Genomic DNA, 144,179 nt, shown 5'->3' with positions numbered 1-144,179 from the left:
CCTTGACCTCAGATATTGATCTTCCTACAGCACAAAGAGAACGTCTACTGCATCTTAATTGTTTGGATGAAATGTGCAAGACCACTTTAGAACATACTGAACTGGTGCAAAAATAGAGAAAACATTGGCATGATTCTCATATCCTCAAAAAATAGTTCAAAGTTTGTGACTGGGCATTATTGTATGATTCCCACTTTAAGGAGATGTCAGGGAAGCTCCAGACGTGATGGTTAGGACCATATCAAATCATCCATGTCTTTGACAATGGAACAATTTAACTAACCACAATTGATGATATGCCTTTCAAAATGCTGATCAATGGTCATCAACTTAAACTTTACAAATGGCCTCAAACAAAAGCCAAGTTCATGTAGCAGTTCAAACAATCGGATCCAACAACAACTCAAGTATCTCTTCCTATAGCCGAAGGTGAAAACCTTCTGCCTGCTCTTCTTCAACATTAATTCTAATTTGCATGTCCATAATAATAACTTTATGTTCTCATAAAGTCCATTTTCTTTTCATAATATTTCTTTCCATTCATATCTTAATCTTACATCCACCCACCTCACTCCATTTCTTAATCTTCCATCCACTCACTTTCTACATACGTTTTTGTGTTTTCAATCAAATCTGCACATGTTAATGGATGCTGCCATTTACATTATTTCTGCCACCTTTCTTTGGAGCACATGACAATTCACTTGGCAGGTATAAACATTTTCAAACACTTATTCATTTATAAGTTTTCAGATTTTGATAATTATATCTAATACTGCATATTCTTTATAATTATGGCGTATTCCAGTCCCTAACCCATACTAGTCTGACACGTGAGGACACTTGTCATAAAATTAGCAAGGGGCAGGGGAGTGTCATACTATCCAATGACATGCCTGATTAACTGTAATGATTTTTGAAAATCTTGGCATTACCCTTTATTAATGAGAACTTTTTTCCATAAGTATGCCATGTCAAGTGTTGTACTCCTACTTTCTGAATGAATTTTTCTTTGTTCGTGCCAAATTTTTTGTGCTAAGTCATGATGTGATCTATTTTTTTTTAAATTTTGGCATTTGAACCATGTTTTTAGACGATTTCCATGCAAATTCATGATTTAATTTTACTTAAAGTTTAATTATGGCACATAACAATTGGTTATGGCAATTAATGTTCCCAAAACGAAGCGGTGAAGCATCTGAGAAATAACGTAGAGTTGTGAAGTTTGCATTCAGAAAGGGAGAGGAAAATGGAGTAGCAGAAGTTTTAAGAAATGGGAGGAGGTTTAAAGAGAAAAGAGTCAATCGAGCACATTTTGTTGCTCTTTGATGTAGAAGCAGTAAGAAGATTCAATGCATGCGGGTGGTTAGGTTATTGTTTGAATTTAACAACATATGATGAAGAAGCAGCTATAGAATTCACCAGGACATTTGATGAAGGTGAAGCTTCTGTGTGGGGTTTGACAGTAATTGCAATAGAAGAACAAATTGTAGAAGTAATAGGGTTACCTCCTATTAAAGAGCATTATCCGAGCTCACATGACACTAGGTTAGCAAGGGCCCAGTTCACTACCCCGCATGACCCTCCATTGGATGTTACAAAGCAGGGGTGCAAGAGATTGTCTTTGCCACCTCCATACCCTAACCTAGAAATGCATGTCATCAGCTATTTTACTTGTGAAGGCAGATTCTCTCACTTACACACACCATTTTAAGTTTCTTAGTTGTATAAGGCACAACATTGCCGTAAATCTCCCAAATTTTATGTATAATATGCTCTGTATTAGTGCGGAAGAGACTCAAAAAGGGAAAGATAATTCTGTCACTCACCATGCTTTGATTAAATTGTTAATAGAAAGGTCTCTTAGGGATGTATCCCCTTTGACATGGGATGACTTTGTGAAATTTAAAACCCTACAACCCCAACTTGACCCTAGTGAATAGCAGGGTGAGGAAAATGTAGTTCCCAGTAGTGAGCCTGCAGAATAAAATATTGAGGGAGCTAAAATAGAAAATGCACAAGGGATTGAACTAGAAATTGCTTCCACTCAAGCGAATGTGCCTCCACCTGAATAGGACATTCCTAAACCCACTACTAGTCAAGCTAAAAGGAAACGAAAGTCACCAGAAGAAACCGTTGCTAAACAAAAACCTAGTCCTGCAATTCAGCAACAAAAGAAAACAAAGAAGGTTCCTGCAGCAACTAATCCTACAGCAGTGATACCGAAACAAAAAAGTAGGCAAAAGACAATAGTACAAGAAGAGACTCCTTTGCGGAGAAGCCCTAGAATGAGAGGGTAGATTTTTAAAAATCCTATATTGCCTAAAGCACCTGCTCTAGAGTCTCCTATGCAGATAATTTTTGACCATTCTCCCCTTCACACTGAGATGACAAAAGCTTCTGGTAGTCCTCCTGTAGTGTGTGAGCAAGAAATAAATGAAACCTTAATGGATTTAATAGGTGTTTCAAGTCATGAGAATGAAGTAATTCCTGAAATTCATGATTCGAATACTACCTTAGTACCCTATAAGTCAACATGGATCAATAGTTTCGTGGAACATCTATGGCAGGAACGAAAAAAGAAAAAGGATTATGAAAAGGATAACAGTGTTGTCACCTTGCAAAAACTCCTTTTCCAATTATATGGACAGCATTTATTTGCTAAAGCACTATGGAAAGAGGAGAAGAAAAGAATGAGAAAGACCATAACATCACAAAATGAGGAGATTGAAGAATTGAAAGAATAGCTAGAAAGACAGAAACAACGCATGGAACATGCACTTAAATTAGCTAATCAAGCTCTTGCTTGCAGACCACCTCCTCGAGTATATGCTTTTTGTTTGGAAGAACAATATCTTTTGTTTCAGTTGATGTTAACCCTCAAAAATGTAAATGCAAAATTCAAAACCGCACAAGAATTTTATGGGCTGTATCAAACCTTACCACCATGGCAGCAAAATCTATTGTGTGAGTTGTATATTCATAATTTTGTCATTCCTACAGAAACTAAGTGGAATCCTTTGCCCTGTATAGGAGATGTGCATCTGAAAGCTTTAATGTCATGGATGTCTAATGAGGTGAATTATGATAGACAACTGGTTAATTATAGAGATGAGGAGAAAACAAAACCTTTACCCTTGAGGGTAGAAAGTAAAAAACCAGAAGAAATGCTTCGAGACTGGTTTACATTAACCTATGGGAAGAGTAATCCAGACATTAGAAAGAAGGTATTTGCTACTAGAGCCAAAGTATATGCTGAATATGAAAACTTGTTGTACTTTGTGTTCCAAAGAGTGATGACCAAAGTAAGAGGTAGATGGGCACGGTTACCTGATTCTCTCAAGAAATCAAAGCCACACAGTCCTATTAATTTGGAAGCAGCATTATATAGAGTTCCAAAATATTTAGAACTAGGAAAGAAAATAAGGCTAGAGCTATGGTGTCCTTTAACCATGTAACCTCCAATGCTTTTATGGCCCCTGTATGATATTGATGTTGAAAAACTTGATAAGTTGCAGGAAGACCACAGGAGAGAAGTATGGGAAAGGACTACAGGATTCTATTACACCTTCAAGAGCAGAAAAAAGGGAAAGATAGAAGTTGGGGAGCTCAGATCTTTGACAAAGAAGTGCAATTCTTGAGGACAAGCATTAGTTTAGCAAGGGGCAGATGATGAGTCTAAAAAATGCCTTTATTTTGTTATGTTTAAGATACTTTATGATACTCTGTTCATCCTTGTTTTAACACTTATAAGCCTATGTTTGATAAACCTTTGATGATTTATGGGGTAGAAAAACTATGTCATCCTTTGCCTATATTATATCTAATCTGCAGTATTTCATATAAATATCCAAATATGTGTTCTTATGCTTGAATTTAGTTTGATGGATGTTTATTTGCAAATATGTCTTATATCATAACTAACCTGATGATAAGGATTAAGGGATGAGCGAAAGAATCCAGAAGTTGGTTGCCGACATCATTCAAGGAGAAATGACCATCAAGGAACAACCATGAAAAGGAAGTTATAACCACTCTAGGAAACATGGTAGCGAATAAGGAGGAGTTTTTATGAGCCATTACCTTCTCTGCATCTACGTTGTAACAAGTGGATGCCGCGACTTCATTGCTCCCTCCTCAATTCCATTATCCTTCCTTTTTGCTTTTAGTTGTTCTTCTATATTCTCTCCTGCAGACTTAACTTAGGATAGTTACTTTTTTATTATGTAATAAAGAGTAGATTCCCTATATATGTTGGGATCGGCTCCTATGTGAAGTTCTTAGTTTTTAGTTTTTGGTTTTTAAGTTTTATCAAGAGAACACTGATTCACAATTTGTTGCAGTTGTGTTTTACAATTCTGAATTATGTAATGATTGATTAATGAAATGAAATAGTTCTCTTTAGTTTCTATCCTATGTTGGTAGATTAGAGAAGCCAACCAAGGGGGCCCACTTGAAAGGTGGATTAGATTAGGATACAATAGATTCATTTTACTAAGTATTAGCAATATTTTAAGTAAGACGTAGCTAGTTAATTCCTTCCTATAGCATCACACTTCATGAATATTCTTGCAGCATCTGTGAGAATAGTCTAATGGATGAGTCAAGATGGAATCTTTGTTATCTTGTCATTGTGTTTTCAACATTCATAGATTCAGTAGTTTCCTTTCCACAGCAGTAGTGTAGTTTCCTTCTTTTGCATTTTTACTTTCCTCTAGCACAAGCATAATGATTCATCAAGATACCTAGTGCATATATTCTACATACCATTTCAAGTATACGTCCCTGGGTTGACAATCTAATGCACATCATGGTAGGGGAAAAGTAGTCCTTAGCTTGAATAAATTATTCCTAAGCCAGGCCTAGCGCATGACTATGGAACACCTATTGTGAGGCAGTTCAGTAGCTTCCCCTTTGTTGGAGATGAGCATGACATGCAAGCTAGTTTACAATGAATTGTCTCTCACAGAATGTGCAGGGCTGACATACCTCCCTAGAAAATATTTAGTTCGTGACACTAAGCATAGGCTTGGTAATTTTGATGTTCTTTGTCTTCAAGAAGTTAAAGTTACTAGGTTTTTACTCACCTCAGCTTGTACTATTATATGGCTAGATAGCACCATATTTTCTTCCCAACATGAGGATGGTCAAGGTGGAGTTATTAATCTTCTCTCTCCTCATTTAGTTTCTTATGTTATTTCATATGGTTCTAACCTACTACACAGGGTGGTTTGGATTTTGCCATCTTTTTAGAATCATTCTTTTCATATTGTTAATTTTATGCTCCTAATGATGTTGTGGAGATATCACACCTATGGTGTTGGTTGGTAGATAATTTTCCACGTATAGCTTGTGTCTTTTGTGGGGATTTCATCATGGTAGAGCTAGCCATTGACAAGGAAGGACTTCTGCCTTTTAGATGGGTAGCTAGTGAATGCGAGGTTTGGTTTTACATACAAAACAAGCTAGGTCTTTTTGATCCCAATGCTATCCACCATCGGCTAGATGGGTTTGGCATACATGGTTCAATTTTTTAGCTAGGTCCATCAGAGTTTTAAAGAGACTTGATAGGGCTATGATTTTTTTGTAGTCTTTTTTCTCTTTTTCCCACTAGTACGCCCTACCTGTCACTTCTTTTCTATATGTGACACTATATGATCACTCCCCCATTATTTTTTCTATCACTTGGAAAATGGCTCAACATTGTCCTTGTAAAAGTTAGTTTTATCACAACACCTTATTGCTGTCCTATCCTACCACTTTTTCCCACATTATTTGATTTTGGAATCTTGAGCCTAGACCCCACACCCATGTTATGTGGATTCAGTGGTGGAATGATGGTAGATAGTTGGCCAAATACTATAGAAGATCTTATGAGGCCACTACTAAAGATATGCATATAGCTTCAAAAGCTCTTTCCATGAATCTACTTGATATAGATCTCTAGATTATGATTGCCAATCTCTAGCACCAGAAGCAAGTTGTAAACAACTATGCTACTGTTGGTCTTAGAATGCTTTTGAAATTTGAGAGTCAATACACTTATCCACTTTCTACATTAAAGCTAAGTACACTATGTATGCCGAGCTATAATATGTGTCAAGATAGAATTCCAATAGGTGTCGAGTGACTTTAGGTGTCTAGCATTATATATGTGCCAAGCTATATATAGGTTTCAAGTCATAGTTGATCCCAAGAAAGTCAGAACACTTCATATGCCAAGTGAGCTAGAGTCATACATGTGCCAAGCAAGATAAAATGCAAAAGGTGTCGAGCACCAGTAGTCCAATATGTGTTGAGTAACATTGAATCATGTAAACCATTTTTGGAGCTGACATAGAAGGATTTTGGAAGGATAATAAGGATAAGAATGAATCTTTTGTATTTCCTATGCAATCAGCATGCAACCAATCAAAAAAATGGAGAAGGCATGCAACCAATGAGAAAAATGGAAGGAATGAGCAGGAATTCAAGATTCAATATGGATTGTAGACCCATACCTAACCCTAAGTCTATGAAGTCTTTATAATAAGGCTTAGACCCCATGATTTTATGTTTCTAAAGAGAAGTCAAAGAAGTTGCTAAGAAGATAAGCACAAAATTGCAAAATAGGGAAAATGGCAAGGGCATCATAGACTCAGTGAATTGAGCAACAATTACACATCCAGTTGATTAGAATAGAACAAGGGATACAAACTGATATCAGATCAAGCGAGGATCACATCAGAGTGAGCAGATCAATTGCTTGAAATTGACTATTGAAGATTATAAGCAATTAGGTCTAAGATTTCTAATACTCTCTAGCAATTGTATTAGATAGTGAAAATCCTATGATTATAGGTTAGCTTAACAACTATTTTGTAGATCCTTTGAAGAGGTGACTAAATCCTTTAATAGGGTAACACTTCATGTAAAGTGTTTGTAAATCCTTTAACTAGGTCACTATTGACATAGTGTAAAGCCTTTAATAGGGTAGGCCTTTCATGGGGAAAACCATCAGAAGTGGTCAAACAATTATTGTTGTAGTGATTTTGTGGGTATCATTCCCACCCTAGTTTTACCTTTTTATTCCTAGAGGGTTTCTGGGTTACCAAATCTGGTGTTATATGTATTGATGCATGTGTTTACTTTATGTTTATTTAATATTTTTACTTTCAGTTATTTGTTTAAAAGGAGTTGAAAAGGTTAAAGTGTGTTACTTTTGATTCACCCCCCCTCTCAAAAGTACTCTTCCTATTTGAATATTCCAACAATTGGTATTAGAGTGAAGGTTTTCACAAGGAGAAGTCTAACAACTTAGAGAAAAGATCTAAAAATGGAAGTCTTCAAATTTGGGAAGATCATAGACAATCAGGTGATTGATATGCACCTCACTCTACACAAATTGGAGGAAGCAAAAGAGGAATTGAGAAAGTCCTTAAAAAGAAGGAAAGATATAGCCATAGCTGAAAATGACATACACTACAAGGAGATTGATACCACACAAGTGTTTTCCAATAGAGATTCCAAGGAATATGATGTAGAAATAGCTGAATTGATGGAGACAAATAGAGCTCAAGCTGAAGAAATCAAAATACTCAAGCTTGAACAAGAATCACAAGCCATAATACTTTGTGAAGTGACTGAACAAAAGAAGAAAGCAATTGAAGAAAAGGCCATGATAGAATATGACAAGAGAAATCTTACCAATAGACTAGAGGAGAAGATAATTGAGTTTGAAAGAATCTAAAACATGTAGCTTGACACCTTAATCTAGATGATGTGTTCTTCATGAACTAAACATGAATGACATTAATATTTCCACCTTGAGAATGCAAAATGAGCAATTGTAGAATAAACTAAAAAGAGAGAAAGAGATAGAAGAAAGCTTCAACAAACCTAATGAGGTTATCAAGTACTTTGAGCAACTACTAAAATCACCAACGACTGGTAATGATACTTCAAGACTTGGTTACACTAGCATTGAGCAAGGAGAATCATCCAAGACTATAGAAGAAAGGAGTAACAAAGGTAAGAACACTAAACCTACTTTTCATTTCTGTGGCAAAAAGGGACATACCTCTAATTTATGGAGAAGAAAGAATGGTCATCACATGATTAGACTAAAAATGTAAGCTTTTGTCACAAGTGCAAAAAGCAAGGACATCAAGCACATGAATGCAGAACCAAGACCATGAGGACACCAAGATTTGAGGGTCACTACTACAACTACAAAAAGTATGGACATAGAGCATTTGAATGTAGATCAAAGCCTATGTGGACACCTAATCAGCCTACAAAGGGAAACAACCATGGTCATCACTACAACTAGTATTATAATACCAATTATAGCTGCCATTATTGTTAGGAGTATGGACACATTCTTGAAAATTTCATAAGGACGCATTTCAGAGGGAATTAAAATCGATAGTTAAGTCAAACCACATGTTTTAGTTGCTTGAAGATTGGTCATATCAGCAAGAATTTCCCAACAAAGTCAAAGGCACCCAAGTCAGAAGTCAACAAAGGAAAATAGAAGGTAGATGTTGAACAAATCAGAGAGCAAATGAGCAAGACTTGGAAGAAGAAAGATGAGTGTAGCACATCAAATGGATGGATCACTTCACCCAAGAGGTCAAGTGATCACATCTCATCCAACTAAGCAAGAATAGGTGTATGACACTAGTATACAAAGTTATAGCATACATCAGTCCTAAGATAAAGAAGTACTACAAAGAAGAAATCAACATGAGCAAAGATGCCAAGTCAAAATTTTAAGTTTTTACAAATACTGTTGAACTGTCCTCAGATGCCAAGTAAAGCTCCAATGGATGCCAAGCTGCTAATGGAGACTGAGTTGATAGTTGATGTTGAGTGAAGTGGAAATCTAGTGGAAGCTGAGTAAACAAAATACAATAGGAGCCAAGTCATGGTGAAACCTTCAAGTGTTGAGTTTACAACTATATGCACTAAGCATTTAATGCTAGGTTTTGAAAGGTACAAGATCAAATTTTGATCATTTTTATGCCATTAAAATGTAGAGTAAAGATGAGAAGAGTGCAAAAGTGATCATACAACAACCTTGAAGTCATTTGCATCAATTTTAATAGTAATTTAGCATATATTTCGATGATCTAAGGTATATATCATGTGATAAGATATGTAGTGTTGAAGTTTTTAATATATTAAAACCCTAGTTCAATATAATGGCTTCTAGTTCAAGAAACCCAAAAGGAAAGGAAGTTCATGAGGTCTAGCTAGTTAGTAATGAGGTAAAACAACCCAAGTTTAGGCCAATCCCTAAACTCACCTGCAAAAATGATCCTGTTGGCGCAATGTCCATTATTCCACCAAAAGTTGTCATGGTACAAGATGTGAGGAAGTGTTATAACCACAAGATAGGAGCAATAGGTGATCTTGAGATATTTCAAGCCTATGAAAAACTATGTAAGAACAAAATTTTGAAGGATGAGTTTCGAATAGTCAAGAAAAAGGGTTTGACCAATGCCCTAGTTTACCCTATAGGTTTTAAAATAGAATGGATAAGGATTATTTTAAGCAGAATTCACAATGGATGTTTGTGGTTGGAAATAGGACCAATTAAGATTACCAAAAGAATAGTACATAGGGTTATGGGTTTCCCAACCCTAGATTAGCCTAAAACCCTGAGAAGTGATTGAAAAGAGATCATTGAAAGCAATACAAGAGCCAAATGAAATAAGAGGGGTATGACTATTGATATTGTAACTAATCCTCTAATGGATTTTGTAGTGAGAGTGATTTCTCACAAATTCTACCAATCTAGCAGATTGAATAGTATGCCATGTATAACTATTGATGTAGCCTACAAACTTGGGAAGAAAGATCACACATATGATTTGGTAGAACTAATGTTGTAGCAAATAAATGAAAACCTAGGAGCAATAAGGAGATCAAAGGGTGCTTAATGCAAGTTTGGTTTAGTTCTTATGTGCATATTCTTTTATGTTATGGGAGAGTTTCCTTCTATTGGAAAGGTGAATTGGAACCCAGGAAAAAATACAATCACAAAAATCAATGAGTTCATTGATCAGATGGGTGATAATTTTGAGGCCCAAATGATAAGCTATTTTGGGGATTTTAAGAAATCCATGAAGCAAAGGGTAAGAATACCAATTTCCCTAGTGGAAAAATGATGTATGCTTTTTGGTTGACATTGACAACACCTATATCTAGGTAGAAATTCCAAGAGTAAGATGGCTAAGGCCATTGGGATATGAACTTGATATAGATGAAGCTTCAACAATGATCACAACATTGCTTGTAGAAGAGATAGATAAGGAGGCTCCTCATTTGGGCACATATGATGTTGTCAAATCCAAAGTTGAAATAGAATTGAAGAGAATCTCTATTATTAAGAGGAAAGATAAATTAGTAAAGAATATAAGGAAGAAATTTGGTGCAAATATTGAAGGAGAAGCAGGTGCTGAAGAAGAAGAAGAAGAATAAGGAGAGAGTGAAGAAGAAGAAGAGCAAGAGTAAGGCCCAATGGAGTTGACACAAGGCTTAGGAGAAGACAAGGAGGAAGGTGTTGGGGAAGAAAAAGCCAAGGAAGCACCTATAGAAGCCAAGAAAAAGAAAAGAAATGCTAAAACTCAGCCTTTAGCTTAGCTTAAACCCAAGAAGGTAACTAAGCCTGCACAAGCCGACCCAACACCAGCAACAAGAGCTACCATAAGGGAATCCACACAAAAGTCCAAAGAGGCAACAAAAGAGAAGAAGAAGGCTATTGAATAGTCTAATGAAGTATCAATGAAAAGGAGAAAGTATGTGGCACAACCAGATACTGATGATGAGGAAAGAACAGAATCAAAGGATGTCAACCAATTCAGAGTGGTAAGTCATCCTCCCAAATCTGCTATAAAAAAAATTTGTGAAAATGTTAGGAATGCAGATTTGAATGATTTGAAAAATGTTGATTCCAATAAGCTAAGTAGAGAAGAGAAAAATAAAATAGATGAATCTGTGTATGCCATGATGGTTGAATTCAAAAACACACCTCTAGAACTAGACAATACCATGCCTAGAGAGCTATATGAGATAATTGAAAACAAATGGCATTATTGTCTAAAAATGGAAAATAAGATTAGAGAATCTAACTTAGCACAAGTGATTCCTAACCTGACAAGAGGTCAAATAACAAAGGCTAATAAGAAACATGGTGGAAAATTTGCACCTAAATATAGAGCCTTCAGTATCCTACAAAATAAGATTTAGGATTTAGTAAATAAATTCACACAATTGTGGAAAACAATTTACAAGGTAACTGATGACAAGAATGAGGAAGAAAATAAGGTAGAGGCCAGTGCCAATGAAAAGATAGAGGAAAAGAATATAGAAGAGGAGAAAGGAGAGGAAGAGAATCAAGCGGAAGAGAAGAAGGAGCAAGCAATAGCAAAAGGAGATGGGGAGAAAAAAGGAGAAGAAGAAAAGAAAGAGGAAGAAGATAAGGAAAAAGGTGAAGAGGAAGAAACACAAAAGGGAGAAGATATGGCAATAGCTGAGTAGCAATAGCAAGAGGAATAGAGTGTGCAAGACACACAAATGCCACCTCCTAGCCCTCCTCATGTAACCATCACACCTGTAGACACGATAACTATCCAGGATGTTCCTGATAATTTTTCTTAGAACATAAATCCCCTAACTATAGAGGATCTCTCCAAGATTCTTCATTAATCTACTCTATAGGCATAGTTATGCACAAACCCAATATTGGTGAGTGTAGATGAGCTACAGAAGGTAGTAGCAGAACCAAAAAGAGACAAGGTGAAACTACAAGAACCACCTTTCATCTATACATCTACTAGCACTCAAATATTAATGCTTCCACCAGCTATAGTAGTAGGGGGCACCACATAGAAGCCGAGTACAGGAGAAGGAAAATATAATGAGAAGGAGGATACATCAAAAGAAAAGGAGTAGGCCGCTATACAGACATTGGTAGAATTGCCAAAAATAGACACTCCTACAAAAACCCTTTAGAAGCTAAGCACTAAAGCCATACCTTTGCAAATCTCCACACCAAGGTTGAGGTCAACCAACATGGCTAGGGTACTTCACTATGGAGACCTTGAGTTAGATGAATACATAATAATACCTACCTATGACTCAAACGCTATCACCATGGAGCAAATCATTGAAACACAAGATTCCTTAAACAAGAGAAAAACATAGGAAATACTCAGAAAAGAGTATAAACATAAACAAGCACTACATGAGATTAAGGAAATCTTTATGGATGCCTTCAGCTTGTAGTCACCAAATGAGTCAAAGCCCATAATAGAACAACTATCTAATATAGCTAACCAGGTGACTAGTGAAGACCAAGATACAAATGTTAAACTTATGGAATGGTCTAAGAGGAAATTTCAGGGGAAGGTGAATGAGAAAATATCTAGTGGTATAGCACTTGAGCAAGTAGAATTGGCCAAGAAAATTGACAAGGTCAAAACTATACTTGAGAACACTTTCTCATTGTACAAAAAGCTATGTAATTTTTCCAATTTCACACAAGAAACAAGTCAAAGGATAATGAGCTTGGAGAGAAATCTAAAGATTTCTAGCATGCAATTACCAAGGGATCCAACTTAAAATAAGAAGAATTTTGTCCAATCGCTTCACACTCAAAGAGAATTAGCTACACTTACAATGAAGAGGCCAATATAAAGGCTAAACTAATGTAGATTTAACCCTCCATAACCCCACATTTGGAGGCCCTCCACAAAGAACAAGTCCATGCAAAAGCTATCTTAAAGAAAGATCCTAATCTTTCCACATTAGATGGACTTGTACATCTTATTCTAGAGACTATCATCCAACACAAGTCACTAGGCATTGCTTTGGTGAATTGGGATATAGTTCTAAAAATGATAATGGAGGTAAACAACACATTTTTTGTAAAATATGGAATTACTCCTTAGAACCTTTTGACATAAGTGTCAAAAAGGGGGAGAAATAATAAAAGGAGATAGGTAGAAATAATAACAATAAGGAAGATATGACTAAGCGGGAAAATACTAAGTTTTGATTACATTCTTTCATTCTTTTGGAGAATAAAAAGGGAGATAAGTCATAATGTGCATAATGTGTAAATAGTATGGGGGAGAAGTAATGTTTTGGGGGAGATATGAATAAAAATAGAAAGTATAGATAGAGTAGACAAAATAGCTTAGTACATAGGTACAAGAAATAGAGACAAGACAAAGCCAAAGAATATTAAGTACTTTAGCACATAATTTTGGTTGCAAGAATAGACAAGGTACAATTAGCTTAGGGGGAGTTATAAGGTATTTTGAATTTTTTTTGAAATTTGTGGATAAGGTACTCATAAGGATAGATGAATAATGTTTAGTTATGTGTTTTAGGCACTCATGTCAAAGGGGGAGATTGTTGGTCTTAGAATGGTTTTGACATTTGAGTGTCAATACTCTTAACAACTTTCTACATTGAAGTTGTGTACACTATGCATGCTGAGCTACAATATGTGCGAAGCCAAAATTCCAATAGGTGCTGACTAACTTTAGGTGTTGAGCATTATATAGTTGTCGAGTGATATATATGTGCCAAGTCACAATTGATGCTAAAAAATTCAAAACACTTCATATTCCAAGTGAGTCAGAGTCATACATGTGCCGAGCAAGACATAATGCAATAGGTGTCAAGTAAAGCAGGATAGTATATATGCCAAGCACTAGTAGTCTAATATGTGCCAAGTAACATAGAATCAACATATGAGTTTGTGCCCTCACAAACTCAGATGTAAACCATTTTTGGAGCTAACATAGAAGGATTTCAAAGGATAATAAGGATAAGAATGAATCTTTTATATTTCCTATGCAATCAACATGCAACCAATTAGAAAAATGGAGAAGGCATGCAACCAATGAGAAAAATGGAAGGAATGAGTGGGAATTCAAGAATCAATTTGGATCATAGATCCATACCTAACCCTAATTCTATGAAGTCTTTATAAGAAGGCTTAGACCCCACGATTTTATGTTGCTGAAGAGAAGTTAATGAAGTTGGTAAGCAGATAAGAAAAAATTGCTGAACAGGGAAAATACTAGGGGCATCACAAACTTAGTGAATTGAGTAGCAATTACACATCCAGTTGATTAGAACAGATCAAGGGATATGAGCTAATATCAGATCAAGCAAGGATCACATCAGAGTGAGAAGATCAAGTGCTTGAAATCAGCTATTGAAGATTGTAATCAATCAGGTGAAAGGTTTCTAATACTCTCTAGCAATTGCATTAGATAGTGAAAACCCTATGATGATATGTTAGCTTAACAACTATTTGTAGATCCTTTGAAGAGGTGACTAAATCCTTTAATAGGGTGACACTTCATATAAAGTGTTTGCAAATCCTTGAACCAAGTCACTATTGACATAGTGTAAAGCCTTTAATAGGGCAGGCCTTTCACAGGGCAAACCATCAGAAGTGGTCAAACAATTATTGCTGCAGTGATTTTGTGGGTATCATTCCCACCCCAATTTTACCTCCTTATTCCTAGATGGTTTCTGAGTTATCAAATTTGTATTTATATGTGTTGATGCATTTATTTACTTTATGTTTATTTAATATGTTTACATGCATGCAATTTACTTTCAGTTATTTGTTTTAAAGGAGTTGAATAAGTTAAAGTGTGTTACTTCTTATTCACCCCCCCTCTTAGAAGTACTCTTCCTATTTGAATATTCCAATAGCTACTAGAGGAGATTATATCAAGGCATGTCTCCTTTGGTTGGAGTTTGGTGATCAGGCTTCCAAGGAATTTTTTAATGTTGTGCGAGCTTGCCACTCTATAGTTGGTATCAAGTGCACCCATGAAGACCATCAAGTCTTTAATAACCTACCACATATTCTTTAGGCTTTTATGCACCATTATGAGTAGGTTTTCATGGATCAAGGGCCTTCTATTGTGCATCACCGAGCTCTCCAAGAATGACTTGCAGTTACTCCCAGTTGGCTTGCTCCTAAGAAATATGCATTTTGTGAGAAAAACATAATGCTTGTAGACTTGAAGGAAGCCATCATTCTATGGCTGCTAACAAAGCCCCTAGTTGTGATGGCTTTCCTTGTGAATTCTAAAAAATCTTGTGGGATGATATTGGTCTTGATTTGATTTAAGTTAACAATGAAGCTTTCAGTTCTAATTCCCTAGGAAACATTATCAATAAGGGAATTATTAAATTCATACCTAAAGCTGGTGATCCTAAGGAAATTTGCAATTGGATACCCATCACCTTGTTGAATGTCTCTTAAAAGATCATTGCCAAAGCCCTCTCTCTCAAGATTCAAATTTGCTTCCTATAGTCAGAACTCCCAAAGTTAGTTAGTAGTGTTACATACAGATGAAGCAAACATTAAGGATAAAATGATCAACATCTAAGCTATTTTGACTCCACATATGGAAATATTGCACAAGGAACTAGCCTTTGTTAAAACACTCATGAAGAAAGATCTGCATCTTTCTACTCATGAAGGCTTATTCCACCTTGTTGTCGAGTTGGCCATTTAGATCAAGTCATTAGAGGTAGCTTGTGATAATTGGGATGCTCCTTTGAAAATAATGCTTGAGGTCCACAAAACATTTTTGGACAAATACACTCTAAGTGTATAACCCTTTGACATAAGTATCAAAATGGGGGAGAATTAAGAAGTATGGGAGAAATAAGATAAGAAATATGGGGGAGATAATATTTTTGGGGAGCAGTCAATGACAAGAAACAGAGTACATAGATCAACCAATGAAAATATACTCAATAGGAGAAATGTTTTTTATTCAGATATAGAACAACACAATCAACTCATGGGGAGATTTTGAATTTTTAGGTATGACTGATGATTCATAAGTTTTTACAAAATTTTGAAGTTTTGAAGTTTTGTATGTAAGTGGATATTATCTAAGTTATGCTCGAAAGGCTAAAGGTTATTCATGCATGACCAAGTATTTTTCTACCCATGTCAAAGGGGGAGATTGTTAATCTCATATTAGTTTTGACATATGAGTGGCAATATACTTAAGTCATTTACTTAGTTCATGCCAAACAAGTAATACATGCCAAGCATAAGTTGCTAGATAGTATATGTTGAGTAGATAGTATGAGCTGACCTATATAGATGTTGAGTGATCAATGGATGCCAAGTCATTCAAAGGTTGAGTTACAACATTGGAGTTGTAGTTGATGCTGAGCATTGGTGACTTCAAGTGTTGAGTTACATAGTTTTGATAGAGTTGTTTGTTATGGCACAAACTTTTTTGTAAACCATTTTTGGGCCAGCTTAAGGATTATTTTACAATCTTTTGGTGATAAGGATGAATCTTAATTGTAAATCCCTATGCATTACATGCATCCAATTAGAAAAGGGAAGGACTAAAAAATATTATGGGTGAATCACAATTGTTGATTCATACCTAACCCTAACTCACCTTAGTCTTCTTAAGGAGGACAAACCCTAAATGTTTTATGTGTGAAGGAAAATTGAAGAGACTTACATGCACAAACAAAACACTCATGGTGATTAAGGTGTTATGATTTGAGTTACATCATAGAATCAGTTAAAGGAGAACATAGGAAAGGAATCAAAAGACAATAGAGACATATCTTATCAAAAAGGATCAAGTATACATCATGATAGAGGTGATCTAACATCACACAACAAAGTGATACCCAAAGGATCATTGCTAAAACATTCTAATAGGTGAATTAGTTAAATTTCTTAATAGAGTAGTCCTAAAAGGCTATTATAAATCATTTAATAGGGTTCTTACTTCATTATAAGTTAAATTCCTCTTACTAGGCACACTTGTAATAGGTAATTGAAATCCTTTAACAACATAAGTTCTAAAAATCTTGTAAGCCTTTGACAGGGGAAACCTTTCACACCGTAGATCATGTTTCATGATCAAAACAACCTTCATTAGATACACTTTATTACTGTAATAGTGAATATTTGTGGGTGTCATCCCCACCCCAATTTTACCTTCTCCTTGGAGGGTTTTTGGGTAATTAAATATCTTTTGTCATACATATGTTGAATGTTTTAATTTCATGCTATGGATGTATATGCTTAATTTTGTATTTTAGTTTATATGCATAAAGTGTGAGATAGATGTGTGGTGAATAATTTTGTGGGTGAAAGTTTTAAGTGTTGATTCACCCCTCCTCTCAAAGTTTACTTCCCTATTTTATTTCCAACAATACATATACATATACATATACATATACATATACATATACATACATACATACATACATACATACATATATATATACATATATATATATATATATATATATATATACATACATACATACATACATACATACATACATGTATATATAGAGAGATCACAAGGGCATGCCAAAGAAATCCTAGATCTCCACTAGATCTCAAAGTTTACTTCCCTATTGTATTTCCAACAATACATATACATATACATATACATATACATATACATATACATATACATATATATATATATATATATATATATACATACATACATACATACATGTATATATAGAGAGATCACAAGGGCATGCCAAAGAAATCCTAGATCTCCATAGATTTCCACCAACATTCAAAGCTCTTCACCCTCATTTAGAGCTCTCCACTCTCTTTTGTGCACAACTCTCTAGAATCAATCAAAACAAATGGGGAATAATTAATGTCATGTTTTCTTTTCTTTTTTGTTTATAATCCACAATCCACAATCCACAAGATCTCTCTCTATATATACATACATACATACATATATATATATACATATATACATACATAAATATATACATATATACATATATACATAGAAATACATATCTACATACGTAAATACATACATATACATACATACATGTATACATAGATACAAACATGTATAAATACATACATATATACATAAATACATATATACAACATACATTAAAAAAAAAAACACTTTCTAAGAGTTTACAATTGTTCAACAAAATTAATGTTTTGCAAGAAAATATTGTTGAAATAGTACATTAATTGCTTGACATGAGAGGTTTGCAAGTGAGGGTGTTAACCAATCTTGAAAACTTGAATGCTGAAATTGATTTTGATAAGGTAGAGGCACATATTTAGAAGTTTGATAATCAAAATTTAAGGAACAAGAGAAAAGTAGAAGGAATGGTTTTAGGAAGAGAAAGAGAAGGAGAAACTTTTGAAAGAGGCCACATTACAAAAACAATAGCTAGACAACACATAAGATATTCTAGCTATGTTGCAAGCTTTGTAGTTTGGACCAATTTTTCTATAGTCTATGTAGATGCCTTTTGAGGATACCTCTACTTGAATCACCATTAATGGGAGGCAATCTAAAGCTTTTGGGCTTCATAGATCTATCCGTCAAGGTTGCCCTCTTGTACCTTCACTATATGTGCTAGTGGTTGAAGGCTTTGGTTATCTTCTTGCCAATTCCATTTCTCGAGGTATGGTTCATGGTATTTCTTTTCCAGAATCATCTACTTAGCTTGTGAATGGCCATTTTTCTGATGACTCTTTCCTTACTTTTCTGTAGGAGGAAGATAATATAGTCAACACCTTGCAATGTTTGGATACTTTTTGCCTTGCTTCTGGGTTTGCTATTCAATGGCACAAAACCATTTGTTACTAACAGTCCTTCTTGCTAGGCCCTGAGTGGCTTCAATAATATTGGTGGAAATGGGTCCAACATAGGGAAAATTTTAAATTCTTGGGCATTCCTTTCTCTTTTCAAGCCTCCCCTATGGAGTTGTGGAATGTTGTCCTTGCCAGGATTGAGAAGAAGTTAGAATATTAGATCACTAAAACCACTTTCCCTTGTAGGAAAGTTTCAAATTTTCTCTAAAGTTCTTGAAGCCACCCATTGTATTATTCTTCCTTCTGTGCTCCTTCCAAACCTTCTTATGTCAAGTTGGATTGTCTCCTCTAGGACTTCTTCTGGGCCAATGATCCTATGCATCATGGCTTTCATAGAGTTTCCTAGGATTATTTTTGCTTACTTAAAGCCTTAGAGGGGCTTGGGTTTCTTTCCACTCAAAAATAAGGGATTTCCCTCTATTCCAAGTGGGCCATTTAGGCTCTCACTAGAGATGAGCCTTGGAAAATTCTTTTAAGGCACTACATTTCTTTAGGCTTGCCAGTCAACTGACCTACCTGGAAGGGGGTTGGTTTTTAGACCCTTCTTGTGACTCCTAAACCTATTCAAGTTCAGGGTACTTTTTTTTAAAGAGTATTTGGAAAGCTTGGAAGCCCTCAAACTATGGCTTCAAGCTAGTAATAGGTTTGGAGATGGGCTCTCAATGAACCAACAAAACCTTTGGTGGTCTCCTTTGTTTGCCACTCAAGGTGTTCCTTTAGCTAAGATTTAGGGAACTAATGCTCTGTGTTTATTTCATAGGGGTACTAAAACTCACAAGGACTCATTTTCTAGAGTTACTATAAGCCTTTACTCTTGGGAGGATCTATAGATTCAGTTCAAGCTCATTCATGTAGATTCACAGATAGTTGATCTTCTCATTTCTGTGGTGCCTCCTAATCTAGTACACAAGCTTGGTATTTACTCATCTCCCTTCGTGGAAGGATTGGAAAATGGGGTATCAGTGGCTAGTACCCAATATTTTAATGGCTGATATGCTCAATCAGTTTTGGCATTTGCATTCTTCTTATAAGACTTGGAGTCTTAGATTTACTACTATCTTGAATGCCATTATGGAGCCAAATATTTCTCACTTTTCCTAGTGTCTCCTCTTCTAGGGCTTGCCTTTGGACTCTCGACTCTAGCATTTGGGAGTTCTACATCCTAGATGCCCCTTCTTACACATTTTTTGGTTCTACAGGTGAGCCCAGAGATATTGGCTCTAGATTAATGACTTTTTCAAGCCTTTCCACCTTGAGGAGTTCACTTGGCATATGGTGGTGCTAGGACATCCACCCAAATTTTTTTTTAGATATGCCCAAATTTGACATGCTTTTAGAATGAAAATTTTGTTTACTATTTGGAAGGACTGAAATGCAATTTTATTCTCTCACTACTTTCTTGATATTCATTTTTCTATGTACTCTAAAGGACATATTTGTAATAATTTCATGATGTAGATTGAAAGACAAACTAAAAAATTTGCACTAGAGGTTACCACACTCCTCCTCATGGTCACCAGTAAGGCTGGAGAAGATCTACATGCCACTTGTATACTCCTCAGTCATATCCACATCATCACTCTCTTAGTGGTGGTTTTGATCATCATCACCACTTACCCTTGCCTCCATGGAGGTTAGTCTCAAGATAGTCCCCAATGGATCCTCTTGCTGCCTCTATTATGGGTTGGTTGTCTATGCAATGTGCTCCTAAGTGGACCTTCCCTTAGTTGGACCTATCTATCTCCCCGTCTAGGCCTAAGGGAGATAAAGATGATGATGCTAATGTTGCTATTGCTGATAGTTGGGATCCCCCTAAGCTAGCCACTAACCCTTAGGACTTTTGGGATTTTGATGATAAATATTCTCCTTTAGTTGGCACTGCTCTCAATACCTAACACTTTATGCTTTTATTTAAATAGTTTTTTCTATGAATAGTTGTTAATTTGGCCTTGTGTCATTTGAACTTGCAGGATGATCTTGTATCCCCTGGCCCCTTTTTTTTTGAATATTTATCTTAATATTATAAATTAATGGAAAGGTCTATTCATCAAAAAAATAATATAAAGGTCTAAGTTAATGAGCTATTAGATTCTAAGGTCTCCACCCTCCTTCACAATACAATGGATAGTGACATGTTTAAACTCCAGTCTATTTAGAGGCCTAGTATTGTGTTTAAGGGTTTGAGTTAGCAAGAAAATATATTCTAAGGTCTCCTCCTCAAAACCCTCCTTTAAAATAGAAGGGATAATGACATGTGAAAACCCTAGTCTAGCTAGAGGCCAAGTAGATGTATAGGGGTCTGGGTCAATGAGCTAATAGATTCTAAGGGCTCCACCTCAATAATCTCCTCCACAACAAAAGGTATTGTGATACATACAACCTAAAGCCTAGCTAGTGGCCTAGGGTGATGTATAAGGGTTTGAGTCAATGAGATAATAGATTATAAGGTCTCTACCTCAACACTCTCCTTTACAATATAAGGGATATTAACATGTGCAAAATATAATCTAGCTAGAGGCATTGTGTGATGTATAAGGGTCTGAGTCAATGGGATAATAGATTCTAAGGTCTCCAACTAAATAACCTCCTCCCCAATAGTAGGGATAGTGACATGCAAAGACTATAGTCTAGAAAGAGGCATAGGGTTATGTACAAGGGCTTGAATCAACAAGCTTCCATATTCTAAGGTCTCCACCTCAACACCCTCTTTCACAATGGAAGGGATACTGACATAACAAGATTTGGTCTAGGTAGTAGCCTAGTGTGATACATAAGGGTCTGAGCCAACAAGCTATAAGGTCTCCACCTCAACACCCTTCTTCACTAAAAAAGAGATAGTGACATGTGAAAACTCTAGTCTAGTTAAAGGTCTTGATGAAAGGGGTCTATAGTAAGGATCTACATGTAATAGATTTCAATGTGGTGTCATGAACGGAAAATGGATAATGTAACCTTCATTCTTGATGATCTTTCATTGAAAGAGTTATCTAGAAAAGCTTCTACAAAGGTCTTTTGGAGTCCATAGCATGTAATTGAATTTAAAAAGGTAGTTTCAAAAGGATTGTTGTCAAAATATCTAGATCTTGTTATAGGTTTATGTGATATGTTAAAGGTTGGGTGCATCCTAGGATTTAATAATAATATAGTCAATGAAATTCTCCAACATAAAAAACTCCTAAAACCATCGTATATGGATAGAGTGGTTCTTGGTTTAGTGAATAGTGTACAAAAGTCAGATTTCATTGTTTTCTTTTATCTAACTTTCTCCAAAGATGGATTGTATACCTAAATTTTTCTCAATCTTTCCTCTTGATGGACCACCTATTGATTTTCTAACTTATTGATACTATCTGAAATACAATATATTGGAGAGATTCAACAATGGTAGATCTATATGGATTTTTTTTTTGTTGAATCTTTGATCTTTGAAATTATTTCCTCAAGTTCTATTTTATTATTTTCTATTTGATGTAATATTTTTTATTGTGTTCCTAGGGATGTCGAGGCAATCAAGGAGGAATATTTTGATCAATTTTAGAAAGAGTATCCTAGTTGAAGAGGAATGGAAAACCTAGTGAATATAAAGTTATTATAGATCCAATGGGCATATCTCTATCACTAACAAATATAATCCTTTATAGAGACCTAATTTCAAATGGAGATTATTAGTTCTCAAACATGCCCTAGTTATGTAGATGAACCAAATTTTGTCTAAGTAAGGGAGATACTAAATTATTAAGCATCCTTATAACCTCACGCACAATCAATTACAAATTTTTGAACAACTTGATAGCTAATATTCATGCAATTACATATAAATTTTGGTCTTTGCAAGTAAGGTTTGAAGTGTAATTAACAAGAGTAACTTAAAAATTCATGTGTGTGTGTGTATTTTTGGTAGATGCACATGAAACTATCAGGTCTACCTATCTTAATATAAGCAATTTTCTTCATGGAATGATGACCATTGAGGTGTTAATTATACCAAAAAATAATTGGCTCTACCTACCTCCATATAACTCACTATATTCTCAGAATGACCTCGCTAAGGTGTCGATAATACCAACAAATATCATGAAGATTCTAACTCTCTCTATATTTTTAAGAGACACACATGAAACAATATAATCTACTTATCTCCATATAAATCATTTTCTTCTTTAGATGGCAATTTTTGAGGTGTCCATCATACCAATAAATATATTAAAAAAAAATTCATTCTCTCTATATGTTTCTAGTAGACATGCATGAAACAAAAGAACAAGATAGAGTATGAAGAAATCTATAGTTGAGGCTCCTGGTTTTGCTATTGAAGACATTCTATAGGGAATGGTGGAGGTTTCCAAAGACATAGCTAAGGTTATTAAAGAACTAATTTAGTTGCAAGCTGAGTGTTCTGGTTTCTAGTCTTTGGTTGGATAGTTGGTCCTAGTTGTCCTATTTTTGAATCATTTCTAATTTTTTTCTATTTTTTTCTAGGTTCTAGGTCCTTGTAAAACCTAGGTTTGAACTTTACTGAGTACTATTTTGGTTCTAGGTCCCTATAAAATTTGACTTTTGATGTTTTGCAGTGGACTTTAGTTTTAGGTCCTTGTAAAACCTAGTGTTCTTTATCATTTATCTTTTTGGATATTGTAATGGGTTTTGGGTCCCCTCAAAATAAGCTCTACTTATCTTCATATTAGTCAACATCTTGTCTAAAGGCCCATTTGGTTGCAAGTGTAGGAATAGAGAATTAGAATGGAAATTTAGAATAGGAATAGAAATGGATAATGGGAATGGAAAAGACTAATCCCATTCTTATTTGGTTTGTGTGGTATTTGATTGGAAATACCTATCATCATATTGATGATGAATCTAAATTAGGGGACTTCCCATATATGAAAGCCAGTATGAGGGGTAGACATAGAAAGCTTTGGCAATGGGAAAAGGATTGGATTTGTGCTAAAACTACTAGTTTCTACAGAATGGAGAGGAATGGGCCCTACTTAATCTTTTCCTACTATGGCCTGCAAGTCCACATCAATGCTAATGTTAGCCCCAAATCAGTGAAGTTTAAAATTCAAAGCTAGAAAGAATAAAATCAAATATCATGTAGCTGTTGAGCAAATAATTTGTAAGAAGATGTCATTTAATCCTATATTGTTTTTTTACAGTTCTGGTGTAGTTATGGAGACAAAATTATACTCGACATGACCATTCTCCTTTACAACAATGCCGATTGAATCTAGTATGCTTTACTAGAGCAGCTTTCTAAAATATATAAATAGTAGAATGAGTGAAAATGATGCTTTCTTCACAAATAGTAGAATGAGTAGGAGTTCAACCTAACGCCAAAAATATCAACACCTAACACAGAATTGATAGATTGTCAAATATGATTAAATGAGATTGAGAATGGGAAGGGGCATTCCAATTACAAGTATTTTTGGGATTAGACAAAAGCTCATTTTGGGCTATTTTGGGAATTCGTAATCTTATTTTGCATTCTAATTCTGCCAACCAAATAGAGAATATAATTTGTATTCTAATTTTCAATGCCAATTCTCATGCTATTCCAACAACCAAATGGGCCCTAATAGTAAACTAGTGATCCAAAGCCACATAACCAAATGTAGACAAAAAATTACTTTAAAATGTTGAATGGCTCTGGTGATTCTCTGTGGTGTATTTGTTATTAGAGAAGAAGAATAAGAGGTGAATACTTTCAGAGGTACAACTTTGGAAATATCCCTAGTAAATTTGTGAATGCACATCAAATGTTGATCCTAATGATGATGTGATGACTAAATTTGTTCTTGGCATGCTTTCACTTTGCAATGTGAATGAAAAGAAGATTTTAGTTTTTAGATAGTTCCTTTTGATGTAGATGAAGTAATGTCGAATAAAAAAATGTAATCTCCTATCATCCTAGACAAAAGGATTAACTTGGTGGCATAAATAGTCACATTTTTATGCTCCTTGTCAATCAATTGGCCCAAAAGAAGCTAAAATGTCACTTCCAACTCCTCTAGATCTATAAGCACTACTTTCTAACTATGTCTATCTTCATTCCCTTGCAAAAGAATAATAAATTATTTTTTGAAAGATACAAACCCAAATATAGATAAAAAACTAATTTAAACTATCAAAAAACCAAGAAAGGAGTTGTTCATAAAAATTGAAAAGACACTGGGTACAAATTAAGATAAAGCATATTTTGAAGTGAGGAGTGTTTTGATTTTTCCTATGGTGGATTTGTAGTTAGAGAACATGGAAAGGTGAATAATTTTAAGAGTATGGCCCTTCTATAATCCTTTGTAAACTTGGTAATTCACATCATTCATTGATCCTAATGATATTGTGGACACTAAAATTGTACTTTAAATGCTTTCACTTTGCAATGCAAATGAAGTGATGGATAAATGTTGAATCAAAAAACTTAATATTCACCCATCCTAGACACAATGATTCACTTGGTGGAATAAGTGGTCACCTTTTCACACTCCTTGTCAATTAGCTATCTCAAATCAAGTTGAAATCCAACTTCTAGCTCCTATAGATTTGTGGCCACTACTTTATCATTATATTTTATTAAGGCCCTCACAAAAGGATAGTAAAATAGTTTTTCAAAGCTAAAATCCCAAATGTAGACAACACATTACTTTAAACTATTGTAAAACCAAGAAAAGCATTAGAATGATTTGACTAACTGAGAAGGGTAGGGGTGAATCAATTATCCTTAGGTCTAGATGTACCAATTCAACTTTTACCAATTTGAAACAAATTAATCCAACTTTTAAATCCACTTGGCCAATATAGAAATTGATCATTAATCCATCTTATTCATACCAAAACTTCACTCTTTGTTTAGTGTTAGCTGAATTACAAAAATATATAACAATAAATAACATCAAACATTAAAAAAAATTCACATAAGTATGCCATCAAGCTGTAATGTGGAAACCCAATTTTGAAAAATGCACTAAGATGCTACCACTTTTACACTCTTTTGAAGTGAGCTTGGTTAAGAGCCAACCATGTTAAAGGTTACAAGACACATGGTTAGGTGTGACCCTATTAAAGGACTTAATCACCTTGTTAGGAGTGGTTTTTAAAACATCCCATCATAATGTCACCTTGATTAAAGGATTTTATACCCACAATAATTAGAAAGTAACAACTAGGTTGATCTAATAAAATATACTCACTTTGCATGTTTAGATCTCCATTCAACTCATTCCTAGTTCATTGATTGGTCTTCATCACGTTCTCCATCTTTGATGTTAATCTCAGATTGGTTTTGACATATGAGTGACAATGCACTTAAGCCATTTTCTTAGTTACAAGTAGTGTATACTAAGAATAAGTTGTTAGATATAGAGTATATGCTAAGTAACTAGTAAGCCTAAGTCACTCAAGTGCTAAGAAGATAGTACATATCGAGTCATTCAGATACTAAGTGATTAATGGATGCCAAGTCATTTAGAGGATGATTTACAACATTGAAGATACAATGGATGTAGCATTAGACACTTCAACTATTGAGTAAATAGTTTTGGACACAGTTGTTTGTAATGGAACAAACTTCTATGTAAACAATTTTGGAGCTGACTAAAGGATAATTTTACAAATCTAAGATGATAAGGATGAATCTATATTGCAGATCCATGTATAGTATATGAAACCAATCAATTGAGGGGATGTTTTGAGGGGTAAAATGGGTGAATCACAATCATTGATTCATACCTAACCCTAAGTCACCTAGGTTTTATTAAGGAGGAGAAACCCTAAAATTTGTATGAATATCGAAGGAGTGAAGAGAAAAGTTTGCATGCACAAACAAAACATTTATGGTGGCTAAGGAATTATGAATTGAGATACATTTTAGAATTAGTTAGAGAAGAATAGAGGAAAGGAATTTTCAGACAAAAGTGATACATTTGATCAAAGAGGATCAAGTAAACATCAGGAAAGAGGTGATTTTTTATCTAGCAGTAGAGTGCTAACTGAAGGATCATTGTTGATACATTCTTGTAGGTGAATTAGTTAAATCTCTTAACAGAGTAGTCCTAAAAGGCTATTTTAAATCCTTTAACAGGGTGCTTACTTCATTACAAGTTAAAGTCCTTTAATTAGGAACACTTCTAATAGGGTGTTGAAATCCTTTAATAGGCTAAGATCTAACAATCTTGTAAGCCTTTAACAAGGCATACCTTTCATTGGGTAGATCATAGTTTATGATCAAACATTTTAGCCTTCTTTGGAGACACTTTATTACTACAATAGTGGAGATTTGTGTGTGTCATCCCCACCCTAGTTTTACCTTCTCATTGGAGGGTTTCTAGATAACCAAATATCTTGTGTCATATACGTGTTGAATGTTATTTGTTTTCATAACATGGATGAATATGTTTAGCTAGCTATTTCAGTTTACATGCAAAATGTGAGATGGATGTATGGTGAATGAATTCATGGTTAAAGTTTTGAAGGATTGATTCAATCCCCCCCAAGAGTTTTCTTTCCCTATTTTATTTCCAACAATTGGTATCAAAGTGTTGGTTGTCTAGAAAGAAAATATTTTCATCTTTGAGGAAAGATATTGAAGATGGAAGTCTACAAGCTGGAAAAGATTATTGATAATCAGAAGATTGAAATATAGCTTGCCCTACATTAGCTAAATGAAGCAAGAGATGAGTTTAAGAACTCATTGAAGAGAAGGAAAGAGAGATCTACTGAAGAGAATGACACACACTACCAAGATATTGACACTACTAAATTGTTTACAGATGGAAACACAAGTGAATTTGATACATCAATTGCAAATCTGATGGAATAGAATGGAGCCCTAACTAAAGAGGTTAGAAATCACAAGATAGAACAAGACATACAATAAAAATTTCTATGTGAGGTGATCAAGAAGAAAAAGAAAGATAAAGAGGACAAAATCATGATTGAATATGAAAAAAGGATACAAACCAATAGACTAGAAGAGAAGAGATTAGAGGTGACTAGGATTGCTCACATGTAACTAGAAACATTGAATCAAATGATGATTTCCAATCATGACTTGAATGGAAAATATATTGAAATCACAATACTAAATTTGTAGAATGAACAATTGAGAAAAATATTTTTTTGAAAGTTTCAATAGACCTAATGAAGCCATCAAGTAATTTGAGTAATTGATGAGATCTCCTAGATCTAATAGTGATACTACTATATTGGATTACACTAGTTCTAAAGAAGGAGAATAATTTAAAAGTGGTGAAAAAAGGAGAAAAAATGGTAAGAACTAAAAACCTACTTGTCATAATTGTGGAAAGATAGGTCATACAAAAAATGTTGGTAGAAGAAACAATGTAAATTAGAACCCTAAGAAGAAATTCATGGATAACTGTCACAAGTGCAATAATTAGGGACATCAAGCACATAAATGCAAGAGAAAGAAATCAAGCACACAAAAATTTGAAGTTTACTTCTACAACTATAAGAAGTATGGACATAGAGAATATGAGTATAGATCAAATCCTACATAGTCATCAAACAAGCAAGTCAAGGAAAACCATACTAGTCAATCCTACAATTGGCATTACAATACAAGGTATAATTGTCACTGTTGTCAAGAGTATGGACATGTTGCTAAAAATTTCATTATAATACATTTCAAAAGTGACTACAAAACATGGTTGACTCAAACTATATGTTTTAATTGTTTGAAGACTGGTCACATAAGTAGAAATTGTCCAACAAGCTCAAAAGCACCAAGTAGTGAATTAAATAAAGGCAAAGGAAAGGTTGACATTGAAGAAGTCAAAGTGTAGATGAACAAGACATGGAACAAGAATGAAGATTGTAGAAAATCAAGTTTAGATGGGATCACTTCATCTAATGGATTAGATAATCACACCATCCGGAACTAGACAATCAAGAGGTATGTATGGGACTAATAAAGTTTAATTATACATCAGTTCCAAGGATTGAGTCCTGAGAAGATTGTATATGCATGAAGTAAGATGCAAAGTATTGGTTAGAACTTAGAAGAAGTCCATAAGTTTTCATGATTCCACGAAGCATGAAAAGTTTCATTGTGGTTGCCAAGTGAAAGTTAGTTGTTGCCAAACTACCAAAGGTGATAGTGTTGGTTGAGCTCATAGTGGTTTGTAAGTGAAGGAAATTACATGGAAGTTGAGTGAGTCATAATTGCTATTGGAAGCCGAGCTTAAAATTATGAAGTTTTAAGGGCTATGTGGTCAATTTTAACTCATTTGCAATTCTTCAAGATTGAAGAGAGCATAAAGAGCTGAATGAAAATTGGAGAAAAGGATTCAAGCATTTGCAAACTAAATTTAATTGATACTTGACACCAATCATCAGATTTTTAAACATATTTATCATGTGTCAAGGTACACTATTTGAAATTTTTTAAACCCTAGTTAGTTGTTATGGTGTCTAGTTCTTCTGCTGCTATGGTTAAGGAAGAAAAGAAAGATTTGAATGTTCAATTGATAGGTAATGATATCAGACAACCATATTTCTTAGCAAATCCCTAACATTGCATATAAACAAGATCCATTTGGTGCATTATCTATGATACCACCACAAGTTTTGATGATAAAAGATGTAAGGTGTTGCTACACTTGCAAGGTTGGAAGCATTATAGACATGGAGATAAGAGACATCTATGGAAAATTGTGGGAAAATGGAGTATTGAGAGAAGAATACAAGGTTCTAGAGAGGAAAGGGTTAACCCATGCCCTAGATTTTTTTAATGTGTTCAAAATAGAATAGATAAATATTGTTATTAGTAGATCTCATGAAAATTCTATATGGTTGGAGGATGGCCCTATCAAAATCACAAAAAGGATCATTCATAGAGTGATAGGGTGTCCAATCATAGATAGACCTAAGACAATGAGGAGTAATGCAAAAGAGGCAACTGAAAAGAATACAGGGGCACTATGGAACTAAAGAGGGATGACCATAGATATAATTACTGATCCCTAAATTGCTTTTGTAGTAAGAATTATTGCATATAAGTTCTTTCAATCCACCAAGTTAAATAGTGTATCATGTATGGCTATGGATTTGGGTTACAAGATAGTGAAGAAAGACCATTCTTATGACCTTGCTAAGTTACAACTCGAGCTATTATCTAAAAACTTGGGAGCCTTAACACAATAAAAATTTGGTTCAATACTTGTTTGTATATTTTTATATTTACATAGCACTTTTCCCTTATTTGGGAAAATAGCTTGGAAAACCACTAGATCAATTACAGTGTAGATTGATGAACTTATAGAGCAACCAGGAGATAATTTTGAGAATGTAATGACTAGCTATTTTGAGGACTTTAAGAAGTCAATGAAACAAAGACAAGGGATACCAATGTCACTAGTTGAGAAGAATTTCAATGATGTTTGTTTTCTAGTTGATGTTGATTTCACTTGTGTTTAAGCTATTGTTCCAAGGGTGAGATGGTTCAAACCACTCCCTAATGAGATTAATGTTGATGAGGCATCTGCAGCCATTACTACTTTACTAGAAGAAGAAGTAGATAAGTATACTACTACTTTTGGAAACTATGATGTAGCAAAGTCAAAGATCACAATAGACTTAAAGAAAGCTTTTGTGATGAGGAAGAAGAATAATCTTGTGAAGAAGCTCAAAGAACAAATTGGTGAAGGGGCATAAGGAGATGAAGAAGAAGAAGATAATGAAGATGATGAAGATGGACCTACCCAAGCACCACTTGCTATCATATAGGGTCAAGGTGAGGACCAAGGAGAAGTAGAAGCATAAATTGACAAAGGTTCCAAGGGAGAAGAAATCAATGAAGCATCTATTTACACAAAAGAGAAGAAGAGAAAACCTAAAAGGGTTGTGAAACCTTCACAACAAAAGCCTACAGTTCTTGTTACTAGGGCTGGCACAAGAGCTACTACCAAAAAGACTTAGGAGGTTCTGAAGCCTAAATGCAAGAGAGCAGGTACAACTACAATAGAAGATGAACTTGAGAAAATAAAATAAGGAAGTATATTGCCCTAGCAAAAATATTATGAGGAGAGAATTGAGTTAGATGATAACAACAAATTTAAAGTGTTAAGTCATTGTCCTTCTTTTGATTTGGACATGTATGAAAATATTAAGAATAATGTTGTTTTAAGTGGATTCACACATGTTGAGTTTGATAAACTTGGGAATTTTGTAAGGTCCCATCTAGGTAAGGACTAGAAGGATTGTTAATTTGTCTATAATATAATTTGATTAGAAGTAAATATTAAATTTGTAATTAGAGAACACTATATGGCTTATGGAATAACATGATTAGGGAGGATCCTTATGTGACTTGCTATGATTCGTATTGTTTAAATAAGATTGACTTATCAATTGTAACCATATAAATATTAGGTCCAAATGTATATGTGATACTTTGTATAGTAGAATCTTGCTTATTTAATTAATGTGTAACATTAGACTCAACTTATGATCAACTGTGGATTTTGTTCATACAATTGACAATGATTACAAATAGAAATGTTTGGACCTCTTTACATATCATATGATAGTTTAGATAGTTTATGAGACTGGTAGCATTAGAACTAATTCACACTATGATAGATTGTCTAATTTATGTTAACATCTTGATTAACTAATGTGAGGTACCTTATGGATAAATACCTTATATTATTCATTTTATCTCATTATGATAATTAGATAGTTTTAGTAATTGAAATTATGCCAATTGAATTGAATAGATATGGTGTTGTGGTGAATACATTCTACATAAGGTAACTGTGAAAATGGAAATCAAATTTGGGTTATGAGGTTATTGTTTTGAAGTAAATTATGTATCATTTAATTCAAAATAAAGAAGTATAGAAATGAATAGAATATAGATAACACAATGAATACTAGTGATACTTGTTATGTTATTGTAAGAGATGTTATGATTGGAATCCTATAATTAGTGAGAGTAAGTACTTATGCTTGATGAATTTGATTAATGTATGTGTAAGGTGTAAGGTGTTTTGATACATATGATGTGAATTATTGATGTGGTTATTATTCTTGAAAAGTTTGTAATTAGAGAGTTAAAGTAGAAAGAATGATAGTTATTTGTAAATGAATTTCATATGCAAATGATTCTGAAGAAATGATGTTGGAATATGATATTGATCTAATGGGTTGATCTATGGTTAATTTAGGGATATGTATTAATGTTTAAAGTCTTATATGTATATGTTTGAGTTAATGATAAATTTGAATTTGTGCAACGGATGATATGAAAGCCTAATCGGATGATTATGAAGACCTTCAAGAAAACTATGCCAACTCTTGTACAACGATCAAAGTTGACCTCTATGCAAACATTATGTAAAATCGAATATGAACTAAAGTTGGACTTTAGACGGGTTAAAATGGATCCTAGAGTGCATTTTGGGTTAAAATAAGCTAACCCACTTATACTACCTAAGGTTGTATGTTAGTTGAGGGTCAAATCATGGTTAAAACTTACATTATGACACCTCAAAAGTGTCCCACTTCAAATGTGACGAAAATGAATAGTGGGAAACAATGGGTTATGACACATTGATAAGAGAGCCATGTACCTTCATTAAAGGGGATGAAGACTTTGGAGGAGGGAGGATTCACCATTGTTAGAGATGAAAGGGGGAAGTTATATGTAGAATAGGGAAGGAGGAGAATGGAGAAGGGGAGAGATGATGGTAGAACCAGTATGAGGAGAAGAAGATCAAGAGGGAACTTGAGAGAGAGAGATGAGTTTTTCTATCCCTTTTCTTTGTAGTATTTCTCTTTGAATCAGATTCATGTAAGTCTAAAAAGTGTAACAAGTGTAGTTTAAAATATTGTTCTTGTATTAGGAACTCACTCATATGATAACATCTATGATCCTTAGATGCAGCGAGTTCTTGCTCAGGGGTATGGCTAGGGCACAAGAGGCCTCATGATACCATTAATTGGTAGGGTGGAAAACGATCATTGTTTGATTATTTGTAGTTTTCTTTATTGTGTCTTGCAAAGAAATGTAAATGAAACTTATAAAAGCTAAGTCTTGTTATTTGATTTAAGCTTGTGTATATGACTCTATGCAAAACAGAAGTTTGTGATCTGACATTTGTGCTGTATGAAAGGTTTCCTATTTGAATACAAGAAAACAAAAAAATAAAATAGTTCTATGTCTTATTAAGATTTATATTTGAAAGACTCTAAAATGGAAATCTAAATCTAATGTTTTTTTTGAGTTGAAATTAGTTTTAATCAAAGTTTTTTTTTCTTATAGTGTAGATCTGAAAATTTGTAGTAGAAAAATAGTTATCTAAATCATGCCTTCCTTTAAAAGAATCTATGTTTTATTTTGGGTAAGAAATTCTGGGCATGACATTTGGTATAAATAAAGGTATACTAAGTATAACAATTATTTTGGTAACAAATACTTAACTAAATATATATCTTCATGCAAAATTATATTAACTAAAGAAAAACCTGTAAATAAATAAATATGGCATTAGTAATGCCATAGCAATTTTAAGAGAATGCATGCATCAGTAATCACAACTCTCTATTTGAACCTTTGAGCTCTAGATGGGTGTATATATTTTATGCATATACACACAAGATGGGTGTGTATATATGCATGAAGCATATGCACGCCATTAATCATTCATTAAAACTCCATTTGCAACCTACAACCTGTAACATGCATGCAAGGAAAAACAAAGAAATAGAAAGAAGGAAATGAAAATGAATAGGGGTAACCTCTATTTAACATTTTAGAAAATTTTATTTAGGGTTGTTATAATAAAAAAAATTATTTTATTGATTTATCATTTTAGTTTTTAAAAGTGATTTTTAGTTTCTAAAAGTAAATTAAATTTATGATTTTTGTTTCAAAAGAGAATTTTTTTTTTTAAGTTTCTAAAAAAAATATAGAATTAAAAGAATGTTTCTAATCTAATAAAGACATACTTCTTTGTAATTTTATGTACTTAAACAATTTAAATTATACTTAAGATTTAAGTGGAAATTATGTTTCTATATGATATAGTAACCAAGAATGAGATTTTTCAACTATAAACTATTTTGTTAAATAAACAAAATCAAAGTATATTATAAAATAAATTATATTTAAGTATTTAAAGTAGCTTAATGGAATAATTGCTTTTAGTAGTTTTATGTTCAAATGCAACATCTAGATTTTTAAGGGCTATTTCTATTTAAGAAGATTTTATTTATTTATTTATTTAATTTTTAAACTTTAAGAAGGAAATTATTTCGGCAATGTTGTTAATGTTTTAAAATAATATTTGTAAAAGTGGTTTATAATAGGCTAGATTTGTTAATGTTAAAATTTGGAAGGAAAGATCTTGTATAGATTACTTGATAGCAGATTTGAGCTTAATGCTAGGAGTTGATTTTAAGGTCATAATTGATTTAATGAATAATGATTAGTTTAGTTATATTAAGTTATGAAAAAAGAAAAAAATTAGAAATCAATTAAGATCTTCAAAACCCTAAATGCTTCTTGAATTTGTAACCAACTCATGTTAAGTTTTCCTATAGCACTATAACTTAAGTTTTTGGACTAGTGTAGTATGTTTCAATACCAACTCTCCATCTTTACAAAATTGAAAATTGAAAATTCAATTGTAGCATTATAATAATAAGTTAAATGACATAATTTTATAAATGTGTAGATATCAAGCCTTATAGCATCATGAAGGGTTCCTTAGTAGGAGGTAAATTTTGCAAGTGATTGGTTAAAATTTATTGTAATAAAAGTTTTTTCAAAAAAATTATCTTAGTTAGTTGTAATATTATATTTGGAAGAAAAACTTTAAGATACTTTAGGAAAATATAAAGGACTATTATCTTAAAGTAGTAGCTAGTAATGGGATGGTTAATCTACATCAAAGATTAGAGACATCTAAATATTTTAAGGAGTAATGTACTTCATATATGAATTTGAAATAATCCACATCTTCTTGAGGTTAAACATATTAAGGGAAGATGATTTAATTAGATGCTTTAGAAAAAGGCAAACAAACTTGATATGATTGAACAAAAAGTGTTGACTAAGTATTAGACCAAACTATAGAGACTATAGTAAATCATCACCATAGGATACATAATTAGAATTTCGATGGATATTGTTCAAAATTGCTAAGTACTATTGATGTTCTTTTCTATGTATGAGATTAAAAGGACAAAGAGGAATAAAACATAACACAATATATTAAGGGATATGAACACTTTCAAAATTTGTTTGTGACAAACATTATTAGGACTCCTAAAAACTCTACATATTGTGCACTTAATAAGTAAATTCTCTATGGCTAGCATTTTTTTTTTTTTTTGGTTAAGTGAAAACATTTATAATACACTTTAGAAATAGTTCAAAACATAAATTGTGAGTTGCAAGTACCTAATGGGTGTTCCTTATGATGTATGTTTTAGGAAAATCACACTTTTATGCTTTTAGTAATAAAACTATATTATTAGTGAGAAGTGCTTGTGGGGTTGTTTAAGGTAAAACTAGACATTGTGAGATTATTGTGGGCTAAAGAGTAAACTCGCTACTTGGATAATGAAAAGGGTAAAAGATTATTTAAGAAGTAAAAATGTAAGCATGTAGTAATGATCATGATCTAACATGTTCTTGTATTTACAAAATTTTAATGTTGTGGGAATATCTTACATGGCTATAGATAGTGTTTGATATCCTCATCTAGGAAGGATTAGATGAGCTAATGCTAATATTATATGTAGTTCATGAAGCAATAAAAGATGTAATAATTCTCTTTAATAGGCATTAGTAATCCATGTGAAGCTATGAATCATGTCATCTTGTATTTCCTCATCCATGTGATTACACCAATATCGCCATCTGTGTTAAGTGTTTTGTAAAACTAGCAATTGTCATGTGTGCCCATGTGAATTAAAATCAAATGTTCTTGGAAATTATGTTTGTACATAATTATGTGGAAGTCATACCTCGTATGTGTTTCTTGCTTGTATGTAACCCTACTAGTACCACCTGAAAGGACAATATTTTTTTAGATTACGGTAAAAGTAGGTTTTGAAGGGGCCCCAAAACCCTTTAACAAAAACAAGAAATATAGGCAATTAAGACCACTAGGAATAGTCCTGAAACCTATTGAAAAGTAGAATGAAAATTAGGTTTTATAGGGGCCTAAAACCACTAGAAAAGTTCTATAAGAGTATCTAGGTTTTACAAGGACCTGGAACCTAAAATAAAGTTTTACCAAAAAATAGGACCAGAACTAGAAACCACAACCAAAAACATAGACTAGATAAAGGACCTATACATAAACAAAAACAACACAGAATACCCAAAGCTTCTATTGCAATTCCATAATCATCTTGAAAGCCTCCTTCTTGATCATAGTAGTGTTATGAATGGAAGTGGTAGCCAAAGTTGTAGCAGCTTCCAAGGCTTTCTTCCTCAAACTTTTCCTTGTCCTCTTACTTGAGCCCTCCGAAGAAATAATGTCTTCATTAACTCTTTTTCCAAGGCTAGCTGCAACAACACAAATGCTTGATATTACTTGCTCCATTTTTGTACCACTTTCCTTGATGAGAATTCTAAGATTTAACTCATAATATTTAAGTTTTTTAGGGATATTTCCCATTTTCACCTCCAAGTGATTAATTATGGCCTGATCAGCAACCTGGTTGTGTTGCATTATTTCCACTTTCTTCTTTAGCCCCATAATTTCATTATAGATCCAAGAATTAACTTGGAGAATAGAGTTCACTTTGAGCTTTGCAGAATGTAAGAAGGAAAGTTTGTTGTCCCTCTGAGGTGAATCACAAAGGACAATATTGTTACCAATTCCCATAATTTTAAATAAAATACCAGTGCTCATAATGAAATTTCTCAGATAGATTTGTGTACATTTCCCTATGAGATCCAACATGTAGAAGGAGGATTTCCCATGTTGTGATAGATACTATTCCCATACATGTTTTGACATGATACGATGGGTAATGATGTCGTGTTGCTGATGGTAGCAAGACGAGCTTGAGAACACGATGCTATGCACATAGTTACATGAAGGCGCTATTTCTTTTTTTTTATATGTTTTAGTTTCCCACTTGATGTAGAGCATATGGGCGATGCTTGCATTCATGTGGAGGGGTACCCATGGATGCTCGTTCATGTGTACACAAAAGTGCATATCTGTGGACCCTAGCCATGTATACCTTTGGCTATGATGATACTTACATGAGATTGCTATGCGGGGTGTGTCCTACACATGCCTTCTTCATGGGGAACACTGCCATGTGACATACGACCAGAGTGTGTGTTATCCACTTGGTGTATGGTCATACCTTGATCTTCACTTTTTTTTACTTAGCTTATTTTTGCAATATATTGAAATTTTCATGTTTCATTATTGTTGAAATATTTGATTCAACTTCTTTTATCGAAAAAATTTATGTGGCTAGACTAGATCCCTTGATGTTTTTGGATGTTGGTCTTGTGTAGTAATGTGATTCCTCATCAAGGATGATGGAGATGAACTTGATGAGTGTATATGAGGAAGCATACACATGGAACCCTTGAGGATGGGAGTATGTGAGGCTATTATGCAAGTATTATCCACTACCTTCCTATGTGTGTGGTGTGTATTCCTTGGAGTCTAACCACCTTACATAAACAAGGGATATGACACATGGTTTTGTATTGATAACCCCTTGTGTGATGGGTCTATTTACCATCAAACCACTAAGTGAGGCTTGGATCACAGATTATTGATTTTGGACTATGGATATGTATGCAAATTTCAAACAGTTATATGGTACAATGCACTTCAGACCCAAATGAGACTAGCATTTTACCTCTTTGACCATTCATGAACCTTGTGATGTGCTTATCCTAGTGATGTGTCTTGTGTATGAGTGTATAGGATGTCAATGGGTGTGAAGGCTTCACTCACCCTTGGGAGGGAAGAGATGCCTAGGGTAAAGGGGTTAGTTGGGCTCAACATTGTAGTTGAGAGATTCTCCTCCTTAGAGAGCCCACCTTCACCTATTCTTTTTCATGAGTCCAATGGTGAATCATTGCTCTAAGCCTTCAAAGGGAGTTTATGTCTTGTTAGGATATGTTGTATGCCTTGTTGGTGTTTGAGTGTAACTTGTTTGAGCCTTGTTACCCCAACTAAGTGTTTCAATTTTGTTTAATATATCATGTTTTATGTATGCTCATATAATTATAAATTGATAAATGTTGGAAAGATCACTTACATGAGTAGGAATTGATAGATATAGAAAAACACACCAAACATTGGTGACTTCTAGGAGGAAGTCAAAGACTAGTGGAGGGGAATGTAAGGTCCCATCTAGGTAAGGACTAGAAGGATCATTAATTCATATACAATATAATTTGATTAGAAGTAAATATTAATTTTGTCATTAGAGAACATTATATGGCTTATGCAATAACATGATTAAGGAGGATCCTTATGTGACTTGCTATGATTAGTATTGTTTAAATAAGATTGACTTATTAATTGTAACCATCTGAATATTAGGTCCAAATGTATACGTGATACTTTGTATAGTAGAATCTTGCTTATTTAATTAATGTGCAAAGTTAGACTCAACTTATGATCAACTATGGATTTTGTTCATAAAATTGACAATGATTACAAATAGAAATGGTTGGACCTCTTTACATATGATATGATAGTTTAGATAGTTTATGAGACTGGTAGCATTAGAACTAATTCACACTATGATAGATTGTCTAATTTATGTTAACATCTTGATTAACTTATGTGATTTACCTTATGGATAAATAACTTATATTATCCATTTTATCTCATTATGATAATTAGATAGTTTTACTAATTGAAATTATGGCTAATTGATTTGAATAGATATTGTGTTGTGGTGAATACATTCTACATAAGGTGAGTGTGAAAATGGAAATCAAGTTTGGGTTATGAGGTTATTGTTTTGAAGTAAATTATGTATCATTTAATTCAAAATAAAGAAGTATAGAAATGAATAGAATATAGATAACACAATGAATACTAGTGATACTCATTATGTTATTGTAAGAAATGTTATGATTGGAATCCTATAATTAGTGAGAGTAAGTACTTATGCTTGATGAATTTGATTAATGTATGTGTAAGGTGTAAGGTGTTTCGATACATATGATGTGAATTATTAATGTGGTTATTATTCTTGAAAAGTTTGTAATTAGAGAGTTAAAAGTAGAAAGAATGATACTTATTTGTAAATGAATTTCATAGGCAAATGATTCTGAAGAAATGATGTTGGAATATGATATTGATCTAATGGGTTGATCTATGGTTAATTCAGGGATATGTATTAATGTTTAAAGTTTTATATTTATATGTTGAGTAAATGATAAATTTGAATTTTTGTAGTGGATGATATGTGAGCCTAATCGGATGATTATGAAGACCTTCAAGAAAACTATGCCAACTCTTGTACAACAATCAAAGTCAGCCTCTATGCAAACTTTATATAAAATCGGATATGAACTAAAGTTGGACTTTAAAGGGGTTAAAATGGATCCTAGAGTGCATTTTGGGTTAAAATAAGCTAACCCACTTATACTACCTAAGGTTGGATGTTAGTGGAGGATCAAATCATGGTTAAAAATTACATTATGACACCTCAAAAGTTCCCCACTTCAAATGTGACGAAAATGAATAGTGGGAAACAATGGGTTATGACACATTGATAAGAGAGCCATGTGCCTTCATAAAGGGGATGAAGACTTTGGAGGAGGGAGGATTCACCATTGTTGGAGATGAAAAGGGGAAGTTATATGTAGAATAGGGAAGGAGGAGAATGGAGAAGGGGAGAGATGATGGTAGAACCAGTATGAGGAGAAGAAGATCAAGAGGGAACTTGAGAGATAGATGAGTCTTTCTATCCCTTTTCTTTGTAGTATTTTTCTTTGAGTTGGATTCATGTAAGTCTGGAATGTGTAACAATTGTAGTTTAAAATATTGTTCTTGTATTAGGAACTCACTAATATGATAACATCTATGATCCTTAGATGCAGTGAGTTCTTGCTCGGGGGTATGGCTAGGCACAAGAGGCCTCATGATGCCATTAATTGGTAGGGTGGAAAATGAGCATTTTTTGAGTATTTGTAGTTTTCTTTATTGTGTCTTGCAAAGAAATGTAAATGAAACTTATAAAATCTAAGTCTTGTTATTTGATTCAAGCTTGTGTATATGACTCTATGCAAAAGAGAAGTTTGTGATCTGACATTTGTGATGTATGAAAGGTTTCCTATTTGAATACAAGAAAACAAAAAAATAAAATAGTTCTATGTCTTATTAAGATTTATATTTGAAAGACTTTAAAATGGAAATCTAAATTTGATGTTTTTTTTGAGTTGAAATAAATTAGTTAATCAAGGTTTTGTTTCCTTATAATTTAGATCTGAAAATTTGTAGTAGAAAAATAGTTATCTAAATCATTCCTTCCTTTAAAAGAATCTATGTTTTATTTTGGGTAAGAAATTCTGGGTGAGTGTGGATGAGATTGAGAAGGTAGAATTGGCATCTATAGGGGAGAAAACACAAGCATTATTAAGTGCCCCCTCTCAATCTAAAAAGGTGTAACCTATAATGTCTATTGTATTATACCACATGAAGGACATATTTAATTCGCATATCAGTACCAAGGTACCAACAATTACAATAATTGACAAAGAAAGGACACTAGTCCAAACATGTCAAGAAACTAGTCTTGCACCTACAATAGAAGAACAAGGTGGAGAAGAGATCAAAGAAAAGGAGAAGGATAGGACTAAAGATTTAGTCTTGACTATGGAGCTAGAGGAAGTAATAGAAATATAGATACTAGTTACTTTACTAGACACTACTGCTCCTACTCCTAGTTAATCACTTCATAGGTCAAGTACTGAAGCTGCCACTTTGCAAGAATCAAGGTCAAGTCCTAGCACATTGAAGGTTGATGAGGTGACATCCTATATATCAACTTAGAGGAGGTGATTGAGTTACCAAATTATGTTCTTACAACAATCACAATAGAGAAAATGAGCATATTGTAGGATGCTCTAGCAAGGAATAAACACCAAGAACTGCTTATAAGGGAGCATAGGTAGAAAAAAGCACCTCATGACATCAAGAAAATATTTCTTGATGTATTCAGCCTCCCTACACCTTGTTGGTGTTTGAAAATGCTGGAGGGTTTTCAATTATCCCAATGAGAACATGACATATCTAGGGGCAGCTAACTCCCATTTTCAACATATCATTTCAAACATAGGGCCAACTATAAGGCTTGACCCTTCTTCTACTTCAGGCTCTACTAAACGTAGGCAGGTAGACCTTAGATTCAAATGATACCATACTAGAGAAAAAACATATCCCTGAATCTATTAAGCATATTTTACCCTTATTTCTCCTAATGACTCATGAAAAGACACAGATCTATAGTAGCTAAATGCAAAGCTATGAATCTCATAAGCTAAGTGAGGGCATTCTATTATAGCTCTTTGTTAGAAACATTAATCTTCCCTTGGATGTATTTAATTGGGATATTCCAAGGATCCCTAAATGTAGTTTTTCCTATTGTACACATGTGGAGGACATGCCATTATTTGTGCTTTATTCTACATGTGAGGACAAATCATTTTTATAATTCCTTTATTAAGGAATTTAATTTATCCTCCTTAAGAAGATTGTGACACTTTGCACACACCTATTATGAATGTGGAATTCATAGAAATGGGAGTTACACTTGCAAACACATGCAACTCCTTTCTCATCTCTTTAAAAGAGATGCTCCTCTTTCTTTCTTCTTTACACATCAATTTGATGTTATTGTATTGAGCTATTTTGCTCCAACACACTCTCTCTCTTCTCTAGGCATTTTCCTTCATTCATAATACTCACAAGGGGTTTTCTTTTCTTTCCCCTTATAAATCCTTGTCTTCATTGTTGAACTCTTGGTGTATGCTCTTGAATTTTTCTTATCTCATGGTAACATTGTTTCACACTTAACTTACTTGGATTGTTTCTCATTCCTTGCTCTACCTTTTCATTTCTTTCATGGTATTAGAGCTTGGTTGCTAATCCTCATTTTAAGTTTTGTGTTTAAGGTTGCCATTTATTGGAGCACACCTTATTTGGAGATGTTATTGAGAAAAGAAGTTTGTGTTGTGGTCGTTTGCTCATTCTAACATCTTTTGTGTGCAGGTTTTATTGTATCATTTTTTATCATTGTTTACTAACCCTCTTTGGAAGGCTTGCCCCCAAAGGGTTTTTCATTCAAAAAAATTCAATTTTTTTTTTCTCTCATTTTGGAAGGCATGCCACCAAAACAAGAAGCATTACTTCATAACACTCATTTATTATAAATTGTGCAATTTATTTTTTTAAAATTATTTATATATATAGATATATATTTACTCTTATTATTTCTCCTTTATATTATTGAAGGAAATCATAATTTAAGTGTGCTTTTAAAAACTTAGGTCATTCGATAGATTAGTTTTAAAAAATTTATATATTTCCTACTCATATTCTTTAGAATTTAATATATTTCATAATTTTTTTTTGAATTTTAAACATATCTATATCTTAAATTATCTATTTTGTAAATTTAAAAACTTTGAAAAAAATCTATGAAATTTTACTTTCTTTTTAGTCGAGTTCTCTTTAGTTCCTTTTAGGAACTTTCTTTGTTGTCCTTCTTTCCTTGAGAAAATTAGTATCTTTCTTGTTTTTTGTTGGTCTTTTGTCCTGTTTTTCCTCTCAGCTTCTTGCCAGCTAAATTGGTTTAACACCATTTGAGAGATCACCCTTATCATCGCCTGCACCTCCTTGGACTCGCATGTGAGCTCCAGTGAATAGCGTGCTGTTGTAGCAATCTGCAAATCGCCATCCATCTCCTCATACTTGCAAACCCAAAACATTGCAGTCGCCCCCTCAAGCTGCAATTTTCTATGTGGAACAGATTGGTTATCATTTCTTTCTTATAAGTACTTTTTTATTTTTCTCTATCTTAATCCCCTATCAATTGCCTTATTGGTTTTGTAAAATGCTCCTTTTGAATGTTTCCTTCTCCTCACAGTCTTCAACCTCATGCTTTTATTTCTGCCCTTTAGCTTGCTCAGCCTGCTCAACTGGAAGTATAGCCGATATCCCATCTCGGCTCTTTTTTTTTCTTTCACCTTAAGAGGCACGAGTTTTTTGAAACTTATATTTTCATGTCATGTCTTTGAATAAATCCTCACGCTGCCATTGTTAGGTCTTTGTTCTGCGTACCTCTCACATTGTTTTCATTCTCACTTGCTCCTGCGTTCACCAAAAAATCACCACTTGGAATCCTCAGAGCCAAAGTAGTAGAATAATGCTCCTAAGCCTGAGCTTGCGACAATTTCCTTAGCATGAGATTCAATCTTAGAATCGACGGTTTCCTTAGGACAAGATTCTTTGACCAGTATTATGTTTGTTTTTCTAAACCCTTATTCAAGTCAGAATCAAGAGCTAGGGAGAGGTTCTTTTTTTTTTGGGCCTAGAATCGTCCTTAAATCTTCTTTAAATCACTTTTTAGGTTCATATTAACATTTTTTTTTGTAGCCTTATTAAGCTTTAAATAGAGGTATATTACGTGTTTTTTAAAGTTAAAAGAGTATTGCGTTCTTTTTAGTGTATTAACATTTTTTTTCAAAAAAGTGTATTGGTTCTTTTGAGTTGTGTTTATTTTAAAACTATTAAAAGTTGTTAAAATTTTTAACTCTTAAGTCTTATTATTCTTTATTGATTTTTTTTAGTCCAAGTTTTTTGTTTTTTGGTTTCAACTCAAACTTTTTAATAAAGTTTTCGTTTACCGAATCTTATATATTTATAATTAGTTATAAGTAATTATAAGTTTTTTTTCTTCAATCATTCTGAATTATTAGGGATCCTAATTATAGCTAATTAGAATCCTATCTTATTCTTCTTTTGTAATAATCATTTAATTCTGAAAACACCTTTGCATTATTATTTTTAGATCAATCATTATTTCTAATGTTTCTTTGCAGGGTTGTATAATTTTTTTTCAAAATCTTAATCATTTTTTTAATTTAAATTCATATTTCTGTGTGGGGGGACATTTTTCTTTCATAAAAATGTCGACCTTGATTCCAAAAATAAAACTTAATCATATTAATTATCACTCTTGGAAAATACATATTTCATTTATATTTTGTTTTAAACACTTGTTCGAGATAACCACTGATCCTTCTGTTGAACCTGGTTTAGCGGCTACCCAAGATGAAAAAGATACTTGGAAACTTAAAAATGAAGAAGCTTTAAGATTAATTGGTATTTCCATTATTACAAATTTATATGTGTTAATTGTACATTGTTCTAAAGCTCATGATGCCTGGTTAATTTTGCAAACCAAGTATGATAGTGGAGATGAATATCGCAAAATACAGTTGCAGGATCAACTTGAAGATCTTAGGTATACAAATTTTAAGACTATGGATGAATTTTTGTTAAAATTTGATTCTATTAAAAGTCAACTTGTTGCTTTAGGTGTTTAGTTAGATGACATTCGCTTAATTCATATTATAAAGTGTCTTCCTAGATAGTTTCAACAGTTTATAACTAATATTCATGCACAACTTGCTATTCCTACATTAACTACTCAGTTAACTTATGTTATTTTTCAAAATTTATTAAGACAGGAAGAAGCTAAGCTAATTCAGTTTGGTACTCTTAAATCAACTGAACATGCATTTATGTCTCAGAATTCAAATAATAATAATTTTTGTTCAAATAATAATAATAATAATCATAATAACAAACCCTATAATAATAATTCTAATAATTTCAATAATAAATCTCATGCAAAATATAAAAATGATAACAATAATTATAACACTCATCATAATAACAATCATAATAGTAATAATCAAAGGAATCATTCAAATTCCAAACCTCATTGTTATTATTGTGGCAAAGATGGTCATGTTGTCAATAACTGTTTTAAAAAGAAAAATGATAAAAAACCTATCAACAACAGTAACCATAATCACAAACCAAATCTTTAAAAAAGTAACTTGAATGGTTCCAATTCTTGTCATGCTTTTGCTTGTAGCTTTAATGTTTGTAGACCTTTAGAGTGGATTGTTGACAGTGGTCCATTACAACATGTAACTTCTCTTAAATAAATTTTTGATTCTCTGCAACCTGATATTGCTAACATTCCTATTCAATTAGCTAATAATAAAACTTGTAAAGTTGAAGGTTTAGGTGATGTAACTATTCCTAATGGTAAATTGCATGATGTATTGTATGTACCTAATCTGAAAACTAATTTTCTTTCTATTTCACAGTTATGTCAGGACTATAAAGTTGAATTCTATAAAGATACATGTTATGTCATAGATCCTCAAACTAAACAAGTGATTGCTCATGCTAAAATGGATAATGACAACTTATTTAAATTCCATGAATTTGCTAGTTCATGATATTCTTTACATACTGCCATTGATTTCAATATATGGCATGGAAGACTTGGCCATTCAAATTTGGATTATATTACTTTAATGCACAAAAGCAATATGGTTAATGGCTTGCCTCACATTATTCCTTCTAAGATTGCTTGTATTGGTTGTATGACTGGTAAGATGCATAGGGAGCCCTTTCCAAGTGGTAAATCATGGCGGGCAACTCATAAGTTGCACCTTGTCCATAGTGACCTTTTGGGCCCCATGGAGAATAACTCCATTCAAGGTTCTTGGTATGCACTTACCTTTGTTGATGATTTTTCTAGATGAACTTGGATCTATTTTTTTCATAGCAAGGATCAAGTTCTTGATATATTCACTGAATTTCAATTATATGTTGAAGGGTAATCTAGTTTTAAACTTAAAATTCTCAAAACTGATAATGGAAAGGAATATGTGAACAATGCTTTTCATTTTTATTTGAAATCATGTGGAATTAAACATGATCTTACTATTCCTTATACACCATAGCAAAATGGTGTGGCAGAAAGAAAGCATCGGACCATTGTTGAAATGGCTAGATGCATGTTGCATGCTAAGAATCTGCATTATAAATTTTGGGCTGAAGCCATGTTTTGTGCAACTTATATTCTTAATAGGACTCCTACCAAAGCTCTCAAGGATATTACTCCAGAAGAGGCTTGGTCTGGTAGGAAACTTGATTTACATCATTTGTGGATTTTTGGATCTATTGCTTATGTTCATACTCCTAAATAGAAAAGGCATAAATTAGATGCTAAGTCTTCTCCTTATATTTTGGTTGGTTATGATGAAAACACTAAGGGTTATCATGTTTATGATTCTACAACTAATAAAGTTCAAATTGCAAGAGATGTTTGCATTTTAGAAAATGGTGTCCATGACTGTTTTACTACACATGATGCAAAATTCAGTGGCACTAAAATTGTGCTGGTAGAGGACTAACCTCCTTCTCTTAACCCCACTCCTCCTCTTAATCCTACAACTCAAGCATCACCTATTATTTCTGCTTCTACTAGTAATGATATTCAAGTAGCTACTAATGATGCTTTTATTGATAATGATTCTTCCTCTATTGATGATTCCATTACAACTAAACGTAAACCTAAATGGGCTCAAAACTTAATCAATGAAAGTGAAGACTACATTTCTAGATTTGGTGGAATTAAACATAGAAGGATTAATTATTGTAATTGTGCTTTGATGACTACTATTATGAATTCTAATGATCCTAAGTCTTTTGATCAAGCTAACTCTCAACCTCATTGGTAAAAGGCCATGCAAGAGGAATATGACTCTTTAATTGCTAATCAAACTTGGGACTTAGTCAAGTTACCTCATGGCAAGCATATAGTTACATGTAAATGGTTATACAAAACAAAATTGAATGCTAATAATGAAATTAGTAAATTTAAGGCTAGACTAGTTGCTAGAGGTTTTTCACAAATTGAAGGATTAGACTATAATGAAACCTTTGCTCCTATTGCTAAAATGCCTACTATTAAATTAGTTCTTGCTTTAGCATCTAAAATGAATTGGCCTATTCACCAAATGGATGTTAAAAGTGCCTTCTTAAATGGTGATTTACATGAAGAAATCTATATGGCTCAACCTCTTGGATTTATTAAGAAAGGTAGTGAAAATCTGGTTTACAAATTAAAAAAATCTATTTATGGTCTTAAACAATCACCTAGAGAATGGTATTCTAAAATTAATTCTTTCTTTATTTCTCAAGGCTTTTCTAGAAGTAAGAATGATCCTAATTTGTATATTAAACATACTGAAGATGATATTATCATTGTTATTATTTATGTGGATGATCTAATTCTCACTTCTAGTTTAGATGCTTTGATTTTTGATATTAAGTTTCAACTTAAACAGAAATTTCAGATGACTGATTTAGGTATTTTACATTACTTCTTAGGTATGCAAATTTTCCAAACTCCTAAAGGTATCTTTCTTTCTCAAACCAAGTATGTTCATGATCTTTTAGAAAAATTTAAGATGAATGATTCTAACCATGTTTCAATTCCATGTGAATTAGGAACTAAATTAATGGCTGATATGAATACTCCTTTTGTTGATGAAACTTTGTATAGGCAATTGGTAGGAAGTTTAAATTATTTAACTCTTACTAGACCTGATATTGCTTATAGTGTTGGTTTAGTTTCTAGATTTATGTCTAAACCTCAACAAACTCACTTTAAAGTTGCTAAAAGAATCTTAAGGTACATTAAAGGAACTATTAATATGGGATTATTTTATGATGCCAATTCTGAATTTATTTTACATGGCTATACTGATTTCGATCTAGGTGGAGATCCCAATGATGGGAAATTCACTTGTGGCTATTGTTTCTTTGTTGGTTCAGGTGAAATTTCTTGGAAAAGTAAAAAAGAACACTCTATTTCCCTTTGCTCAACTAAAGTTGAATACAAAGGTTGTACCAATGTAGCTAAGGAAGCTTTATGGCTTAGAAGACTTCTTGACAATTTGGGTCTACCTCCCCAAGCACCTACCCCTCTACGTTGTGACAATCAAAGTGCTATTGCTTTGGAAAAGAATCTAGTTTTTCATGCAAGGACCAAACATATTTCACTTCAACATCACTTCATTCGAGAACAAGTTGAAGACAAGAAAGTTACTCTTCTTTATTGTAAAGGTGAACATCAAGTGGCTAATATTTTGACAAAACCACTTTCTAAAGAGAGATTTCAATTTCATTGTAAAAATTTGGGTTTACAACCCTTTGATGTAAACTCCCCAAGTAAAGATTAAGGGGGGATGTTAGAAACATTAATCTTCCCTTGGATGTATTTAATTGGGATATTCCAAAGATTCCTAAATGTAGTTTGTCCTATTGTAGGCATGGGGAGGACATGTCATTTTTTGTGCTTTATTCCACATGTGAGGAAAACTCATTTTTATAATTCCTTTATTAAGGAATTTAGTTTATCCTCCTTAAGAGGATTGTGACACTTTGCACACACCTATTATGAATGTGGCATTCATAGAAATGGGAGTTACACATGCGAACACATGAAACTCCTTTCTCATCTCTTTAAAAGAGATGATCCTCTTTCTTTCTTCTTTACACATCAATTTGATGTTATTGTATTGAGCTATTTTGCTCCAACACACACACACACACACTCTCTCTCTCTCTTCTCTAGGAATTTGCCTTCATTCATAATACTCACAAGGAGTTTTCTTTACTTTCCCATTATAAATCCTTGTCTCCATTGTTGAACTCTTGGTGTATGCTCTTGGATTTTTCTTATCTCATGGTAACATTGTTTCACACTTAACTTACTTGGATTGTTTCTTGTTCCTTGCTCTACCTTTTTGTTTCTTTCAAAGGGGAAAAGTGTTTGATTAATAATGTTGATATTAGCAAGACTCAAATATAAGCTACAAAACCTAATGATCCTATCTTTGATCAATGCCTTATCTATTGGGAAATTAAATGAATTACATCCATACATCCTCTGGAAATCTCAGATATATTTCTACATCAAAATCCTTGATCTATCTTTCACCTTGTGAACAAACATTTGCTTCAGATTTGAATCTCATACTCAAATGATCCCATCATGAAATCTTCAAACCCTGTGATAAACACCAAGCAATTACATGGCTCTTTGTTCCACCTGCAAGACATTTTAACCACATACATTCCAAAATAAAATGCAACCTAATTCATGCTCTTGGTTCACAAATTAGAAGAAATTACACATCCATGAATAGAAGACAAGATTCAAACTAAATTTAAAACCCTTTGCTGCACTTTATTTGTTTTCCTTGAAACCAAATACATGAAAGATGTACATAAATACTTCACAAATCACCTAACAAATCTGAACTATCTATATTCAAACATAAATGTTTCTCATACAAGAAGAAGTATTGAAGAATGGTGTCTCAGTAGTGAGTGATTTTCTTCTCAAAACTGGAACCAACTGGTTTCTCAGTGATAAAAACTGGAACCCCTACAATGAAACAAAGATAGAAAGATATAGGAAAAAAAGATGAACTCCTAGATATAATCTATGTGTAACATGTGTCCACTTGGAATTTCATCTTGTTTAGTTGTAAAACCTCTTTCCTCTCTCTACCCATCTGATCTAATTTTGTTTCATCATTATCCTAAAACTAATTTGCAAAAATCTCTTGTTGAATGATGAAATTCCTTTTTTTTGCCAAAATATCTGATATGCCTTATGAAAATGCTTGTGAAAACCCCATTTAACTGACTTAGAAATGACCCCAACTTCATTTTCATCATCGATTACTGATCTTGTAACTGCATTTTCAGTTTTAACTCATTCCACTGAGAAGGCCCCAAATTTCACATTTCTAGTTATAACTTGAATTGATGAATCCCCATGCAAAAACCAACTCCAGAATCAAAAAGTTTAGATTCTCACAATTTTGATAATATATAATATCACTATGTTAGAATACTGGAAACACCTTAAAACTCTATTTGAAAATGTCCCCCTCTGTCTAGGGCTCTGATAACTAACACACTGATTCTCTATTCTGTATACTTTTACCTAGTCAAAAGATATTTGCTGTCAAAGTTGAATTCTTAGAACTACCTGGAAGAAAACATGTCATAAAACACTAAATTGGGTTTAGAATCAACTTCAGAAATTGGGTAAACTAACACTTGGGAAGACAAAAACTAGGGCATTGGTTCTCTATCACGAGGAGAGTATGAATCTATAATTTTTGCTCATGAAAAATAATAGGAAGCATTTGGCAAGTGGTCAAAGTGGGTTACTTGGATTTTTTAGATTGAAACAATGGTAGGAAATAGATTTTTGCAAATGGAATGGACCTAGAAAAATCTGCATATGGATTCATCATGACTTGCAAATTCACACACTTGGAGTATTTTCTAAGGAAAATATAGGGGAGAAATCCATTTGATCTCACCTATCATGAATTAGGAGTTATAATATCATGAACAGGGGCATTGATTAATCTACGTTTGCTGACACCAATAGAAAGTTAAAAATTGCATTTGGAATCGCATTTGAAAATGATCAAATGGATTCGTCATAAGCTGAAACTTGAAACATAACAAGTCTCTGACCTCTAAAATGCAACAAAAATTTTTTTTTAGTAATTTTATCAACTGGTCAAAAGTTATAACACGTCAAATAGGGCTTCCTAGAATTATGTGCAATTACACAAAAGCATGAAATAGTAACTAACCAACTTTGAGGGATTCAAAACCTAGTCAAACAGACTCGAAATGACTCAAAATCTAAAACATAGGTTCTTTGATATGGACACTATACATTCCCAAATTGGTGAATGACAAAACATTTCTGGGTGTGAGATATTCAATGACAAACATAGCCTCCTATCGTTGTTTGACACTTAAGGTAAAAAGCAGATTTGACAATTGCTCAAAACATGACTTCATGAAAAGGCTCAGAATGTCAATTTAGCTTCATAAAAAAAGTAGGCATACTAAATGAAAGGTGCTAGAAGAATTAAACACCTCTTAGGCCTTTGATTGACAGTTGGGTACATATGCATTTAAAAGTGTTTGTAGGGCTCAATTTTCTTAACAGTGCTCAAAATTTGGCTGTCTAGGGATGCATGTCCCTTGCGAGCATGGAAATTATTTAGATCTCTAGAAGAAGTAGACCACACACCTAATAGAAAAAATTCTCTCGAGAAACTTTATTGAAAATAAGAAACTACTACACCTACTATGTACAAACAGTGCCCCTGGGCCACCGAACTTAGTAAAAACTTTTACCTCTGTCATATACTTGATTTTCATTCATGTCTTCATGAGGTAAACTATGATTCTCATTCTCCTTTGTTTAACTAATTAGATCAACATATTAAAAAAAATTACTTGAGAAAACAAAAAAACTTCCTTCATTCTCATAATACATACATATATTAGCATTGGCCTCTACCTCATGCTCATTATGAGAAAACAATTCAGCATGCTCATAATTACACAAACTGAACTAAGAATCAAAATCCAACAATGATTCATGCACGCTGATCAGAAACACAAAAACTTCATAATCTATATCATTCACCAAGTTGCATGTACCAAAAACTTGCAACTTACCTTATGTCTCTAGATGTGAAGAATATGTGAGATCTGATTGTTGCCTACTCGCAGTCATGTCATTCACTAAATCAGATTTATTCTCTACCGAAACCTCTTCACATTCTTCAAATAACTAATTAGTTATCAATCTTGAAAACTCATTCTGAAAGTGATGATCTACATTATGCTGATCACAATCATTTTCTTCATCTAATTGAAAGTCAGAATACACCTTGAACTTATCTTTACAAGACTTATTAGCACATGAAGAAAATCTATAACCTGATTGACAATATTCACTATTTTCCTCTTCATCATATGAAACATCACAACAATGTTCAGCAAGATCAACATAAAAAGAATCTAAAACAACATTAAAATTTCCTTCATTAACATTCTCTACATCCAGCAAATCGTCATGTGCAAAGATATTTGAGGTACTATCATCTACACCTCCAAAATTTGATAAGGGTTGTTTGGATTCCACATCTCTTTCTACATCAAACTTTGGGGAAGTAACTTGACTAAATGAAGAAACATTATGATGAAAAATATGAAGATCCTTATAAACACTTACTTGCTTTCCAAAATCATGAGCCGACAAATTAGAGATTTCATCAGGGCTCAAGAAGACTGCCTCACAAATCTTCTCCCAGCTATGATTGTCATTCGGATAACATGAAGAACTTACAATAGCAAGATCATTAGTATAACAATCTAGAAAATTAGAATTGTTACAATATTCATTCTTATCATAGCAATCATTACCCTTACCACTGTTACAAATTTCTTCAACTTCATATTCACTGTAACAAAATTTATTTTCTCTTTCATATCCATGTTCCTTATGTTGATTGTGATTACCTGATTCACTTGCATTTGAATCCTTCTCTTCACATTTGGAAGACAAATCATGTTTATATACTGATTCATTATATTCACTACTACCTTGGCCTTTAGCATACTCATTATCATTAGAAGATATGTCATGAAATCTATAATCACCGCTTTCCATCTCCTCAATGAATCTTTCAATTTGCAAAATTATTTGTAATCTTATAGGTGCTGGCCAATTGACTAAAATTAGGTACTAGAACATCAAGGAAAACACTAGGCAGGGAAGATTCCTTAGGTCTATAATGAAAAGGCATCTTGCTAATTATTGATTTAATCTTTATATAACATTTTTTGGAATTTAAACCTTGAGTATTTCCTACCTCAATTCTTATAAGATTGACAATCCTTTTGTAGACCATTGTATTCAACATAGCAATGTTATTATTCATAGTTTCTAAACTCTCAAAATTTGGCAAACTGATCTCAGATCTGAGATCTGACTCCATTATAGAAAAAAATTTCTACCTCTTCCTTCAAGTGCTGAAAATAATTTAATAGAGGCATTGATTCTAACATTTGACTTCCATGAAAAGAAAACATGAAAACCAAAATACCTCAAGTGTTGATGCCGAACTTTGATCTATTGATTTGGCACAGGCGCAAGACTAAAAATCCTTTACACCACTGATCAAAATTTGTAGAGTCACCACCTCCCTTCAAGAGGAATAAAGAAATCAAAATTGTGATCTACTTTTACACTTTAATTCTTTATAACAACAGATTGCAAACAACACTTTAAAACTTATCAAGAATTTAAAACTTTCTTTACAAGATCTATCAATGGTTTCAGATCTGCTCATAACTAAAAGTCCTTCAAAATTTTGTGATACGAATCAAACTAGGAACATACTGGTATAGAGATTTGATATTCATCACTCACTTATGTGAGAAATAAAACATAATTTTTCACTTGAAAAACCTGAACCAGGGCTTCAATGTATGAGAAACTTGCAGATCATTATCATCTTAAAAAGAAAATACACTTTATAAATCAATTCTCGACTCTGAACTTTCTCAACAACACTTGCAAAGATTGAACTGATTGAAGATAGACTTATAATAGTCATAGAACACAATTTGCATTCAATTTCACAACATACTACTATCCATGAATAAAGCTTAACTGGGGATCACAAAATTCAGTAAGGACATGGAAAACACCTCACAACCCTATTGCTATAGAAAATCCTTCCTATTGTATTTGAATCTTCTTTAAATTCTCACCACTTTGTTGGTGTTTGAAAATGTTGGAGGGTTTTCAATATGCTAATTAGAACATGACATATCTAGGGGCATCTAACTCCCATTTTCAACATATCATTTCAGACACAGGGCCAACTATAAGGCTTGACCCTTCTTCTACTTTAGGCTCTGCTAAACCTAGGCGGGTAGACCTCAGATTCAAATGATACGATACTAGTACAAAAACATATCCCTGAATCTATTAAGAAAATTTTACCCTTATTTCTCCTAATGACTCATGAAATAACATAGATCTATAGTAGCTAAATGCAAAGCTATGAATCTCATAAGCTAAGTGAGGGCATTCTATTATAGCTCTTCAACATGAAAGGGGAAAATCATTTGAATAATAATGTTGGTATTAACAAGACCCAAATATAAGAACCAAAACCTAATGATCCTATCTTTGATCAGTGCCTTATCTATTGGGAAATTAAATGGATTACATCCATACATCCTCTGGAAATCTTAGATATATTTCTACATCAAGATCCTTGATCTATCTTTCACCTTGTGAACAGACATCTGCTTCAGATTTGAATCTCATACTCAAATTATCCCGTCATGAAATCTGCAAACCCTGTGATAAACACAAAGCAAATACATGGCTCTTTGTTCCATTTGCAAGGCATTTTAACCACATACATTCCAAAATGAAATGCAACCTAATTCATGCTCTTGGTTCACAAATTAGAAGAAATTATACATCCATGAATAGGAGACAAGATTCAGACTAAATTTAAAACCCTTTTCTGCACTTTATTTATTTTCCTTGAAATCAAATACATGAAAGAGATACAAAAATACTTCCCAAGTCACCTAAAAAATCTGAACTATCTACATTCAAACATAAATGCTGCTCATACAAGAAGAAGTGCTAAAGAATGGTGTCTCAGTAGTGAGTGATTTTCTTCTCAAAACTGGAACCAATTGGTTTCTTAGTGACAAAAACTAGAACCCCTACAATGAAAGTAAGATAGAAAGAAAGATGAATTCCTAAATCTAATCTATGCCTAACATGTGTCCACTTGGAATTTCATCCTATTCGGTTGTAAAACCTCTTTCCTCTCTCTACCCATCTCATCTGATTTTGTTTCATCATTATCCTGTAACTAATTTGCAAAAATCTCTTGCTGAATGATGAAATCCCTTTTATTTCCCAAAATATCTAATATGCCTTATGAAAATGCTAGTGAAAACCCCATTTAACTGACTTAGAAATGATCCCAACTTCATTTTCACTGTCGGTTACTAATCTTGTGATTGCATTTTTAGTTTTAACTCATTCCACTGAGAAGGCCCCAAATTTCACATTTTTGGTTATAACTTGAACTGATGAATCTCTGTGCAGAAACCAACTCCAAAATCAAAAAAATTTAGATTCTCACAATTTTAGCGATATATACTATCACTATGTTAGCCTACTGGAAACACCTTAAAACTCTATTTGAAAATGTCCCCCTCTGGCAGGGCTCTGATAACTGGCACACTGATTCTCTGTTCCATATACTTTTACCTTGTCAAATCTCATCTCATGAAGAATTCCCAATCAAAAGATATTCTCTGTCAAAGTTGACTTCTCAAAACTGCCTGCAAGAAAACATGTCAGAAAACACTAAATTGGGTTCAAAATCAGCTTCAGAAATAAGGTAAACTGACACTTGGGAAGATGAAAACTAGGGCATTGGTTCTCTATCACAAGGAGAGTATGAATTTGCAATTTGAGCTCATGAAAAATAACAAGTAGCATTCGGCAAGCAGTCAAAGTGGGCTACTTGGATTTTGCAGATTGAAACAATGGCAGGAAATCAATTTTTGTAAATGGAATGGACTTGGAAAAGTGTGCACATGGATTTGTCATGACTTGCAAACTGACACACTTGGAGTATTTTCAAAGGAAAATGTAGGGGAACAATCCATTTAATCTCACCTATCATGGATTAGGAGTTATAATATCACAAATAGGGGCACTGATCAATCTACATTTGCTGACAATAGTAGAAAGTTAAAAATTGCATTTGGAATTGCATTTGAAAACTGATCTAATGGATTCGTCATAAGCTAAAACTTGAAACATAACAAGTCTCTGACATCTATAATGCAACAAAAAAGAAATTTTAGCATTTTGATCAATTGGTCAAAAGTTATAACACATCAAACAGGGCTTCCCAGAATTATGTGCAATTACACAAAAGCATGAAACAGTAACTGACCAACTTTGAGGGATTCAAAACCTAGTCAAACGGACTCAAAATGACTCAAAATCTAAAGCATAGGTTCTTGGATATGGAAACTAGACACTCCCAAAGTGGTGAATCACAAAACATTTTTGAGTGTGAGATATTCAATGACAAACATAGCCTCCTATCGTTGTTTGACACTTAGGGTAAAAAGTAGATTTGACAATTGCTCAAAATAAGACTTCATGAAAAGACTCAAAACATCAATTTAGCTTCATGAAACAAGTAGGCATACTAAATGAAAGGTGCTAGAAGCATTAAACACCTCTTAGGCCTCAGACTAATAGCTGGGTAAGTATGCATTTAAAAGCATTTATAGGGCTCAATTTTCTTAACAGTGCTCAAAATTTGGGCTACAACTTTGAGCACCAACACACCTAATGAAGCTAAGAAAATCATTGAGCAGTTGGAAAATATTGTAGAAAAGATCAATAATGAAGACCTTGGTACCAATGCCAAATTATTAGAATTTTCTGAGAATAAATTTAAAATAAAGGTGATTGAGTAAATATCTAATGTCATTGCACTACACAAGGTTGAGTTAGCAATCAAAATTGAGGTTGTGAAGAAGATGTTGGAACACATTTTCTCTCTTTACACCTAGTTGTGTGATGTTCTCCTATTCACACAAGAAGTGTGGAGACATATTGACCATCTAGAGAGAGATATGAAGAAAATAGGTAACATTCTACAACAATCTCCTGGTTAAGGTTAGTCTCATTTCAGAATTTTTTTATCATCTCAAGGTTAGTTAGTAACATTACACACTCAAGATGCAAATATTAGAGCTACACTGATCAACATCCAATCCATGTTAACCCTTTAGATGGAGGTATTACATAAGGAACTAGCCTATGTAGAGACATTGTTAAAGAAAGATCTTCGTCTTTCTACACATGAAGGCTTAGTCACCCTTGCTATTGAGTTAGACATATAGATAAAATCTCTAGAGGTAGCATGTGACAACTAGGATGCTTCACTAATGATAATAATGGAGGTCCATAAATATTTCTTGGAAAAACACACAATTTGTGTACAACCCATGATATATGTGTCAAAAGGGGGACAATGAAGAAAGGGGGAGAATGCATGAATGGAGAGATAAGTTTTGGGGGAGACCAGACATGGACTACAGAGATAGAGTCAACATGAGTATTCAGAATCAAAATCAAAATATAATAATCAACTCAAGGGGAGTTACATAGCTTTTTGAGGTATGACAAATAAGTTATAAGTGTTTTTGCAAAATTTTGAACTTTTGAAATTTTGGAATGTTAAGTATTGAAATGGATATTATCTTAGTTATGCCTAAAGGCTATTATTCATGCATGACCAAGTTTTTTTTCCACTCATGTCAAAGAGGAAGAATTTTAATCTTAGATTGGTTTTGAAATATGAGTGAGAAAACACATAAGTAATTTTCTTAGTTCATGTCGAACAAGTAGTGTATGTTGAGCATAACGTGTTAGACATACAATATATGTTGAGTGACTAGTAAGTGCTGAGTCACTCAAGTGTTGAGTAGATAGTAGATGACAAATCACTCAGATGCCAAGTGATCAATGGATGTTGAGTCATTTAGAGGCCGAGTTACAACATTGAGGATATAGTGGATCCGAGCATCAGACACTTCAAGTGCCGAGTAAATAGTTTTGGACATAGTTGTTTGTAATGACACAAACTTCTATCACTAGTAGAATTGTGGCAAATAAATGACTACGTAACCAAAATGTTTAGTCATGTGACTAAAAATTTTAGTCACATAACCAAAAATTATCAAATTCTACTAGTATTTTGTGATTCACAAGTATAAATGACTAAATACATGACTGATTTGATCATTGAGTAAATTCATAATGCTTGATAAATAAAAAATGACTAAATAATTAGTGACTAAAATAAAAATGACTAAATGAATGGTGATTACTCATTTATACAATGTTTGATAATTTCAATGGACTTAGAAGTTTTACTTCACTAGTAATTATTGTTTGCTAATAGGCTTATTGCATAATAAATTCATGTACACTTGTTAGATGCCAAAAAAATAGCTTTCAAGTGAATAACCAACATTTAGAAATGGAATCACAAGGAATAGTTACATAAAATTAATTTTTTAACTTTTTATGTATCTTAGGTCTCATTAGAGGGTTGTGAAATACGTCCAAGTGTTTTACAGTTAGCATTATGGAAGTGCATGTTCGTAGTTAAAGGAGATGTAGTGAGATGTTAAAGGAAATTGTCTTTAGGTTCTCCTTAATAGTTAGACCCATTAGTGGATCTTAATAGGGTCGTTTGATGTAGTCTACTTGTTTCTTGATTCAATAAATTATAACCCCTCTTTTTTTTCTTTTTTTTCTTTTTTTTCTTTTTTTTATAGTACTAGCATAGATGTATTTAATCATAATTTTTATGATGTGATTGATTTTTTTCAAATAGTGCACTTTTGAACAAGTACATTTAAACAATACTTAAATTTTTTCTTAAAAAATCATTTTGTAACATTATGTAAAATATCTCTTCCTTATCAATTTTAAGAGATAAGCTTGTACTATTGTTTTTTAAATTAAATTAAATTTATTTGAATTTTATAGAAAATTTTATTTAATTTCAAAAATGAATAGTACAAACTTATTGCTAAACATTAACAAGTAGAGATATTTCAACATTAAGTCAAAAAATATTGTAAACATAAAATTAGAAGTCTCATTTAAATACATAGGCTCAAAAAATACTTATTTTCATAAATTAACTAACATTACATCTTAATGTTGTATAGAGTGAAAATGTGATTTAGTTTAAATATGATTTAATTAGTCCATAAGTTTAGACAAATCTGATTTGCGCACATGTCTAATCTTAATTTTTATGGAGGGCATAATTTTTACATTTTAGTCATTGAGGATATATCAAGGGCTATGTATCTACCTCTCATTTTGATCATTCATATTTTTCAAAGTGAGAATAATTCATTATCTAGGGGAAAGGGAAAGGGGAAGGGATTTTGAGAGGAGTAGAGCACATAAATAGCTATGGCGGACGAATCATGATGTCTACACTAGAATATGTAATGTAAAATAGGGTTTTTTCCTCGGTTCCTTTTCTTATCATTCATTTCATTTTCTTGAACAAAATGATAGATGGGATGAGTTAGCATAAATTTCCATGGAGTGGTGAGGGGTATTACAAAGCTTGAAAGACAACTTTTTGTTTCTCTGCATAAGAAATTGACATCATACTCATGTAGCCCTCATAGGTGGAAACCATTCTGCATCTAGGTTTTGCACTCATTAAGTTAGTACCCATTTATCCTCTTGGCTTCTCAATTATTTTTTCAAGATCCCCATCCAAACCCTAGAAATAGATCCATTCTTCTATAGCATTTCTATTAGATTTTTGTGTCAAGATTAGTCATACAAAATAATTAGGCATGGATGAGAAGCAGGTTTATCATAGAGAAAAAATTAGTAGAAGTAGAAATCCCCATGCCTATGGGCAAATGATAATGCCCAATTCAAGGTCAATAGCAACATGTTCCTCTATTAAAAGATATGTCTTGATGGTCATGGCATTGGCTCTCTTTCCTTTCTTTTGTGCCAAGCCCAACTACAATAGCTTTGTAGAGTCTGATGATCGTGGCTCTACCAATACTCTTCTCTTGTCCACCTAGGTGAATCAATGTCCAAGTGAAACTTTATCTATTATTTTTCAAGACATGATCTCTAAAGGTCTATTAAAAGCAAGGAATGGTGCCCTTTTTATTGGGGTTGAAACAATGTATGATGAAGACAATTTAGGAATTGATTTGTTCTTTAAGAAGATATCTAGAGAGCTTGATTTCCTTATAACAATTTTGATTTTGAATTGGGTGTGAATTACTCTCCATTTTCCCCGGTTAAAGTGAATCAAACCCTCAAGATTGGGGGCATTTCTATTGTGCATCTTTTTCTTGATGAACTAGATCTAAATCTAAACACCCTACTTAACCTATATTTGCCCAATTTCAAAATTGTTCATCTCAAAAAATTTGATGCATTTGGGCTAGACATAGTGATTGCATTCAAAAATTTCTAGCAAGCATTAAATCTCATCAAAATGATCCCACAAAAATCCAACAAGCTCCCTATGGATGATATGAAATGGGATTCCATGAAAAACTAAAGCACATTCCACTAGAATAACCCACAGCCTCATGGATAGAATGTAATGAAAGCCTCAATAACATTTTTTATCTCCCCAATCTCTCAGGATACTCCCATAATTCCACTTCCCATGTTTTTTTTGGTGTAGGGGTAAATATTTACACATCATTCACTAGTTCATGGTTCAAGTCTCACTACCCCAAGCACAACCATAAGTTTGATATATATGCAATTGAAGCAAATGAGTCATTTGAGTTTGAGTATTTACATAATCTGGAAGTGAAATTTCTTTTTTGTTGTTGTTTGGATCAAGAATAGAAGCAATTGAGTATAGATTGAGTAAAAGAGAGTTAGGTCTTTGGATTTGGTAGATTCTTTAATGAATTCAAATGACTATGTTACCATGAACATGGATGTTGGTGGAGCTGAGTCTCAATTCTTGCCTAAAATGTTGAGTGGAGCTATTTGGCTGATTGATGAACTCTTCCTTGAATGCCATTACTAGACCCCACATAATAAGAAGCAATAGAGGAGATCATACTGGGAGTGTCTGACACTCTATGGTTTTCTTAATAAAAGAGGTGTTGTAGTGCATCAATGGTGGAGATAAAAGGCTTAGCCGATTTAGTCTCTTTAATTAGTCTTTTAAAAAAAATGCATATGGATACTTAGTAGGTAGTACTACTTAGAATAAGTAGTAGCATCACTTCATATGTTTTATAAATATATGTGTTAGTGAATAGATTTTTCTCTGAAGAAATAAACACAAATTAACTCTAAATGCCCAGATAGGAAGATTGAATCAGCACTAATAGTTGGATAGGTTATCATTGAATTGATAACCTTCCTCTAAATTTTATCAGGTATAGTTGCCTGTACATGATTTATAATGAATTTGAATATGGATGCTTTTAACTAGAAAGCACAAAAGGATCACAAACATCTACCTATAAACACAAAGTAGATGCAGAAACACTAAATGACTACAAGAATATAAATAGTAAATGACACAAAGTCCATTTACCTAGGCACATTAAAAAGGATGGAATCAAGAAACATATTTTCCATCCTCTTGAGAAAGTGAAGAAACAAAGGTCTGAAAATATCTTGTAATCAAACATATTCAAGAAATAGTGATAGTAAAATGCATTTAAAGAAAAATAAAGCGATACAAAGATCACTATTAGTGGAAAGAAAATTTCCCAAAGTCCAAGTTTTGATATGCAATTTATCTTCCAAGACCTCCCTTCTTTGAATTGCAAAAGATACAACGATCCTATTACACAACTGCATCAAAATTACCATCTAAAGAAACATAAATTCCCTTCCCTGCATTACATTTTGAAAACAATGTTTCCCCTGTCCCTGATACAAAGTTTAGAAAAATAATAGCCATGTTCCTAATATCACAAAGTCTGCTTTTCTTTCCCTTTGGATGAAAAATATGGAAAACTCAGAAAACTGAAAACACTAAAACTCCCTCTACTGTAGCACCAAGTCTGCAACCTCTAGAAAAGAGTAAAAAGTGGAACCCCCTTCTTTGTTGTTGCTGGCTTATTTATTTTCTCCTATTGTTGGTTATTTTTTAGGATGGGTAATTGTTTCTTGAAAGAAAACTATCTCCCTCTTTTTCCGTAGTTTTTTAGTTATAAAAACCAATTCTTTATCACATTTAGAAATTGTTCTTTGTTATCACTTAACCAAGCCTGATATTGGGATTCTTGTAGAATTTAAATCTTTAGCTCATGACACCTTTCATATATCTACATTATGTGAGGGAGTTTGCATATGCCACTTGGAATTTGAATGATCTAGTTCTAAACAAAATATTCAAGACGCTGGGCAGATTAGAAATAATTCTGACAGTAAAAATAGGTCCGATTGTGAGGGGCATAACTAATTATTGCAGCACTGGATCTTGTTGAATTTTTGATATGTTGTCAAAATCCTAGTTTTCCACATTCTCACAGAAAATATTTTGAAAATAATGTCTGAGTCAAAAGTTACAGGTCACTATTTGAGGGTCTATATGACTGTTAGAAAATTAGAATTATAAAGTTGATAGCAAGAGTCTTATATTTTTCATCTTTTCTTGTATCAATTTGGTGGATTTATAATGAATTCCAACCATCTTTAAATCACTAGGCTCCATGGTGAAGGGAGGGGTTTGTCAATATTTCATCAAACTATTCACACTGTGTTTATATTCTAACCATGAGGTTCAGGTACTTCAATTGCTTTGGCTTGATATCATCATGTGTCATTAAAGTTGAACAAACAACTTGGAATCATCTCATTTAGGGAGTGCTTGATAACGCCACATGATGTGCAAATTTCTTAACATTGTATCTTGGGAACCTTTTACATTTGAAACATTTGATCCTTCAGAGTTGTGAACTTGCAAACTGCACTTCTAAATTGGCCACAAATTCACTGACATTTTGAATCTACAACACAAGGCTCAAACTTTGAACAATCATTTTTTGAATCACTAGACCTAATCTCCACAATCTTGATCAGCACTTATGCACTTTTGAACTGAATCACTAAACTTGAAAGTATTGAACCTGAACCTTGATTTTGAATCTACATGTTGAACAACCAAACCACTTTGAATTGCTGAATCTCTTTGAACTATTTTGAACTATTCAACCACTTTGAACCTATTTTAAACTATCAAACCACTTTGAACCAAGTTCAAATTAGTTCAAAGAGGTTTAAAACCTAAAACTAAAAGTTTAAAATATGGGTCCATATGTGTACTAACAATATGCTTCTACCATAGCAATAGAGCTTGCTTAGCATGGGACAATTTCTTTTTATAAAAATGATAATAATATTTAGAAGCAAAACCAAGATATTAAATATATTAAATTATTTTGATATAATAATTATAAAATAAATTTAAAAATAGATTCATGTTGACACTTTATGGGATTTGACATTTATTCTTTATGAATTTATTGAGAGAAACCATTTATATTTCCTTTTGTTGATGTGCAAGCCATGGTTGGTAATTTTTGGAATTCTTGTGGTGTTATCCTCTCCATTGTATCAACTTATAATGATAAAATGATTTAGGTGTGGTCTACATGCAATTATTTATTTAAGTGTATTGTGATTTTGTGCTTAGAAAGATATTGTGTTTGATGTTTAGTTTATTTATTTTTGTACACAACATATTGTTAATTCTATGATTTTGATATATTTAAGTGAAGAGACTTATATATTGTTGGATTGTTGCATTTATGATCTATGTGATCTTTGAGCAATTCTTGAAAGCTTTTGATTGTTACAAGATCTATTAGAATTCTGAGAATTTGACTATCTAATTGATGACTTTTATTAAAAGCTAGCATCTTGTATTGTTCTTCTAAGATTTGAATAAAGGGATTTAATTTATGTGGGCTAGGTTGTTTCCCTAGGATAAGAGGGTTTTTTTGCAGGATAAAATTCCTTAGTGTTATTTGTTTTCTAAGTTTTTGATTTCAATTATTTCAATCTTACATTTATGTTACTTATTAACACATATTATAAGTTTCTTCCCCATGTCCTCAATTTCTTCAACTTTGAATGTTAGGATAGGTTATCACTTATTTGTACAATCAAATGTCTCCAAGATTGTTGTCTTGAATCCCTTATTTGTGGACTAAATTTAATGAGTTTTCTTAACTGTTAAATGCTCCTAGACTATTTGATGATAAAACTGTTGTTTGTTCCATTATTTCCAATAATGCTAATACTTGAGGACTCCAGATTGCCACCTAGGTGGTCTTCATTTTCTTCACCTACTTTTCTAGATTTTCCATTTGCACTTCTATCAGTACTTGCATTAGTTCACTGGTTCAATTTTTTGGTTGATTCTCTGTGTCTATTCTTTTTTCTTATGCTACTTTTTTTCTATTTGCTTCATATTTAGGGCTTCTTTAGCCCTACATCTATGTTGTTGTACCTAGTGTACTCTCTTTGACCTATTCTTGGAAATTGGTGTAACTTGTTTCTTACTTAATATTTTCTCAAACTTTCCTCGGTATAATATGTGTGGCCTTATAAAGAAAGTGAATCTCTATTGGTGAACTTGCACAAATTACTTTTTTTCCTGACACACTAAACCCTCCAAATGTTTTGGAGTTGTGTAGAGGGTAGTTACTTGTAGTACCATGATTATAGGCAAAATTTCCTATGAGTAGAGTGTGATTTTAGATTTTAAGCTAAGAACTAACATAAAATCTGTAGACCCTCAACTTAAGTAGTGCAATTGACTCCCAAATTTGCAATGAGACACTATTTAATTATCCAAAACATAGAGTATTGAAACTCTTAAAATGTTCTTTCTACAACATTAGAAGTTATAGTTTTGAGACAATTGGCAAGAGAGAGAAGATAATTTTAAATCTAGAATCCCAAAATGCACTTTTTAGCAACTTTTCCCTGTAGAAATGTATTTATTTGATACTATTAAAGTAATATTGTAATGTTTAGTATATACTTTTCTTTAAGTGATTTTTTAGTAGTTTTGTTTAATATTGTATATCAAACATCATTTCATGGTATTAAAGAAAATGTTGGATTTTGTAATTTTTTTTCATTGAGATCTGTGGTTTAATTATCGAGCAATTTCCTCAAAATTTGTAACTTTTTTGTGGTTTTTTTAACAAAGTCTCATGATGTTTTTTGGGTAGATTGTTTCTATAAAATAAGATTTGTGGGTTTTCTTAAACATTTCATTAGAAAATTTTCAAAATATTTTTTTATTGATTTAAAATAATAATAAAATAGAGCATTTTCAATTTTTAGTGTTTTAAAAATATATTGTTTTGGTTTGTGCAACAAATTTTTTACAGTTGTTTCAGCCAAAAAATTAAGTTATGTTAGATGTACATGAGTTTTTTTATATTTTATTATTGTCTAATAGAAGACCACAAAGAATGTCAAAGGGACTGTGAAACCAAAAAAAAAAAAAAAAAGTTTGACCCATAGGAGGAACACCAAATGGTACCTAAAGGAAAAATACCAACAACAAGAACAAATATAGAATGATAGAAAAGTAAAGAGGAGGAGAGGGTGCACTAGGAAAACCTCAAAATTGTACTATGAAATCCAAGCCACAAAGAAGAATCCCAAAATAGAAGGGTAAGTGAAAGAGCTACCAAGGAGCCAAGATCACTTTTGTAGCTTCTTGGAAGAGGAAGAAAACTATTGCAAGAAAGAACCCCTCTAGGTCCTCATAGATGTATTACTAGGGAGTTTTGTATATGTTTAATCTAAGATTTTTGTATATTATTATGAGATAATTGCAAAGGCATATTGTTTGTGTTGTTATATAGATCCAACCTTGTGGAATGCCATGCTTTTTTTCCTTCCCTAATGTGGGCATTATAACAATGCTCTATAGATGTTTGAGAAAATGTAACAAGTAGGTGTAAAGCTTGATCACATAATGTTTGTTGTTGTCCATTTAGAATGGAAGGGGATCAGTGATGCACTAGATAAGCATGTGCATAGAATGGACTAGTCATCACCATTAAGCTCCAAAGGAGTGAATGTTTGATTATTTGTTCCCTCTACTTCATCAGGTCAAAGAGATTCATGTAGTGTTGCACTTGACAAGATAAATTACAAAGATAAAGGTAAGATTTTCTCATATTCACTTCTTTAATTTTTAAAAAAATTGGTATATTGAGCACTATTTAGTTCTTTTAAAAAGTCAGAGTTACAGTGTGCTATTGAACTTAACAAAGTGCATTTATATGTACCTCTTTATCTCTGGAAAGAAATCCTATTCATTATTGTGCTAAATTAAATATTTTGTGGAGGGGAATATTTGAGCTTTACTCACTAGTGGCTACTGATGTAATTTTGGAATCTATTTCTATAAAATAGTTGCATGCAAGTTTTCTTTTATTTTCATCTATGAACATATCCCACGAGAGTTTTTAATAAATAAAAAAACTTAAAACATTACCATTAGACTTCAATAGGTTAAAAGTGAGTGCCCTTGTAAATATCTATTGATGTGTATTTATATTGAGTTATAAATATGCTTACTTATAGATGGATTGTTGATTATCATTATGCTTATTTTTAGTATGATTGTTAATTTATCACTTTGGTTAATGTTCAATTAAGAGTCACCCTTCTTTTTGGGAGATTCATTTCATTCTCTTTTAAGAGTTGAAATATATTTTTTTCTTTGTATATATGGCTTGAGTAATGAGGGATCCATTTTATGATTATTTCATTCCTTGTCTTAGTTGTAAAAAATAGCATGTAGTTTTGCATCCTTAACATCATAGTCATCTATAGGGCTAGCATGTTGATTAACTCAAACATGTTACAGATCTAGAGTTTGTATGTCTAATTTTTCTACCAAGAAAGGATTTTACTACCCTTTATATTTGATTGAGCACGTATTGATCAACAATGACATTCAATCGTACCAGATTAGAGTGAATATCAATTTTTTGCAAGGTCTCTAGAATACAACTATCATCCACATTCCTTATGCACAAAAAATAAAAGATGACATTGGTAGAATAGACTATGCAATAATCCACATCATTTCCTCCACAGACTAATGCAATTGTTTCAACTAATAAAGAAGTTAGCTAGAACATAGCAAAGAAATCAAGCAACACACCTCCTAATATTACAATCTGGTTATCACTCTGCCACATCGATATTATAGTCTAGATGGAAGGGGTTATTTTATTTTCACTTTGAATATTTTGTATGTCATTTTTTCCTTTTGTTTATGTAGTTGATCATTTATTTTAAGTGGGTTATTTTGAATGGGATATAGATATGGAAATATAGTCAGGCATTCTCTAAAAACCCTAATTGTTTTCCCTAATACAGTTAGATTTTGGATCCAATAGTTTTTGTTATTTTTTGTGGATGTAGATGACCATTGGGAAGTGCCCAATTGTGATAGCAATGTAAGCTACTTATCACATTTCTATAGATATCCCTCTAAAGTGTCATGACTAAGTACATGCAACTTTATCATATTTGATGTTTGTTATTATTTTATTTATACTAATATGTTATTTTTTATTTTTTATAGTTATTATTATATCTGTAATATTAAAATATTAACTTGGGATAAGATTATAATCATAATTTAATATTCTATTTTAATTCTATTTATCATCTTAAAATAGATGATTTAAAATATTATGCCATATGTTACTTAATCATATTTGTAAAAATAAATTATATTATGTAATATCATTAACGATATTTTCTTTCTTTATTATAATAATTTGAATAATAATATTTCATGGTGTATTATTATTTATTTAATTAACATGATTATTATTATGATTATGATCATATTTTATTTAATTTTATGTTTAACTTTGTATTTAGGCTCTATTATCATTCATATCTAGCTCTAAAAAGGGGGCATTACATTATGGTCAAGGATATTGATGTAGGAGCATCTAGTGGTGTAAGGGCAAACCTGTATCACCCAAAAATATCCTTAGTGTTAGTTTTTGTTTAAAGTATTTTCATTTCTAGATACCCATTTGGGTCAAATATAGATTCCAACTCTCATAGCTCCACTATTGGTTTTTTGGGTTAGAGTTTTTGAGCACCTTGGGATATATGCCAATGTAGAAAATAGGTTATTTTTTAATTGAGCCATAATTATGATGAGTTATAGGGTTCAAGTTGGATTGATGATTATAACTTTAATTTAAAGCACTCCAAAAAAAGAATCAGGTCAAAAGGCTTTACAGTTTAAAAGTTATTATAGTTTTAAGTTGTCTAGAGACCTCCTAAGAGTACTTTAAAGTCAGATTTGAGGCACAAAATGCAATTGTACATACCCAAAAAAATGGGGGACAAGAAAATAAATGACCCATAGGGATATAGAGTACTTGGAGTGCTTTCTAAAAATGTAAATGGTTCATCAATTGGAGTCCCAGATCAAAAGTTATGCCTCCTAGAAGTTGGACTACCATTTTTAGATTCTTCTAATTTTACACTGACTTTTGACAGGTTTTCTAGAACCTTCTATTTTGTTAGTGGATGCCAAATGGAATATTCTAGAATTAATTCCTAACCCTAAACCTAACTTGAGTTACTTAAGGACATTTCAGGCATTGTAAAAGCAATTTTTCGATGGAGTTTGGGAGAAAGTATTGTGAGAAGGGTTTTCTTCAGAGTTTGATAATATTGTAAGCCCATAGGGCATGTTGTGAAGTCTATTTTTTTGGTACTATATGGAATAGAATATAACTTTTGATAATAATATTTCACTTTTCCTATTGTGTTCATTTTTGTCTTGGGTTGTGTCCTCATCAAGTAGAATTTGAGAAGGTTTTCCTGAGTGTGTAGACAGAGCATTGACTATGAGGTAGTTTGCACTATGACTATGTGGTTGTGGGTTTTGAGACAAGAATATGCCTCTATGAAGGGAGCATGGTGTAAGGGTCAAAGTTGTTACCTCTGAGGTTAGAGCCCTCTAGAGACAAGTCCAGGCATTGCAGAAGGAGATCCGTAGAGGGATGAATGTTGTCGTAGGCAATGAAAGTGAGGATGAAAATGAAGAAGAAGAAAATATTGGGTAGGAAGAGGAAGGAGATAGAGAAGTCCTAAAATAGTTGAAGGAGAAGCTTTTTAGGGCCATTTCCAAGCTTGGAAAAAGACCCAAAATTGATGTTAGCATGTTTTCAGAAAATTTAAACCTAGATGAGTTGATCAACTAGATCAATGAGCTAGATGAATATTCTAAATATGAGGATTATAGGGTCCCTGATAGGGTTAAGTTTTTGAAGGCAAAAATTAAATTTCATGTCAAATTCTAGTGGCAAGAGATTTAGTTAGAAAGAAATAGAAGGGGGAAGGAGAAAATCACAAGATGGGATTGCATGGTGCACAAGCTAAAGAAGCAATTCATTCCTATTGATTACAAGTTGATTTATTAAAAAAGATCCAAGAGTTAAAGCAAGTGCAAAAATCTATCCAAGAATACACAAATGAATTTTATTGAGTCCTTATTCGAGTGGGGCATGCAGAAGAAAACAAGGAGAAGATTTCCCATTAAGTTAGTGGATTAAGACCTAGCATTTAGGAGGAGTTAAGTCTAGTTAGAATGACTAGCATTGAAGAGGTATACTAGTTTACCTTGTGAGTTGAGGAGAAACTAAAAAAAAAAATTAATGGAAGGCAAAGAGGGCATAGTCAATGAGGAAGGGGTGGTGGCAGGTCATTTGGAGGCTGGAATGAGAACTAGAAGAAAAATAAAGATGTGGATATTAGCCAAAATTAGAGGAATGAGGGTTTCAACCACTCTCATGATCAAAACTTTGGAGATTAGAGAGGAAGAGGTAGAGGAAATGGACAAGGTTTAGGAAGAGGAGGCTTTTGTGGTACTTATTTTCATTGTAATGAAGAAGTTCATCGTGCCTTTGAATGCCCTTGATGCCAAAGAAGGATATATAAGAGAGTTGATGGTCAAGCAAGGGTCACTCATGTGGATCATTATGCATAGTCATCACATTCAGAGGATTTAGAAAGAGGAGAGGCTCTAGTTAAGGAAAGGGTCTTACTAAGTGATGATATTAAACCTAGACAAAGGAGGAGTTGGTTTCATACGAGGTGCAAGTTCGAGGGTAAATGTTGTGATTTGATTGTTGATGGTGGAAGCACTAACAACTTAGTACAAGAGGAGATGGTTTCAAATCTAAAGCTCAAGAGGGAGAAACACCCCCATCCCTATTAGATTGCTTGGGTATAGGATGATCATAAGGTCCTAGTTAGTGAGAAATTCTTGGTGAACTTCAAGATTGGGAGTTACCATGATGAAGCTCTATATGACATCATCCCAATGAATGTTTTCCATTTATTGTTGGGAAGCTCATGGTAGTTTGATAGGCATGCTATACATGATGGTCATACAAATATATAATCTTTGACAAAGGATGGAGTTCACCACAAATTGAATCCCTTAATAAAGGAGGGTGAAAAGGTATGTAGTTATGGTAGGGTATGTCTTATTGATGGAAGAAATTTTTTTGATGGCACGAAACATCAACATGTGGTATGCTTTAATTCCTAGAAAGGATAAGGAAGGTAGTAGTGAAATTCCACTTGAAGTTGCAGGTCTATTATGTGAGTATGGAGATGTCATCTCTAATAATTTTCCATAAGGGTTGCCACAAATAAGGCAAATAAGTCATCAAATAGATCTAGTCCCTAGAGCTAGTTTTCCTAACAAGGCTACTCATAGGATGACTCCCATTGAGATCGAGGAGCTAAATAGACAAGTTTCAAAGCTATTGAGGAAAGGTTTAATTTGAGAGAGCCTAATTCCATGTGTAGTACCTATAGTATTGGCACCAAAGAAGAATGGAGAGTGGAGAATGTGTATAAACTCTTGGGCCATAAATAGAATAACCATCAAATATCGGCTTCCTTTGCCAAGAATGGATGATCTTATGGTTTGTTTGAGTGGAGTTCAATACTTCACAAAGATAGATATCAAGAGTGGTGATCACCAGATATAGATACAAGAGGGAGATGAGTAGAAGAATAAATTCAAGACTAAGGAGGGTCTATATGAGTGGTTAATCATGCCCTTTGGACTAACCAATATGCCAAACACTTTCATGTGGCTTATGAATGCGGTACTAAAGAATTTTTTAGAAAAATTTGTTAATTTCTTTCTAGATTATATTTTGATTTTTATTAAGTCTTTGGATGAATATTTATTGCACATTCATAGTGTACTTGAAAGGTTGAGGGAAGAGATATTTTTGGTTAATTTGAAGAAGTGTAGCTTTGTTAAAAGGGAGTTAGTCAATTTAGGGTTTTTTGTATCAACTAAAGGTCTAAAAATGGACCCAAAGAAGGTGAAGGTCATCTTGGAATGGCCTAATCCAAGGTTTTCCACTGAGGTAAGGTCATTCCATGGTTTGGCTAGTTTTTACAGGAAGTTCATTAGGAATTTTAGTAGTAGATATGCACCCCTAACTGAAACAATGAGGGGAGATAAAAAAGAGTTCAAGTGGACTACAAGAGCTACAAGGAGTTTTGAATTGTTGAAGAAGAAGGTGATAGAGGAACCTATATTGCCACTTCCTAATTTCAACAAAATATCAATGCTATTGGGGTTGTGTTGAGCCAAGAAGGTAAGCTTATTGCCTATTTTAGTGAAAATTTGAATGATGCAAAGAAGAACTATTTTGTTTATGATTAGGAGTTCTATACAATAGTTCAAGCCTTAAAGAAATGGAGGCACTATTTTTTGTCAAAAGAATTTGTCTTTTATACTAATCATCAGGCATTACAGTACCTAAATAGCCAAGACAAATTGAATCAAAGACATTTGAAGTGGGTAGAATTCATGCAAAGCTATACATTTGTATTGAAACATAGAAGTGGACGGTCTAATAGGGTTGTAGATGCATTAAGCAAGAGATAGTTGTTGTTGACAGTAATGCAAGTTGAAGTGGTTGGGTTTGATGAACTCAAGAATCTATACCCTGAGGATCCTAACTTTGCAAAGGCTTAGAAGGCTTGTAAAGAACCTGCTACTATAAACAGGACTAGGTGACTAGATTACATGATTCAAGATGGTATGTTGTTCAAGCAAAGTCAAATGTGTATCCCAAGAAGTTTCATGAGGGATAACTTGATCAATGATAAGCATAGTGGAGGGATGGCAGGACACTTTGGTTTAGATAAGACCATTTCTATTATTAGAGAACATTAATTTTGGCCACAATTTTCATGGGATGTGAAGAAGTTTGTGTAGAGTTATCAAGTATGTCAAATGGCCAAAGGATTTAGTCAAAATACTGGACTCTATCAACCGTTGTCTATTCCATCAAAGCCTTGGGAGGATATAAGTATGGATTTTTTTCTTGGATTGCTAAGGAAACAAGGGGTAATGACTTAGTATTTGTGGTGGTTAATAGGTTCTCCAAGATAGCACATTTCATTCTATGCAACAAGACTCATGATGTAGTGCATATTTTAGATATTTTTTTTCAGAGAGGTAGTACGGCTACATGGTCTCCCAAAAAGTATTGTTTCAGAAAAAGATACTAAATTTGTTGGGTATTTCTTGAGGACTTTGTGGAAGAAGTTGAAGACATAATTGAAGTTCAGTTCTACACATCATCCATAGATTGATGGACAAACAAAAGTAGTAAATAGAAGTCTGTGAAATTTGTTAAGGTGTTTAGTAGGAGATAAGCCTAAGGAATGAGATTTGATTCTACTACAAGAAGATTTTTCTTACAATAGTTCTATGAATAGGAGTACTGGTAAATTACCATTCCAAATTGTGCATAGGAGTAGTCCAAGGATTACACTAGAGCTTAGGAAGATGGAGCAAGGGGAGAGGACAAGTGCTGAGGTAGAAGACTTTTTTGAACATGTCAAGAACCTACATGAGGAGGTGCAAGCACATATTATGAAGATGAACCTATAGTATAAGGCTAGGGTAGATCAAAAGAGGAGACATAAGGAGTTCCAAGTTGGAGATCAGGTTATGGTGTATTTGAGGAAGGAACAATTTCTAGTGGGTACCTACAAGAAGTTAAAGATGAAGAACTTTGGCCCCTGCAAAATTTTGAAGAAACATGATTCAAGGAATGCATATGAGGTGGAGTTGCCAGATGGGATTCACATTTCTCCTATTTTCAATATTGTAGACTTAATAGAATATCATTATGATGGTGTATATGAGGAGTTCATGCTAGAGCCATGTCTAGTTCCAACTTTTGTGAAGGAAAAGATTGAAGAAATTCTAGATAGTCGTGTGGGCTAGAGCACCAAAAATTGGCAGTATGAAGAATACCTACTAAAGTAAAAATGAAAACCAATAGAAGACTCAACTTGGATATCTATAATAGAGGTTTCCCCTTTGGGTTTTTCTTTTACCAACTATAAAGCGGTAGGGTCACTTTTCAATCTACCTTAGGTGTCTGATGCAAGAGCATCCAATGGTGTAAGGGCAATCCTATATCACCCAAAAATATGCTTAGTGTTAGTTTCTATTTAAAGTTTTTTCATTTTTGGATACCCATTTAGGTCAAATAACGATTCCAATTCTCATAGCTCCACTATTGGTTTTCTGGGTTAGCATTTTTGAGCAGCTTGGGATATGTGCCAATGTAGAAAATAGGTTATTTTGTTATTGAGCCATAATTTTAAAGAGTTAGAGGATTTATGTTGGAGGGATGATTATAATTGTAATTTAAAGCACTCCATAAAAAGAATCAGGTCAAAAGACATTACTGTTTGAAAGTTATAGCAATTTTAAGTTTCCTGAAGACCTCCTAAGAGCATTTAATAGTCAAATTTGAGGCACTAAATAGCCTTGTATAGACCCAAACATGGGGGAAAAGAAAAGGTAATCCACCAGGATATAGAATACTTGAATAGCTTTCCAAAAATGTAAATGGTGTTAGAAATGCATTAGAATAACTTCGGGGAGGGGGGGGGGTGAATCAATTATTCAAGGTCCAAATGTCCTATTCAAGCTTTTCACTAAGTATAGTGAGCCCATTCAATTATTCATTCATCCAAGCTTTAACTTTTCTAATCAGCAAGTTACTGTAAATCAACATGCAAGCATAACACATAAGAAATCAACACATAACATAGTAATTTATGTGTAAGCCCAATTTGGAAAAAACCACCAATAACATGCTACTCAATTCTCACTCTTCTGAAGTGATGCCTTGTGAAAGGCTTGCCCTATTAAAGACTTACAACACATTATTAAATATGACCTTTGTTAGAGGATTTAACCACCCTATTAGAAGTGGGCCTAGTTAGAGAACTTTAGAATTTTCATTTGGAATGCCACCTTGTTAAAGGATTTACAAATGGCTATTAAACCAACCTAAGTCCATAGGATTTTCAAATCTAATACAATTGCTAGAGAGTATTAAAAAATCTTGACTTGACTACAACATACAACTTATCTTGCAAATCTTAGATCACTTCTTAGCTCATGCCATTGCCTGGCCTTCAATCACTACAACTTTGACAGCTTGCCCTCCTTTCAAGCTTAGTCTCCTTGAGTCTCCATGCTCAATGTACCAGTGCAATCATCTCTTCATGACAACTTATAGAAGCAAAGCCTCAGTGCTCTTCCTTCTCCTAGATGTCTTCTCCTTGACAGCCTTCTAACCACTTCGCAGTTTTTGGCTCTTCAGTAGCAACAGTATCAGTAGCATTTGCTTCTTGGTCTATGACTCCTTAAATAGAAGTCTTGGAGTTCTTTTTCATACTCGATTCTTCCATTCTTTTAATTTTAGTTAATATGGATTAGGTAGGATTCATTGCATCTAACCCATATTTTGTTTCCTCTAGAAACGTCTTGAATAACCCTTTTAAATTTTCTCAAAAATGATTTACATAGAATTCTGTGCCACTAGCTCATCATCCTTATCCTCCAACTCATTCACAAAATTCAAAATAACCACTTTGTCAGCTCAAATTTGGTGAATCTTCATCATTTGAAATAATGCTTAAGCTCGACACTATTGAAATACTAGTGCTTGGCACTTATTGTGTTACTTGACATCAATTGTGTTTTTTCTGATGCTCGGCACCTAAAGATCACTCAGCACCAACTATGATTTTTTGATGCTCAGTACCTGATCTTCACTCAACACACAAAGACCACCCAACACACACTATAATTTCTTGTTACTCGGGTCCAACTAAGAATTTTCTCGGCACCCACTAATCATCTTAGTTTAAGCTTTGTAGTCAACCTTGTTGCAACTTCTTCCTCCAATGTTTCTAAGTGTGACCAACCTCTGTATCTTTGAGTACGTTATCAATACATCATTTAACCATTGTCTTAATTGATCCTTGCACTTCATTAAAACATCATAACTCAACCTTTTCCCTTATGTTCTCTTGTTACATCTTTTTGATCAAATCCTCTTCATCAATCAACTAAGTGAGAGTACTTGGATCTTATGCAAGCAAATGTCATTCCTACAAATAGAAGGTTTGACATCAATGAAAAAACAATGATTGAAAACAAAAATCTTCTTTCCTTGCAAAAATCTCCCTCTTTGATCTTCAACAATGAGCTTTTCAATTAGATTTCCAACAAATGGTTCATCAATCGTAGTCCCAGATCAAAAGTTATGCCTCTTAGAAGTTGGACTACCATTTTTAGATTCTTCTAATTTGACACCAGCTCCTAACGAGTTTTCTAGAACCTTCTATTTTGGTGGTGGATGCCAAATAGCATATTGTAAAATTTATTACTAACCCTAAACCTAATTTGGGTTACTTAAGGACATTTTAGGCATTGTAAAGGTAGTTTTTCGGTGGAACTATGAGAAGGGTTTTCTCCAGTGTCTGATAACATTGTAAACCCATATGAAATGTTGTGGAGTCTATTTTTGTTGTACTGTATGTAATAGAATATCACTTCTAATAATAATATTGCCCTTTTCCTATTGTTTTCATTTTTGTCTTGGGTTGTGTCCTCATTAGATATGAAGTTTATGGTTATGATCAACCATCTCAGGATCCATCAATGTATGTTTTTGAGACTTAGCCTATAATTAGGGTTATCAACAAGTGAAGCATAGCCATTTCCTACAAGACTTTACTAGTCCATTATTTATTTTTTTATAGATTTTTTAAAGAAATTTATCATAAATATATTATTTAGTTTTTTTTTTAATTTATGAATTGTCACCACTTTCCCTAGTACTAGGAATAACTTAATTAGGGATCATTGATAAAAACTCTCTTTTCATGTGCCTTACATTATCTTGTTTATAGACTAAGGCTCAATAAATGTCAAAATTAGGTGTAATGAACACTTTTAGTACCCTCCTAAGCATAAGGAAGAGGAAATATTTGGTTCTTTGGCACCTCCATATGTTAAAAAGTGAGTATTTCAATTAATCGTGTTTCATAGTTTTTAGTAGATGTGATTTTTTAATGGGGTTTGATGTTTTTATTTAATGAAAAGTTCTATTTTCTTGATATAAATTGCATAATCATTTGTATCTTTTTGCAAGAAGTAAGTACAAGAAACAATACTTATGTGTTGCCAAAGTGTTCCAAATTATATTTTATGACTCTATGACTACAATAATTTAGAGAAGTGTAATTGACATGAAATATAATTTTAAAATGCTTGAATAGAAGAATTTTATATTGTTGAATTTTTATTGATAAAGATTTAGATTATTGTTTTTCATAATAACTAAAATTTGTGTTTTTTGAGAAGAGTATATCATGTTACAGTGACCATGATCATGGTAGATCTAATGTTGGGAAGACAACTTTGTTAATTTTTTGAATTATTCTTTAAAGGGTACTAGGTCAATGGAAGAGCACTTACTTCATAAGTAGGAGGATGGTGGTTCAATTCTACCATGCCCTAATATAACTAAATTAATGATTAAATAAAATACCAAATATACCACCATTTATACTACCAAATAAAGTACCAAATATACTACCAAAATTACCAAATAAACTACCATATAAACTACCTAGTAATGACAATAAATGATTAAATCAATGATTGAAATAGTTTAGGCTTAAATTTGGTTGGCAGATAAACATCCAAAAATAAACTACCATTGGTCATGTGATCAAAATTAGTCACATATCTAAAAAATTTAGTGGTTTATTTAGTAATATATTGTTGTTATTGTACTAGTGTACGTAGATCTTTTTGAAGCTAACTTAATTTTACGATTCTAATATGATAAGGATAAATCTATATTGCAAATCCCTATATAGTACATGCAACCAATCAACTAAAGAGATATTTTGAGTGGCAAAATGGGTGTATCACAATCGTTGTTTCATACCTAACCCTAAGTCACCTAGGTTTTCTTAAGGAGGACAAACCCTAAACTTTATATAAATTGTTGGCATAAAGTTATTTGCCATTAGTGACAACACTTTTCTCATAGTCCAAACCAAGCATCGAAGACACAGTTCAAACCGAGCATTGGTGACAACAGTGTTAACCGAGTGAAGATGGAAGCAGTGTTAACCGAGTAAAGTTGCACTTAGTGTTAACCGAGTGTAGTATTAATCGAGTGAAGATGGAAGTAGTGTTAACCGAGTGTAGTATTAACCAAGTGAAGACGAAAGTAGTGTTAACCGAGTGTAGTATTAACCGAGTGAAGATAGAAGCAGTATTAACCGAGTAAAGAAGGACTCAATGTTAACCGAGCTCAGTCGGTAAGCAAAGAAGTTAGTTTCTGCCGAGTGACACTATATCTACTGAGTCACCAATGGTTACCGAGTTCCAGCCAATGTTGTATGACTAGTATGAACCGCGCCCCTACCTCTACCTAGTGCATGATGATGCCATGTAACGTAGTGGTTGCCGTGTATCAGAAGGTCATCATGTCTGTTTGAAGAACCTGAGTTTATTTTACCATTTGGCCTACTCAGTTGTATTTTGTTTACTTGTGTTCAGCCGACCTTGCATCTATTATTACTGGAATGGTATAGATAATTCTTTACATTTTGTAAAAAGGAGAACAACAATAATAATAACAATGAAAGGATGTGTGATGCAAATATAGCAGCAGAACAATATATTAGCAAGGTCTACAAGATGCAGCAAAGACTTCATCAATCACAAGAGGTGATCAATTGTAAAAGATCTAATCAAGTCATATATAGATCTAAATTGGTTCATCCTAACAGGTGAATCATCTTGTAAATCCTCTAGCCAGGTAGACTTAACAGTCTTTGTATAAAATCTCCTAACAGAGTGCATACTTATAAAGTGTGTTTCAAATCCTTTAACAAGGTGGATCTAGCAATCCTTCATGCTCTTAACAAGGCAGATCACCAAAAGTGATCATTGTATGCCTTAACCGGCTAACTTCCTACTACAGTAAAGAAGATTTGTGGGTTTCATCCCCACCCCAGTTTTACTTTCTATTTTGGAAGGTTTCTGAGTCACCAAAATCTTTGTGTATATATGTTTTGGATGTTTATTTATCTCTTACATGCTGCAGATTAGGTGAATGAATACTTTACTGGTTTATGTTGAATTGATTAAAAGGTGTATTGTTATTGATTCACCCCTCCCCTCTCAGTAACCTGTTATATCTTGAATATTTCCAACAATTGGTATCAGAGCTTTTTTGGTTCTCAGGACAAAGCTTGACAGCTTGAGCAAAGATCAAAGTCAATGGAGATATTCAGACTTGAGAAAGTTATAGAAAATGAAAAGTTAGATCTAGAAATGGCCATGGTTCAACTCAAAGAAGCAAAGGAACATCTTTCTCAATCCCTAAAAAGAAGAAAGGAACTTGCAAAACAAATGAATGACCATCTTTATGTTGAAGAAAGGATTGAAGATCTGTTACCATCAAGCAATTCAGAAGAAGCTGACAAAGCAATCAAAGAACTTCTAGGAAAGAATGGATCTCTGCAAGAAGAGGTAAGAAAGCTTAAGAGAGAACAAGAAATACAGTCAATCAGGCTATGTGAAGTTTTGGATCAAAGAAACAAAGCACAAGAAGAACTGGAAGATAGAAGTCATGAAATCTATAATCAATCTCATCAGCATGATGATCTTATAGACCAACTTGCCAATGCAAATTAAGAAATCAAGATTCTCATAGCACAAAATGAAAGAATAAGGAATGACTTAAACACTGAAAAGCAAATCAATGAAAGTCTACAGAGTGACTTAAGATCTAAGAGACAAATCAATGAAAGATTGGAAAATGACCTAATCTTTGAAAGGAAAGTCAATGAAAGGATGATGAAATCTCAGGCATATGTGAATCAATTAAATGAGCAGAATCTTCACAGACAAACAGGCAAAGCTGGTCTTGGATACAAGGAAGTTGGTGAATCCTCCAAACAAGGTGAACAAAGGAATAAAAGACTCACTTGTAATCACTGTGGCAAGATAGGTCATACATCAAACAAATACTAGAGCAATGGGAAAGAAAAATTCAATGGTAAATGCTTCAACTGCAATCAACATGGTCACAGGCAAATGAGTGTAAAGAAAAACATAAATTTGAGGACAATTGTCACAAATGCAAAAAGCATAGTCATAAGGCATTCCAGTACAAATCCAAATCATTTAATCCAGCTAAAAAACTTGTCAAAGCTATATTCAGATGGGACTACAACACCTGATGCAGATGTCACTATTGTGGAGAATATGGACATACTGGCATAAATTGTGCTAGACATCACCTAAGGAAGAAGGACACTACTGTAAGGTGCTATACATGTACAAAACTTGGTAATATAGCTAAAAATTGCATCAATATCAAAAGAATTGAAGATAAGAAGAAAATCAAAGTAGACAACATTCAAAAGCAAATGAAACAGCAATGGATTCCAAAATCTACCGAGCAAGATAAGTCAGATAGAAATGTCACTCAAGAAATGGGTGGCTCCACCATCTCCAATTAATATTCATATAAGAAATATTGGAACTGCATCCTCCAAGATTTATCCTAAGTAGCTCCAAAGAAAGAAGAATGATCAAATTAGTATTTCATATACACTTTGATTCCAGGTCTGTTCAACACTTTACTGAGTTCGGTCGGTTGTAACAAAGCTTCATTAACTGAGTAACAGTTACCGAGTTGAGTCGGTAAGAGACTTTACCGAGTTCGATTGGATGCAAAAAAGTTTCATTAACCAAGTTGTGTCAACCGAGTGAGGTCGGTTCGTGACCTAACTGAGTTAGGTCGGTACTTCAATATTTTCATTCGATCGTCGAGTTGATAATATCTATCGAGCTAGTGGATGACAACCTGTCATTTCATCTACCATCGTACCAAAACATTTATGGAAATTTTTTTATCAAAAGGGGAAAAATTTGATCTTGATTTTTACTGCAAACAAAGAGCTAAGTTATCTTCTGCGATTTCAGAGCGAGCTTAAAACATTCTTGAGCGAATTTTTCAAAAGGGAGAAAGAATCAGTTCAGAATTCTTCTACACCTACCGAGTAGCAATGGCATCCAGAAGTGGTAGCTCCAAGACCAAGAAAGGTTCATAAATGCTGGTTAAAGGAGAAGAATGGAAGGCACCGAACTTCAAATTGGCACCAGCTATTGCAGAATCACTGGACCCTAACGGTGCTCAATCTCAAATCCCTACAAAGGTACTTCTTATTAATGATATCCACTCTCATTTCAAATGCTCCATTCAAGAACTTGGAAACCTAGAAATTGATAATGCCCTAGGTGAAATGAGCATAAATGGAAACTTGAAACTCGAACATAAACATCTTGAAACAAAAGGGTTAACCCACATTTTGCACTTGCCAAGGAAATTTCATGTAAAATGGGTTAGGTATGTACTCAGTCGGGTTCACAATGGCCAATTGTGGTTAGAGAAACCAGTGCCCATCACAAAGAAAATGATTAGCAAAATTACTGGACTCCCTATGTTGAGCAAAGCCAAGACTACCAAAACCCTAGGTCGGGAAGAATTGCAGAGACTGACCCAAGCAGAATGGGATGGTAGGGGACTTAAGCTCAGTATAGTAGCTGACGTTGAATTGAGATTTGGTATTCATGTCATTGCTCACAAAATCTATAGTTCAAGCCGTCCAAATGGTGTATCCTGTGAAGCTGTGGATTTGGCATACAAAATAGTAAAGAAGAATGTGGAATTTGATTTATTGGAATTTCTTTTGTCCCAATTCAATAAGAATATGGAAAGCATAAGAACTTCCAAAAACAATCCCTGCAAATTTGGTTCTCTTTTGATTTGTTTATTTTTCTATATTCAAAAGTCTTTTCCATCAAAGGGGTCAGTAGTATGGAGTAAAGATATTCCAATTCTTTATTAGATAAATTAGTTCATTGCAGAATTAGGCAAAAATTTTGACAGTGTTTTGGATAACTATTTTGAAGATTTTAAGGAAAGAATGAACCATAGGTTCCGAATACCACCCAGACTTGTTGAAGAATACAAGGAAGAAGTATGCTTCATGGCAGACTGCGATAAGGTATACATACAGGCAGTTAGGCCTCGGGTAGCATGGGTGAAACCTCTTCCCTATGAGGTAAATATTGATGAAACCAAGGACATCATAGAAGCACTGGTGAATGAACCAGTAGACCCAAGGCAACTAGTTTTTGGAACATATGATCAAGCTAAGGCCAGAATTGAGCTTCAAATTAAAATCCCTCAGGCCATTAGCAAAGGAAAGAGAAGGTTAGCCCAACTAAAAATAGAATTTGGTTCTCTTATGATAACAGAAGGAAAAGGAGAAGATGATGAAGAAGAAGAGGAAACCAAGTTAGAAAAAGAAAAAGAGCCTCAACGAAAGAAAGGTAAGGTGATCATCACCAAACCTAAAAGGGAAACTTCTGTAGTTTTCTCCAGGAGAACAAGACAGGGGAAGAAGGAACTTGTACTTGTTAAGCCTCCACTCACATTTGAGGCAAGATTGAAGAAATTAGAAGTAGGTGCTAGCTTCACAAACTTCAAAGCATTGAAATTTGAAACCAGAACAGAACAAGAAAAGATGCAGATTGAGGAACTGGTACTAAACAAGATGGGTAAATGGAAATACTCACTGGATCAGATAGCCTCTCAGATCTCCAAAGAACTATTGGAGAGGTTTCAATCAATATGGGAAGCTGCAACCAAGACTGTCAAAGACATCTATGAGTAGACCCTGAGGAATCTCCTGCCGAGTCTCACTGATGCTGAAGTGAAGACATCACTGAAAGACCACGAAGGTAACATGATGATTAGATTCCACACCTGTTTGATACTTGTCAAAGATATTGAGCATGTGGTAAATGATGCAACAAACATGTAGAAAAAAATCTATCATCTACACAAATCCAGTGATGATACTGTTGAAATCAAGGACATTGACAATAGTGATGATGATGATGATGATGATATTGAAGATATTCCAGGGGATCTCCATTCAATAATGTTAGAAGTTGAAGAAGAAGAAGCTGAAAGAGAAATGGAGGAAGAAGAAGATGAACAAGACAAAGAGGAAGAAGATCCAGTAAAAATTGTAGCTAAAGTCATTGCATCTCTTCCACACTCTCCACTTAAAATAGTTACAGCTTCTACTGGTGAGCTCATTGACCTCATCAATTGATCAATCTTCACCTGTCTCCTCTCAGCTCCAAGTACCATCTATGCAAGTGTCAACCACTTCATCAACCGAGTTGCAACCACCTTCATTGATCGAGTCTTCCTCAGTCATAGCAGTAAGATCATCAAGCACATCAACTTCTACTACAAAGTGTATAGTAAGTGTACCTACTGGTACTACAATTTTGACTTCTCTTGCTCCAATTTTGGCAACTGTTAGTTCTCCCACTCCATCCTGTACAACAATTTTGGGAGTAACATAAATTTTTGATACTATTAGCACATCTCTCAATCTTCCTCTACTTAGTCCTATTCTAGTTTTGTCAGCCAGCCCTGCCTCATCAACTATAATCTCAGTTTCCAAGGGTCAAGGTGAAGTCTTTGCAGGAAAAGAAAAAAGATACATGTTTTCCAGCAAGAAAATGGATGAGGAAATTGACTTGGATAAGGACATTTTCATTCCTAAAATATATCTAGATACAACATCTATTGATGAAATGAGAATGCTCAGTCAGCTATTAGAGCAGAAGGCTAGGCAAAAACAGCTCAAGCATGAAAGAGACCAGCAATATAGCATTATTGAAAGTGCTAAAAATATAATAACAGAGGCTATAGGTGTTGAAGTAGATTCTACTCAACACATTTTGATTCAGTTGGAGGAGGTTGTATATAAATTCAACGAGGATACCTCTGGCCAAGAAAAATTGATTGAAAAGACAGAGAAGAAATTTGACAATAAGGTGCTTGAGCACATTGCTCAGCATATTGCATTAAAACAGGTAGAATTGTCTACAATTCTGAGTAATTTTGAGAATTCTTTTAATAATGTAACTTCACTTTTTGGCAAACTTTGTTATGTTACCAAGTATACCAAAGAAATCAAAGAAAAGTTGAATAAAATTGATGAGGACATGAAGGTCAGTGCCCAAATGCTGCAATCTGACCACAGTGCAAGTTCATCCCATCATCATAAAATAAGATTTTTGTTAGAGACACAATCAGAATTGCTGAGAGAAGAAGCAAGAATCAGGTCTACTCTGATTGATATCCAGAATATGATTCTTCCTATCATGGATACAATGCAGAAGCATATTGCCCATTCCAAAACATTGATCCATAACAACAACTTCTCAATTGCAGATCATATGATTGAACTTTCTGTAGAAATTCAAATAGCACTCTCCACCAGCAAAATTTTGCAAGAAAATTGGAATAAGACTTTGGCTCTTATTCTCAAGGTACATTCAGGATTTATCTCTCATTTTGGAATCTCTGTGTAAATTGTTTGGCATTATTGTCAAAAAGGGGGAGATAGAACTTCAAGATCTAACTATGCAAAGACATATGTATTGACTTGTAAATACTGTGCATATTGTATGGGGGAGACATATATGTAGACACATCTAATAAGATTTGCATTTTTGAAAACTTTTGAACTATATGTCAATTTCTGTACATAAACTTTGATTCATAATTGTTTTTGTCACTAATTCCAAAGGGGGAGATTGTTGGCATAAAGTTATTTTCCATTAGTGACAACACTTTTCTCACAGTCCAAATTGAGCATCGAAGACACAGTTCAAACCGAGCGTCGGTGACAACAGTGTTAACCAAGTGAAGATGGAAGCAGTGTTAACCGAGTAAAGTTGCACTTAGTGTTAACCAAGTGTAGTATTAATCGAGTGAAGATGGAAGCAGTGTTAACCGAGTGTAGTATTAACCAAGTGAAGATGGAAGCAGTGTTAACTGAGTGTAGTATTAACCGAGTGAAGATGGAAGCAGTATTAACTGAGTAAAGAAGGACTCAACATTAACCGAGCTCAGTCAGTAAGCAAAGAAGTTAGTTTCTGCTGAGTGACACTATATCTACCGAGTCACCAATGGTTACTGATTTCCAGGCAATGTTGTATGACTAGTATGAACCGTGCCCCTACCTCTACCTAGTGCATGATGATGCCGTGTAACGTGGTGGTTGCCGTGTATCAGAAGGTCATCATGTTTGTCTGAAGAACCTAATTTTATTTTACCATTTGGCTGACTCAGTTGTATTTTGTTTACTTGTGTTCAGCCGACCTTGCATCTATTATTACTGGAATGGTATAAATAATGCTTTACATTTTTTAAAAAGGAGAACAACAATAATAATAACAATGAAAGGATGTGTGATGCGAATATAGCAATAGAACAGTATATTAGCAAGGTCTACAAGGTGCAGCAAAGACTTCATCAATCACAAGAGGTGATCAATTGTAAAAGATCTAATCAAGTCATATATAGATCTGAATTGGTTCATCCTAACAGGTGAATCATCTTGTAAATCCTCTAACCAGGTAGACTTAACAGTCTTTGTATAAAATCTCCTAACAGAGTGCATACTTATAAAGTGTGTTTCAAATCCTTTAACAAGGTGGATCTAGCAATCCTTCATGCTCTTAGCAGGGCAAATCACTAGAAGTGATCATTGTATGCCTTAACCAGCTAACTTCCTACTGTAGTAAAGAAGATTTGTGGGTTTCATCCCCACCCCAGTTTTACTTTCTATTTTGGAAGGTTTCTGGGTCACCAAAATCTTTGTGTATATATGTTTTTGATGTTTATTTATCTCTTACATGTTGCATATTAGGTGAATGAATACTTTACTAGCTTATGTTGAATTCATTAAAAGGTCTATTGTTACTGATTCACCCCTCCCCTCTCAGTAACCTGTTATATCTTGAATATTTCCAACAATATAAATGTGGAAGGAGAAAAGAGAGAAGTTTTCATGCACAAATAGAGCATTCATGGTGGCTAAGGAATTGTAAACTGAAATACATTGTAGAATCAATTTGAGGATAACAAAGGAAAGGAATTAGAGGATAGAAGTGATACATCTAATCAAAGAGGATCAAGTACACACCAAGAAAGAGGTGATCTATTATTTAGTTGTAGAGTGCTAACTAAAGGATCATTACTAATACATTCTAGTAGGTGAAATAGTTAAATCTCTTAACATAGTAGTCCTAACTGACTATCATAAATCCTTTAACATGGTCCTTACTTCATTGTAAGTTAAAGTCCTTTAATCAAGAACACTTCTAATAGGACATACCTTTCATAGGGTAGATCATAATTTATGATCAAACATTGAAGCCTTCATTGGATACACTTTATTACTACTATAGTAGAGAGTTGTGGGTGTCATCCCCACCCCAATTTTACCTTCCCATTGGAGGGTTTCTAGATAACCAAATATCTTGTGTCATATATGTGTTGAATGTTATTTTATTCTATACTATGGATGAATATGTTTAGCTAGCTATTTCAATTTACATGCAAATTGTGAGATGGATGTGTAGTGAATGAATTTATGGTTAAAGTTTTGAAGGACTAATTCACCAACCCCCCCTCCCTCCCCCCCTCATAATTTACTTTCCCTATTGTATTTCCAACATTTGATCCACTTGGTAATGCTTCATGAAATCTCACTTTCACCAATTTCTCACTTTTCCTATGCAACTTTGTCCTTGACAATTTCTTCACAAATTTGCTAGCCAACAACAACTATAAATAACCTCTTATACCTCATAAAATAGATAGGTTTAACTTTATTCCACTTAAATATAACCATATATCTAAGGGTTTGATCAGACTCATTGAATTTGTTCTTCATTTTGTCATTATAATTCTTTCCTTGAAACTTTTGGAAACTTCTCATTGAATCTTTTCCTTAGATCACTTGTCAAACTCAATTCATGCATTAAATACATCAACTCATCAATCCTTATCTTCAACATGTTTTGACTATTTAGTAAATTCTAGTGTGTCAACCTCAAACCTTGATTCTTTCACAAACTATTAATTTGATGACACTTTATCATCACTATGTTCTTTAGCTTGGTCAACACTAGGTAGCTTGGTCACTACTGATCTACCTTGCTCAAATTACACTAGCTCACTTGGCCAACTCTATGCTTGATTATTACTATGATTTTCTTCATCTTGCTTGACCATTACCATCAGTTGGCTAATACTTAAGTTACTTTATATTCCTATTGGTAATACTTAACTTCTTCATTGAACCAGAAAGTTGTCACTCAATCAAACTCATAGTTTACTCAATTTCTTGATTTCTATCAATCATTTTTTCCATACTTCAACTCATCTTTCTTCTTCACTTAACACAATGATCAAATAAAACATTACCTTTTCAAATACTAATTGATCAAGTTCTCTTTGTAGTTCCATCATAATTGCTCCTCTTTACTATACAAACTTACTAGTTCATCTTTTCATCTCCCTTTCAAATCCTCTTAATCAATCAATTGATATAGCACTCTATACTGCTAGCAAATGTCTTACTAGTAAATTTTGACATCAATGACAACATAACAATTGTTCCAATCGTAGTTTCAATATAAATGATTCATCCATAAAGATTAGAAAGACATTGGGAAAACATTGAGATAAAACACATTTGGAAGTAGGAAAGTTTTTTTTTCCTTTTTTGCTATTGTGGATTATGATTCTAGTGTTATCCTTAGTAAACATGTGAATACACATCAATTTATGATCCTAATAATGATGTGAAGACTAAGTTCATTCTTGAAATGCTTTCACTTTGCAATGTGAATGAAGAAAATATTTTAGTTTTCAGCTAGTTCTTTGTGATGTAGAGGAAGAAATGATGAATAAAAAACTCAATCTCCTGCCTTCCTAGATGCAAGGATTCACTTGATGAAATAGGCAGTTGCCTTTTCATAGTCCTTTTCAATCAACTATCTCAAAGGTGGTAGAAATGTCACTTCTATATCCTACAAATCTTTAAAAATATCCAAAGATGATTCTTCATTGGGAAATTTTGTAAAATAATCTTCAAAGTTAATTATAAGGTTATAATTTTCTAGCTTCAATAAAACTTTATATCATGCAAGGTCCATAGAATTTTACTCTTCATATGGAACACAATCTCTTCTCCAAATTCTTAAAAAATTGTCCCACAATGCAAGCATAATTATCCATAGTAACTTTTGAATGCATTTCAAATTTGTAAATGATATTTTTTAGGGGCTATTATGATTTTATATTGAACATAATGTGCAAGTGCCATAGTGCATAAATGGTATAGTTCACACTACGGTTCATGCACACTATTACTTGGTCCAAGCTTAAAAAATTCATGCCATAGCACATACATGCTATAACATACATTTTATTATCAAGAACCAAAAGGGAATTTGAAAACCTTTTTTGTTCTCCATATTTGTGCACCAACCCTTCAAGGGATCACTATAGAATCACACAAAAATAAACTTCTTCATTTCTTCCATGCATTTATAATTTGGTTCCTAGGACCTAGATTATAGCAATAACCCTACACACATGTCAATTTTTTCCTTGTCCAAGTCAATCCATGTGCACACATATTCTTTCAGATTTTATATATCAAACTATTGTCCTTGATTTTGCAAAAATTCCATTCAATAGAGCTCTTAGTGACTACTAATTAATATGGAAAAACTTCTTCAATATCTAAAGAACTAGTCACCTTACTAGTTAAGAAGATGAATTATAGATACCAAAAGTATCAAAATGATATTTGACCTTCCTGAGTGGTTTCCAACATTGAAAATATAAAATATACTAAGATATAACACATTGACATGTCAAATTTAATTTAAAGGATGAAGAAATAATCAACAACACTAAACATGCACCTTCTCCAAACTTATATCATTTTGGTGTCATCATTCCTAGTGGCCACCCAATAACTCAAGTTTCTTTTTGTTTTTACATCTCACATTGAAAAGAAGAAAAGATAATCAAAGATAATGATGGAAAGGTATAATAATATTAAATTTTGAAACCATTGAAGCAATATTCAAGATGTTGGCTTCTCTAACACATGTTAATATCATAATTGAGAAGGCCTAGAATCATTGTAGTTAGAATGGGAAGTTATGCAAAAGTAACATCAATTGGCTCTCAGAAACCATGACTACATTGTAGTTAGAATTGGGAGTTATGTAAAAGTAACATCAATTGGCTCTTAGAAACCATGACTGCATTGACCAGATGACCATCAATTCTCTATAAGAGAGAGTTTAAAGAAGAGATCAATGACATGATTTCTCTGCTCAACAAGACCAAGTATTTAAAGAAACATGACACTTTTATGACTTGGATGTAAATATATATCTCCATCATTAAAAAGGGTATATAATAGATCTTATAAGGAAAAGATATCAATGATTATTTGTGTCATCAACTCTCACAGGTTCACACTTCTCTTACCTTTTAAATGAATTCATGTCTAGTGTACAATTGTAACTTATTTTATGCAGTTAATAAGACTTACCACTAGTATTTTAGACCAAACATATTGATATGGAAGTCTTATGATCATCTAATTTTGAGGTGAAGTAGATAACATTGAAAAAAAATTCATGATGCCTTTTATGGTGTATACATGTGTCCCTTTGATACAACACTTGGAAAAACAAGATTGACTGAAGAAACATAGAAAATGGTAAATGAATTTGCATTCCTTTTATAATAATTTTCTACTTTCACATATATTAGAGTTGGTTGTTTGATTATCAACCCTACATGCTCTCAAGGTATTTGATATATAATATTATTTTGACAAAGTTGGTAAGAAAAATAATGTTTTTACATGCAAGTTAGTTGGCTTCCCACAAGCTAGGATTTTTCATCACCTCTTGGTATCCTTTGGTGATTTGAATGTACTCATTGATAATTTTTTCTAGATCTAAGGCCATGGGAACATAATCACAAGAGGTTAAGTTGAAAAAATTCTAAATTAGAAAATATTTTACTGTAGGGGTATAAAGGATAAATTCAAGGATCATTCAAAAATGTGCATGTGTTGAAGGGACTTGGATTAGTTTTTTTTTAATTGATTTTTACTGAAACAATTGCATAAAATTGAAATAAAATTCTTTCATATTATATTAATAATTTTCTATTTTTTACTTTTAGAAAGAATGAAGTATTTGACATTAAATTACAGACAATTCTATACACCTTGAAAAAACTAAAAAGTGACAAGTCTAGGTCAAATTATGTTTGTTGTACACTAGAGGTTAAAAGAAAAATAATTATGTCATACAAAATTAATTAAAATAATTAGAAAAACTATAATAATCAATTTTGAGTGTCTTATTAGTATTCTCCCAATAGGATTTTGAAAAAAACTTTTATACAATCAATTTATGCTTGCAATACACGAGTATGGTATGGTCATGGAAAAGTGAATTTTAAAATATCATTTTCAATATTTCCTACTGAAAATAACTTGTGTCATCTAAGTATTTGAATAAGTTACAAATTTGAAATATAGACTCCAAATTACTAAAAAAATTGTTATTGACCTTTTCAATCTTCAAATACTTAAAAATTTAAGGTCAAATGAGACCATTTGGAAAAATAAGGAAATATTTTCCACCTTTTTGGCCAAAAAATAGACTAAACTTCTTTCTAGCACTCTATTAAAAACATTTCATACTATCGTCCCCACTAGGTTAATGCTAGGAAGTATTTTTCCACACCTTGTATTCATTTCACCCCTTCCTCCAACTCTCTTTATACTTTTCTTTATCTCTCACTCCCTTTTCCTATATCTCTTTTTACCTCTACTCAATTCTTTAAGTTTTTCTCCAATTTCATCTCTCTTTTATCACTCTAAACATTTATATCTCTATTCTCCAGCTCTAATTTATCTCTTTCCTTCTTATATGTATCATTCTCCCTCATTCTCTCTATTTATGTACATATACCAATAGCTACATGTATCTCCATCTAGCCTCTCTCTTCCTCTCCCTCTCTCTTCCTCACATTTGCTTGACTATTTATCTATTTCCCCCTCTTCATCACCCTTCTCTATTTATCTCTCTCCTTCACATTTCCTCTCCCACCTCTTCCTCTCTTTATTGAATTTCCAAAAAAACTAAGAAATGGAAATTAGTTGTACCTAAGACCTTTGATCAATTTCACAAATTTAAAAATGGTAACTCTAATCTTCAACCACTCAATCAAAATAGAGATAAACATGAATACAAACACATGAAACATAAATACTCAACACCAAAATTTTATGTGAAACCTAAGATGGGAAATAGCATGAAGAATCTAATTCTCATAAATAAGAACATTGATTAAGATGAATTGTACAAAAGGTGGCTCATTGCCAGAATTATCATTGTTAGTGAGTTCACTCTCTAAAAAGCTTCATTGATAGTATTATAACAAAGACTTTACAACCAGATGAGTCACTATCAATATAAAAAAAATATGAATTGTAAAATTGGATCTAAAATGCATAAATTCAATTCTTGTTACTCAAATATCAACCTAACTTATTTGCAATAGATGTGGGTGTGATACTCTACAATTTTATCAAAACCTACCTATACCAACTAAATTGCACCAAAATATACTTTATTTTATCCTTTATCATACTCCATCTCTATGACATATATTTTTTTGTGTACCTTTACACACACATATCATTGTGTTGGATATAATTGGTAATTGTGTATTGTCTTTGATGTTACAAAAATGTCATATCAGCCATTAGACAGAGTCTACCGAGCTCAGGCGGTCAGAAAACCAATTTACAGTGTCTACTAAACGTTCCTGGATAGCACAAAGGAAAGTTAGCTCTTACTAAGCTCACTCGGGCATCAAAGGATTTTGTAGCAGAAAGTTAATGTTAACTGAGCTCCCAAGGTTAACAAAGGGAAAGTCAATGTCTACCGAGTTCACTCGGTCATCAAAGAGAAAGTTAGCTTTTATCGAGCTCACTTGGTAAGTGAAGAAAGGTCAGTGTTTACCAAGTTAACTCGGTCTCCAAAGGAAGTTGCAAGGTTTGTAGTGTTTACCAAGCTTCACTTGGTTAACACTAGGGAAACCATTCTAGAGCAGTGGTCACTGAGCTGGGTCAGGCAACAAAAAATCACCGAGCTACGTTGGGCAGTGAAGAATTTTATTGTTCTAAAGAATTAAGTTTAATTGTTTTGTGCAATATTTACAACCTACTGATTTAATGTTTTTCAGTTGTTGTAACTTGTAATTTAGCTAACTTGACAATCTTTAAGGTATATATGAAAGGTCAAGTTTTGAATTCATGAAGATGTAAGAGTGTGGATGCATAAGAGTGTGAATGTATGGATATAAATGGAATGAGAGAATATTGAATATATGAGCTAATGTGGTGGAAGGATTAGATATCCTTATGGAGCTGCAAAGTTGTATTCAATCAATGAGGATCTAGTGAAGCAAAACAGAGATCTGTATTCAGAAAAGATAAGTTGCATATATTTCAGATCACTTAATTGTTGCTTTCTAATCATTGTAACAGTGATTCAAAATCTCTTAACAGAGTTGGTTTAACAGCTATTTTGTAAATCCTCTAACAAGGTGACAATTCAGTTGAATTGTTCTAAAGACCTCTGACAAGGCCACTCCTAAAACGATGATTAAATCCTCTAATAGGGTCACACCTAATAGTTTGTTTTATAACCTTTAACAGGGTTGGCTCCTAACATGGCTCACTGTAGAAGAGTGAAAATTGGTGACTAGTTACTTGGTGGTTTTTCCCAAATTGGGTTTCCACGTTAAATCTAGTGTCTCTTGTGTTCATGTTATTTCCTTTATGCATGTATGTTAATCACTTTAAATGCTTAATAAGTTAATAGAACATCTATCAAATTTCAGCATTTATTTGTGTGGTTACCAAGTGTCAGCAGCAACTATATTTTAAGACATCTAAGGATCTGTGGATTTATTTTTTTGGTAACTGATTCACCCCTCCCCTCTAAGTTAATCCATCTCTATTTCCAACACACTGGTATTTACACTAAGTCAACCTTAAAACACTTTTTTCAAGAAAAAGTTTGTGTATATGTTTCTTTCTAATAGTTGTCAAGTCAACTTCAAAAAACTTTGTCCAAGAAAAAGTTTGTCAACATATTTTGTTCTAATGGTAAAGATTGCATACAAAAAGCATCAAATCAAACTATAATTATAAGATTAAAAAAATGACAAAGATCTACTAGAAATAAAATGAACACAACTACCAACACCAATAACTCAATCCCATAAAGAAAATTAGATGTAGATGCCACATCACTATGTGTCCTTGTGTTTTATACCATGTCAAACTCAATATGAAAAGTGATTAGTCACACTCACACTATTGATTAAACATGTGTGACATTTCTAGAAGGATTTTGCAAAATTCCCATTTATTTCCTTTGACTTCCCAAAATACATCATGTGTCGTTGATTTGTTGTGATCTAATGGTTTCCATTTTAAATTTAAATTTTATATAATAATCATTAAGTTATGAATAAGTACAAAATTAAAAAATGGTTCATAAGATGGATTAAATTTATTATAAATATTAACAAGTGCATGGTGTCATGGCTTAGTACTTGCCTTCATAATAATAATTATAATAATAACAAAATTATATTTCATAAACTATAATTAATAGAAATTTGAAATTTAATTAAATCGATTGATTGATTAGGAGTTGGGTATTAAGTTAATAATAATTAGTTGTTGTAGTTCATAAGTAAAAGAATAATTAATATTAATCGTAAGATAAATAATATTATAGATATTTCAATTTGATATATTATTTAAGATATATATCATAAGATAAATAACATTAGATATTTAAGATATTATATATAAATTCTTTTTACAAATTTAAGATATTTAATTATAATATTTTATATCAAGTTAATAAAAACTAAAATTATCCCTTAGAAATATAAGTTTTTAATTTTAAATGAATTAAATAACAATAACATCTATTTTTTTTTTAATAAAAATAACTCTTGTTAAGTAAAGGTGATTACAATGCTAGTTATTACAGTTAAAACTTAACATGTGTCTTCTTTCTAGGTGACATTTACAAAATTGGTTGAGCATTCCCCTAATCTACTCAAAATTCATCTTGATTCATTAGTCTAAGTTAAAGGAATGATGATCATTTATGTTTCTTGTATGTAGTCATCATTAGCAATTAGTGATGGTGGACAAGTGTAAGCATTTCTAAAGTGTTTTGGGAATTTTAGCTTTGCTACAATTAGCATAAACCTAATTACAATATGTAGTTAATGTTTCATTATTCAATTAAATTTTACTTACATGTTAAATGTTAAACCACATTCTTTTAATTTTATTCAATGCTAAATCTTATATCATGTTTCTTACAAATTTATAGATTTTTTTTTAAAATGCCAAAATATCAAAAAAATCAATAGAATAATGAAATACAATTTTAAACATAGCTACAAATTTTTCTTTGATATTTTTAGAAAAATATAATCTATATGCAGACATATGTATAATGATTGTAATTTGATCTAACAAAAAAAAAAAACTCTATCCCCTAGAGAACTCACAATCTATGTAGAAATCATTAGACACGATTAAATCTATAAATTCTTGAAGCCACATATTTCCCTCCTCTACTTCATCTACACAAAATAATTTTAAGAGAAAATTCATACCAACTCACATCCATTTCTTATGGCACTTCAACTGCATAGCATTTAAGCCCAACATAAATGGTTTTAGGGGGACATTCTGGCCAGGTTGTAGAAGCTTGTGGATTTCACTTGCCAAGGGATCCTTGCCCCTAATTCTGCATGAGAAATAACCTCAATTTCATTTACTAGGTATTCTTCTTTCTAAGCCTTTCTTAGGAGCATCAAAATGTTGAGCTTATCTCATCTAAGGTCGAGGAAAGGCCAATTCATGTCCATTTCTCATGGAACTTCAACTACTCAACATTTAGGTCCAACATAAATGGTTTTAGGGCCACATTCTAGCCAAGTTGTAGAAGCTTGTGGATTTCACTTGCCAAGGGATCCTTACCTCTAATTCTACTTGAGAAATAACCTCAATTTCATTTCCTAGGTATTCTTCTTTATAATTCTTCTTTATAATTCTTTCTTAGGAGCATCAAAATGTTGAGCTTATCTCCTCCAAGGTCAAGGAAAGGCTAGAAAGTGGGCCATTATGTCTGTATTGACCTTATACCTAGTCTCATTCTCTAGTAGCCTAGCACCATTTTCGCAACATGATTGATGAAAGGAACAATCTCCCCAACCTCATTATAAATTGACTTGGAGGTTTTCATTAGGGTAGAGGCCTAAAAATGCCTTCTAGTCCTCTTCCAATTTACTTATTAGACAAATTGGATTGTACATGTAAATTCTCAAATTATGTAAATAGGAGAACATAATTAACTACTGATACTAGACTAAATGACTGCAAATTAAATTACCTATAGAGCTATGAGTACTAGACCAATTAGATAAAGCTAGACCATAATTTTATCAAGTAGTACCACTATTGGACTAGTGATTACCAAAGATGAGATGAGAAATGATGAAGAAAGAAGCTCAATTTCCTATTAAAAATCTTGTAGGCCCTTGTCCTTCTAGTTCAATTGATTTTAATGATCAATTCTTTGGAAATATTTCCCATAAATGTAGGTTTATATCCAAAAATAAGTCATGCATATGGAGTTGATAGAAGAAGAAATGTCATTGAAAATGAGAAGATATCTATGTAATCATCACTACAAGTGGAATAGGGTAGAAGGGAATGTTTCACCATTATAGAGACTTGAAGAAGGTTAAGGTTCTATATGAGTTGTTTGACTCAAAATAAACCTTCAACCATTGATATATGATTATTGGATAGGAGATGGATGTTAGATAAATGTTGGAGATATGACTCATAATACATTGTAAAATATGTTGGCTCCAATAACAATACAAACAAGTTCGAAACCTCATCTATTTAGGTCTAAAATACTAGGCCAAGTGTACCCTAACTTTTAATCCTAATAAAATAACTACTATCTATAAAATTAAATTAGGAATCTAAGAACTTAGAATGTATATTCACACAAGTTTCCAAGGATATAATCTAATTGATATAAAAAGAACTAGAGTTGAAAAAAATATTATGCCATACGAAATCAAAATATCAAAGGGATCTTCTTTTCATTATATTCTTTGTATCTACTTTACATTTTAACTTTATACATATATGTGTGTAGATACAAAGAATATAATGAAAAGAAGATCCCTTGATATTTTGACACACACACACACACACACACACACACACACACACACACACACATTTATTAATTATATATAGATATATGGATATGTATATATATATATATATATATGTATATATATGTATGTATATGTATATGTATACATATATAATTATATATAGATATATAGATATATATCTTTATACCTATATATAGATATATGTATATATACACTATATCAAGAGAGGTTGTAGTTTCCCTCAAAAAGGGAAGTGAAAAACTTTAAATCATTAAATTTTACTAAATTTTTGAATACATTTTGCAAAATAAACCCTAAACTGATGATTCTTTGCGTAATGGTTCTTTCATCCTTCAAATCATCCTAAAAGCATTGAAGTTACAATTTTCCTATTCCACTACATTTACAACCTATTCTTCAAACTTAGCAAGGTTGATACCAATTTCAATGAATGCATTATTGAGATGTCATTTTGCACGATGCTTAATGGCAAGAATCCTTTTGAAATCCTCTCTTGAAAATTTAATCTAAAATCAACTCCAAGGTTCTAGGTGACCTTGAAACCTATTGGAATCCGCTCAATATAAGTTAAATGTGAGTGTTCATGAGGAGGCCTTTGCTGGTTTTGAATAATTTTGGATAAGATGTAGAATATGCTTGCTATCTCAAAAGAATAACCACACAAAAAGAAATATATTTTTTGTATTTTTATGTTCTTAATGAATTTAGTTTTAACAATGAAACTATATGAATTCCTAAAATAACCAAGTGTTTGTAAAAGAAAATAATAAAGATAGGGTAACAAGAAGTTTAAGCAAATGATTTGAAAAGTAAATTCCTATTGGACATAAGCCACGAAAACAACATGTCTATGAGTTAAGCCTTTGAAAAGATTGGTAGGTAGCCAATGAAAATAGGATTAGCACTTCCTTAATTTCACTGATCTAATCATCAATGGGAATTCAATAACCATGAGATGTTTCACTTTTCATCACAAAATTGTAAACATTTTGTGAATATATGTAACAAAATGAACCATCTTATGGTGATCACAAAATGTAACAAACTCAGGCAAGAATAACTACACTCCGAATGAGAGAACCAATATCATATATTATTGCATCAAAATAATGACCTAGAATGCATATTACATCCTTGAATTTATAAGAAATCATCTCCTCAATTTGTATTGAGAGTGATAAATCTCTTTATGTAGACATATGCTTCTAAACTAATAAAACAAATTTATTTATGTATACATTGACATTCCAACTAGTGCTAAGTAGGACTCCACCCTTATTTATATCATTTAATGGGTGCATGAGCCTTTAAATGTCTTCAAACAAAGAAAGCATGAGAAAAAAAACTAGAATAAAGCCATTAGATGATGTAGGAGTCTATGGAAGTTCAAAAATAGAAGCTCAACCTTCTTTAGATGTTTGTAGGAGTTGAATTGCCATTAGAATGCATTTCTGATGCATGGAAAGCTCTAAATTTGGAACTAGTAGTTAACTATCAGCACACCTCTAACTTCTTCAAAAAATTCTGGCACACCTTTAGAGAAGCACACTTTGGAAGAAGTGCACCTTAGAAGAAGCACACCTTGTGCACCTAGTGCACCTTAGGAGATTGTAGGTCCATAAAATGAAAAAATTCACCAAGTGCCAAAACTAAAATTCTAGCTCCTAGGTTTTGTTCCCCTTCATACCAGAGTTATGTTTGGGTATTTTCTCTTGAATTACTCTATAATATCCATCACTTTGGTTGTATCCAAAAAATCTAAAGCATCATATCTATCCTTTACTTTTTTCCAATATTTTCCCACCTCTATGCAAGTCTCTACAAAATCTCCCAATTTCACATCCAATTCTAGCAATTCATCTTCGATCTTAGATGCCTATCTAATGTCCTCATCATTGGAAGCTTCTTTAAAAATCTTACAAAATTTTTCAAAAATTTCTTGTATAGCCATTAATTTATCTCTTGAATCATCCTAAAAAATGTCCAAGCAAGCATCACTATAATTTCTCTCTACCTCCAAAATTTTTAGTTGGGTTTGATCCTTGAGCTTATGAATGTCTACATTTAATGTTTCTATTAAATTATTACCATCTAAAATTTCCTCTATCCAATTATCTATCTTATCTAACTCATTTGATTTATATACATCCATCAATATCCAATACCTCTAACCCTTTATTGATAGTAACACTTGTAGGTCTTTACTCTAGTTATGTACTTCATCCATTAACCCAAAATCCTAGTTCAATATACCAACCAACTTATCTTCAATGTTCTACATGTGGTGTAGTAGTTTAAGATTTCCTTGTATGATCTACATTCCTTTATCTTCAAAACTTTCTTGCCATTCTTGACAAGCCTTCAAAAATGGATCTAATTGTGCAGTCTCCTTACCCCTATTATCAAGTGTCATATTTAGAATTTCCTAAAAAAATTTAGGATCCAATGGACAAACTACTTCATTCAAATATCCTCTTAGGATTTTTTTCTCCTTTTGAAGTTTTACCAATTTCATCTCATCCTATTCTAAGTACCTAAACACTTCTTTGATTCCTGTAGTAACCATCAATTTGCTAGTATCCACAATGGATTTTCCAAGCAAGACCTCCTTGATTTGATAATCTTTTGGGGTGAAATCCTCAATATCTATATGTGGTGGAGGGATAGCAACATGGGTGAACAAGTCTTGATTTTGATCACTCATGAAAAAAGGCCAATGTTCATGCATCACCTATAGGTGGCTCAGATTTCTTTAGAGCTTCAATTAATTCTCCAATTCCCTCTTCCTCAGTATAATATAGCTACCTTCTATGTCTAACCATCACCTCTTTTCTTAACCATCTTGTAGTATTTTCCATCAAAGATTTACCCTTTGATGAAGAATGAGCTTGTATTGCTAGGCTTTCTCCCTTATCACTCTTTTTTGGAGTCTTGTCCTTTTGTGATAGATCCACCTCAAGCATGTCTATGTTATTTGAGTCCATAGTCCTCACCTCTATATCTTGGGAAGTCTATTGAGGTTCTTCATATATTTTTCCCTCCTCTGATACTTCATCAGTAGGTATATATTGTGTCTCTTCTTCCTATTCATGTCATACCTATTCTTCATCATCTAGAGGGAGAGGAGTAACTAAACCTTTATCCAAGCAAGATAATTCTTGACTTGATGATGGTGGAGCAATTATAGGTCCAATGACTAAGGTAGTAATTGACTCCAATCCTCTTGTTGCGGTTGATTTTTTGGGGTATCCCTTATCTTGTTACCTACCAACTTAGTACCTACCGGCATGCAATAAAAATCTAACATCTTAAATACATCAACTCCTTCATCCTCTTGCTCATCAATCAGTTATTGTAATTTATCTTCTAAAGTTGTAGCCTAAATAGGCTATGTAGGAATGGATGGTGGTGTTATAGTGGAGCTTCTTCTCTATTCTACCTTTGTATCCCTAGAAAGCCAAGTCCTTTGACTCAAGGGAAGCTTATATTCTTCATCGTCATCATCCTCTTCTTCCCCTTTTTGAATAAATTTTGGGACTGATGGAAAAAAAATAACCTTTGTTATCACCTTTTGGTTCCTTTTAATTGGAGTTTTCATTTTTCTTTTCTTGGGAGCCAATGAAGATGATTCCTCCTCTTGTATAGGTGGAGACACTTCCTATGCTTCTATCTTAGCTCCTTTCCCTTGTTGTGATGTTGGCATTAGTAGATTATCTTGAGTCTAGATGACTTCTACATTTTTTTCCCTTTCTACATTCTCTCCCCCTTAGCGTTCTAGTGCTTGAGTTACCTCTTCTCTAGGCTTAGCTTGCTGAGGGTAAGCTCTTTTCCTTTTATTTTTACCCTTCTATGCCCTAAAGTATCCAAATTCTCTATCAAGTTGATGCACTATTTTTGGCCTTATTGGAGACTGATCTATGAATGTTGGCACTATCACCTTTGCTCCTCTACCTTTCACTGGGTGAGTTGTATCTTAGAAAACTACAATTTGTAAAATTGGATCTATCTTGAATGGCCTTTTTATCCAGTCCATGTTTAATTGGATGAGATGCCTCACCCTATGATTAATATCTACATTTTCTTCTCTATCATTTTCTACATTCATGATAGGATAATCAGATATCTTTTCTCTATTATACAAGGGCTCTAAGACCTCTTCAATATCCTACTGCATGATCTTTAATGGTACCTTCATTTTCAAGGAACTACTTGCCAAATAGAGAGTCATCCTAAAATAATCACTTATTCAGATTTCATAGTCATCCATTGCATTCATCCAATGATCCTCTATGGCATGTTCATGTTGGAATTATTTCTCTACCAAGTACTAAAATTTTCCAATGTTATCAAAATAGGGTCGAGGAGAGTTATAATCCTCCAAGGGATGGTGATCCCACTCAAACTCAAAAGTCATAATATCCTACTTCCAATTAACATTGAATGGACCTATAGTGATGGGCCATACCCAAGTCTTCTTATGTTTCTTCCTTACTCTCATATGTAGATGAGAGTTGTCATGCAATCTCTAACAATATGTGTCCATCACACAAATACCTAGGGAGCTTCTTTGGATTAATAGTCGTAGCCACTACCCTTAGATAGGTGAATGTCTTATATTAGATGTAATAGGCACCAATTTTTGTAATCTTTGTTGTTGCCTCTTCTAACATCTTTTTCACATAACCTCCTTCAATGAACTAGATGATTACAAAGATGAAGGCATCATTCACTACTCTATATTCCTTACTATGCATTGAAAGCTTTTTCCTTACCAACTAAGGTATACCACATAAGTCCATGCATTTCCATCTTGCAAGTTACCCCTTTTGAACAGTCCCAGATAATTTATTACTCTTGTAGAAAATAGGTACACCAAATAGGATTCCATATAGAATCTTTGGTTGTTCTTGACTACCACCAGTTGTTCATCTAAATTGTCACTGAGAATTGAAGCCCAATCAATTGGCATCTTCACTATTTTGATAGTCTCAATAAAATGTACCATCAATATATTCAAATTTCCAACTGCTGAAAATCCCATGACTCTAATCAGGAGCACTATAGAGTGTCTGATATCATCTTTCATATAGCCCCTCATCATATCTACTTTTCCTTCTTTTTTCCCAAGAGGAGTCTTATCAATGAGATACAAGTATTGAATGATTTCTGATGCTTCCTCTTTGTGCTCTCTATACCACCTTTCTTCTTGATAATATGTTAATCTAATATATTGATCTACTCTTGGAAGATGGAAAACATTCTCTATATTCTTAGGCCTTAGATATTGGATAATCTCTTTGGTTATGCTTTTTACAATCTTTCCTTTGAAACATTGTTCTTTGCTAATACCATAACTAGCTTTGAAGACTATACTGAAACTGGGTGTGATAGTGCATTTACTAGTCTTGATCTAATGAGTGCAGATACCATAGGGGGCCTCTCATTTTCCTTGTTACATAGTACCATGAATGAATTCCAATCAATATGACCTAACTCAGTGTCTTCAATTTCTAAATATTCATCCTATAAGTGTGACTTCAATGGAACACCTTGGAATTTGAAAACCACTAGGTTTAGAGCCATCTTTGTAATAAGGGAGGATGAGAAAGAAGCCATTTCATCTACCCAAAACAAACATCCACTAGTCTAGAAGGAAAAAATAATCAATTTAAATATACCCTTTATTATGACAAAAATTGACCTAGAAACCCTAAATCCTATAAAAATACCTAAAAACCTAATTGTACATCTCTAAAGAAAAAAAAATGTTGGCACACCTTGCACACCTTGAAGGTGCACTAGGTTCACCTTCCCCTACACAAAACCCTCAACACTAAGGGTGTACACCTAGCACACCATGTGCAGTGTGCTAGTTGTGCACCCTTAGAGTGCAAAACACATGTTTAGTGTAGAAAAAATGGTGTGCACATAGCTCACTTTGTGGGGTGCACTATGTGCATCCTTACTTAGCATAGAGGAAGGTTAGGCTTGAAATTTGCACATGTACACACCTTTTATAGGTGTGCACATGCTAACCTTTCACTTGGTGATTGTGTTGGTTAGGTTTTTTTAAAAAAAATTAAAAGTTTTTTATTAAGTGTGTGCAAAAAAATGTGTGCACCTAGTGTACCATGGAAGGTGTGCACCTTTACCTAGGTTTTTTTAATGTTTGTGTGTTGTGTTTAGGATATGAAGATAGTGCACCTTTGGAGGTGCAGAGGTTCACTCACGAGATGCTAGAAGGAGAAAACAATGAGGTAGGAGGGAGGGGTCCCAGGCTTTTATATGCTGAGGGTGGGGCACACTTCCATAGGAAATTGCTCACACATTAGTAATCATACTAGTGCACCTCTCAAGGTGTGCTAGGTGCACTAGTATACACCTTGAACTTCCAAACTCACTTTCTTTTGAAATATCTAGTTTCTAGCAACTAGGCTTTTTGCCAGAGAGCTAGACTAAGCTAAAACACTAGGTAAAAACTAATGGGGATACAAACCAAGACCAAAATGAACACAATAGGAAAAGGGAAATATTATTATCAGTGAAAATTTGCTACTACATTTAGTGCAAAGAAAATAGACCCAAAGACATGCCATATGGGCTTACAATAGTATGATTTTGTAGAAAATTCTTCCTTATAATACCTTCTCTCAAACTCCACTGAGAACTACCTTTATAGTGCTAGAAATGTTCTTAAATAAACCCCAAATGGGATAGGGTTAGGGATAAATTCTAGAATATGCCAGTTGGCATCCACTGCCAAAATAGATGGTTCCAAAAGTCACGTTAGAAGTCGGTGTAAAATTAGAATAATCTAGAAATGGTAGTCCAACTTCTAAGAGGCATAACTTTTGAATCGGGACTTCAATTGATGAACTGTTTACATTTTTGAAAAGCTCTCAAAGTACTCTATAGCCCTATGGACCACTTGCACTCATCTCCTATTTTTTGGCCCCATATGAGGCTATTTAGTGCCTCAAATTTGACTTTGAAGTTCTCTTAGGAGGTCTCCAGGAAAATTAAAACTGCAATAACTTTCTAACCATAAAACATTTTGACTTGATTCTTTTGTTGGAGTGCTTTAAATTACAAGTATAATCATCTCTAAAACTTACACCCTCTAACTCATCATAATTTTTTCTCAATTATAAAATAACTCTTTTTCTATATTTACACATATCTCAAGGTGCTTAAAAACTCTAACCCAAAAAACTAATAATGGAACTGTGAGAGTTGGAAACTTTATTTGACCAAAATGGGTATCCAGAAATGAAAACACATTAAACAAAAACTAAATCTAAGCATATTTTTGGGTGATATAGGATTACCCTTACACCACTAGATGCTCCTGCATAAAAGACACCCAGGGTGGGTTAAAAAGTGCCCCTGTCACTTTATGGCTAGTAGAGGAAAACCCAAATGAGAAACATCTACTACTAATATCCAAGTTGAGTCTTCTAGTGGTCATCATTTCCACTTCACCAAGTACTCTTCATATTACCTATTTTTGGTACTCCTACCCACATGACTATCCAGAATCTCTTCTATCTCCACCTTCTTACAAGTAGGAATTGGACATGGCTCCAGCATCAACCCCTCATCTTCACCATCATCATGATATTCTATTAAGTTTGTAATTTTGAAGATAGGAGAAATGTGAATACCATCTGGAAACTCCACCTCATATGCATTTCCTGAGTCATGTTTATTCAAAATTTTGCAGGGGCCAAATTTCTTCATCTTCAACTTGTTGTAAGTACCCACTAGAAATCATTCCTTTTGTAAGTGTCACATAACTAGATCCCCTACTTGGAACTCCTTATGTCTCCTTCTTTGATTAGACCTAGCTTTATACTATTGATTCATCTTGGTAATGTGTGCATGGACCTCCTCATGTAGACTCTTGACATGCTCAACAAATTCTTCTACCTCGGCACTTGTCCTCTCCCCTTGCTCCATCTTCCTTAATTATGGTGCAATCCTTGGGCTACTTCCATACACAATTTGGAATGGTCATCTACCAGTACTCTTATTTACTAAATTATTGTAAGCAAATTCTACTTGTGGTATAATCAAATCTCATCCCTTGGGCTTATCTCCCACTAAACACCTCATCAAATTGCCTAGACTTCTATTTACCACTTTTTTCTATCGATTAGTCTATAGATGATGTGTAGAACTAAACTTCAATTATATCCTCATCTTCTTCCACAAATTCCTCTAGAAATATCCCACAAATTTAGTATCTCTATCAAAAATAGTACTCTTTGGGAGACCATGTAGTCTTACCACCTCTCTAAAAAGAAAATCTGCAATATGTATAGCATCATGAGTCTTGTGGCATGGAATGAAATGTTCCATCTTGGAGAACCTATCAACTACTACAAATATTGAGTTATTACCTCTTTTTGTACTCGACAATCCAAGAACAAAATCCATACTTATGCCCTCCCATGGCTTTAATGGAATAGGAAATGGCTGATAGAGTCCAGTATTGTGACTAAATCCTTTGGTTGTTTGACATACTTGACAGCTCTGCACAAATTTCTTCACATCTTTTGACATTTGAGGCCAAAACTAATATTCTCTAAGAATGGAAATGGTCTTGTCTTGACCCAAGTGTCCTACCATTCCCCCATTGCATGTCTCCTTGATCAAATTTCCCCTCATGGAACTCCTTGGAATTCACAATTGACCACCCTTGAACAACATACCATCCTTAATCAAATAATCTAGCCACTTGGTTTTGTCTATAGTAATAGGTTCTTTACAAGCCTTCCATGCTTTAGCAAAATCAGGATCGTAAGGATATAGATTCTTGAGTTCATCAAACCCACCCACTTCAACCTGCATTACTACCAACAACAATTGTCTCCTACTCAATGCATCTGCAACCCTATTAGACCTTCCACTTCTATGTTTCAACACAAATGTATAGCTTTGCATGAACTCTACTTACTTTAAATGTCTCTAGTTCAATTTACCTTGGCTATTTAGGTACTACAATGCCTGGTGATTAGTATACAAGACAAATTATTTTGGCAATAAGTAATGCCTCCATTTCTTTAAGGCCTAAATGATTGCATAGAACTCCTTATCATAAACAAAATAATTCTTCTTTGCATCATTCCATTTTTCACTAAAATATGCAATAGGCTTACCTTCTTAGCTCAATATAGCCCTAATAGCACTACCACTAGCATCACAATCTACCTGGAACACTTTACTAAAATTAAAAAGTGCTAACATAAGTTGTTTTGTCACCTTCTTCTTCAACAATTCAAAACTTCTTGAAGCTACTATAGTCCACTTGAACTCTTTTCTATCCCCCCTTATTTTTTCAATCAAGGGTGCACATATGCCACTAAAATTCTTAATGAACTTTCTATAAAAACTAACTAGACCATGAAATGATCTCACCTCAATAGCAAACTATGGAGTAGGCCATTCCAAGATGGCTTTTACCTTCTCTAGATCCATTTTGAGACCTTCAAATGATACAAAAAACCCCTAGTAGACTAACTCTTTTTTTACAAAGCTACACTTCTTTAGATTAATCATCAATCTCTCTTCCCTCAAACTTTTAAGGACACTACGAATGTGCAATAAATGTTCATCCAAAGTCTTACTGAAAATTTAAATATCATTCAAATAGACAATAACAAATTTTCCCAAGAATTTCTTTAGTACCTCATTCATAAGCCACATGAAGGTTCTTGGCACGTTGGTCAATCCAAAGGGCATGACTAACCACTCATAGAGACCCTCCTTGGTCTTGAATGTAGTCTTCCACTCATCTCCCTCTCATATCTATATCTGGTGATAGCCACTCTTGAGATCTATCTTTTTGAAGTACTAAGCTCCACTCAAGTAGTCCATAAGATCATCCATTCTTGGAAAAGAGAACCAATACTTGATGGTTATCATGTTTATAACTCAAGAGTTTGTGCACATTCTCCACTCTCCATCATTCTTTGGTGCCAGTACTGTAGGTACTACACATGGACTTAGGATCTCTTGAATCAAACCCTTCCTCAATAGCTCCTAAACTTGTTTGTTTAGCTCCTTAGTTTCAGTAGGAGTCATCCTATGAGTAGCCTTGTTAGGAAAACTAGCTCTAGGGATTAAATCTCTCTGATGATTGATTTTCCTTATTGGTGGAAACCCTTCTAGAACATTATTAGAGATGACATCTCCATGCTAACTTAATAGGCCTAAAACTTTAGGTGGAATTTCACTACTACCTTCCTTATCTTTTCTAGGAATCAAAGCATAATACATACAGTGATGTTTCATACCATCCAAAAAATTTCTTCCATCAACAAGACATATTTTAGCACTACTACATACCTTTTCACCTTCCTTTATCAAGGGCTTTAGTTTGTGGAAAACTCCATCCTTTGTCAAAGAGTATGTATTTGCATGACCATCATGTACAAAATGCCTATCAAATTGCCATGGTCTTCCTAATAATAAATGGCAGACATCCATTGGAATAATGTCATAGAGAACTTCATCATGGTAACTCCCAATCTTGAACTTCACCAAACATTGTTCACTGACTAGGACCTTATGATCATCCTTCACCCAAGAAATCCTATAGGGTTGGGGGTGTTTCTCCCTCTTGAGCCTTAGCTTAGAGACCATCTCCTTAGACACTGAGTTGGTAGTGCTTCCACCATCAACAATCACATCACAACACTTATCCCTGCACTTGCACCTGGCATGAAACAAACTCCTCCTTTGTCTAGGTTTAGTCTAACCTCTTAGTAAGATGCTTTTATTTATGAGAACCTCTCCTCTTTCTGCATCCTCATCCACATGAGCAACCCTTACTTGATCATCAGCTCTCCTACCTATCCTTCCTTGTCATTCAAGGCATTTAAAGGCACGATGACCTTCTTCATTACAATGAAAATAGGTACCACAAAAGCCTCCTCTTCCTAAACCTTGTCCATTTCCTCTACCTATTCCTCTCTGATCTCAAAAGTTATGATCACATGAGTGGTTGAAACCCTCATTCCACTGGTTCCTGCTAGTACCTACATCTTCATTTTTATTTTGGGTCTCATTTCAGCCCCCAAATGACCTACCACCACCCTTTCCTCCTTGACTACACCCTCTTTTCCTTCCTTCAAACCTTTTTTTTAGCTTCTCTTCAACTCACAAGGCAAATTGGTATGCCTCTTTAATGCTAGTCATTCTAACCAGACTTAACTCCTCCTGAATGCTAGGTCATAACCCACTAAGGTAATAGGAAACATTCTCCTTATTTTCTTCTAAATTCCCTACCCTAATAAGAAGTTGATTAAATTTCTCTGTATATTCCTCGATAGATTTTCTTTCTTACTTTAACCCTTGCATTTTCTTGAGCAAATCTATCTCGTAATCAACAGGGATGAGCTACTTCTTTAGTTTATCCACCATGTGATCCCATCTTGTGATTTTCTCCTTTCCTCTTCTATTTTTTTCCAGCTAGATATCTTGCCACCAAATTTTGGCATGGCCTTTCATTTTGGTCTTTGAAAATGTAACCCTATCTAGGTTCCTGATATCCTCATGCTAAAAATACTCCTTTAGTTCATTGATCTAGTCGATCAAATCTTTCGGGTTTAGATTTCTCAAAAACATACCTTAGGTATTTTTCCAAGCTTAGAAATGGCTCTAAAAGCCTCTCCTCTACCTAATTTAGTACTTCCCCATCACCTTCCCCTTCTTTTCCAATATTTTCTTCTTCTTCATTTTCTTCCTCACTTTCATCGCCTGTAGCAACATTCATTCCTCTATGGATCTCCTCCTACAATGCTTGAACTTGCCTTTGGAGGGATCTAGACTCGGGAGTAACAACTCCAGCCCTTCCACCATGTTCCCTTTGTGGAGGTATCTTTTTATCTCAAACCCACAGCCACACAGTCCTGGTGCAAACTACCTCACAATTGGCGCTCTGTCTACACACTCAGGAAAACTTGCTCTAATACCACTTGATGGGGACACAACCCAAGACCATAATGAAAACAATAGGAAAAGGGAAATATTATTATCAATAAAAATCTACTACTACATTTAGTAAAAATAAAATAGACCCAAAGACATGCCATATGGGCTTACAATAGTATGATTCTGGAGAAAATTCCTCCTTATAGTACCTTCTCTCAAACTCCATTGAGAACTACCTTTATAGTGCCATAAATGTTTTTAAATAGACCCCAAATGGGATGGGGTTAGGGATAAATTCTATAATATTCTAGTTGGCATCCACCACCAAAATAGAAGGTTCCAGAAGTCATTTTAAAAGTCTATAAAATTAGAAGAATCTAGAAATGATAGTCCAACTTCCAAGAGGCATAACTTTTGAACCGGGAATTCGATTGATGAACCATTTACATTTATGGAAAGATCTCAATTTCTCTATATACTTATGGACTAGATGCACTCATCCCCCATCTTTTGGCCCTGTACAAGGCCATCTAGTGCCTCAAATATAACTTTGAAGCACTCTTCGGAGGTTTCCACAAAAATTAAAACTGCAATAACTTTCTAACCATAAAGCCTTTTGACTTGATTCTTTTTTTGTAGCACTTTAAATTACAAGTATAATTATACCTCCAAATTAAACCCTATAACTCATCATAATTTTGGCTCAATTACAAAATAACCCTTTTTCTACATTTACATGTATCCCAAGGTGCTTAAAAACTCTAAGCTAAGAAACTAATAGTGGAATTATGAGAGTTGAAACCTTTATTTGATCCAAATGGGTATCTAAAAATGAAAACACATTAAAAAAAAAAACTAACTCTAAGCATATTTTTGGGTGACACAGGAATGAAAACACATTAAAAAAAACTCAAAAACCTAAAAAGGACTTAGACCCCAGACTAGGGATCTAGAAAGCTAAAAAATATACTAGAGGTCCCCATTTCTAGGGAAAATGGGGTGTCCATTGTGAAACCACAAAAAATAGCCCTTAAAAAGGGAAGAAATGACAAAGGCATTTCTTCATTAGAAAACATTCTCTTAACATGTGTCAAAGACCTACTAAATCCTCAATACTCTAAGTGTATTTTGAGTCACTTTGTAGTCAAAACCTTAGAATCTCAAATCTCCAAGTTTAGTGTGTGTTCAGTGTATCCATTTTCTTCAACATCTCAGAATGCAATCTATCAGAAGCTTTTGATAACTTGGAAACAATCTTTGACCCTTTTAGTCCATTCATTAGGAATCCTCATGAAAGCTATTTATCAATCCCTTGTTTGACCAGATGAGAGAATTAGTCCTGATGGCTCTTAATGGGTTATCAATTTTCATTTGAAGTCTTGGGTAATCTTTTGAATATTTTCTTCACATAGCTCACATGTCACCATTTGATTCTTTGATGAAGCAATTGTTTTGATACTCGATAGCCTATTTGGAGTGCATATCCCTATAGTCAGATTACCTTTCTCATACTTTGTAGAATCTTTCATTCTTAAGAACATTTTTCCCTATTTTATTTTCTTTCTATACCCTGACCATGCTTAGGCTATGTGGCCAAGACATTGGTACAATTTCTCAAATTCAATCTTTAGTGAACATCTCTTGCATTTCACATCTCTTGCATTTCTCAAATTTAATAACTTTTTGGAATCTCTCACACCAAAAAATGATCTTAGCAATTCCTTCGAGAAGACCCTTTTGTTTGAACTAGTAGGGTTTGAACTATCCCTTGCTATCATCGACCTTCATTCAAAAACACCTAATCTAATCTATCTTTAAATTTGCAAAGTGTTGAAAACTTGTTGGTCTACAATTCTAAATTCAAGACTAAAAGTCCTCTATTACTATAAGTAACATTTGTTCCTCAGTTGGTATAAGAAAAAAAATTATTTAAATGTTTTGACAAAGAAATACCTCTTCCCCAAAAGTTTTTAAAAAATGGTTTAATGAGAAATGTCAAGATAAAATCTTGAGTTCACCTAACCCCTAGACTAACATAACTTTGAAAGTAAACACATAACTAAAAGAAAACACACAACTGAAAACAAACACACTTGTAGAAATAAACATACTTACAGAAAGGATTTTTTTTTTGCTTCTAGGCCTTAAAGTAATGTTTCAAGAATTTCCCATTGACTGGAAATGGAACCAATTCCTCTTGTAAGGAACTTAGTCTAAAAGTATTTTCACCTAGAATTTTTGCGATCTGATAAGGACCAATCTATAAGTATTGAAACTTAGTGTAGTTACCCAATGTTTCTTTTGCTTTGTCCTAGAGTAGAACAAGGTCAGATATAATCAAAGACTTTTTTGTGGCCCTCTTGTCAAACCACCTCTTGATAGAAACTTGATGTTTTGCCATACATTCCAAAGTAGCTATCCATTTTTTGTCCATCTCCAAAAGATTCATTAGTCTAATTTGTGCCCTATTAGAATCTTTAGCATACCCACTCATGAATTTCAAAAAAAGGAATCCTGAGGTTAAGAGGGAATACTAGCTATTCTTCTTAAACAAGTAGATATGGAGATGTCTCCAAAGCATTTTTGACCCTAACTCGATTTGTCCATAGCACATGTTTGAGTTTTTGTATGCCAATCTTTAGGGTTTTCCTTCAACAAACATCTTATTACCATGATCAAGTTCTTATTTATAGATTTGGCCACACCATTTCCTTGTCAATAATAATTTGAAGAGAACATGTTAATAACCTAATTTTGTAATGCCCATTGAGTAAGGAATACCGATGTAAAAGTTGATCCATTATTACACACTAGAAGGAATGGCATCCCAAATCTAGTAATATTGTGTTCTTCTAAGAAGTCTATAGCCACCTTTTTCATGCAATTTCTAAAAGTATCTGCTTTTGTCCAACATGTACAATAATTGATAGTTGTAAGAACAAAAGTCTGTGTAGTTGACTATGGTGGGTTTATTGGACCAATGAAATCCAACCCCCACTTTGGAAAAGGGTGTACCTCAAATACTAGTTGTAATGACATTACAAGATGTCTTTCTCTATTAGCACTAATCTAACAAATGTGGCAAGTATGCACATGTTCACAAGTATCTTTGAAGATCACAGGCTAGAAATAACTTGATCATAAAATCATATGGGTCATAGCCTCTACTGAACCATGCCCTATACCATACTTATCATGAAACTATTCTAAAACATCTTTTACTTCTTCATGCCCTAGACACTTTAGATAAATCCCTTCACAATTCCTTTTGCATAATTTTCTATCATGTAGCATGCAAGATTCACACTTCATTTTGAGTCCTCTACACTATGAGCTATTCATCCAATTGATATACTAATTTTTTAAAAGATAGTAAACAATATCTTGGTACCAGAGATTTGTTATTATACCTTGGTCAATATCAACTTGAGATATTATAATCTTCTTCTAATCTTCCACCTCTATTTCACCATCAAACCATAATTTCTTCTCATCCTCAATCTGGTTATCAACTATCATTCTTGATAACCCTTGCCCTCTTACCAACTTCATGGATTGAATCTTTAAGTCAAATTCTTGAAGGATTGTCATCCATTTTCTTCACCTTTTTCCTATTTCATTTTGCATCAGTGGTGTTTTAACCATAGGATTAGGCACAATTGCACAAACCTTTCTTTTGAGTATATAATGGAAGAATTTCTTTAGTGTTTTGAGTAAAGAAAAAGACTATTTATCAAGGTTAAAATAATTTAGCTCATCATTTTTCAGAGGGAAACTCATAAAACAAATGGGCCTTTCATCTTCGTTTTCCTTCTTCTATGTAAGAATCCCAACACATAATTTTTTTGAAGAAAAAGAGTATATTTTGAAAGGTAGTTCATAATCTAGACTCACTAGTACTAGGGCCGTAGAGATGGTCACTTTGATATCCTCAAATGATTTCTTAATCTCTAAAAGCCATTCTATTTTTGTTCCCTTTTTGAGTAAATCATTAATGGGATGAACTATCTCTATAAATTTGCTTATAAACTTTCACATAAAATTTATTTTTCCAAAGAAAGACTTAAGCTCCTTTTGACTATGAGGAGGTGACAACTTTAGAATGGCTTCAATTATATTAGGATCAATGGAAATTTTGACTTTAGAGATGATATGGCTAAGGAGCTTTCCTTTAGTAACCCCAAGTAAATATTTCTTGGGATTGAGTGATATGCCATATTTATGATATTTATTGAGTACTTGTCTTAAATCAGCAATGTAAGTGCTTTGATCCATTGAAAAGATAGTTAATTCATCCATCTAGATGACTATACACTTGTTTATTAATCCATTAAAAGCTTCATCCATGACTTGTTTTAATGTAGCCTCTACATTGATCCACTGAAAAGGCATTCTTCTATAAGAAAAAGTTCCTCATTTCATCATGAAGGCCATCTTTAGCCTATCCTCTTCATCAACCATTACCTGGTTATATCTCGAATATCCATCCAGGAAAGACATCATCTTGAAAGCATTGACAATTTTTAGAACTTCATCTAGTGAGGGCTATTGGAATTTACAAAGGGGAAGATTTACTTCTGAGATGGCGGGGAATCAGAACTAACAAAATTTTACCTCTAAAATTTTTAACTGAGATCATTCACATGTATCTACCATATCTAATTAATATAGAAGTAAAGACATGCATGAAAATAGATAATACAAGATTTTGGTCACCCAGAAACCCTCCAAAAATGAGAAGGTAAAACTGGGGTGGGGATGACACCCACAAATTATCACTATAGCAATATGTAGCTATTTAAGGTTACAAAGTTTGAGCACTTCCAATGGTATACCTTGTGAAAGGCCTACCCTGTTAAAGGCTTTACACTCTGTTAAAAGTGACATGTTTAAAAGATTTACAAATAATCACTTAGAATGTTGCCCTATTAAAGGATTTACAATCCTATTAAGGATCTGCAATATGACTGCTAAACCAATATAGCTGCTAATCCAACCTATCAACATAGGATTTCCATTCTCAATATAATGGTTAGAAAGTATAGTATAATGTCTTGACCTAATGACTTCCAATCTTCAAGTGTTGATTCTAGATCCTTGTTCTACTCTATTTGTTCTGATTGTTCCTTGATTTGATATGTCTCTGCTCGAAGTGCTGATGCTCTATTCTGATCAACTAGATTCTACAATGCTGATTTTCCTTCTCTAAGTCCTTATACCCTTCTAAACTTCACTAGAATCTTCCCATATAACTCTCTTACATACAAAAATTATGGGGTTTCATCCTCCTTATAAAGACTTTGAAGACTTAGGGTTAGGTATGAATCTACGATAAAAATTCATCCATCTTTTCCCACTCAATTCTTTCACTTTTCCTATTGGTTGCATGCCTTCTCCATTTTTCTAATTGGTTGCATGCTAATTACATAAGGAATGAAAAAGATTAAATCTTATCTTTAATATCCTTTGAGATTCATCTTAAGTCAGCTTCAAAAATGGTTTACATCTGAGTTTGTGAAGGCACAAACTCATATGTTGATCTTGTGTTACTTAGCACTTGTTGTTTGCTAATGCTCGACACATATAGGAATTTTGTCTCGCTTGGCTCCTATAGTAACTCTACCTCACTCAACATCTATATTATTCTCGAAACCTATAGTGACTTGGCACTTTAACTTTTCTTGGCACCTATTGAATCTCCAGCTCGACACATACTATAGCTTGGCATCATCTTAGAAATTGATTAAGTGTGTTGACACTCAATTGTCAAAACCAATCTAAGACCAACAATCTCCCCCTTTGACATGAGTGGAAAAAACACTTAACTAAGCATTATGAATCTAGTCTCTATGAGTATAATATACATTTTGTTTGGCATATGTACAAAACTTGTTTCAAAATTTTGTAGAAGACTATATACCTTGAAAATGTGTAACTCTCCTTGAGCTGATCTACCATTTTAATATCCAAAATCTCTTATGCTAAATTTGTCTCATGCTCATGTTTCTAATACTCTTTTGCCATGTTTATTCCATGTCTTCTCTATTTGTACTCCCCCTTTGTTTTTGCTCCCCCTTTTACATATCTCCTTGTAATTTTTGTTATCCTTTTTTATTGTATCTCCTTATTTCTCCTCAAAATTCAAAATTTTATTATTTCCCCCTTTTGGGTATATCTTCACCATATCTACATAATTTATTATCTCCCCCATTCTTATTACCTCCTATATTTATTATATTTCTCCCCCTTTTTGACACTTATGTCAAAGGGTCCTAAGAATGAATGGAATATTTAGCCAAAAATGTTTTATTTACCTCCATTATTATCTTCAGAGAAGTATCCCAATTGTCTAAGGAAATTTCTAGTGCTTCAAGCTAGATGGTTGTCTCTGCTACAAGATATACTAGGCCTTTTAAGGTAGAAAGATTTGGATGTTTCTTCAAAACATTCTCTGCATAGGCCACTTCTTTATGTAACACTTCCTTGTGTACGGTGATTGCAGACTGGATCTATATTAATTTGGCCTTGGGATTAGCCTCATCTACTATAAGTATAGGTAATTCTCTTTGAGTGTGAAGCATTTTGGAAAAATTCTTCTCACTTTGAGTTGGATCCTTGGGTAGCTGTGTGCTTGATATCTTAAGGTTCCTCTCCAAGCTCAATGTTCTTTGGCTAGTCTCTTGTGTAAAGTATGAAGAGTTACATAGTTTGGACTACAATGAGAATATGTTCTCAAGTACTATTTTCACTTTCTCAACCTTCTTAGCCAATTCAACTTGTGATAGTGCTATCTCACTAGATATATTCTCATTCACCTTCATTTGAAACTTCTTCTTAGACCATTCCAATAATTTAACATTGGTATTAAGGTCTTCATTTTGTACCTGGTCCACTATGTTGGGTAGTTGCTCCATGATGGACTTTGTTTCATTAGGTACTAGCAGGCTGAATGCATCAAGGAAGATGTCTTTTATTTCTATCAATGCTTGCCTCTTTCTATACTCATTTCTATGTATCTCCTACTTCTTCTTCCTCTTTGGTGCCTCTTGCACTTCATTTATCTAAGATAAATTCATTGTCTTGTAGTAATAATTTGGTATGACTATTTCTTCATCAAGTGTAGGGTCTCCATAGTGAAGTACCCTTGCTACCTTGGTGGAGCTCAAGCTTGGTGCTAAAATTTGTAGTAGTACTACATCAGTGCTCAGCTACTTGGTAGGAGTCCTTGTAGTACACAAATTGACTAGAGTCTGTATTGCCTCTTGTTCTCTCTTCTTAGGGGTTTTCTCCTTTTTTTGTCTTCTTTACTTCTACCTTGATCAATTATGGTGATCAGAGGGGGTTCACCTTGGCTTTGTGTTGTAGGAGTAGAGGTATCCTTTTGTCCCATCTTCTCCTTAGCTTGCTCCTCGGTAGTTACTATGACTGTAGTTTCAACCTTAGCAAATGTGTCTTGTGTTGCTTGCTCTTTTGGTTGATCACTTGTAGCTATAGGAGGTTTTGAAGGTGGTTCTTGTGTTTTCACCTTTTCCTTAATTATTTCAGCTACAACTTTTTGCAATTCCTCTACACACACTAGAACTAGATTAGTACACAATTGTGCTTGTAGTGAGGTTTGGTGAAGGATCTTTTTGAGATCCTCTAAATTCAATGGATTGATGTTCTGACCTATGGTGTTAAGAACATCCTTCACAATTATAGTTTAGTAGATGTAGGTGCTACATGTGGAGGACTGGGTGGTGGCAATTGTGTGTCTTGGACACTCTGGTCTTGTTGTTGCTCTTCAACTACTACCATGTCACCTTTTTGTGTCTCCTCCTTCTCCACTATTACTTCCTCCTCTTTCTCTCCTTATTCATCCTTTTTATTCTCCTATTCTTATTCATTTTTATTTCTTCCCTCAAAGGGATCTTCTTGTCCTTCTTTGACTATTTTGAGACCATATATAATTTTCCACATAATAGTGGATTACTTCACAACATCCTCAATCTAATTTTGCATAATATTGAAGGCTTTGTATTTGGGTGCAAATTTTCCCCCATGTTTCTTTCTAGCCTTGCTTATTTGACCTTTAGTTAGGTCAGGCATTACATGAGCCAATGTTAACTGCCTTATTTTCTTTTCCATTTTTAGGCAATAGTTTCATTTATTTTCTACTATTGAACTTAACTCCTTGGGCATAGAATTATCAAGTTTAGGTGGAGTAGCCTTGAACTTGGCCATCATAGTGTAGATCGATTCTTCCACTATGTTCTATATCTCTCTTGATAGCTTATTAAAATCAATGTCTTTTAGTCCAGTCAAATATGCATTATCCCTAATGTTATCACAAACATTTTCAAGATCAGATTTGATACTATAACTTACCACTCTAAATTGATCATTGCTAGATTCTATCCTTTCTTCATTTGACTTTGGGGGCACTACATATTTTCTTCTTTTATTCTCTATTGGTCCTTCTTGTTTTGTAGTTTTCTGCTTCTCCTATTCCTTTTCTACCTTAGTTGTAGCCCTTGTGTCTGTGCTTGTGGTAGGCTTTGCTAGGCTCAACTTTGTTGTTGTTTTCTTCTTACCTTTGGGTTGTGCAGCAGGTTGTTTCTCTACCTTCCTCTTCTTGGGCTTTGGCTTAGGTGCTTCCTACTTGACACTTTCTTCTTCTTCTATATTCTCTGACACTTTCTTCTTCTTCTATATTCTCACCCATTTCTTGGGTTAAAGCTAATGGTCCTTGACCTTGTTCATCTTCATCATCATTCACTTCTTCACCTTCTTCTACCTCCTCTACCTTTGTTGAGCCTTCTCCAAATTTTTCTTTAAGCTTCTTTACCATCTTATCTTTTTTCTTTAATGTGGAGGTTATTTTCAACTCCATGTCCAACTTTGATCTAACCACATCATAAGTACCAAAATGTGGTGCACTCTTGTCCACTTCTTCTGGTAATAATATTGTTATAGTTGTAGATGCCTCATCTATATTTATCTCATAGTTAAGAGGTCTTAGCCATCTAACTCTTGGTGTTGCTACTTGAATGTATGTATAGTCCCTATCCACAAGAAAACATACATCATTTACATGTTGCTACATTAATGAAACTAGTATCCTCAATCTTTGTTTCCTGGCTTTCTTGAAATCTTCAAAATAACTTGTCATAAGAGTTTCAAAATTAGCTCCCATTTGCTCAATATATTCATTGACTTGAGCTAAAATGGACCTATTTTATTTCTAGACAACTTTAACAAAGGATGGAAATTCATTCTATGCATATAAAAATATGCAAACCAAAATTCCACCAAATTTGCATTGTGCTCCCTTAGTTCTCCTTATTGCTCCTAAGTTCTCATTGATTTGTTGCAATTGCAATTTTGCAAGATCATAAGTATGATCCTTCTTGAATAACTTGTAACCAACATCCACTACAATGCAAGGTACACTATTAAGTCTATTGGATTGATAAAACTTGTGAGAAAGAAACCTAATAGTGAAGTCAACAAGAGGGTCTTGGATAGTATCTATAGTCATTCCTCTCTTGTTCCATTTGGCTCCTGTATTTTTCTCAATTGCTTCCTTAGAGTCACTTTTGAAGGTTTTGGGCTGATCTAGGTTTGGATACCCTATTACCCTATGTACAATCCTTTTTTTTTAATCTTCACTAGACCATCTTCTAGCCACAAACTTCCATCATGAATCCTACTGAGCACAATTCTGATCCATTCTATTTTGAAGATAGTGGGGAATTCTAGGGCACAAGTCAAACCCTTCTTCTCAATGATTTGGTATTCTTCTTTCAAGACTCCATTTTCACACAATATCTCATATTATTCTCTCATCTCCATGTCTCTAGTAGCACCAATCTTATAGTTGTAACATCTTCTAACATCCTAGACCATAACTACCTTTAGGAGGTATAATAGATAGGGCTCCGACTGGGTCATTTTTGTATGCCACCTTAGGGATAAAATTAGATTGTTTAACTTCATTTGACACAAGTTGGACCTCAAATAGCTCTTTCTCCCATGTTTTCCTAGAACTAGAGGAAATTTGTGTGATCTAGGGTTTAAACATGAAGAAAACGTGAAACTGCATAGCTCAACACTAGTATAAATATCTTGAAATTGATAAAACTGCACTAAATTATTGTTGAAATTTGCTCAAATGTTAGATTCTCTACTTTGAAATCATTTTTCACTCTTGTTCATCTTTGCTCTTTGTTCTTGATGAAGAAAAATGGTTCAAAATGTGATCATATACCCTTATTTTAAAACATTTAATGCTTAGTGCATTTACAGTTGTCCACTCAACTTCTTAAACTTTTATGCATTACTTGACTTCCATTATTTTTCAAACACTTAGCATCCACTGCAGTATTCCTCACATAGCTTCAACTAAAATTTCCCTTCACTTGGCTTGCACTACCAACTTGGTTGCAACTAATCATTTAACTTCTATTGACTTTGACAATCAACTTAGCATGTACTGGGATTTTACTCAGTAGTAGAAGGCAACATTTTCTAACTCGATAGTGGTAGTGAAACCTTGAAGTTTTAACTTTGCATCTCTATTCATGCTGATCTATCCTTTTTGGTACATTATTTTCTTGGAACTAATGTATGATAAAGCTTTGTATATTAGTTCCACATACATTCTTTTTCTTAGTTGGATGAAGTGTGACTACTTGACCTTTTAGGTGAAGTGATCCCTTCATTAGATGTGTTACTTCCATCTTTCTTCTTCCATGTCTTATTCATTTCTCCTTTGATATGTTCAACATCTACTTTTCCTTTTCCTTTGTTGATCTCTAAGTTGGGTGCCTTTGACCTTGTTGGAAAATTCCTACTAATATGACCAATCTTTAAACAACTAAAGCATGTGGTTTGGCTAAGCCATCTATTATAGTTTCCACTAAAATGTATTCTTATGCAATTTTCTAGGATGTGTCCATATTCCTAACAGTAATGGCAGCTATACCTAGTGTTGTAGTCCCAATTATAGTGATGCCCATGATTATTTCCCCTTGCTAGCTAATTAGGTGTCCACACAGGATTTGATCTGCACTCAAAATCTCTATGTCCATACTTGCAATTGTAGTAGTGACCTTCAAATCTTGGTGTTCTGATAGTCCTAGTCCTATAGTCATGTGCTTGATGTCCTTGTTTGTTGCACTTATGACAACGACCCATGTTCTTAGGTTTGTCATGTTGATGGGCATTCTTAATCATACACACATTAGAGGTATGTTATTTTTTACCACAAAAATGATAAGTAGGTTTAGTGTTCTTACCTTTGTCACTCCTTTCTTTTGTAGTCTTGGGTGACACTCCTTTTTTAGTGTTGGTGTATCCTAGTCTTGAAGTATTATTGCTAGCTCTTTGTGATTTCAATAGCTATTCAAAATACTTGATGGCCTCATTAGGTTTGTTGAAGCTCTCTACAATTTTCTTCTCTTTTTAGGTCATTTTGTAGTTTTTCATTTTGTATCTTTAGTGTGGAGATCTCAATGTCCTTGACATTTAGTTCATGATGTGCATTCATCATCTAGCTTAAGCTGTCTAACTGCATGTTGGAAATTCTTGCAAGCTCAATTGACTTTTCTTCCAATCTATTGGCAAGATTTATCTTGTCTTCTTCTAGCATATCCTTATCTTCAATGGCTCTTTTCTTCTGTTTAGTCACTTCACAAAGCATCATGGCTTGATATTCTTGTTCAAGCTTGAGTGTTCTGATCTCTTTTGCTTGGGCTCTATTCTTCTCCATCAGGTCTACTATTGCTGCATCAAAATCTTTGGAATCACCATTTGCAAACAATTTTTGAGGTGTCAATCTCCTTGTATTGTGTATAATTCTCAGCTATGGAAATCTCTCTTCTTCTCTTTAAGGATTTTCTTAGTTCTTCTCTGGCTACCCCCAAAGTGTGTAGAGAAAGTTTTACATCAATCATCTAATTCTCTATGATCTTTTCAAGTTTTTAGACTTCTATTTCTAGATCTTTTCTCCAAGCTGTAAGGCTCGTCCTTGTGAGAACTCAACTCTAATACCAATTGTTGGAATTTACAAGTTAGAAGATTTACTTCTAAGCGGGGGGGGGGCGATGAATCATAAGTAACATAATTTTACCTCTAAAACTTTTAACTATGATAATTCACATGCATCTACCATATCTAATTAATATAAAAGTAAAGACATAACATGAAAAAAAATAACACAAGATTTTGGTCACCCAGAAACCCTCCAAAAATGAGAAGGTAAAACTGGGGTGGGGATGACACCCACAAATTGTCACTGCAGCAATATGTAACTATTTAAGGTTACAAAGTTTGACCACTTCCAATAGACTACCTTGTGAAAGGCCTATCCTATTAAAGGCTTTACACTCTATTAAAAGTGACCTATTTAAAGGATTCACAAATAGTCACTTGGAATGTTACCCTGTTAAAGGATATACAATCCTATTAAGGATCTACAATATGGCAGTTAAAACAATGTAGCTACTAAGCCAACCTATCAACATAGGATTTCCATTCTCAATACAATGGTTAGAAAGTATAGTAAAATATCTTGAACTAATGGCTTGCAATCTTCAATTGCCGATTCCATATTCTTGTTCTACTCTGTCTGTTCTGATCCATCCTTGATCTGATATATCTTTGCTTAAAGTGTTGATGCTCTGTTCTGATCAACTATATTCTACAATGCTGCTTTTCCTTCTCTAATTCCTTATACCCTTCTGTTAGTACCCAAGGTGGTCTCAATTTTTAAAAAAACTTTTAGTTTCAGAGGTTGAACCTCTTTGAACCACTTCGAACTGAAAGTTTGAAGTAATTCAAAGTAGTTCGACGTTTCAAAGTAGATCTTCAGTGTCCTTTTCAATAGTTCAAAATGGTTCAATTTGTTTGAAGTTATAGGGTTGAATTTATAAAATATTCAAATATTAAAGCTTCAAAGTTCAAAGCAGTTCAAATAGGTTCAAAATACAGAAAGGCTAATTCATGGAGATTCAGGTCCAAGCTCAAATTGCCAAATTCAATGGTTTAGTTGACCCCTCTTGCAGGTTCAATGCAAGTGAAGTTCAGATGCTGGGTTCGAAATGCAATTTTTTACTATAGAAAAGTTCAAAATCTAGCCTTGGTCTACGATTCAGGGTTAGTGCAGAAGATTCAGAGAAAAAATTCAGGCTCAACGTCTTCAATTTTGGTGATTGAGTGCAAGGGTGTAGGAAGTTCAAGTTCAAACTTCACTAGAAGCTTTGTCAAATTTAGCAAATTTATTCTGATACTCCAATTCAAATTTTAGTATTCAAAGATGCAAACATACAAATTGAGATTTTAGTCATAAATGGATCAGAATAAGTATGAGGCAAGGTGGCAATACATACACAATGGTGCTTCGAATCCCTCTCGTTACCAGTATACAAACTCAAGTTCAAATGTCTTCAATTTAAAAGCTCAAAGGACACTCTTTAATACCAAAATCAATGTAGGCTTGGGTACCTCTAGTTTGGAGAATCACAAATACGAGGTGGCTAGAGACCTCGAATTCAATTGGTGATCTAGTTCTAGTCTACAAGAATAATTTGACGAGGAATTTAAAACTCGTGACATCCAAAATTGAGAATGATAGCAATATAGGCCATTCTACATAACATAGTTTGGAATGAAGGTCACAATATTCATATTTAGACACACATTTTAACAGTTTGGCAAAAAAATCAAAGGTGGCCCATGAGTTCACATAACACTTTGGATAGGGGGTTTGTCTTGACATGATCCAATTAATATATAAGCAAGTGCAATTCTAAACTAGAACCATATGAGTAATGCATAACCCTCAGCAGACTATAGATGCCTACATTAAAAAGCTTAGGAAAATCAAACTCTTTGTAAGAGTTGTGGAAGGAATTGGGCTCGAAAGCTATTTTGGTAAGCCAAAATTGTCATACATGAGAATAGTTTTGGACAAACTGGGCACTCTCGACTTTCCTATTTGGCTCACTGAAGTCGATATTAACTTTGGTTATAAAGTGTCGGTCATGAATGCATAACTTCTATGCATCGTGTCTAGAAAAATCTATGACAGCATAGCAGTCGTAATAATGAACTCTACCACAAAACATTCATCGATGCCTGACAGTATGAAAGAAGAAAGTATGAGATGGCTGTTGAAGTATGGGCATTGGATTTTGATTAATCATGAAGACGTGGGTGTAAATACTCAAAAGCTACTCCATAACACAAAATCTAAATGTTCTTCCTGCAGCTTGCTCGGCCATATAGATCCCAGAACAAACATCTGATGAATACATCATGAATTGCCAAGTTACTTGGAATATTACATATGCTAAGATATGATACCAAAATCCAAATGAATGGTTCATTCTCATAAATGGAAGTTCGATCTATACTATATGGAAGTCAAGCTTTATTCAAAATGATGATAACCTCATATATTATTATTATGCCATGATGAAAGGAAGGAATGTCTGTGCCTATTTCTCTTCCCTTGGCATCGAGTTCCTTAAGGTATGAACATCCATAGGCTTAAGAGGAAATTGTGGAGGATCAGTATAGCATATGGTTTCCTCAATGAGCAGAAATATGTTAATTGACATCAATAATGCATTAACGTTTGGGTCAGTCACTTCCTATGGTGAATAAGGAAATGTGCAAAAGTTTGCTATTAAACATATCCTTACAAGATTCAGAGTCCTGAATTTAGGTGAAACAAATTGATGTTATTCATGTACAACTATCTTCAGATACATGAAAGTAGAAGACATTAGGTGGTTGAAAATGCCAGCAAATAATGACACGTGGAGAACATTATCCAAGGTGCAGAGGTTCATTTAAAAGGTGTTATTATTCATTTCTTAATAAAATGCAAATCTAAAGATGACTGTCCATATCATTAAAGGAAGTCATTACATTGCTAAAAGTAATTAGTAATAAAGTGTTTAATCATAAATTAAAATCTTATGCACATGCAAAAGGGAAAGAGTTATATGGAAAGACACGGGAAAAAACAAAAAGGAGGTGGTAGAAAATCTTTAAAGAATCAGTTATGAAACTGACAAATCACAAGAAGGAGAAAGTTTAAATAAGCCAGTGGCAAAGAAAGCAAGGGGTTCCAGTTTTTTGAATTTTGGCTGGGAGACTTTGGGAAACAATAGGATAGAGGTTGTGAATATAGTGTTAGGAAGGTTCCACTTTTTCTTCTAGCAGCTACAGACTGTGTGCTGTCAACAGGGGGAGATTTTTTAGTTCTGAGGGAAAGAATACAGACTTTGAAGCTATAGCAGAACAGAGCTTTATTTGCTAGACTTTGTGTTAGTGATTGAAGGGGATTTTGATTTTGAAATGTAATGTAGGGGAGATGGTTTTCATTTTCTGATGCATGTGTAATAGGATTTTTATAATCTTTTACATGTTAAAGAGGGGAGGTTTGAAAGATATCTGCAAATTAGAACTTTGAGTTTATGTAGTTTTCTTTCCACTGATGGTTATGTTGTTGTAACTTTTAGTTTTCTTTAAGTGCATCAGATATGCCATTTTCTATATGCATTTGATATTAGGATCTTCTGGAAGCTTTGATTCATTTTTCCTCAAGAGAATGGGAATCATTCTTTAACTTTATCCTTTGTAATGCAGTATACAGTAGGTTAACTTTGTGTAATCTGTTTCATTCTGTATCCTTTCTTTTTAGTTCTTAGCTCTCACGTCTACTCTGTGTTTATAGGTAGATGTTAGATATCCTTTCGTGCTTTTTGGTAAAAGCACTCACATTTAATTCACTATAAATCTTGCACGAGGAACTATACCCGATAAAATTCAAAGGAAGGTTATTAATATAATAATAACCTATCCAACTGTTGGTGTCAAGTTGTCCTTTCACTTGGGCATTCAGGGTCAGATTTGCATGCATTTTTGTGAAGGACAATCTGTTCACTAATAGATTTTTGGCGACTCTGTTGGGGAATTGAAGTAAAGATCTAAGTGCCTACCTTTATTTCCTCAGTTTTATAATTATCTCCAATCATAGGAGATTGGTGACTCTATGTGAAGACCATGATGGACATGGAAGTCATGGGAAAACAAAGGCCAGATCCTTCTCTCTTAGAGCTTTGTCAAATTGATGATAAAGTTTTACATGATTTTATGGATAGTTTTAGAAAGAGTATTTCCAAAGGTATCTAAAAAAATTTGAGTTTTGAAGATGATACAAGTTCTTGGCTACTATGGAAAGGCCTCTGCGGAAGATTTCATACGCTGAAACACTTGCAAAACCTCGAAGAAGAAATGGCTCCGTTAAAGGAGAATTTGAAATAAGATGATGATGGACCTCCCATTATTTCAGTCTCACCCATGTATCTCAACCTCCTTGTCATGAGTAATCAAGATGTACAACCAGAGTGACTCTAGCCTCATGCTGATCCAATTTCAACAGATGAAAATATATGTGGAATAGGGGTAAGCAATAATGATGAAATCTTATCTCAAGATTTTTCTTCATCCCATGTAGAAAGTTTTCCAGTAAAAGAACACAGTGATCATTCTTTGCTTCATGATTTTGTTGGAATGTTGTCTAGTAATGCTTTACCTATAAATGAATCTTTAGATGTCATGAGGAATTGTGAAAACATTGGCTCTTTGAATGAAAATGCTAGAAGAGATCATATCCTTGAAACTTTTCCTTCTGAAGATTTTGCAGCAGCAAGCCCTGTAGATGATGCTGATTTTCATGGAGGTATATTCAAATCTTTTTCTCCACATCTTGAGAGTTTCAATTTTAACTATGTTGACAGTCTCCCTATTTTAGAAGCTCCTATTGATGAGGAACTAGACAACTTGCCTCCATATTTTCAATCTTTCACCTTTCATATTGATCATCTTTCTTTGAAAAGTCTTCTTGATGAAAGAATCCAGAATAACATACAACCTGAAAATGAACTCCCTATCATTATAAAGAATGAAGATGATTCCTTGAGCTTACAAACTAGTGACGAGTTCTTGCAAAGATTTTTTTTATTTGCTGATGAAATATGTAACTATGACAAGGTGAAAATACATGAAGATATTGAAATAAGTATTTGGTTTGAAAACTGCCCTGCTAAAGCATGGAGAGGAATGTCACTTAATCAGCAAGAAGAAATCATTGCCAAATTCTTTTTATATCTTCAGCCGAGAGATTTCTCTCAAAATAGTCCTTTTGATGGTGACTCATTCCTCCATAGAGATGAGAAAAAGATACCTCTAGATGAAGACACTTTTGCTGAATTTCTTGCTGAGATAGAAAAATATGAAGCTGACCTTCAATCTAGCAGTAATTTGGCATATGTGTTAAAGAATGCAATTCTTGATGAAGAAGAGGAGGTCATAAACACATTTTTGTCATCACTCAATCCAGGGTATTTCAATAATATTTTAGGTACCTATTTTTATCAGTTTCAGAATGAAACATTTCTTGATATCTTTCCTCTTCATCCATCTACGCATAGTCTTGTTGATTTGGGTTGTGAAAGTAATACTAAGTTGTGTGATGACACTCCAAGAAGAGAAGGGGATAGAATTCATGACCCATTTGATGATAGTTGGTTCCTTGAAAGAAATAGAGAAAACATATATCCAAGGATTGATCCTATATTGAAGGAGGTGTCATTATGGCTGCGAGATGATCATGACCATACACTAGAGTTCAACCTGCATGACAATGTTCTTAAGGATTGCGTATCATCTTTTGGTGAGGATTTTTCATATCATGTTTTTCAACTTGAGGTGGAATCAAATTTTGTTAGCATGAAGGATCCATTTTTAGGTGAAGGAGAATACTATGATGAGTTGTGGCTATTCGAAAAAGAAGGTTGGATCAGCATATGCCTGTATGCAATTAGTTTGAATTTTGGCACTGAAAGAGCCGTTAGCACGCTATGGTTTGGAGCTATTCCAATGAGACATGGCTTGCTGCTCCAGAAAGGATGCTACTTCTCCCAGCTGGTAAATGGATTTGCATGATTCCCTTTCTTTCTTTCATTTCCCTTGGTAGGTTCTTTTCCTACCTTTGTAAATATTGTAAATAAATTTTTGTTGTGTGTAGTGTAGTTTGGAATAATGCGCAAGCTTCAGGCTTGCTGGTAGTTTTGGTTTGTGATTGGTTTGAGTTTGCTAGTTTTGCCCTACTCCCCTCTGCCCTCTCTACAAGTAGCTCTTGATCTTCTTCTCTTGCTGAATCTATTTGCCCAATGGATAAGGCACTGTTCTTTCCCAGAGATTGCTGGAGTTCTCTAATTTTGTATCAAAATCAGTCCCACAGTTAGAGCCCCTGTTAGTACCCAAGGTGGTCTCAATTTTAAAAAAAACTTTTAGTTTCAGAGGTTGAACCTCTTTGAACCACTTCAAACTAAAAGTTTGAAGTAATTCAAAGTAGTTCGACGTTTCAAAGTAGATCTTCAGGGTCCTTTTCAATAGTTCAAAATGGTTCAATTTGTTTGAAGTTACTTGGGTTTGAATTCATAAAATATTCAAAGATCAAAGCTTCAAAGTTCAAAGCAGTTCAAATAGGTTCAAAATACAAAAATGTTAATTCATGGAGATTCGGGTCCAGGCTCAAATTGCCAGATTCAATGGTTTAGTTGACCCCTCTTGCAGGTTCAATGCAAGAAAAGTTCAGATGCTGGGTTCGAAATGCAATTTGTTAGTGCAGAAAAGTTCAAAATCCAGCCTTGGTCTATGATTCAGGGTCAGTGCAGAAGATTCAAAGACAAAATTCAGGCTCAACATCTTCAAGTTTGGTGATCGAGTGCAGGGGTATAGGAAGTTCAAGTTCAAACTTCACTAGAAGCTTTGTCAAATTTAACAAATTCATTCTAGTACTCCAATTCAAATTTTAGAATTCAAAGATGCAAACATACAAATTGGGATTCAGTCATAAATGGATCAGAATAAGTACGAGGCAAGGTGGCAATACATACACAATGGTGCTTCGAATCCCTCTTGGTACCAGTATACAAACTCAAGTTCAAATGTCTTCAATTTAAAAGCTCAAAGGACACTCTTTAATACCAAAATCAATGCAGGCTCGGGTACCTCTGGTTTGGAGAATCACAAATACGAGGCAGCTAGAGACCTCAAATTCAATTGGTGATCTAGTTCTAGTCTACAAGAATAATTTGAGGAGGAATTTAAAACCCGTGACATCCAAAATTGAGAATGATAGCAATATAGGCCATTCTATATAACATAGTCTAGAATGAAGGTTGCAATATTCATATTTGGACACACATTTTAACAGTTTGGCAAAACAATCGAAGGTAGCCCATGAGTTCACATAACACTTTGGATAGGGGGTTTGTCTTGACATGATCCAATTAATATATAAGCAAGTGCAATTCTAAAAAGGAACCATATGAGTAATGCGGAACCCTTAGTCGACTATAGATGCCTACATTAAAAAGCCTAGGAAAATCAAACTCTTTGTAAGAGTTGTGGAAGGAATTGGGCTTGAAAGCTATTTTGGTAAGCCAAATTTGTCATACATGAGAATAGTTTTGGACAAATTGGGCACTCTCGACTTTCCTATTTGGCTCACTGAAGTCAATATTAAAGTTGGTTATAAAGTGCGGGTCATGAATGCATAACTTCTATGCATCGTGTCTAGCAGAATCTACGATAGCATAGCAGTAGTAATAATGAACTCTGCCACAAAACATTCATCGATGCTTGACAGTATGAAAGAAGAAAGTATGAGATGGTTGTTGAAGTATGGGCATCGAGTTTTGATTAATCATGAAGATGTGGGTGTAAATACTCAAAAGCTACTCCATAACGCAAAATCTAAATGTTCTTCCTGCGGCTTGCTTAGCCATATAGATCCTAGAACAAACATCTGATGAATACATCATGGATTGCCGAGTTAGTTGGAATATTACATATGCTAAGATATGATACCAAAACCCAAATGAATGATTCATTGTCATAAATGGAAGTTTGATCTGTACTATATGGAAGCCGAGCTTTATTCAGAATGATGATAACCTCATATATATTATTATTATGCCATGATGAAAGGAAGGAACGTCTGTGGCTATTTCTCTTCCCTCGACATCAAGTTCCTTAAGGTATGAACACCCATAGGCTTAAGAGGAAATTGTGGAGGATCAGTATAGCATATGATTTCCTCCAGTGAGCAAAAATATGTTAATTGACATCAATAATGCATTAAAGTTTGGGTCAATCACTTCCTATGGTGAATAAGGAAATGTGCAAAAGTTTTCTATTAAACGTATCCTTACAAGATTCAGAGTCTTGAATTTAGGTGAAACGAATTGATGTTATTCATGTACAGTTTTCTTTAGATACATGAAAGTAGAAGACATTAGGTTGTTGAAAATGCCAGCAAATAATGACACGTGGAGAACATTATGCAAGGTGCAGAGGTTCATTTAACAGGTGTTATTATTCATTTCTTAATAAAATGCAAATCTGAAGATGACTATCCATATCATTAAAGGAAGTTGTTACATTGCTAAAAGTAATTAGAAATAAAGTGTTTAATCATAAATTAAAATATTATGCACATGCAAAAGGGAAAGAGGTATATGGAAAGACACGGGACAAAATAGAAAGGAGGTGGTAGAAAATCTTTAAAGAATCAATTATGAAACTAACAAGTCACGGGAAGGAGAAAGTTTAAATAAGCCAGTGGCAGAGAAAGCAAGGGGTTCCAGTTTTTTGAATTCTGGCTAGGAGACTTTGGGCAACAGCAGGACAGAGGCTGTGAATATAGTGTTAGGAAGGTTCCACTTTTTCTTCCAGCAGCTACAGACTGTGTGCTGTCAGCAGGGGGAGATTTTTCAGTTCTGAGGGAAAGAATACAGACTTTGAAGCTGTAGCAGAATAGAGCTTTATTTGCTAGACTTTGTGTTAGTGATTGAAGGGGATTTCGATTTTGAAATGTAATGTAGGGGAGATGGTTTTCATTTTCTGATGCATGTGTAATAGGATCTTTGTAGTCTTTTACATCTTAAAGAGGGGAGGTTTGAAAGATATATGCAAATTAGAACTTTGAGTCTATGTAGTTTTCTTTCCACTGATGGTTATGTTGCTGTAACTTTTAGTTTTCTTTAAGTGCATCATATATGCCATTTTCTATATGCATTTGATATCAGGATCTTTTGGAAGCTTTGATTCATTTTTCCTCAGGAGAATGGGAATTATTCTTTAACTTTATCCTTTGTAATGCAATATACAATAGGTTAACTTTGTGTAATTTGTTTCATTCTGTATCCTTTCTTTTTAGTTCTTAGGTTTTACGTCTACTCTGTGTTTATAGGTAGATGTTAGATATCCTTTCGTGCTTTCTGGTAAAAGCACTCACATTTAATTCACTATAAATCTTCCACGGGGAGTTGTACCCGATAAAATTCAAAGGAAGGTTATTAATCTAGTAATAACCTATCAAACTATTGGTGTCAAGTTGTCCTTTCACTTGGGCATTCAGGGTCAAATTTGCATGCATTTTCTCGAAGGACAATCTGTTCACTAACACCTTCTAAAATTTTCTAGCATCCTCCCATATAACTCTCTTACATACACAAATTATGGTGTTTTTTCCTACTTATAAAGACTTTGATGACTTAGGGTTAGGTATGAATCTACAATCAAAATTCATCCATTTTTTCCCACTCATTTCTTTCACTTTTCCTATTAGTAGCATGCCTTCTCCATTTTTCTAATTGGCTACATGCTGATTACATAAGGAATGCAAAAGATTTGATCTTATCTTTAAGATCCTTCGAGATTCATATTAAGTCAACTTTAAAAATGGTTTACATTTGAGTTTGTGAAGGCACAAACTCATATGTTGATCTTGTGTTACTCAACACTTGCTATTTGTTGATGCTTGACACATATAGGAATTTTGTCTCACTCAACTCCTATAGTAACTCTATCTTGCTCAACATCTATACTCTAGTCAGAACCTATAGTGATTCAACACTTGAAATTTGCTCAGCACCTAAAGTTTACTAAACACCTTTTGAGTCTCTAGCTTAGCACATGCTATAGGTCAGCATCTGAATTATACTCGGCATCATCTTAGAAATTGGTTAAGTGTGTTGATACTCAATTGTCAAAACCAATTTGAGACCAACAAGGGAAAAAGGTAGTTGTCCTTTTGAGATGCAAGGTTTAGGTTACAAAAATCCACACAAAGACAAATCTCTCTAGTCTCTTTCTGCATAAGAACTAAGTTATCCACCCATGTAGAATGGTGAATGGGGAAGATGATCTTGGCATCAATCAACTTCTTAACTTCCTTCATTATCAATGGTTCAATAATAGGATTAATAGGTCTTTGCCTTTGACAGAAGGGTTCAACATCTAGTTTTAATGGGATGCCATGCATGATGATTTGAGGATCATATGTTTTGAGCTCTTCATAGCTCCAAGCAATGACATCCTTATATTATATAAGAAATTTGAACATATCTTCCCTTTCCTATGCATTGCATGCCTTTTTGACCCTTGCCATTTTAGGATCTTCATCAGTACCCAAATTATATGAATCACATTCCTCAATCCCCTTTTATCTGATCATTCTTTTATTAAGTGCTGATTCATCATGATAAAAAAGGTGCTCCAACTCAACCATCCCCTTAGGAATAGCATTGGTTTTCAAGTTTAGAATCCCATCTTCATGTTCAAGTTCATCATCCTCAGGTTTGTCGTCTAGAGTGTCATCAATATCTTTCCCTTTAAAGTGGCCATTGTGCATGATAAATTCAAGTATATGTTCATCATCTTGAAAGACTTGGAAGTTTGTATTATTGTTTGGGATAGATGGGGCAACAACCAGTTCTACTAAAAATCTTTTCAATTTTGTTCTCTCAACTGGTTGTAATGCACTAGCCAAAATGGTGATAGCATATACGACCATGTTTTTCCTCCTTGCAATGGAATTTATGTTAAAAGTTTCAAAATCATCCATTAGATCCCACACTTTTTCTTGTAAGCAATCAACCTCCTATCATTGCAAGAGTATATAGATTTCACTTGTCTTATAACCAACTAAGAATCTCACTTGATTATGAGAGTTGTGATTCCTTTCTTCAATGCACAAAGAAGTCCTTAGATAAATGTTTGATATTTTGCAACATTATTAGTAGATCTAAACTATAATTGATATGCTATATAAAAATACTTACCTTTTGGATTGATTAACTCAATACCTGCACCAGCTCCTAATTTGCATTTGAAACCACTGAAGTGGAGTGTCCAAATCAGATCTTCTTTGGGCTTCCTAGATTTATGCTTATTTGTCCTTAGCTTTTCCTTTACTTGGGCCTGAAAGAATTATTTCTTGGGGATCCATTGTAGTCTTTCATGGGGTGGACTTGATGGTTTTCCATTGTTACTCCTTGATATAGGAAGCATATATTTTTCTTGTTTGTCCTAAATTTTCCCAATTAATTCTATAATTTCATCCACTTTGGGTTTAGGATGAATGACTATTGAAGTCCATCCTTAACCTTTTATGTATCATCTCCTTCTTTGGACTTTGATCTTTCCTAGTGGAGGAGAAGAGAAACCTCCACCATCTAAAGAGGTATCACTATATGATGCATTTAAATCTTAAATTTCCTCTTCAACCTTTTCTATAGATTTAGATATGTTTGTAGAACTTTGACTTTCTATGGATTCATCTTTTGGAATATTACCACTCTTTGTCTCCATTACCCATGTTAATACCTTAGCAACTACTACTTGGAAAAGTGAACATTCAAACTCTAAATGACTAACTTTATACAATCTAAAAAATTCTAGGAGAAGTAGAATATTGGGGTTGGCTTCTTCTCCTAAACATTGTAAGTAAGCCACCATGTTGTCTATGAACTGTGTTATGATCTCCTACCTTGGGATTGAAATTATGGATCTCCCATCTTGATCATTTGATATTTTAGTTGAAGTTGTATCAAAATCCATCACTTTGTAAGAGCCCAAATCCAATTGTAAGAATGCAACCTCATTTGGTGCATTGTATTTTGTAATAATTGTTTTTAACTTTGGTTCCACATCTATCTTGATTTGACTATTCAACCCTTTCCATGGTAACAATAATTGAGTAAAATCTGTAGAAAACCATCCTCTTAGACATTTTTTCCATTCTCTGCTTAGTAGTAATCCGTATGTCTTAGGAATCTTGACCACATGTATATCAATGATGTCTTGAATTAAGGGGTCAACTATCAATTGTATATGAACATCTCTAAACACACCAATGACTTTTACTTCTATTTTATCCAATTGTATCACTATTCGCTTAGAGGGCTGAGGAGTGACTCCCAACCTTTGTGCTATTGATAGTGGCATGACATTATAAGAGGCTCTTGAATCAATTAGGAAATTATGAATATTCTTCCCATATATTCTGATGCTAAGCAAAAATGGGGGCACCTTGACCTTTTCTTTAAACATAGTTGGCATTGCCTTCAAAGCATTGACTTGTTGAGATATTGTCTTTTGAGGAAAAATACTCATATTATGATGTGCCTTTGTATGATCAAGAGTTGTCATTAGTGCATCTTGTTGACGAGAACAATTTTGTAGCATGTCAAACTGCTGAGATAATGGGTGTTGCACACATTGCATTATATTGTTATTTTATTATTTTATTTTATTATGTAATGTTGTGCCTAGATGGACGTGCAACATGTAAAGATTCCCATGGAATATTCTTGATGAGTTGTATTGTAACATTGTGATAATATTTTATGTAATTATTTAATATTGGGAAAAAGAATTAAATGCCCAATATTAAATGTTGGGTTAGTGGGTTAGGTAGCACATGGTTTTAGCACATAGTTTATGTAATACCACTTAGTGGTTTTGTGGGACTTGCTACTATATAAGTAGCCACAAGGGTAGTTTTTGTAGAAAGAGTGACAAGGAGAAGACAAAAGGCAAGAGTCGAGCAGGACAAGGCTTGACAGGTTAGCCAAGGGAGCATTTGTGAAGGTTGAAAGCATGGCATGGGATGTGTGGATTCATGCTTGTTCACATAGTTTGCTCGGTTGTGGCTATGGCCATGAAGGCTTCCATGGTTGTATGACAATGGTATTTTTGCTAAATAATACATGGTGATGGATGCTTTTGGAGGCTGGGTTTTTTCCCTTAAATGAGGGTTTCCCAGGGTATATCTTGTGTCACATTTTATGCATATATTTTCTATTCTCTTGCATGTGGATTTTAATTTTATGTTTATTTTAGATTTATTATGGGTTATGTGGAAATGGTTATATTTCTTTGTTGCCAAGTTTACTTACAAGTGGTATCAGAGCTATGGTTTTATTATTGTAACCCTAGATTGAATCCATGAGAATGCATGAGAGGATTTTTAAAAAAAGGGCAAGATATATGAATGATTTATTGCAGATCTAAGGGTTTTTGGATTTGCTGTTATGATGGGATGGTAAAAGATTTGGGCATGGGAAATTGTTGGATAAAAGAGTTTTTGGGATGTTTCATTTAAAATGAGGGTTTTGGGGGGTAGCTTGCATAAATGACCTCCTGGGTAAAAAAAGACCTCGCCATTGGATCCGAGTTGACATTTCCATAAAATTTGATATATAATATACCCTAGTTTGGCCATGTTCAGAGGAAATGAAAGCATTTTTTGGTTTCAGCCCATGATGGCCATCAAATTTAATCCTGTCGAAATTTTCGTCACTGAAAAAATAAAAAATGAAAAATTGTACTGAAAATGGTAAAAAGATTGTCTTAGTAAAATGGCCATAACTTTCTCTCATATTATCAGATTTTAGAGTTCTTACAGGCGTTGAAAAGCTAATTTAGAGCACTACAACATGGTATAGGTTTGGTTCTATGATTTTGAAATTTTTTTAAGTTTTAAGAGCCCTAAAGTCAAATGTTATTTATTTTGAGCACGAATTGGGGCATAACTTGGGCATACGGAGTCAGATTTTGGACTTCAAGTAGTCAATGGAAAGCTCTTGGAGAGCTCTACACATTGGTTTAGATTTAGTGTAGGTTTGGCATGATATATTTGTTGATATATTGATCTGAATAGTTTATAAGTATATTTTGACTACGGTAACATTGTGAGTTTATGGCATTAGAGATTTAAGATTTGATGTCATTGTATACTCAGTTCATATTTTAGATTGGTCTCACGATGATATGGTTATCGGTGTTTGGTTTGGATATGTATGATGACTTGTTGGATCTACAAGTTGTGCAGTGTTGTAAGCGGTCTATATTTACAGGTTGCATTTATAGCTTGGTTATGGGTTGTCTTTGCCCATTGATCTTTCATTATTGATGAATATTCAGATTGGTGGCTTGGATTTGGGTTTTCTATGCCCTAAGTCACATTATTTACTATTTTCTTCATGTAGAAGGGATGAGATGTTGTTACCAAGTACAGTCATGGTGGAGGATTGTGGTTGACTATGCTGGCAGGTTGGACACTTTGAGAGTCAGATACTCAGTTCATGGATGTGATCATGGTGTCATGGATTTTGGCATGACATGATTGGATATACATGTACATCCTTGATGTTCATTAGCTTGGATTTCTAATTCAGTTATGGTGGTATATCTTCTTGGTTGAGGATCATAGTTATTTAGTTTCTTTTGAGGAGCTCATGATGTGCACTTTGAGTTCTTTGATGGTTTGATGCCTTGGTTGATTCTCATGGTTAGAGGATGGTTTTTTATCATGATGTCATAGATAGCTTGGATGCATGGTTTAGTGGGAGCTTGTGACAGTGATGGGGTGACAGTGCAAGATTAGTTCTTGGTTTGCTTTATATCTTCTTGGTTTGGAGAAGATGGATTTTATGATGCCATAGGTGACTTGGTACCACGGTTGAGTGAGAGTTGTTGGCATTGATATATTTATTGGGTGTTTGTAGATATTGGAGGTTTGTCTTAGATCTTGTTGCTGCAGAAGCGTCTTTGACATTTGCATGGTGCACTTGTTATCTTCATGGTGTATGAATATGGTTAGATCTTGAGGACTCATGGAGTTCTTGGTTATCTTCATGGTGTATGGAGATGGTTCTTCCTGGTATGTGGAGATGGTTTTCTTCATGGTGTGTGGAGATGGTTGCATCTTGAGGACTCACAGGGTTCTTGGCAAAGGTGTGGTTTATGCTTTTATTTGGCATGTTATCCTTGGTATGAAGATGGTTTCATTATTATGTCATGGTATACTCTTGATACACGTTTAGAGTTGTGACATGTTATAGTATGTTCATGTGGAGCATGTTATCTCTTTAATTGAGATGGTTAGATCATGTTGTCATGTTTATGTTCTTGAGGCCATGGTTGGAACTTTGACATTGATCTTGGTTTAGTTTCTTGGTATTGAGTACACTGATCATAATCTGGATACTTCATGATATTGCTATGTTGCATTTGGAGTTGGCATGGATTGATTGGTTATAGGTGCTCATGGATACTTGGAGATGGTGGTGATGCTGATTTCTCTTGGATTAGAGAAGTATTTGTTGGGACAGTTGATGGTTTTAGCAGGAAGGCCGAGCAGTAGTCACCTGATATGGACTTGAGAGGAGATTGTTCTTAGATGAGTCTTGGTTGGAGACTTGGGTATCTTGATGAGCATTCTCATTCCCCATTCTTGGTCTACTCGGCGGTTTGCTACTTGAGAGGTATAGCCCATTATTTTCTCTCAGTTGCATTATATTTATGCTTGTCTTTCATGGATATGGATCTTGAGCTATGGTACATGAGTTAGTTCTAGAGGGTTCATTTGAGAGATGGTTTAGCATTGGTTATCTCCATGTGCATATGTTGTTATGCTGGTTGAGTTTGGGAGATGGTTTTATATTGGGCATATTCCTTGGATTAGGAATGGTTATTCCTTGGTTTAGGAATGGTTTTATTGAGTTTGATCTTCTTGTGAGAGGCTTACATCCATGATTAGTTATATGGTATGGTTTGGGTGTTGTTGAGGCTTCTTGTTGGAGTTTTATGGAGGAGATCATACTTGCACAATTTACATCTAGAGGTGTGTGTAGAAGGACATGATACATGTTATGATTTGCATGATTTCTTCGGTCTTGGTTATTTTCTTGGATGTTCAGTTTTGACTACATTGGATTTGAGATTGGTTAGAGATTGTGATCACTGGTTTGTGCTCATGTATTTCATGTGAGAGATGACATGGTTATTCCTTTATCTCTTTCCTCTGTTGGTTGTGGTGAACTTGGGAGAGCATTGGAGACTTGTTATGAGAGTTGTTCTTGCAGGATATCAATTTACGTGTTGTGGATGTCCTTGATACTACATGGATTCACTTCTTTTAGATGTGTTGAGTGGATTGGTTATAGATTTGACATTATCTTTTGCAGTGGGATCTTCTTGGTATATATGTGGTAGGTATTGCTCTTGAGGCTTGTGATTGCAGGTTATAGATTGGATATGTCAGTGATATGAGATTCACTTGTTATACCTTTGAGGTATGGATAGTTGGAAGGGTTTGGCACTTTGATGTGGGTGCTATTTCAGCTATGGATATTTTGACAACTACGGGTACATGTGATTACCTTTGGATCAAGTTTTTTGTGCTTGGAATTTCAGTTGGTACAGGATTTTATGATCTTCTAATGCAACAGGTTGGGTGGTTTTCTCTTTGGATGGCTTCTATGTATGTCCAGTGGTAGTGGCATAATAGGAGGTGAGATCATTCATGTTCGAGATGCTAGATACTTTGATTTTGTTGCGGGTACCAGGATGGAGCACTTGGTGTATTTTGATCCATGATGGTGGATATGCTAGGAGGGATTATTCCCTTGTTCATTTATGTGGCTACAGATTGACCCTATGCAATGACTACAAAAAGTGGGAGATTGTTGAGATAATGGGTGTTGCACACATTGCATAATATTGTTATTTTATTATTTTATTTTATTATGTATTGTTGTGCCTAGATGGACGTGCAACATGTAAAGATTCCCATGGAATATTCTTGATGAGTTGTATTGTAACATTGTGATAATATTTTATGTAATTATTTAATATTTGGGAAAAGAATTAAATGCCCAATATTAAATGTGGGGTTAGTGGGTTAGGTAGCACATGGTTTTAGCACATAGTTTATGTAATACCACTTAGTGGTTTTGTGGGACTTGCTACTATATAAGCATCCACAATGGTAGTTTTTGTAGAAAGAGTGACAAGGAGAAGACAAAAGACAAGAGTCGAGCAGGACAAGGCTTGACAGGTTAGCCAAGGGAGCATTTGTGAAGGTTGAAAGCATGGCATGGGATGTGTGGATTCATGCTTGTTCACATAGTTTGCTCGGTTGTGGCTATGGCCATGAAGGCTTCCATGGTTGTATGGCAATGGTATTTTTGCTGAATAATACATGGTGATGGATGCTTTTGGAGGTTGGGTTTTTTCCCTTAAATGAGGGTTTCCCAAGGTATATCTTGTGTCACATTTTATGGGTATGTTTTCTATTCTCTTGCATGTGGATTTTAATTTTATGTTTATTTTAGATTTATTAATGGTTATGTGGAAATGGTTATATTTTTTTATTGCCAAGTTTCCTTACACAAACATCAACATGTTGGCCTTGTTCATTCAAATCTTCCACCATACTATAATTTTTAGTAGGCCAGGTAGGATTTTTGAAGATTGTAGGTATATTTCCTTGATTCTAATTTTGATTTCCTCCATGCAAAGGCCTGATTGGTATCGAGTTATTACTCGCTCTTAGATCAAGAGGAGGCAGTTGTAATGCTAGAGGAATTCCATCTATCATAGGTTCTTTTTAAGTTTATAGATTATAAGTATTCTGATTATCATTTCAAAAATAAAGCATCTCTTCTAGTTGCTTATCTAGTTCCTGACTAAATGGAAAAGAGAATTCTTCATTGGCTAATTGTTCCAATTGTGTGTTCTATGCATAATTGTAAGACTCTAGTAGCATAGCATTAAATTGCATAGGAGGGACATTATTATTTTCTTGTGAATTCTAATTCTTTTCTTCATTTCCATTGTAATATGAACCATCATTGTTAAGTGTTTTTTGACCATCATCATATTGATTGATGTCCAAATACTAAGCATTATTGTTATTTTATCTACAAGAATTCTTCCATTGTTTGGATGAGTGTTCCATTTTTAGTTTTATCTTTGGAAACCATTGTTGTGATCATTAGGATTGAAATTTTTTCCTACATTATTATTTCTTGCATTGTTGTTCCTAGCCTTATTATTCCCATTGAAATTCATATTTTAGTTCTGACCATAATTATTGTTGTTATAAGGATTGGTGTTGTTTCTATGAAATTTTTTATTCTCTCCTTGTGAAAACCTTAAGTGGGTTAGCACATTATTGATTCGAGACATGGTCTTCTTCATCTGACCACACTTGAAGGCAAAAGTTTTGTCTACTTTAGTGGAAGTTGCTACCTTTGATGGATGAAAGTAGCTTTTGGAGGTTCATCTATTGGATATGTTATAGCTTGGGTTTTTGGAGAGGGTGCTTGTAGTAATGGAACTAGATTCATTTGTATGAATTGGCTAGGCATCACAAGTGCTTCGACAAAATATGTTGGCGTTATTATAACAGCTTGAGCTAGAAGCATCAATCCTCCTCCATTAGGACTAGCCTACTTTGTGAAGGTAATTTCTTCAAAGAAGACTTTGTCCAATGTGTTGATATTTATTGTAGGAAGTCTTCTTAGGAAAATAATAGTGAGATGGTCCATAGCATTCAAATAAATCTAAATTATAGCTTCAATTGGTATAGTGTATGGTGTTTCTAGCTTATAGTATGCCATATTAAAGTGATGGTTGAACCATGAAACCATCTCAACTAGGTCCCTTTGATTGATATGAATTATTGTTGTATCATAGCTAGGTTGATGAAAGTTTTGAATTTTTCTAAGAACAATTTTTCAAAAGTATCCTAGTCTCCAATACATCCAAGTGGCATATTAACATACCAATTAAAGGCAACTTCTCCAAAAGAGTAGGGGAATAAGCGAAGATCAACATTCTAGTTAGCAATCTACTTTTGGTTACAAATTTCCTTGAATACCTTAATGTGATCCTCAACAGTTATCATCTCTCCATAGATAAAATTTGGGAAAAAATTCTCAAGATTCTTAGGAAGGTCATTGAGTACACCTGAAAAGTTGATTGGTGAGTCTATAGCATTTGTGAAAAAGGTCAATGGAGGATTTGGTGGAATAACGAGTGGTTTTTGTGGAGGTAGAACTAAGGAAGATGATAAAATGTTGAATGTAAGTGGTAGAATTTGAGCGAATCCTTTGTTGGTATGAGGCTTGTGAAAGTGGCTGAGTTCAAAGAACTAGTGTGTACTAGGTGAAGATGTTAAAGATTGCTAAAATGGAGATGACAAATTAGGATCTTCCAATTTGCATCAATTTTGAAAAAATGCCCTCTGTAGAAGTACACTCTCTCAAAAATATGGTGCACATTGGAACCTTGTGCACCTTGCACACCTTGGAACCTAGTGCACCTCAAAACCTCTACAATTTAGAAAATTTTCTAAACTTGTAAAAAAAATAGAAAATTATGAAATTGCATTTTTTTTCTTCTATTCTAAATGGTTTGGGCCCACCTTCTAGCCCCACTTCTATTGAGTTGTCATTTAGCATGGTGCTTAATGACATGAATCCTTTCAAACTCCTCTCTTGAAAATTTAATCTGAGATCAACTCCAAGGTTCTGGGTGATCTTGCAGCCTAGTGGAATCTGTTTAGTAGAAGATAAATGTGAGGGTTCACAAGGAGGCCTTTGCTAGTTCTAAACAATTTTAGATAAGATGTAGAATATACTTGCTATATCAAAAGAATAACCACACAAAAAGAAATATACTTTTTTTTCTTTTCTATTTTTAATAAATGCAGTTTTAACTATTCAACTATATGAATTCCTAAATTAACCAAGTGTTTGTAAAAGCAAATAACAAGGATAGGGTAAGAAGAAGATTAAGAAAATGACTTGAAAAGTGAATTCCTAATGGACATAAGCCACAAAAATAACACGTCTATGAGTTAAGCCTCTAAAAATATTAGTAGGTAACCAATGAAAAGAGGAGAAATACTTCCGTAAGTCCACTAATGCAATCATCAATGGGAATTCAGTAACTATAAGATGTTTCACTTTTCATCAAATTGCAAGGCCACAGAAAGTGTGCTCATGCAAGACAAAAAGCTATGTAGGAACAATAAGGTGATCTCTTCTCGAACTAAGTATGTTAGCAGAATTTGAAAACAAGTAGCAAACACTAGAATTACAACATCACTCAATCAAAACAACACAATAAAACTATTGGCTCCATTACACTCGATGAACATATACTCAAGAAACATAACACAATCAGGAAAGAATAACTACACTCTGAATGAGAGCACCAATAGCATATATTATTACATCAAAGGGTAAAAGTACAAAGCCAGGCTGACTTATTAGAATGATTGAATTTGAGTATTTCTATCTAAAATTTTTTTTGTTCAAACATATGATCTAGATAAATTCATTTTAGATAAGTTATATATGGTGTAAATAATCAAGACTAACAAGGTTATTGAGAGGGGAGGGGTGAATTAGTAACTCTAAAACTTTTAATTCAATTTCTGCATAATAATATTTTTACCATTCATCCATCTAATCTACTATATGCTTGAAAAGATAAACATCTCTAACACATGAACACACAGATTTGGTGACCCAGAAACCTTCCAATTAGAAAATAAAACTAGGGTGGGGATGATACCCACAAAACTTCAATATTGTAGAATAAAGTTGGCCGGTTAAGGCTTACAATATCACTTCTGATGATCTGCCCTATTAGGAGCAAATAGGATTGCTAGATCCACCTTGTTAAAGGATTTACAAACATACAATGAAGTATGCACTCTATTAGGAGATTTACAAAAGACTCTTAAGTCTACCTGGTTAAAGGATTTAGAAAATTGATTCACCTGTTAGGATGAAGCAGTGAATCTGATTGCAACTAATTGCTGATAAGATCCTTGTGCTCTCATCACCTGATGTGACAAATATATCTTTTCTGCATCAATGTTGACCTTGCTGTATTCCTCTATTCTGCTAGTGATTTGTTTTCCCTCTTCTCAAATTATTGCAACACATTATATTCAACTATATTTAACATCTCATCATTTCAAATGATATATACCATTCCAATATTTACACTGGCAAGGTCGGCCAAACACAAGTGAACAAACACTACTGAGTCAGCCAGATGGTAGAGAACTCGGGTTCCACAAACTGACTCAATGACCTTCTGACACTCGGTATCCACTACAATATACTACATCTTCATGCACTTAGTAAGAGTAGAGGCACGGTCCATACTAATCATTCTAAGTAGTTTGGAACTCGGTAACCATTGGTGACTCGATAAATATTGTGTCACTCGTTAAAAATTGAATCCATTGATAACCTTCTTCACTTGGTAAATACTAATTCCTTCATTTACCTTGTTTACATGGTAATTACTAATTCCTTTTTTTACCTTGTTTACTCGATAAACACTAACTACTTGGAGAACACTGTTCTGCACGATAACCACTAACTGCTCAGAGAACACTGTTATGCTCGATAATCACTAACTGCTTGGAGAACACTGTTCTACTTGGTAACCACTAACTACTCAGAGAACACTATTTTTCTTGGTAACCATTAACTTCTCGGTATCAACTGTTCTACTTGGTAACCACTAACTGCTCGGTATCAACTATTCTGCTTGGTAACCACTAACTGCTCGATATCAATTGTTTTGCTCGATAACCACTAAGCATTCCGAGTCAAATAAGTGTTGTGACTAATGAAAAATATATCATAATTCCAACAATATATGGTCTCAAACTTTTCCAATTGGAAATGTGAATGAAATGGATGTTTTATACTAGTTTGTATCCAATTACTAAAGAAATCAAATTATTTTAGAAAAGTAGCATTTTAATAACTCTTACTATCTTTTATGATATTATTTTAATAACATATAAACACCATTTTATAGAGCTCAATGTCAAGAATATTCTCATATAGATTTTATAGTGTTTTAATTAGATATAGTATATTTTAAGTAATAAATTCTACAAGCATGTATTTTAACACTAAAAAAGATGATGATTATGAGAAAGAAACAAGTATTAAATCATATCAATTTTTAAAAATATATCTATGGTGTTCTAAAGGAGAGAATCCTCTTCAAGAATGTATAATTTTTTTTCTAGTTAGAATAGATTTGTTTCAAAAAATGTGGTGGGAGATGAAAATTATTAATTTTAGGTTAGTTAAAATTTGAATAATTATAAAAGAGAAAATATAGGTCCAAAGACAATTTTTATTTTTGATTGTTCTAGCTATATATGTTGCCTATAACATAGTCTAAAATCAAAGGGAAATAATTTTATTTCCATATAGTTTTGTGGTGGGAACTAGACCCTTAATTTTTAGCATTTTTTAGTAGCTACGAATTTACTATAAAAATTAGGAAAAATCTGCCAATTCTTACTCCAAATAATTATTAAAAATTATAATCATAAAATTCATTCATTTCTCCACATTTTATTAATTTGCTTCATTTTCAAATTCAATATAATAATTCTAGTTTTATGTCATTGAAGATGAACTGTCATACTTTTGTTAGCCTTTTCCTTTACAAAAGGGTGACATAGGTTTGTGCTTTTACCCCAAAATAATGGCCTGATATACATATTACATTCTTGAATTTATAAGAAATCATCTCATCAATTTGTGTTGAGAGTGAGAGATCTCTTTATGAAAATATATCCTTCTAAACTAATAAAAACAATCTATTTATGTACAATTGACTCTTTAACTGCTGCTAAGTAGGACTCTACCCTTATTTATATCATATAATGGGTGCATGAGCATTTGCATGTCTTACAACAAAGAAAGCATGAGAAAATAAGAAGAAGAAAGCCATTAGATGATGTAGGAGTCTTTGGAGATGCCAAAAATAGAAGCTCAACCTTCTTTGGATGTTTGTAGGAGTTAAACTACCATTAGAATGCATTTTTGTTGCATGGAAAGCTCTAAATTTGGGACCGACAGTTAACTGTCGACGCACCTCTAACTTTTTCAAAAACTTTTGACACACCTTAAGAGAAGTGCACCTTGGAAGAAGTGCACCTTGTGAACTTAATGCACCTCAAAATCTTGCACACTTCAGAAGACAAGTCAAAAAAATGCAAAATTTTACAAAGTGCCAAAACTAAAATTCTAGCTTATGGGTTTTGTTCCCCTTCATACTAGAGCTATGTCTAGGTATTTTCTTTTGAATTCCTATATAATCTCTGACACTTGGGTTGCATTCAAAAAATCTAAAGCATCATATTTATCCTTTAATTTTTGCCAATAGTTGCCCACCTCTATGTGAGTCTCTACAAAATCTCCCAATTTTACATCCAATTCTAGCAATGCCTCTTTGGTCTTAAATGCCTATCTAATATCCTCTTCATTGGAAACTTCTTCAAAAGTCTTCCAAAATTTTTCAACAACTACTTGTGTAGTTATTAATTTTTCTCTTGAATCATCTTCAACAATGTCCAAGAAGGCATCACTATAATGTCTCTCTGCCTCCAAAACTTGCTCTTGGGTTTGATCCTTGAGCTTATGAATGTTTGCATGCAATGTTTTCATTACTTTATTACCGTCTGCAATCTTCTCTATCTAATCATCTATCATATCTAACTCATGTTTTGTATATACATCCATCAAAATCTGATACCTTTGCCCCTTTATTGATTGTAACACTTGCAGATCTTTACCCTAGGTATGTACTTCTTCCATACACCCAAAATCCTAGTTCAATGTAGAAACCAGCTTATCTACACTATTACAATTTAAGATTTCCTTGTATGATCAGAACACCTTTCTCTTCAAAGCTTTCTCACTGTCGGTGTTTTAAAATGTACTAAAACTACTAAGTGATAAAATGCTTAATACCAAAATGACAGTACATACACAATATAAAGACTAGCCTATTCTTATTAGCAATTGCATATGTAAGGTATTTGGACCCAACTTCAACAAAACCATAGATGGTTTTCTACTCTTTTGGCTCTGTAAAACTAGGGTGGGTGTACCCAGGGATGGTTCAAAACTGAAACAACTGTATGAAGATTATTCTTAGTTTCATTCTGATTCTCATTTCAAGATCCTCAAACATATACATAATTCTTACTAACTTGGTAAACACATCCCACAAAACAGATATGGCCAAGAATTCTTCTATAGATCTGCAGATGTTTTTAACAACAATGGCTAACTGAAGCTAAAACATTCCATGCAGACAAGTGTTGGCCAACTTTGAAGATCTACAAGAGATAAAAGTAAAATTTGATTTGATGATGCATTTGAAAAAACTATTTGTAATATATTTCTCCTTCATTTGAAATAACTTGATCAGTGCCTAATCCATGGGGTTCAGAGTCTATAGAAAATTCTTAGATCTAATTTGTTGCTTTACAACAAATTCTATCAGCAATTCTTATCATAATTTATCATTCAAAATCCTTTTCAATACTTAAGGAATCTTATCACATTCATCAAAGCCTTTATTTAATCCATTGAATTAACATCAATGGTAAATGGATATACAACCTAACTAGATTGCATTCAATTGCACAAGCTTTTACTCACACAACATCAAGGTAGCTAAGTATTTAAAAGGAGACAAAATTCAGAAAGAAATGATATGGGGACAGTTCATAATTTGTATTCATTTCCTTTGAAAATGGTATATCCTTTACAATAGACTCAGAATGGCCTTCAAAAAGAAACACAGCTCATTCTACATTCATGTATTCTCAGAGAATTGACAGAAAAATACATTGCAAACTTACTTTCAAAATTTGGACAAAAAACCAGACTAAGCACAATACTTAGAAGAAATAGAATTCAGGCCCTTCTTTAGCCTTGGGATCTCACTTAAATAGTGTGAGATGCAAGAAGCTTTAGGCTAAATAAAGTGACAAGTGTCTTCTAAAGGATACTCACAAATGTCCATCATAAAAGATAAAAACAAATAACAGAAAAGCTAATACATCGAACAATCCTTGGTGGGTCCCTTTCAGTTATGCTTCTCAGTTGTTGAAACAAGAAGATAAGATCTGATTCTTGAATTATTCTTCATCCTCAGAGTAAATAGCCATG

Source organism: Cupressus sempervirens, chromosome 4 (assembly GCF_028749045.1).
Source record: "Cupressus sempervirens isolate cs-2001-9-10 chromosome 4, ASM2874904v1, whole genome shotgun sequence".
In the NCBI taxonomy this organism is placed as follows: domain Eukaryota; kingdom Viridiplantae; phylum Streptophyta; class Pinopsida; order Cupressales; family Cupressaceae; genus Cupressus; species Cupressus sempervirens.
Note: the sequence above shows the minus strand (reverse complement) of the source record.